Source organism: Erinaceus europaeus, chromosome 17, assembly GCF_950295315.1.
Source record: "Erinaceus europaeus chromosome 17, mEriEur2.1, whole genome shotgun sequence".
Lineage (NCBI taxonomy): Eukaryota > Metazoa > Chordata > Mammalia > Eulipotyphla > Erinaceidae > Erinaceus > Erinaceus europaeus.
Window position 1 is genome coordinate 63,186,646 of NC_080178.1, and position 143,840 is coordinate 63,330,485.

At 42.6% G+C, this 143,840-nt stretch overlaps 4 protein-coding genes, 1 non-coding gene and 1 pseudogene across 8 annotated transcripts; 3 read left to right on the forward strand and 3 right to left on the reverse strand.

Annotated features, from left to right (window-relative positions):
• Positions 1-226: 226 nt before the first annotated feature.
• On the reverse strand, positions 227-14,408 carry DNAJB13 (DnaJ heat shock protein family (Hsp40) member B13). Its single transcript, XM_007520249.2, has 8 exons — positions 14,309-14,408; positions 12,186-12,289; positions 9,972-10,133; positions 7,775-7,932; positions 6,507-6,620; positions 2,856-2,969; positions 1,741-1,817; positions 227-1,164 (listed from the first exon to the last, which is right to left on the reverse strand). The coding sequence occupies exons 1-8, from the start codon at positions 14,374-14,376 to the stop codon at positions 1,011-1,013; spliced, it is 951 nt and encodes a 316-aa protein (XP_007520311.1). The 5' UTR covers positions 14,377-14,408; the 3' UTR covers positions 227-1,010.
• Positions 14,409-18,085: 3,677 nt separating this feature from the next.
• LOC132534136 (U6 spliceosomal RNA) lies at positions 18,086-18,188 on the forward strand. The gene has a single exon (XR_009545812.1). It is a non-coding gene; the product is annotated as a U6 spliceosomal RNA (small nuclear RNA).
• A 3,205-nt stretch (positions 18,189-21,393) lies between these two features.
• PAAF1 (proteasomal ATPase associated factor 1) lies at positions 21,394-56,459 on the reverse strand. Its single transcript, XM_007520250.3, has 12 exons — positions 56,353-56,459; positions 53,957-53,997; positions 49,332-49,435; positions 44,283-44,372; positions 42,969-43,067; positions 41,713-41,863; positions 37,880-38,074; positions 34,723-34,814; positions 31,768-31,883; positions 30,376-30,458; positions 27,957-28,039; positions 21,394-21,809 (listed from the first exon to the last, which is right to left on the reverse strand). The coding sequence occupies exons 1-12, from the start codon at positions 56,397-56,399 to the stop codon at positions 21,732-21,734; spliced, it is 1,179 nt and encodes a 392-aa protein (XP_007520312.1). The 5' UTR covers positions 56,400-56,459; the 3' UTR covers positions 21,394-21,731.
• On the forward strand, positions 25,383-26,082 carry LOC103111029 (mediator of RNA polymerase II transcription subunit 7-like; annotated as a pseudogene).
• Positions 56,460-56,515: 56 nt separating the features above from the next.
• On the forward strand, positions 56,516-63,434 carry LOC103111032 (cytochrome c oxidase assembly factor 4 homolog, mitochondrial). 3 transcript variants are annotated; one of them, XM_060176866.1, is made up of 4 exons: positions 56,586-56,656; positions 57,015-57,092; positions 58,803-59,577; positions 62,672-63,434. In XM_060176866.1, the coding sequence occupies exon 3, from the start codon at positions 58,815-58,817 to the stop codon at positions 59,067-59,069; it is 255 nt and encodes an 84-aa protein (XP_060032849.1). In that variant the 5' UTR covers positions 56,586-56,656; positions 57,015-57,092; positions 58,803-58,814; the 3' UTR covers positions 59,070-59,577; positions 62,672-63,434. The 3 variants fall into 3 exon arrangements, with proteins under 3 accessions (XP_016042393.2, XP_060032849.1, XP_060032850.1); XM_016186907.2 differs by lacking the exon at positions 57,015-57,092 and having other exon boundaries at positions 56,516-56,656; XM_060176867.1 differs by lacking the exons at positions 56,586-56,656; positions 57,015-57,092 and adding an exon at positions 58,605-58,625.
• Positions 63,435-67,729: 4,295 nt separating this feature from the next.
• On the reverse strand, positions 67,730-136,385 carry MRPL48 (mitochondrial ribosomal protein L48). Of its 2 annotated transcripts, none has more exons than XM_016186901.2 (8): positions 135,996-136,385; positions 128,423-128,481; positions 122,388-122,425; positions 110,901-110,989; positions 97,160-97,326; positions 74,524-74,626; positions 70,473-70,562; positions 67,730-68,023 (listed from the first exon to the last, which is right to left on the reverse strand). In XM_016186901.2, exons 1-8 carry the CDS (start codon positions 136,014-136,016, stop codon positions 67,949-67,951), a joined length of 642 nt encoding a protein of 213 aa, XP_016042387.2. In that variant the 5' UTR covers positions 136,017-136,385; the 3' UTR covers positions 67,730-67,948. The 2 variants fall into 2 exon arrangements, with proteins under 2 accessions (XP_016042387.2, XP_060032846.1); XM_060176863.1 differs by lacking the exon at positions 135,996-136,385 and adding an exon at positions 135,899-135,940.
• Positions 136,386-143,840: the final 7,455 nt, after the last annotated feature.

Consider the following 143,840-nt stretch of genomic DNA (forward strand, 5'->3'; position numbering starts at 1 on the left):
TCCACTGTGCTGCCCCTAACTAGGCAGGCTATCTGTGGGATGCGGGCTTCAAAGTTCTGATGGCAGCTTTGCCTCCGAGGCTCTATGAACTGGAACAGTGATTTTTTTTCTTTTCTTTTTCTTTCTTTTTTTTTTTTTTTTTTAGAAACAGAAATGTTATTTTTCTTTTTTTAAATATTTATTTATTCATTTTCCCTTTTTGTTGCCTTTGTTGTTTTATTGTATCTTTTTCTTTTTTTTTTTTGGCCTCCAAGGTTATCGCTGGAGCTCCATGTCTGCACTACTAATCCACTGCTCCTGGTAGCCATTTTCCTTTCCTTTTCTCACAGGTCTGCATGACAGGCTTGATACACAAGAGGGTCTATTTTTTTTGTGTGTAGTCGGCCTGGGTGCCAGGTGAGTATCTTTATGTTCCTTTCCTTTTCATTTTTTATTGGCTATGACAGAGAGAAATTGATGGGGGCGGGGCGGGGGAGACAGAGGGAGAGAAACAGAGACACCTGCAGGCCTGCTTCACCACTTGTGAAGTGACTCTGCAGGTGGGGAGCCCGGAGCTCAAACCGAATCCTTGCACATGACCTTGTGCTTCATACTTTCATACTATGTGCACTTTTGTGCCACCACCCAGGCCCGACAGTTTTTTTTTGTCATTTGATTTACCTACTTTGATGGTGTGACCATATCACACTCCAAAGCCTGTCCCTCCTAAAGATCTTGTGTCAGGAGACATCGGAGCAGAGCTGGCTTTATGTTTCTGTCCCACTTTATCAAGGTGGGAACCTCAGGGACCTGCCCTTGCCCAAAATGCCAATCTTTCCCTCTCCTCTTCAAGAAGGGCCTTGTGACACTCCTCTCCAACACACTTTCCTGGGTGCAGCTGAAGGACAGAAAGTAGACTTTTATTGTTTTGTCTAAGAGTCCAGGCCCTCCTACTGTGCACATATTGAAACGGGGGCGAGGAGTGAAGTCAGTCAACCTTCTCCTGCCCCTGCTCCAGCCCCACCCAGTGGCTATGTCAGCAGAGCCTGGCGCAGCAACTGCTTCTTCTGGGGGGTGAGGTGGGTGGGGAACTGGATGTCGAAGATGATGAAGAGGTCCCCCTTCTTGGTGGGGTCCTCAGGCAATGGCATCCCTTCATCTGGCACCTTCTTGCAGTACTTGGGACTGAGGCAGGGAGGACGAGGGAAAAGAACTTAGAGGGCAGCCAGACAGACAGCTCTTCACAGATCCCAGGCCACCCTGCTGATATGGACATGATATGATACGTGGACAGGGAACCACCCACCACACTGGGGGTGCTTACCAGCCAGAGCAGGGAAGGCCTACTCTGCACAACTTACTCCTTGAACACCCATTTATCCTGAGTCCCTGGCAGATGATGCCAGGAGTCTTGTTTTAGATCCAGGGAACAGGACATGCAAGGGAGGAAGGTGGGCCTACCTGGGTTAGAGACAGAGGCTCTGGGCTGCTAAGCATGTTTCCCATGCAGAGGGACTTTCTCAGATAGGGATTTAGGAGATGCAACTAAGAGCTCAAACGAGAGATTTGGAGCATGAAAGCACCAAAAATTTCTCTCTCTCTCTCCCTCTCCTGGGCCTCTGCCTATCAGAAGATATTCCATTTGTAGAGGATTGACTGCATGCAGCCCACAGCCTGGCCTGTGCAGGCTGTTTTCTGTCCTATCTCACCCCCTGAACATCTGCCCCACCCCCCAGGCCTAGGTCATACAGATGGACTCACTGGACAATGTCATTGATGGGGATGTTGAGCAGACGGTCATCTAACGTCTTCACCTCCACAGTGCAGCAGGTTAGAGCCTAGGAGACATTGGGGTTGAAGATGGGAATGGGGGCAGCTCCTGTGGTCATTCCACCTGGAAGGCTCTTCACGAGCCTGTCCAGTGCCAAGCCCTGAGATGAGCCTCAGGAGACACTGGGCTGTTCACAGGCAGTTCCTTCCCTCCAGGAGTTCACAGTGTGGCAGGTAAGGTTTATATGGTATGTGTAAAGGGAAGTGATAGGGTCTGTGGGAACCCAAAAGAGCCCCCCAAATCATCCAGGTGTGCCAAAAACTCCACACAGTCATAGTGACAGCTGTGCAGGGCCTTGGAGAGTGAAGAGGGGCTTGCCAGCCAGCAAAGGGGGGTAGACACAGTCCAGGTGGGGGCCAGCATAAACAAAGGAAAGAAGGGTGCTAATGCGCCAGAAGGGCATGCGATCTCGTTAGGGCCCCCAGAGGATACACAAATGCTTCTGTGGGGGGGGGGGGCGCAGTCAGAGGAGTATGTGCAAAGAGCCTTGGGGGTTTCGAGGGAAGACCATGGAGAAGGCAGCAGGGGAAGAGTGAAAAGAGATTTGGAGACAGAAAGGACAGGGCTTGGGAACTGACCACAGTGGGTGAGAGGCAGCAGGCTGGGTTGGTGCCCAGCTTCTTGCTGAGGCTGTAAGGATGTGACGAGATCACAGATGCTCGGGATTGAGTAGAGTCATGGGACTATGTGTGACACTATCAGGTTCAGCACACCTGCACCACCCGCTAGGGTGACTCGAGGGTGGATCCTGCTCTCCTAGGACCTCCCAAGGGGGGAGGTGACACCCATTATTTATTATTATTTCTATTTATTTATTTATTTATTATTGGATAAATACAGAAAGAAATTGAAGGAGGAGATAGAGAAAGAGACAGACACCTGCTGGCAGCCTTGCTTCACCACTCATGAAGCTTCTCCCCTACAAGTGGGGACCACGAGCTTTGAATCCAGGTCCTTGCACACTGTCATGTCTGTGCTTAACCAGATGCACCACCACCTGGCCCCTTGGTGACTCTCATTCTGACCTCTCCACCCTCTCACTTACCTTCCCTAGGGGGATGGAGTACACATAGATGAGGTTGTCATTCTCCCTGCGGAAGTGAGGGTGCAGCTTCTCCTTTACAATGAAGATGATGTCAGCTGGGATGATATTGGGGCCCTGGGCAGGGGAGGCCAAGGTGTGATAAGGACAAGCTGTGTGACCTCGGCCAAGTCCCTGCCTCCCCTGTCTCCAGGTCTTCATCTGAATAATGCAGAGAGTAAGCTAGGTTTTCTGGAAGTTTTTTGTTTGTTGGTTCTTTGTTTTGTTTTCCCAGTTTGGCCCATTGCCTTTTCCCATCTCTTACTGAGGAGCTCTCCTCATCAACTATTTCTTTTCTACTGAAAATGTCCAGTAGGTGCTCCCTACAGGAGATATAAGTGTCCCGAGTAGTGATCAGAAAGCGAACTGAATGTCAAACAACTGACCAGAAAGTCTCTGTCCTGCTAAGATTCATCAAAATGCCAGAACCCGGGGTCAGATGGTGGAGCAGCAGGTTAGGTGCACGTCGTATGAAGCACAAGGACCAGAGGAAGGATCCGGTTAGAGTCCCGGCTCCCCACCTGCAGGTGAAGAATGTCTGCAGGTGTCAGTCTTTCTCTACTTCCCCTTCCTCTCTCAGTTTCTCTCTGTCCTATCCAACATAAAGTGGAAAAGAAGAAAGAAAAGAAAAAGGGCTGCCAGGAGCAGAGGATTTGTGATGCTGGCATCAAGCCCCAGCGATAACCCTTGAGGCAAAAAAAAAAAGCCAGAAACCTGCTAGAGTACCATCTGGGGACAAGGGATCCGAATGGTCCCTGCCCTCAAAGAGCTCTGGTCTAGCAGTGAAAACACATCCACAGCAACGGGTCCTCTGCTTCCTCAGGCTGATAAAGGAACAAAGAGGCTGGGTGGAGTCTGGTACCCTGGCAGGTGCCATCTTGGTAACCTTTTCCTTGCTGATAAGCACTAATAGGGTCCATATTGGAGCCCACCATCCATAGTACTTGACTCTGCAGTGACAGAGAGACTGACTCAGCATCGTTCTACCAACCATGGAGCTCCCTCTGTATCATCCACAATTTCCCCTTTTGGTGCTGGGGCTTTTGCCTCCCGCACAACAGAGCACACGCTCTGCTGGGTGAGTTGCCTCCTGACCTGGTGAGAATCACTTTCTGGCCATGAGTATCATCTCCTCCTCCTGCTTTCTTTTTACCAGAGCACGACTCTGGCACCAGGGATTGAGCCTGAGACCTTGAAACCTCAGGCATGAAAGTTATTTATATAACCATTATGCTATCTCCCTGACTTGGCACTTTTTTTTAGATAATTAAAAAAATATTATCTTTATTTATTGGATAGAGAGAGCCAGAAATCAAGAGCGAGGGGGTTAATAGAGAGGGAGAGAGACAGAGAGACTCCTGCAGCCCTGCTTCACCACTTGTAAAGCTTTACCCTGCAGGTGGGGACCAGGGGGTTGGAACTTGGATCCTTGCACATTGTAATACATGCGCTCAACCAGGTGCACCACCACCCAGCCCCTACACTTTTTAAAAATTTCTTTATTGGGGAATTAATGTTTTACATTTAATAGTAAATACAATAGTTTGTATACGCATAAAATTTCTCAGTTTTCCCATATAACAATACAACCCCCACTACACTTTTTTTTTTTTAAGATTTATTGAGTGGTCCGGGAGGTAGTGCAGTGGATAAAGAACTGGACTCTCAAGCATGAGGTCCTGAGTTCAATCCCCGGCAGTACATGTACCAGAGTGATGTCTGGCTCTTTCTCCTCTTATCTTTCTCAAAAAGGCATAATGGTTATGCAAACAGACTCTCATGCCTGAGGCTCCAAAGCCCCAGGTTCAATCCCCTGCACCACCATAAGCCAGAGCTAAGCAGTGCTCTCGTTAAAAAAATAAAGAAATAAGTAATAAAAATTAAAAAACTGAACTTATTTTTTTAAAAAAAAGATTTACTTATCGCACCAAAGTAAAAGACTCTGAGGTGGGGGTTGGTGGGGAGAATACAGGTCCAAGAAGGATGACAGAGGACCTAGTGGGGGTTGTATTGTTATATGGGAAACTGGGAAATGTTATGCATGTACAAACTATTGTATTTACTGTTGAATGTAAAACATTAATTCCCCAATAAACAAATTAAAAAAATAAAGGAAAAAAAAAGATTTACTGATTGTGGTCTGGAAAGTGGTACAGTGAATAAAGCACTAGACTCTACTCTTAAGTATGAGGTCCTTAGTTCAATCCCTGGCAGCACATGTACCAGACTAGTGTCTGGTTCTTTTTCTCTCTCCTCCTATCTTTCTCAAGTAAAATGTTTAAAAAATATTTATTAACTGATTTGTGAGAGAGGGACCCAATGGATGGTGGCACACCCAGTTGAGCATGCACATGACCTTGCTTATGGACCTGGGTTCAAGCCTTCAGTTCCCACCTGCAGGGAGGAGCTTCACTAACAGTGAAGCAGTGCTGCATGTCTCTCTCTTTTTTTTTAAATTTATTTATTTATTGGGGAATTAATGTTTTACATTCAACAGTAAATACAATAGTTTGTACATGCATAACATTCCCCCGTTTCCCATTTAACAATACAACCCCCACTATGTCATTTATCATCCTTCATGGACCTGTATTCTCCCCACCCACCCACCCCAGAGTCTTTTACTTTGGTGCAATACGCCAATTCCATTTCAGGTTCTACTTGTGTTTTCTTTTCATGCCTCTCTCTCTTTCTCCTGAGCCTCTCAGCTTCTTTCTGTCATAGCAAATAAAAGAAAAAGAGAAGGAAGAAAAATGTGAATAATGGCCATAAGGAGCAGTGGCGAGGCCAGGTGGTGGCACACCGGGTTGAGTGCACATGTTACAATGCACACCTGGGTTCAAGCCCACACTTCCTACCTTCAGAGAGGAAGCTTCACAAGTGGTAAAGCAGTGCTGCAGGTGTCTTTCTGTCTTTATCCCCCTTTCCCTTGATTTATGGGAAAAAGATAAAGATAATAAAACAATTAAAATAATAGACAAAAAAAGAGCAATGGGCTTATTGTCCAGGCACCAAGTTCTAGCAATAAACTTGGGGGGAGGAGGGTGGGAAGAGGCAAAGAACCAGAGCATCATTCTGGCATATGCATTGTCAGGGATTGAACTCAGGACCTCATCTTAAGGGTTGAACACTTCATATACTACACTATCCCCTGGGCCACAACCTTCCAAGGCTTTTTGCTGGGGTGTTTTATCTGCACAATCTACCATTCCCAATAAGTTCTTTTTCTAAAATTTTTCTATATTTTCCCTTTTGTTGCCCTTGTTGTTTTTCATTGTTGTTGTAGTTATTATTATTGTTGTTATTGATGTCCTCATTGTTAGATAGGACAGAGAGAAATGGAAAGAGGAGGGGAAGAAAGAGGGAGAGCGAAAGAGAGACACCTTCAGACCTGCTTCACTGCCTGTGAAATGACCCCCCTGCAGGTGGGGAGCCAGGGGCTCAAACAAGGATCCTTCCATGAGTCCTTGGGGTTTGTGCCACATGCACTTAACCTCCTGCGCTACCTCCCGACTCCCCCCAGTAGGTTCTTATCCCCTTCCCCCATAGAGGGTAAAAGACAAAGAAGATATGAGAGATAGGTGGCTGGCCCCAGTGAACTGCCCTTCCTCTCACCTGGTCCCCTTCTTTCTCAAAGGTGATGCGTGTTCCCTGTCTCCAGCCAGGCTTTACGTCAATGGTGAGGATCTTGTCCTTGATGGTAGAGGAGTACCCATCCTCATTCAGCACCTGTGGTGGGGTGGAGGGGCAGAGGTTTCCAGATGTCCCAGCTGCCCTTCACACACGGGAAGATGCTCTGTGAGATCTGTACTTAGAGGCTCCACCGCTTGGTATGAGGCTGGAACCTGAGATGCCGAGCAACCACTGTGAGTTGATGAAGTCCACAACTCCAGCCGTGGGAATTGCATGGTCCTGGCCACTAACAGATTACAGAGTGGACTTGCACTCACTTTCTTTTTCCCAAAAGGGAACCTGGCCCTGAACCTCAGGCAGGTCTCTCTCTCTCTCTCTCTCTCTCTCTCTCTTTTTTTACCAGAGCACTGTTCAGCTCTGGCTTATGGTGGTGTGGGGGATTGAATGTGGGACTTTGGAGGCGCAGGTGTGAGAGTCTCTGCATAATCATTATGCTATCTACCCTCCCACCCTCTCTCTTAAAATTTTAACTTTTTTTTTTACTTATTTGAGAGATAGCAGGTACATGTATTGCCAGGGATTGAACTCAGGAGCTTATGCTTTATCCACTGGACCACTCAGTCAGGTGTCCTAGTCCTCAGGGTTTACACATCTGGAGGTCAACATATCTGAGCACCACTGGCAGCATTCCCCAACTGTGTCATCCATCCTGTCCCCAGCCAGAGGCTCCAGGGGTGCCATCTGTGAGCATGGCCACATGTTGGTATCACTTCCACTGGGCAAAGGTGAGAAGGGCCTTGTTTTTGTCACTAGCACAGTGCTATGACAAAAAGCCATGACGAAGGATTTTCCTCAGATAGCCCCCTTGGGGACTGTGTCCTAGACCACTTTCCATGCTGCGTAGCTTCCTCTGACTATTGAGGCACATACCTGGGGAAACCCTGGGGTCTGACTGGTAATTCTCTGAAGGCAGAATTCCCAGAAGATTCCTCCCATTCAGAGCCCACAGCATCTAACATGTGACTGAACAGAGAAGGAATGATTCTGTCACAACTAGGAGCACTGCAGAGGGGGTTTCCACAATACACATGAACCAGACTTGCCCCTTCCCAACTTCAGGTTCCAGAATTCCAAGCTAAGATTCCATCGAATACTACTGGGGCCTCCTGTTAGGGTGGGGGGTGGTAGCTGACTAGGAAGGATGGAAGAGAGGGGTAGTGGCTCCCAGGAGGAGCAAGGCATGTGCTCACCCTTCGAGAGATTTTGATTTTCTTGGTACAGCCAAAGAATAAGTCCTCCAGAGATAGGTAGAGGTCCCGTTCAATCGAGGGGTCCTGTTTCTTCACCCCTCGGCCCCGGAGTCCCCCAAAGTTCAAAGTCACCTCATGTCCTTCTTCATCAAAAAACTCTGCAGGGAGTGGGGAAGGAGAGTAAGAGAAATTGTTTCCAGGGGCCAGGTGGTGGTACACCTGGTTGATCGCACATGTTACAATGAGCAAGGCCCTGGGTTTGAGTCCCTGGTCCCCACCTGTAGAGGGAAAGCTTTGCAAGTGGTAAAACAGTGCTGCAGCTGTCTCTCTTCCTCTCTATCTCCCCTTCCCTATCAATTTCTGACTATTTCTATCCGATAAATAAAATTTTTTGAAACTTTATTTAAAAGGGCAGGGGTAGATAGCATAATGGTTATGCAAAGAGACTCTCATGCCTGAGACTTCAAGGTCCCAGGTTCAATCCCCTAAATCACCTTAAGCCAGAGCTGAGCAGTGCTCTGGTAAAAAAAAAACAAAAAAAACCTTTATTTTTAAAAAAAGAGAAATTGTGTCCAGAGGCAGACTAATAAGCACCCTCCCCCACCCATCACTTCAGCCCCTAAGTGTGGTATCACTATGACTTCCAGTCTCACAGTAATTACCTTCCTTGATTCCTCTCTCACGTCCCTGACTCCTCCCCACCCCCAAGTGGCTAACAATACTGATTGCATAGGGGAAGAGTGCCCTCAGGTGGCAGCACCTAGCAGGGCCAGAAATGACTCAGGATCATGGACTGTAGAATTTCCAATGATTTATTTAGGTACCTAGTTCCTTGTATTATGCCCCTGGTGTGTGTCACACTCATTTTAAACCACTCCGCTTCAGCGTGGAAAGTGGCATACCTGGTAGAACAGACATAATATACAGTGTGCAAGGACCAGGATTCAAGACCCTAGGTCCACCTGCATGAGCAGTGAAGCTGAGCTGTAGATGTCTCTTTCCCTTTTCCCTCTCAATTTCTGTCTCTATCAAGAAAGAAAAGAGAGAGAGAGAGAGATGGAGAGAGAGAGAGAGAGGTCAGGTGGTATTGCACCTGGTTAAGCACACAGACACATGTAAGGATCGGGGTTCCAGCCCCCGGTTCCCCACCTGCAGGGGGTCACTTCCCAAGTGGTGAAGCAGGTCTACAGGTGTCTTTCTCTCCCTCTCTGTACTTCCCCTCCTCTCCCCTCTCAATTTCTCTCTATCCTATTGAAAAAAGGTCACTGGGAGCTGGGCAGTAGTGCAGTGGGTTAAACGCAGGTGTCACAAAGCGCAAGGACCAGCATAAAGATCCCGGTTCAAGACCCCAACTCCCCACCTGCAGGGGGTCGCTTCGCAAGTGATGAAGCAGGTCTGCAGGTGTCTATCTTTCTCCCCTCCTCTCTGTCTTCCCCTCCTCTCTCGATTTTTCTCTGTCCTATCCAACAACGACAACAGCTATGACAGCAATAACAGCTACAACAAGTGCAATAATAAGGGCAAGAAAATGGGGTCTCTAGGAGCAGTGGATTCATAGTGCAGGCACTGAGCCCCAGCAATAACCCTGGAGGCAAAAAAAAAAAGATCACCAAAAATGGTGGTGGCTTCGTAGTGCTGGCTCTGAACCCCAGCGACTGGAGGAAGAAAAAAAAAAAAGAAAAGGAAAGAAAACAAAAGAGAGGAAGAAAGGAAAGGAAAGGAGAGGAAAAGAAAGGAAAAGGTGGCCACCAAAAGCAGTGGAAGACTGAACCCCAGCAATAATCCTGGTGGCACAAAACAAAACAAAAACTTCTCTGTGTTTTGTGGCTGGAGTGACATCTGTTTTTTCAAATGACTCTGATCAACACACTTCTATACAACTGAATCTTACCGTCCTTATCTATATGCATTAAAGGGCTAGGAGCTATGGCTACCCTCAGGCCTGAGGGACATTCAGATTGCTTACTGGAAACAGTCATTCACATGCTGAGTTTAACCTACTCTCTTTAGATTCAGTTACCACAACCCATTTACCCACTGTGTGTTCTGCTTCCCACCCAAAACTAACACTTTTCTTGTTTCATAAACCTTGTTTATAGAAGGACCCTGGACCTGAAGAGAATGTATTGTGTGCGCGCATTTTTATTATGTGGTGTGTGCTTTCCCAGTAAGAAGAGGGGCAGGTAGGTCCTCTTACCACTGAAAGGGTTGTCTCCCCCGAAGAACTCATGGAAAACCTTCTCAGGGTTGCCGTGGAAGACATAACCAGTTGTCCATGGGGTCTGGGATCCAAACTCCAAAGGAATCCCTCCCTTCAGGCCCTCCTCTCCAAACTTGTCATAGATGCTCCTCTTCACAGCTGTGGATATGTGTGATCTTGAGAAGGGTCAAGCCTCAGGGGCTAAGCTGGACAGAGGGTTGGGAAGCAAGTGGACATGGGGAAGAAGGAAGAGCAAACAGGCCCTCTTCCTGCTGTCAGTCTTTGGAGGGAGACACAAGAAGTTAATTTTGGAGTCGGGTGTAAGGATCCTGGTTTGAGCCCCCGGCTCCCCACCTGCAGGGCAGTTGCTTCACAGGCAGTGAAGCAGGTCTGCAGGAGTCTATCTTTCTCTCCAACTCTCTATCTTCCCCACCTCTCTCCATTTCTCTCTGTCCTATCCAACAACGATGACATCAATAATAACAACAATAGGGCAGAGGGTAGATAGCATAGTTGTTATGCAAATAGACTCTCATGCCTGAGGCTCCAAAGTGCCAGGTTCAATCCCCCGCACCACCATAAGCCAGAGCTGAACAGTGCTCTGGTTAAAAATAATAATAATAATAAATTTTTAAAAAGAACAAAAAATAACAACAACAATAATAACTAAAGCAATAAAACAAGGGCAACAAAAGGGAATAAATATATTTTTTTAAGAATTTATTTTTTTATTCATGAGAAAGATAGGAGAGAAAGAACCAGCCATCACTCTGGTACATGTGCTGCCAGGGATCGAACTCAGGACCTCATGCTTGAGAGTCTAGTGCCTTAGCCACTGCGCCACCTCCCGGACCACTAAATAAATATTTTTAAATGATTTCTCAGAACCTTTAAAAAAAGAAAAAAAGAAGTTAATTTCATCCTCAGAGAACTTAGGTAGGGTAGGTTCCACAGCCCAGAGGAGAGATATGAAAGACTGGAACTTGCTGGGGGAGAGGGGAGGGTCTAAGGAAGACACCAGGGGTCAGGTTATATCCTGGGATTTAACTCTGTCCTCACCGCTTTATTTATTTATAGGATGGATAGAATTCTAGAACCTTGAAATTTCAGAATGAATCCTAGAACATCCAAAATCTAGAACTTTAAAATACTAGAGTCTAAAAACTTGACAGTCATGAAAGCACAGGTTGGAGTTCTTCCTGGCTTTTCTTCTACACTATTTCTGACTCCAGTTTCTAGGACGAGTCTGTAAGGGTCCCCATGAGGACACCACCCTGTGCTGGGGCAAGGAATCAGATCCCCCCACTCTTTGAATTCCCAAAGGAGAGAGATCTTCCAGTTCCAGGCTTCTCTGCTCCTTCCCATTCAGGCTCTCATCAAGGAGATGGGAAATTGGCTGACGGGAAATTTGGAAAGAGCACTCAGTCTCTGCTTCAACCTTCCCTTCTTTCAGAGCCAACAAGTATCTTGCTTTTTCCAGGACCAGAGGAGCACATCAACCCAACCCTGGGCTCCCCACTTTATCTTCCACCTGAGTTTGTGTGTACTGAGAAAAGTGTCTTCTCAGTTTTGATTAGATTCTGGGTAGGGAAGAGGGATACTTGTCCCCCATCGGGTCTGTTCAGAAACCCCAGCATTGCAGACACATGAGTGTTGGGAGCAGGGTCCAGGGTAAACCCCTCAGGCCCCCCGAGAAGGGGGATAGCTAAGGGGACTCACATGGGAACACCATGACCCTTGGCTGCACTCTGCCGCTCCCCTGATATAGATTATGCTTGGCTGTTTAATGTGTGCTTGATGGCGGGCAGCCACTTTCTTGTTTAGGCTCTGCTAAGTTTAGCAGAGCATTTGTCTTACTGGACTTAGGCAAGTCCAGTAAGACAAAATAAAGTCTGTAACCTCTTCCCTGTATTGTTGTTCCTGTAACTAACCACAATCACTGAATGACCTTTCTCTGTATGAATAAAGCTAATGTGCAAGACTCTGTAACTGCTTGCTCTTAGTATAAATATCAGAAGCTCAGAAATAAACTTGCTTTTGTCTCTGGCACAAGACCTCCCTACCCCACCCATCTCTCTTCCCTTCTCTCAGGATTATCATTGAACATTACTCCGTGCTGGACGCGGAGGCAACACATGAGGAATGAACTTAATGGAAAGGGTGTGTGGGATAGAGGAGATATTTGGGAATATCTGGGCCTGAGTCACTCACGGTCACTCAGCACATCATAGGCCTCTGCTATCTGTCTGAAGGTCTCTGCTGATGATTGATCAACGGCCTTTAGTGGGTGGGTCTTCAGGGCGAGTTTCCGGTACCTAAAGGAATTAGGGTGAATGCACGTTACAGCAGCTGACTATCCCCAAGGTATAGTTGATGGTGGCTGGCTTTGGTGGCAGCACCAAGTTTTGATGCTCCCAGCTATAAGTAAAGTCAGGGAGCTGCACTGCTCAGCTCTCTTTCAAGACAACCTGGTTTAGGCAGTGGAATAGACTGACAGACCCAGCAGCTTCTCCTTTGGGCACTAGAGAGAAAACTACACTTGCCCAAGCTGCCTCCAGCCACGGCCTGGCATGGCGGGGGCATTAGTGCTGACAGTCACTCTAGGACACTGGACTCCTCCAGCAGGAATCCTCTGTGATCCCAGTTACACCTGTGAAGCCCTCCTAACACCCCTCCTCCTCCTTCTCTGTGATCTGAAGACTTCCCCTCCAAACTCCTGCCATCCCCCACCCCACTGCTTACAGGTGTTTCTGTTTGTTTTTTTCTTCAGGGTTATCACTGGGGCTTGGTGCCTGCACTAGGAAGCCACAGCTCCTAGTGGACCTTTCCCCCCATTTTCTATTGGATAGGACAGAGAAAAATTGAGAGGGTAAAGAGAGGTAGAGAGTGAGAAAGACAGACACCTGCAGACTTGCTCCACTGCTCGTGAAGTGTACCTTCTGCAGGTGGGGAGCAGGGACTTGAACCTGCATCCTTGTGTGGGTCCTTGCATTTGGTATGTGGTATGATGTGTGTTAACTGGGTTTGCCACCACTCAGCCCCCCTTACAGGTGTTTCTGCAACACTTTTTTTTTTTTGTACATCTAATCCTGTCTGGAATGACATTAAATAAAGTCTGGTGTCAAAGGATTTGACAGCCACCCCAGCTTCTCAAATCCTTTCTCCTTCACCCTCTGCTACCCCATCATACCTACAGCATCTGCGAATCCCTTTAATCAGTTTCATGAAAGGAAAGAAATGACATGAACGAGAACTAGGCGGTAGCGCAAGGACCTGCATAAAGATCCTGGTTCAAGCCTCCCTGGCTTCCCACTTGCAGCGGTGTCAATTCACAAGCGGTGAAGCAGATCTGCAGGTGTCTATCTTTCTCTCCTCCTCTCTGTCTTCCCCTCCTCTCTCCATTTCTCTCTGTCCTATCCAACAACGATGACATCAATAACTACAACAAAAATGAAAAACAAGGGCAACAAAAGGGAAAATAAATTAACAAAAAAATGACATGAACTGGGTAACTGATGAAGAGATTAATTAGGGACCACTCCCCAAAGTGCAGGAAAGGAGGGGAGACGCCACTCTGCACAGGAGTATTGTAGTACCCTGAGGGGTCCAGACCACCCCTGAGCCTATGGAGTGGAGTGTTTGAATGGGGCAGGATCTATGATCTTCAAAGAAGGGATAGAGCTAACCAGAGGACATCCCATTAAAAGGAAGCCCAGCTCTCCTCCTTCAAATCTTTATGGGATGCACTAGGAAGTCTGAAGGCTGGACATCTCTGGATACATTCCAGTGGATCAGCCTCCCAGAGGAGAAGGCTGGGAAGAAAGGGGTGTGGAGCATCATTCTAATTCATATACTTTACTGTGGGCGAGACAAAGGAATGGAGTCACAGCTCCACTGTATTGGGAGGAGGAAGTTTTCTTGAGTGAATAGGAATATTGAGAATAATGGCAGGACAATCATAAATCGTCATGGTGCTTTTCCTCATTATATTTAGTTTGGCAGTGGTTTTGGTTAATGTCTAGGTCCTCCCGGGGGAAATGATACAAGTTGCTATGTTCATTGTCTTCCCTCTCTCCAAGCCTCATTTGTTACATTATCATGACACCCTTTGCAAGGGGTCTTTCTTCTTCCAGCATCATTTCCACAGCACCCTGCATTTTCCCGTTCATTCATCACTTATTATTTATTCATACGTCACTTTTGTCCCCATTTTAGTTCTAGTAATATGCATAAAAACAAGGTTTATCTTGGCAGGAAAGCTCAGTTTGGAAGAAATGAAGATGGGCACACCCTGCCCATCACAACCCTGAAGCCTTACTGTTGCCCCAACTTACGCCTTCTTGATCTGGGCATCCTCTGAATTTCGAGAGATCTGGAGCACAGAATAATAATCCTGGCCCATGGCTAGTCTTCAGACAGTGGCTGAAGAGTCCAGCCAGGCTGTTAAGACTGTGTTCCTTGGTTGCTCCTGACAACCCCACAGGGGCACTCTGGGAGTTGTAGTCCTTCCTGTTAAATCAAGCTGCCTTCTCAGCTTTGTCTAGAGTACACAATTAACATGTTGGGGCTGATCCTATATCCCTGATAAAGAGAGGGGGAGAGAAAGATAGACACTTGCAGACCTGCTTCATCGCCTGTGAAGTGACTCCCCTGCAGGTGGAGAGCCGGGGGCTCCAACTGGGGTCCTTACGCCGGTCCTTGTGCTTTGTGTCACGTGCGCTTCACCCGCTGCGCTACCACCTGACTCCCTATATTTTTAAAGTTTTATTAAGAGGTAAATAAGGAGAGGAAGGAGGGAGAGAGAACCACAGCCTCATTCTAGTATATACAATGCTGGGATCTGAGGAGCGCATGTCTGAGAATCCAATGCTTTACTATTGCGCCACCTTCTGGGCTGCAAGCAGAAGGTTTAAGAAGAATAGCACAGGTTTGAATTTTTTTTTTTTTTTTGTCTCCAGCGTTATGGCTGGGGCTCAGTGCCTGCACTATGAATCCACTGCTCCTGGAGACCATTTTTCCCACTTTGTTTCCCCTGTTGCTGCGCTTGTAGTAGTTGTTATTCTTACTGTTGTCATAGCTGTTGTTGGATAGGACAGAGAGAAATCGAGAGAGTAGAGAAGACAGAGGAGGAAAGATAGACACCTGCAGATCTGCTTCACCGCTTGCGAAGCAATGCAGGTGGGGAGCTAGGGGCTAGAACTGGGATCCTTATAAGGCCCTTGTGCTTTGTGCCATGTGGGCTTCATCCACTGCGCTACTGCCCAGCCCCTGGTTTGAATTAAATTTTTAAAAATATTTATTTATTTTCCCTTTTGTTGCTCTTGTTTTTTTAAATTGCTGTTGTAGTTATTATTGTTGTTATTGATGTCGTCGTTGTTAGATAGGACAGAGAGAAATGGAGAGAGGAGGGGAAGACAGAGAGGGGGAGAGAAAGATAGATACCTGCAGACCTGCTTTACCGCTTATGAAGCAACTCCCCTGCAAGTGAGAAGCCGGGGGCTGGAACCGGGATTCTTACACCGGTCCTTGAGCTTCGCTTTTTTAAAAGATTTTATTTAAAATAAAATCTGGCTCCCACCTGAAGGGAGTCATGAGTGGTGAAGCAGGTCTGCAGGAGTCTTTCTCTCTCCATATCTCTCCTTTCTCTCTTTTAAAAATATATTTATTTTCCCTTTTATTGCCCTTGTTTTTCATTATTGTTGTTATTGATGTCATTGTTGTTGGATAGGACAGAGAGAAATTGAGAGGGGAGGGGAAGACGGAGAGGGGGAGAGAAAGATAAGATACCTGCAGACCAGCTTCACTGCCTGTGAAACGACTCCCCTCGTGGGGAGCCTGGGGCTTGAACCCGGATCCTTAGGCCGGTCCTTGCGCTTCGCTCCACCTGCTGCACTACCGCCTGACTCTCTCTCTCTTCTTTTTTTTTTTTTTTTTTTTACCAGAGCACTGCTCCACTCTGGTTTCTGGTGGTGCAGGGGATTGAACCTGGGACTTTGAAGCCTCAGGCACAAGTCTCTTTGCATAGGCATTATGCTATCTACCCCTGCCCCCTCTCTCCATTTCTCTGTCCTATGCAATAAAAATGGAAAAAATGACCAGCAGGAGCAGTGGATTCCTAGTGCCGGCACCATGCCCCAGCGATAACCCTGGAGGCAAACAAACAAACTCAGAGTTATCTGCAGCATTGGTGCAATAAGCAAAGGTGCAGCTTGTGAAGCTTCCTCCTGCAGGTGAGGACTGGGAGCTCGTACCCAGGTCTTTGCCTCCTGTAACAGGTGCACTTTACCAGGTGTGCCACCTCCTAGCCCCAGGTTTTTATTTTAGAAGAGTTTCAGGTGTTTGGAAAAGCTGTGGAGTGGTAGCCATATATGCTACACACACAGCATGCCCTACCACTAGCCTCTTCAGGAGTCTGGTACAGTTGCCACAACCGACTACTAGCACTGATGCATCGCTTACAAAGCAAGTCCACAGTTATTCAGATTCCCTGGTTCTTGACTAATTGTTTTCCTCCTCCAGGATCACATTCAAGATTCCATATTCATTTAGTTCTGGGTCTCTTTAGGTTTGTAACTTTGACAGTAGTTCTTGTGAGGTATTTTCACAACATTCTGTTTCTTTTTTTTTTTTAATGTGTTTTTTTAATATTTCTTTATTTCTTTTTTATCTTTTTTTCCCCTTGTTTTATTGTTGTTGTGGCTATTTTTATTGATGTCGTTGTTGTTGGATAGGACAGAGAGATATGGAGAGAGGAGGGGAAGACAGAGAGGGGGAGAGAAAGATAGACACCTGCAGACCTACTTCACCGCCTGTGAAGCGACTCCCCTGCAGGTGGGGAGCTGAGGGCTAGAACCAGGATCCTTACGCTGCTCCTTGCGCTATGTGCGCTTAACCTGCTTCGCTACCACCCGACTCCCTGGGATCTGTTTCTTACTAGACTGAGGTTATGGAGTTTGGGAATTAAGACCACAAAGATGGGGTGTCATTCTCAATCCATCACATAAGCAAAGGTGCATGACACATCACTGGTGATGTTAAATTAACTTTGATCACCTGTTGAGGTAGTGTTTGTCAGGAGTCTTCATGGCTAAGTCACTTTCAGATGAGGTCAGGTGTGCTCAGAGTGGGGCGACTATAAAGTCTAGTTTCTTTAGTATCCCCCTTTTCTGGACTTCTCTTTGGGAGGAAGTCTTCTGCAGCACACCCTTGTGCTGCAGAAGAGTGTGAGGAGTTCTGTTTCCCACTTACCCCACATCCAGTAGTCATCAGGATGAGTCCATTTTGCCTCCCAGCAGGCCTTTAGTCAAGATGAGTGGTAAACCTGATTTGTCTGCAGTGGAGAAGTTTGACAGATCAAAACGAAAGAAAACTAATATCGAAGAAAGGAAACTATCCAGCAGGAGTGTGCCCCAGCATGATAAAACGAGGATCTCCTCCCAAAAGAAATGTCTTAGTTGGGAGCCTTTCTCTTTGAGTTTAGGCGTCTGTTGCCTGCACACCCATAATCCCTGACCAGTTCTCCCTTACATGCATATTGCGATTTTCCATTGTTGTGTGAATTCCAGCTAACAGATGCTGCCAATAATCTCACCATCACGGACCTCTGTAAATACAATCCTTGTACTCTCAAAGGGTCAGCCACTTTTAATTTTGTGTAGTGGTGATTGTGTGTAATTTTATGATGTCTCCATTGCTCCATAATCTTCATGAAGTGATGTGCATTTGTAATTTCTCAGTTTTCCCCCCTCATTTCTAATGTAGTGATAAAAAATTAATAATCACAAAACATTCATTGATATGTTTAATGTGTGTGGGGGTGGGGTGGGGGGTAGGGAAGGGAGCCAGAGCGCCACTCTAGCATACGCAGTCATAGAGACTCAACCTGCCACTTCCTGCATGCAACTCCTGTTGGCCTGATGAGTCAATTCCCTGGTTACACACCAATTCCTTAAATCTTTTTCTTTTCATTTTTTTTTTTTTTTAACAGAGTGCTGCTCAGCTCTGGTATATGGTGGCTGGGGGATTGAACCTGGAACTTTGGAGCCTCAGGCATGAGTCTCTTTGCATAACCATTATGTTGTCTACCCCCCCCCACCTTGCCCCCTTAAGATCTGCTCTGGCAGCACATGGACTAAAACTGGGAAATTACTGAAAAGATTAGCATGGCCCCTGCACATGGATGACACACAAACTGATGAAGTGTTCTGTATTTTTTGTACAAATATAATTTATCTCAGGAGTCCAGTGGTAGCGCAGCGGGTTAAGTGCACATGGCGCAAAGCGCAAGGACCTGAGTAACCAGTTCAAGCCCCCGGCTCCCCACCTACAGGGAGGTTGCTTCAAAAGTGGTCAAAGAGGTCTGCAGGTGTCTATCTTTCTTTCCCCCTCTGTCTTCTCCTCTCTCCATTTCTCTCTGTCCTATCCAACAACAAACAACATCAATAACGATAGCAATAATAACTACAACAATAAAATAACAAGGGCAACAAAAGGGAATAAATTAAAAAAAAATTATCACACAGCAGGCTTGGGATCAGAGTCAAGAGAATAAAATGAAAAATCCATCGAATCCTTTTGGGCTACCATAGCAGAGAAGATGAACAAAGATTACTTACTGAAAAAAAAAAAAATAAGCAAGACATTTTCTGAATGCCTGAATCTGGTTAGTGAGGGACAATGAGGGCTGAGAGGCATCTAAAAGAATATTGGAGTGGTCCGGGAGGTGGCTCAGTGGATAAAGTGTCAGACTCTCAAGCATGAAGTCCTGAGTTCAATCCCCGGCAGCAAATGTACCAGAGTGATGTCTGATTCTTTTTCTTTCTCTTCCTATCTTTCGCATTAATAAATAAATAAATAAAATCTTAAAAAAAAAGGAATATTGGGGGAGTAGGGCGGTGGCACAGCAGGTTAAGCGCGCACGGTGCAAAACAAAGACCGGCTTAAGGATCCCAGTTCGAGCCCCCAGCTCCCCACCTGCAGGGGCGTCGTCTCACAGGCGGTGAAACAGGTCTGCAGGTTATCTGTCTTTTGCTCCCCTTCTCTGTCTTCCCCTCCTCTATTTCTCTCTGTCCTACCCAACAGCAATGACATCAATAACAACAATAATAACCACAATGTTAAAAAACTACAGCAACAAAAGGGAAAACAAATAAATAAATATAAAAAAAATTTAAATAATATTGGTCACAAGATGGCCTGATTAAAAATATTCCAGATGACAAGTACATGCTAGATGTTGGATATGCCTTGTATGTACTAAGCTCTACTGAAAATGTTGTTGCAGGGTGCTAGGAGAGCACACACTCTGCTATATGCAAAGACCCAGGTTTGAGACCCTGGTCAATACGGGAGGAGAGTAGCTTCGAGGTATACAGTTTCCCCTAACTTAGGAATACATGTACATGTACTCTGTCCCCTATGCCTTGGTCTCTATGTAGGTTCTGTAACACTGATAGGGAGTGTGCCATCTGAAGTGGAACTAGGTAGTCTCAGGCCTTAGGAAAAGGTCACATGTCAGGCCTTAGGAAAAGGTTAACATGTCAGGCTTGGTGTCTCTGGATAGTCTAAAGATGTGGCATGGTGGCACTGGTCGCATTGATTTAGTTGAGGTCAGCAGAGGCAGTTATCACAGGGTAGAGGATCAGGAGGAAAAGCATCAAGAAATACAAACAGGGCCAGGTGGTGGTGCACCTGGTTAAGCACACACATTACAGTGCACAAGAGCCCAGGTTCAAGCCCCTGGTCCCCACCTGTATAGGGAAAGCTTTACAGGTAGTAAAACAGAGCTGCAGGTGTCTCTCTGTCTCTTTCCCTCCCTGTCCCCCCTCAATTTCTGTCTCGATCCAATAATAAATAAATAAAATATTTTTTTAAAAAAGAAATACAAGCAAAGACCCAGAGATTCTAGGACTGGGAGAGTTGAAGAAGGCAATGGATAATTATTACTATAACTAAGTTGTTTGGGAGCTTGGTTTACTTTGAAAACTCCATAGTTAAGATTTACTGTACCATATACATGACCTCACCACGATTTGTGTCATTTAAGGCTATTTACAAATACCTATATCTTGGACACAGACAGGAACCAGTTGATTCTTATCTACCTGATCTACAATGCAGGTAATTTAGTATTTTAGAAAAAAAACAACTTATTTTTAGAAATGCTTGGGGCCGTGTGGTGGTGCATCTGGTTAAGTGCACACATTATAGTATACAAGGACATGGGTTCAAGCCCCTGGCCCTAACGTGCATGGGGAGTTTCACAAGGGGTGAAGCAGATCTGCAGGTGTCTATCTCTCTCCCTCCTTCTTCCCTCTCAATTTCTGTCCTAACCAATAAAATAAATAAAATAAAATAAATACTTTAACAGCATTAAACAGTATCAGATTTCAATTAGTTTATCAAACTGAAACATTGTTTATTTTTACCAGAACACTGTTCAGCTCTGGCTCTTTGTGGTGCAGGGGATTGAACCTGAGACTTCAGAGACTCAGGCATAAGAGTCTCTTTGCATACTATTATGCTATCTACCCCCGCCCAACAGTAAGTATTCAGACTAATGGAATATATACTCAGAACTGAGATCTATGCATATAAACATTCAATCTAATTTCCCGACATTGAATAAATAGTGATTTACAAGCTTATATGTTAGGAGTATAGTTTGACACCATTCCTACCACCAAAGGTTTATGTCCCTATTCACATCCTCCCTACAGTGGACCTGAAAATCTACCCTTCCCTGAGTTTCTTACTTTGGTGCAATGCGCCATACCCAGTCCAAATTCTGCTTTGCTTCCCTTTCTGTTCTTCTTTCTCAACTTCTGCTTATACCCTTGCAACACACCTAAAATAGACATAAATTCGGAAAGATGGTATAAAAAGTTTCTACTTTTAATATTTTTCTAGTTAAGGGTGGGGTAGATAACACAGTGGTTATGCAAAGAGACTCTCAGGCCGGAGGCTCCAGTGTCCCTGGTTCAATTCCCCACACCACCATAAACGAGCTGAACAGGGCTCTGGTAAAAAAAATAATAATAATAATAAATAAATCCCTAGGTGATACTGAGATGGCTGCTCCAGAGACCACACATAGACAGCCACTGCCTTTATGATGACTACGATTCAACATTCTAACTAGGCTGACCAACATGTTAATTTGTCTGGAATTAGCCTGGTTTTAGTAGTAAAAGCCCTTCAGTTTACCAGAGCAAACCCTTCAGTTGAAGGAAAACGGAGACAGCTGGTTACCTGTACAAGAATCTTTCCTAGGCTGCTGCTTTTGGGTTATTTAGTGCTACTGCCAGGCTATCCTTCTCAATGGTGAGGTCAACAGGAAGTACCTGAGACAGGAGATCCACTAGCTTGACTGGCTTTTTTTTTTCTGCAGTATTTAACAAAGTTTTCAAATTCCCATTCCTCCAAACATAGTATCTTTATTTCCATCAGAGAACAGGATTCAGGCTTTGATCCTTGTAAACATTTAACATATCTAGTGTGAGGTCAAACTTCAAGCTTCCAAATTTTTGCCATGTGTTGCAGCGAGGGCATGTGAGTTTATCACTTCAAAGTAGGTCTTGTCATGGAATGACAGCTTCACATAGCATAATGTAGCTGACTTTCTGTGATTTTTAAAAGGCCACCAAGACAATAAAAGGCCATGGTCCCTAGAATGGGCTAATGATGTTTACTAATTAATGTTGATCTGTGTCAATCCCCTTTTTTTTTTTTTTAATAGGGGACTCTCCTCTTCAGGGCTTAGAGGTCAGAGAGCTGATAACGTCGCACAAGACCATCTCGACAGCATGTGTAGATTTGCTTCTCCCATGTGGCTACCTGGAACATAAGAGTTTACAGATCAAAGGAAGTTTGGGACCCTTCCATTTAAAAGTAGAGAGGCTAGGTGGTGGTACATCTTGTTGAGCACATGTTACAATGAACAAGGACCCAGGTTCAGGCCCCTGACTTCTATCTGCTTCAAGAGTTGTGAAGCAGGTCTTCAGGTATCTCTCACTCCTTTTCAAAACTCTCTCCTCTTCCCCTCTCAATTACTCTCTGTCCCATCTAATGGAGGGGGGGAGGGGAGACAGCGACCGAGACCACTAAGAGTGGTGGATTCACTGTTACAGGCATTAATTTGCCCCAGCAATAATTCTGGTAGGAAGATTTATGTGGTAGAATTCTGTCATTGATGCCTACTAGATCAAAGGAATCCAAGATGCTTTATTGTGATTTCAAAGGCAAGAGAATTACAACCATGATATGTATTTGAAATATAGCTGGTCAGTGGTGCACCTTGTTTTAAGCACATAATATTATGTTGAAGGATCCAAAGCCCTAAGTTCAAGCCCCAGCTCCCCACCTGCAGGGGGGACACTTCACAAGCAGTGAAGCAGGTCTGCAAGTGTCTATTTTTCTCCCTTTCTACCTCTTCTTCCCCTCTCAATTTCTCTCTGATCTATCAAATGAAAAGGGGAGGGGGCATGGCTGCCAAAAGTGGTGGACTTATAGTGATGTCCGAACCAAGCTCTGAAGGTGGAAGGAAGGAAGGAGAAAATGGCTGTGAGAGTAACTGGCAGTTAGGACTACATAATAGAGAAACTGAATGGCAGGGCCAGGTGGTGGCACATCTGGCTGAGTAGCCATGTTACAGTGTGCAAGGACCCAAGTTCAAGCCCCTGGTCCCAACCTGCAGGGAGGAAGCTTCCAAGAGGTGAAGCAGGTCTGCTGGTGCCTCTCTTTATCTCTCCCTTTCTATTGTCCCCTCACCTCTTGATTACACTCTGTCTCTAACCAATAAATAAATAAATGTTCTAAAAATAAATGTGTGTGACAGAGAAATAGAGAGAGAGAGATATGCTAAACGGCCTAGGTAGAGAGACAAAATTCATTAGTGTTGTGTATGGTTGAATAATATATATATATGGAATGGTCTATAAATGGGCTTGGTATTTTTTAAAAAAATATTTTTATTTATTTATTTATTATTCGATAGAGACAGAAAGAAACTGAGAGGGGAGGGGAAGATAGAGAGGAAGAGAAACATAGAGGTCTGAGAGGCGGCACAGTGGATAAAGCATTGAACTCTCAAGCATGAGGTCCCAAGTTCAATCCCTGGCAGCACATGTACCAGAGTGATGTCTGGTTCTTTCTCTCTCTCTCCTCCTATCTTTCTCATTAGTAAATAAATAAAATGTTAAAAAAAAAATCTCTAGTGCTTAGTTAAGAAAGAGAGAGAGAGAGAGACCTGTAGCACTGTTCCACCATTTGTGAAGCTTTCCCCTATAGGTGGGGACCAGGGGCTTGAACCTGCGTCCTTATACACTATAAATCTGTGTACTTAACCAGGTGCATCACTGTGTGGTTATTCTTGAACCTTATAAAAGTACACATGAAGAAGTCCTCAATATGTGTCCTTCCCCAATACATATTAGATTTTTCCAAACTATGTACAAATTAAAGATCAAATTGTATTATTTACATAAAAATGTAAGCACAAAGATGTAAGTGAAAATTCTCTAAAAATGGCCAAGGGTAGATAGCATAATGGTTATGCAAAGAGACTCTCATGCCTGAGGTTCCAAAGTCCCAGGTTCAATCCCCCGCACCACTATAAGCCAAGCTGAACAGTGCTCTGGTTAATAAAAAAAAAAAAAAAAGAAAGAAAATTCTCTAAAAATAATCTTGAGTGGTCCAGGAGGTGGCGCAGAGGCTAAGGCACTAGACTCTCAAGCATGAGGTCCTGAGTTCAATCCCCGGCAGCACATGTACCAGAGTGATGGCTGGTTCTTTCTCTCCTCCTATCTTTCTCATGAATAAATAAATTCTTAAGAAAAATAATCTTGAAAGTATATGCCAAACTGTTAATAAAAGCTGAGTCTAGAGAGTTGGTCGGTAGCTCAGCGAGTTAAGCGCATATGGCGCAAAGCACAAGAACCGGTGGTGGAAGGATTCCAGTTCGAGCCCCCAGCTCCCCACCTGCAGGGGAGTCGCTTCACAGGCGGTGAAGCAGGTCTGCAGGTGTCTCTCTTTCTCTCCCCTCTCTGTCTTCCCCATCTCTCTCCATTTCTCTCTGTCCTAACAACAACAACTACAATAAAAAACAAGGTCAACAAAAGGGAAAATAAATAAATATATATATAAAAAGTTGAGTCTAGAAAGAAGAGAAGAATAACAACAAAAACAAAAATAATCAGCCGGGGAAAGTTCACTGGCAGTGTGGGAATTGCATGATTGATTCTTCCAGTGGATTCCTGGCACGGCATGTACGACTCGCACCATAGCGGGGCTCTTGAGTTTTCTTTCTCTCATGTGAGACTTTCTATATATATATATCTAAAAAAAAAAAAAATAGGGAGCTGGGTGGTGGTGGTGCAACGGGTTATGTGCACATGGCACAAAGTGCAAGGCCTGGCGTAAGGATCCTGGTTCGAGCCCCTGACTCTCCACCTGCAGGGGAGTCACTTCACAGGCGGTGAAGCAGGTCTGCAGGTGTCTTAGCTTTCTCTCCCCCACTCTGTCTCCTCTCCTCTCGAGTTCTCTCTGTCCTATCCAACAACAACAACAACAATAATAATAATAACAAGGGCAACAAAAATGGGATAAATGGCCTCCAGGAGCAATGGATTCATAGTGCAGGCACCGAGCCCCAGTGATGACCCTGGAGGTATGCTGCATGATGCTAGGCATTAAATGCTGTTTCCTGCTCCAAGTTTCTCTTTCCACCGTAATTAAGTGGGAGAGTCTTTGTTGTGGTGTAGTGGGAGTTTGAACCTAGATCGCAGGTATGGCAAAGTAGGTGCCATCTCAGGTGAGCCCAAAAGAATCAGTCTTGAACATTAAATAATAATGAGGGGGTCGGGCGGTAGCACAGTGGGTTAAGCGCACGTGGCGCAAGGCGCAAGAACCGGTGTGAGGATCCCAGTTCGAGCCCCCAGCTCCCCACCTGCAGGGGAGTCGCTTCACCTGGTGAAGCAGGTCTGCAGATGTCTGTCTTTCTCTCCCTCTCTCTGTCTTCCCCTCCTCTCTCCATAATAATGATAGCAACTGACAGCTAATAGCTAAATAAAGAGATTTTATATGTATCATCTCATTATACCCATTTTACAGAGAAACTGATAGCTAAGGTGACTAAAGGACTTATTATTATTATTTTTATTATTGCCTCCAGGGTTATGGCTGGGACTCCTTGTCTGCACTATGAATCCACTGCTTCTGGAGGCTATTTTTCCCCTTTTGTTGTCATTGTTGTTGTTACTGCTGTTGGTATTGGATAGGGCAGAGAGAAATTGAGAGAGGAGGGGAAGACAGAGAAGGGGAGAGAAAGACACCTGGGAAGTCAGGTTTGGGCTACGGTGGTGGAGGCAGCTGCCTGTGTAAACCGAGAGCTGAGGTTTTTGATCTTCCACAATGGGTGAGTCACAGCAAGCGAGTGTTCTTCCTCCACCTCTGATGCAGTACATCAAGGAGTATACAGATGAGAATATTCAGGAAGGCCTCACTCCCAAGCCTCCACCTCCAATAAAAGACAATTATATGATGTTTGGCAACCAGTTCCGATGTGACAACCTCATCATTTGGCCTTTAGAAAGTCAGGGTATTGAAAGGCTTCATCCTATGCAATTTGATCACAAGAAGGAACTGAGAAAACCCAGTATGTCTATCCTTATCAGTTTCTTGGACCTCTTAGCTATCTTGATAAGGAGTCCTAGGAGTATAAAGTGAGAAAAGAAGTTAGAGGATCTGAAGCTGCTTTTTGTACATGTGCATCATCTCATAAATGAATATCAATCCCACCAAGCAAGTGAGACTTTGAGTCATGATGGAGGTAGAGAAACGGCAACGCCTGGAAACAGCTGAGAGGTTTCAGAAGCATCTAGAACAAGTTATTAAAATGATTCAGAATTGTTTGGCATCTTTGCCCGATGACTTGCCCCATTCTGAATCAGGGATGAGAGTGAAAATTGAGCCAATGGATGCTGATGAGAGCAACAATTTTACTGGACAGAATGAACAACAGAGAGAAAGTGCAAGCCAGAGAAGAGACCAAATTATAGAGAAAGATGTTGCCTTGTGTGTCCTGATTGACGAAATGAATGAAAGACCATGAAGGATATGGTCTTTTTCCTTTCAGAAAAAAGCATCAGATATTAGTTAATTTGTACTCAAGACAGTTTTTAAAAGAGATGTAGCTTTAAGTGACTTGGTTCTTGAACTTTATCAGTTGTGAGATGCTATAGATAGCAATGTTACATTATGGCAAGCGTAGGCAAATTAAGTATGCCTACATTAAGAGTAAACCTTTAAAAAGCAAGGTATGTGCTGCTGTTGTGTGGAAGGTTTGTCTTTGAAGTTGCAAATAAACATTGACAATATAGTCTTAGTAATAAAAAAAAAAAGACACCTGAAGATCTGATTCACCGCTTGTGAGGTGACCCCCCCCCTGCAGGTGGGGAACAGGGGGCTTGAGCTGGGATACTTGTGCTGGTCCCTGCACTTGGCACCATGTGCGCTTAACCCACTGTGCTATCGCCCAGCCCCTGAAAGGACTTTTTTTTAAATATATGTTTTTTATTTATTTGTCAATGAGCGGGATAGGAAGAGAGAAAAAAATAGACATCACTCTGGTACATGTGCAGCTAGGGATTGAATTCCGGACCTCAGGCTTGAGAGTCCAATGCTTTATTCACTGTACCACCTCCTGCACCATGAAAGAACTTATTTATTTATTTATTTAATTTTTTTTACATTTATTTATTTATTTTCCCTTTTGTTGCCCTTGTTTTTTATTGTTGTTGTAGTTATTATTATTGTTGTTGTTAGATAGGACAGAGAGAAATGGAGAGAGATGGACAAGACAGAGAGGGGGAGAGAAAGAGAGACACCTGCAGACCTGCTTCACCGCCTGTGAAGAGACTCACCTGCAGGTGGGGAGCTGGGGACTTGAACCGGGATCCTTACGAATGGATTTTTTTAAAACCTCTTTTTGCAATATATTATTTATTTATGTAACAGAAACAGAGGGAAACAGAGAGAAAGGGGGGAGTTAGGGAGAAACATCTGCAGTACTGCTTCACTGCTCCTGAAGCTTTACCCCTGCAAGTGAGAACTGGGAGCTTGAACCAGGGTCCTTGTGCATTGCAACATGTACACTCAACTAGGTGTGCCACCACCTGGCCCTCCAATTTTTTTTAAACTTCTAAAATCAGCGTTTGTGTAGTCAGTGTCTCGATACTTTCTCATTCAGAGATGGAGAGCAAGACAGAAAGAATCCACAGCACAGGGGTTTCCTCCAGTGACAGAATTTCTCAAATGAGTTCAAACCCAGTAAGTCACTTACAACTCAAAATTCTGATTTCTTCCTATCCTACTCTGTTGTGACCCCAACAGGACTTTGGGACTATTAGCATATGAATGACATCAGCCTGAGGCTGGGACACAAGGGAAGGTATAAAGCACGGACTTGGAGGTCGCACTCTTTGGCTGCTGCTGCTTCTCCTGATCAGAAGCATCTCGATGGAGATGCACCAGGTTTTGGCTGCTGCTGCTTCTCCTGATCAGAAGCATCTCGATGGAGATGCACCAGGTATCCGCCATGGCTACTTCTCCTGGGAACTGAATACGTGTGACTCAGCTAGCCAGTAAACTTTTAGACCACTCTACAGCCATGAGCAACCTATACCTCAGCTGGTAATTGTGTATCTTATGGGACTAAACTTTTGATGACTATACTCAGACTTTATGGACCTAGTGTACTCTTAACCCCTTGATGATAATTGCTTATTTTGCCTTTTACCCATTTCACCCTAATAAGACCTTCTATTGTTGAAACCTGTTCTCAGCTCCCCACTGTGAATCTTTTAGACGCCAAAGCTCTCCCAAACCCTTTTAAAGTTAGTTTCTATACTAATCCTAAGTACTAGTTTCCACAGAGCCCTAGATACCAAGTGAGAATCGCCCAGGCCTGATCATCGTAGCCTGTACCTTGTACACAGGATCACAGTCAGCTCCGGTGAGCTCAATGACATAGTCTAGGTCTTGCTGAACAATGAAACAGCTTCCATCACCTGAAAGGCAGGGGGAAATTTTTTTTTTTAGATTACTGAAAATGGGGCAAAAAGACATTTTTTAAAAACTCTCAATATTTTATTTTGTTATAACACTAATATACACAAGATTATTGTAAGACACAGTAAGGTAAACAGGGGTCTAGGCAGTAGCTAACCTAATTAAGTGCATGTGTTACCATGTGCAAGGACGCAGGTTCAAGCCCCTGCTCCCCACCTGCAGGGAAAAAGCTTCACAAGTGGTAAAGCAATGCTGCAGGTATCTGTCTCTCCTTCTCTATCTCCCTTCCCTCTCAATTTCTGTCCTATCAAATAAAATAAATGAATAAAGTTTTAAAAGATGATTTTTTTAAAAAGTAAACATATCTCATTATGTGGGTAAAATATGAGAACCTATAGTGGCTAACTAGAATGCTGGGCTGGAGAGAGTCTGAAGACCAGACTCCATAGCAAGGAAGGTTTTCTCTGATTAGTAATATCTGCTACAGGCACAGAGCCCGCAACTGTAGGCTTATATATATCTATTTGCAAACTTGGCTTATACAATGATTTTTTTAACAAAAAAAAAAAAATCTGCCTAATTTTTTCATTGAAAATAAGTATTTTATTTATTTACTGGGAGATTAATGGTTTACAGTAAGAACAACTGTTGATATATGTGTAAAATTTCTCAATTTTCTGCCAAACACTCTCAACTTCAGCCTTGGTTCTCCTTCACTATCATGCACAAGTTCGTGGAAGCTCCCCCCTCCTCCTTTACTTTGGTGCAATACTTTATTTTAATGAAAGATACAGAGAGAAAGTTACACAGCAGGACTAGAGAACTGCTCAGCTCTGGATTGTGGTGTTGCTGGGAACTGAACCTGGATCTTTTTTTTATTGCATCAGCCATGAAAGTTCTTCTTATATAACCTATCTCCCCAGCGCTGCCTAATGTTTTATGGAAAAAAAAAAACTATGCTTCCAAATTGTCTTTTAATTTATACTACATGAGTATATACATTAGAAGGAAAGCTAGATTAAGGAAAAAAAAAGTGGGGGCACATTACAGTGCGTAAGGACACAGGTTCAAGCCCCTGGTCCCCACCTGCAAGGGGAAAGCTTCATGAGTGGTAAAGCAGGACTGCAGGTGTCTCTCTGTCTCTCTCCCTCACTATCTCCCCCATCTCTCTCAATTTTTCTCTGTCCCTATCCAATAAATACATAAGTTAAAAAAGTGTATAATTTGTGTGTATATACACCTGGGGCCTCTCACATGCATGATTTCACCACTTCTGAGTCTCTACATTTTTACTAAGATAGAGACAGACAGACAGACAGGATACAGCACAGGAATGATTACCCTCAGTGCCATGGTACTCCCAATGTGGTACTAGGGTTTGAACCTGGACTGTGTGCATGGCAAGACACACACTCTACCTGGTGAGTATCTCTCTGTCTCTAGAGTATTTAAAATCAATCATTAGACTATCAGTTTGGATCAAAATTGTATGCAGGATTAAGATCAGAACTACAACAATGAATTATAGTCATTAACAGCTAAAACTGAGAATAGTCAGTCCTTGATAAAGCAAGAAAAATAAAAGTTAAGACAAAAAATGAACTTAGGAAGTAACACTTGTTTAAGGACAGCAGTCACAAAAATAATAACAAAAGGATTCAAATTCAAACATTTTGATAATCTTCAGTGAATGAATAAAGCTGTATGCTTAAAAAGATGAGCTACGGAAACCAGGGAAAGAAGCAATAAACTAGAGATAGATAATAACCAGGAAATGAATTTCACAGAAGTCAAAGAAAAAATGGAAAAAATAACAGAACTTACTACCATTAAGATTAAAGAAAGGTCCAATAACAGATGAGTGGCTGAGTAAGCTGTGGTATATATACATGCATAATGGAATACTACTCAGCTATTAAAAATGGTGAATTCACCTTCTCTACCTCATCTTAGATGAAGCTTGAAGGAAACATATTAAGAGTGATAAGCCAGAAAGAGAAGGCAACAAAAAGGAATAAATATTTTTTAAAAAGAGAGAAAGAGGTAAGTTCTAAACTCTAACCACTGAGTCACTTCTGGCTACTTAAAACTATGCCTAACTACATAAAAATATTTCTCAGGGGGTCAGGTGGTGGTGCACCTGGTTGAATACACACATTTTATAATGCGAAAGGACCTGGGTTCAATCCCTTAGTCCTCACCTGATGGTAACAGTGGTGAACTAGTGCTGCAGGTGTGTCTGTCTCTTTCTCTCCCTCTCCCCTTACAATTTGTCTTATCAATGAATAAATAAATATTTTTAAAATAATTTCTCATAACAGAACCCGAGACTCACCTTGGCTAGCAATGAATCCACCTCTGAAACTCTGCAGGGACAGAACTGGAGCTCCTGACCTTCGGATGACTTGTACGGGAGCCCTAGGATTCAGAGTAAAAAGGACAATATTACTTTTACCTTTAAAAGCAAACAGGGAGAGAGGAGCGAGCAGTGCTCGTGTGCAGTTCTGCTTTCCTAGAGACCGCTAGAAAAAAAAAAGACATGAACTATGTCGTCCCTGGTCAGAAAAGTGATCAGCACCACGAAAGCCCCAGCAGCCACTGGTCCTTACAATCAAGCTGTGTTGGTCGGCAAGAAGGTTTATGTTTTGGGAAAAGTCTTTCTCTCCCTTTCTCTGTCTTCCCCATCTCTCTCCATTTCTCTCTGTCCTATCCAACAAGGACATCAATAACAACAACAATAATAATTACAACAATAAAAAAGGGCAACAAAAGGGAAAGAATAAATACATATTTAAAAATAAATGAAAAAATAAAACATTAAAAATGTTTATGTTTAAATCTGTTTATGTTAATCTATCATAGAGTGAAACAGATACAGGGAAGGAAAGACACAACAGTATTTCCCCACCGTTTCTGGAGTAATTCCAGGTGCCAGAGTGATCCCATGTCCTACTGGGGCTTGAACCTGAGTTCTTACACATGGTAAGGCATATCTCTGCTGATGAGCTACCCCGCAGTCCCAGAAACTGTTAACTCCTGGCAGATAAAGGTTGTGTGATTCTCTCTGAATAGCTTTACGAATGGGATAAGACCCAAGACAATATATTAAAATAATAATAATAAAAAACTAAGTCAAATGAAAAAATTGAGCTGACTTGTTTGAACAAAAAGTGATAAATTTTTGGCCAATCTAGGTCTCCTAGTACTATAGAGAAAAGGACTGGGCTTGTTGAAATTAAAAGTTCTATGTAATAATAAAAAAAAACTCACTCATTTTACATATCATGTTAGTTTGTTACTATTACTATTTATTATCATATTTTTTACCAGAGCACTGCTCAGCTCTGGCTTATGGTGGTGTGGGGATTGAACCTGGGGCTTTGGAGCCTCAGGCATCAGAGTCTCTTTGCATAACCAGTATGCTATCTACCCCTGCCCATGTTGGTTTATTATTTAAGCTTAATTACTAAAGCAATCATTACAATAGGCCAGCCATGACAATATGACTTAAATTACCTTTTAATATGATTCCTGCAATAACAAGATCAGGCAATTCACACGGGAAAACCTTTACAAATGGAAAAATATACCCTTGATTCAATAACCATATATATATATATATATATATATATATATATATATATATGGCTAAATTAATGTTCAAGCTAATAAAAATATCCATTCTGTATAAGACCTACATCATGCAAATAAATGATCAATCATTCACCTTGGACTTCTCACATCCAACTGATAAATGTTTCCATCCTGTGTTCCAGCCAGTAACAAGAAGCCAGAGAGAAAAGTACAGCAGTTGAAGGCATCTGAACCAATAAAGAGGAATACCTGGTAAAAGGAAATGAAAACAAAAATTACTGTTTGTGGCGCGAAGCACAAGGACCGTCGGAAGAATCCCTGTTTGAGCCCCCGGCTCCCCACCTGCAGGGATTGCTTCACAGGTGTTGAAGCAGGTCTGCAGGTGTCTATCTTTCTTTCCTCCTCTCTGTCTTCCCCTCCTCTCTCCATTTCTCTCTGTCCTATCCAACAACAACGACATCACTAACAACAATAAAAAATTTTTAAAAAGGGCAACAAAAGGGAAAATATATAAATAAATAAGTTACTGTTTAAGGACTCATTAGTTTCCAGATATAAACAGGCACAAGAAAATGAAAAAATTTTGTTTTCTTGTTTTTTTAATAGATTTAGTTTCTCCCTCTTTTAAGTGCTCTTGATGTAAAGTAAATAATAACTGAGGAGGAACTGGTCCAAAGTTTTAGGAACCTGAAGTTGGCTGAGGACATAAAAAATTCATATAATACCATACTCTGAGGTAGCAGATTTCAAACTATTACTCAGTACAATGACTCACAGAATTCTTAACACCAGAAAAATAATTTTATTCCCTCTTTTCATATAATCCTCACTTGATGGGCTGGGTGGTGGCACACCAGGTTAAGCACTCATAGTATAACTCTCATGTGATATACACTTGCAGTTCACACATCTAAGTTTTGGTTCATACTGCTTCTAGCAATCCTTTGAGAGAGGCTCATTGTAGAGAAAGAAAAAGGTGAAATAAAGCAGTAACTTAAAGAATCACAATTCTCTCCATGTATATGGATAGAGGAATGAGCAGATTTTTACTTAGTCCTTATTGTTAGTCCTTTTGATAGAAACTGATAATTTCTCCTCAAATGTTCTAAAAAGTAAAGAAAACATAAGCATGAAACAAACAAAATCCCTGATCTCCCTTCTGAAGGAAGAACCAGCAGCATGGAAACTCAAGAATGTAAAGTTAGGAGTAGGGTGGTAGCGCAGTGGGTTAAGTGCAGGTGGCGCAAAGAACAAGGACCGCTGTAAGGATTCTGATTCCAGTCCCCGGCTCCCCTCCTGCATATATATATATATGGGGGCTGGTTTGAGTGCATGTTACAATGCACAAGGAACCAGGTTCGAGTCCCTAGTTCCCACCTGTAAGGGGAAAGCTTTGTGAGTGGTGAAGCAGGACTGCAGGTGTCTTTCTCCCTATTACCCTCTTGATTTCTGGCTGTCTCTATCCAATAAATAAATAAAGATAATCATAATGTGTGTGTGTGTGTGTGTGTGTGTGTTCTGATCATTAATTAAGAGTCCTTTACTGAAATTTACTCACTTAGAAAAGATTTATTTTCAATGCAACCAGTGTCATCTTGATGTTTCACTTCGGACTCTGTCTAGATACACCAGGCCTGGGATGTCAACCCTCCAGCTTCAATACTTTGGTGAGACCTTTCCTAGCTCATAGGACTTCTTAGTTCTATTTTGGGTGGCACACTTCCTAAGAAAGTTACAGAACCTAGATATAGACCAGGGCTCATGAGATAAGGCACATATGCACATGAGTCCATAAGTTGAGGAAAAATACATAACTTAAAAAGTACACAATATAGTGACTCAATAAGTGCAGTAGGCAAGTAGAATTACAATGTGCAAGGACCTGTGTTTGAACCCCCAGTCCCCACCTGTTGGGGAAAAATTCTCCGAGTGGTGAAGCAGGGCTGCAGGTGTCTCTCTGTCTCTCTCCCTATCACCCCCTTCCCTCTATCCAATAAATAAAGAGAGAGAGAGAGACAGGGAATATGACTAAAGCTCTGCTCAGCTCGGGCAAGTGGTAGAGCCAAGAAGTGAATTTGTGACATCTGTGACTGCAGGCATCCATGTGTGTTGTGCTACCTCCCTAACCCTGTCAGCTTACTTTAGGGGTAGAAAAGAATATATACAACTGTCTGTCTTTCTCTCCCCATCTCTGTCTTCCCCTCCTCTCTCCATTTCTCTCTGTCCTATTCAACAACGACGACGACAGCAATAAAACTACAACCATAAAAAAATTAAAAAAAAAAATCTGGGAGTCGGGCTGTAGCGCAGCGGGTTAAGCGCAGGTGGCGCAAAGCACAAGGACCGGCATAAGGATCCCGGTTCGAACCCCGGCTCCCCACCTGCAGGGGAGTCGCTTCACAGGCGGTGAAGCAGGTCTGCAGGTGTCTGTCTTTCTCTCCTCCTCTCTGTCTTCCCCTCCTCTCTCCATTTCTCTCTGTCCTATCCAACAACGACAACAACAATAATAACTACAACAATAAAACAACAAGGGCAACAAAAGGGAATAAATAAATAAAATAAATATTAAAAAAAAATCTATACAACTGCATTACTTTACATATTGCCCCTTTAGGCCCAGAAGAGAGGGTGACTTAACAAAGTTCATAAAGCAGTACAACATTTAACCCTCATCCTATAATCCTTCAAGGAAAGTCCTACTGTGTCCAGTGTGATGACTGAAGCTTACATAGGTTAATTAACCTGCTGTTCAATGTCATAGTCATTAAGTAGAAGAGCTCTTATTCTAAATTCCACACTCACTACACTGCATTGCCTCTCTTTCATGCAACTTTATTAAAAGGTGAACACAGTGAAGAAGTCTAATTATTTTCCAAAATAGCTACTCCCCCGCCCCCCCTTAACCAGAGCACTGCTCAGCTTTGGCTTATGGTGATGCAGGGGATTGAACTTGGGATTTTGGAGCCTCAGGCATGAGAATCTCTTTGCAGTACCATCATGCTATCTACCCCACTCCCAAAATAGCTCTTCAAGAATCAGAGTGATCCAAGTTACTCCAGACTTCAAAGGTCTTAGAGGAATCACTTGCCGGCTGCCTGCTTTGTAGTCCCAAGCACTGAAGCTTCTTATCTTCCCGGGCCAATAGCAGCATTTTTGACTCTGTTCCAACTTCTCGTTCACCTGCATGACAGATGAGCTATGTTAGTAATAAGCTAGGTTCATCAGTGGCAGTACAGAAAGTAGATACTGATGACTGTTGACTGACTGCTCTCTGGTAATGGTTCATTTATAAATTTAAAGAAATAACCTGCAGTAGTTGGGGAGGTAGTTTAGTGGACAGAACTCATTACTTGCATGTGTGAAGTCCCACATTACACTTTCTTTGTTTTTTTAAAGATATTTTTATTTATTATTGGATAGAGACAGAGAGAAATGAGAGGAGAGGAGATAGGAGAGACAGAGAGACTCCTGCAGCTCTGCTTCACCACTCATGAAGCTTTCCCCCTGCAGGTGGGGACCAGGGGCTTGAACCTGCAACCTTGTGCACTGCAATGTGTGCATATAACTAGGCACGGCACCACCTGGTCCCTACACTTTCTTTGTATGTAAAAACCAGTGCTTAAGAGATTTATTTTTAATTTTTTAATTATCTGTATTTATTGGATAGAGACAGCCAGAAATTGAGAGGGAAGGGGGTGACAGAGACGGAGACACCTGCAACACTGCTTCACTGCTTGTGAAGTTTTCCCCCTGCAGGTGGGGGACTGGGGGCTCGAACCTGGGTCCTTGCGCATTGTAGCATGTGCACTTAACCAGGTGTGCCACTACCCAGCCCCTGCTCAAGATATTTAAAGAAAAACTTTAATTGGCCCAAAGATGTCAGGGGTTAGTAAACAGTCGCACATATGCAGTCTGCAGGTGCTGACTACTGAGCTGTCAGTGTGTAAGGGCTCTGTGTTGCCTCAGGCACTTCTGCCCTCTACCCTGCTTCTTGTTATCCTGCTTTGCATTTTATTTGATAGGACAGAGAGAAATTGAGAGAGGAGGGGGAGATGGAGGAGAGAGAAAGAGACACCTGCAAACCTGTTTTGCTACTTGTAAAGTATCCCCCCCTGCACCCTGCAGGTGGGGAGTGGGGACTCGAACCCAGACCCTCGAATGGGTCCCTGTGCTTAGTACTATGTGTGCTTAACCAGTGCGTCATCACCTGGCCCCGTTATCCTGCTTTGAATCGGTGATCTCATCTGTACTCTATTTCTCAGGTAAAATATGTACTTTTTTGTGATTTGGTCACAGATACTCCTTCCCCCGTGTATCTACAGTAGTTTTTATTGACTGTATTGGTAGAAGATAGGACCACTTTTCAACTGATGTCTTAGTGTAACCACTATTTAAAAGAAAAAAAAATTTGATGTTCTATACTAATTCATAGTATCAATCAATGTAGGTTTTGTAGGTCAAGAAACCTTAGACAAGTGAGCCTTAGTAAAACTGGGCAATGAAGCATAACTGTTCTCATCGTTCATAATGCTCTCCATAATTTCAGCACAATGTGAAAATGCTGATATCTTCAGTCTTCTACCTAAATCTTCAATAAATGGTAAAGGCATAGTATGACATTATTTCAACTGTAACCTCTCCTCAAAGTTGTTGCCCTGTGTCTAGCATGTTTAAGTTATATTTCTGTATTAGGACGGAGTGTATCTACAGAGCATACTTTCTCCACTTTGCATAGTATTTATTTATTTATTTATTTATTTATTTATTTATTTATTTACCAGAGCACTGTTGATCTCTGGCTTATGATGCTGTGGGGAATTGAACCCAGGACTTTGGAGCCTCAGGTATGAGAGTCTGTTTGCATAACCATTATGCTATCTACACTCCGCCTGCTTTGCATATTTTTTTACAGGGAAAACTAGCAGGAGGCCTGGTATCCTTCACTTTAGAATGGCAGAGCCATAGTCTGGAAGATGGTGCGGTGACTACCCTTAGGGAGACCTAAGAATATAATGTCCAGAGTTGGGTTTCTGGCACTGTAGGTGCCACAGTAATGCTCTGATCCTCGTTCTCTCTCTCTCTCTCTCCCTTCTCCTCCCCACCTCTTCTCTCCCCCCACCCCTTTTGCCTCCAGGGTTATCGCTAGGGATCGGTGCCTACACCATGAATCCACTGCTCCTGGAGGCCATCCTCCCATCTTGTTGCCTTTGTTGTTACTGCTGTTATTATTATTATGTTGTTGGATAGGACAGAGAGAAATGGAGAGAGGAGGGGAAGACAGAGAGGGGGAGAGAAAGATAGACACCTGCAGACCTGCCTCATCACTTGAAGTGATCCTCCTGCAGGTGGCAAGCTGGGGGCTCAAACGGATCCTTGAGCCGATCCTTGCACTTTGTGCCATGTGTGTTTAATTCACTGTGCTACTGCCCCCCATCATAATAAATACATAAATACTAAAAAAATAAAATAAATAAGTAAATATTTAAAAATAAAGAATCACTAAGTTATTTTAGTCAAAATTTTATTGTTTTTCTTTTAAATTCTTTTTAATTCTCTTTATTATTTATTTGGATTGAGACAGCCAGAAATCGAGAGGGAAGGGGGTGATAGAGAGGGAGAGAGACAGACACCTGCAGCCCTGCTTCACCACTTGTGAAGCTTCCCCCCTGCAGGTGGGGGCCGGGGGCGCAAACCCAGGTCCTAGCACACTATAACATGTGTGCTCAACCAGGTGCGCCACCACCCGGCCCCTTATTGTTCTGTTTAAAAGGAATTGTTATCTATTAAATTAGATTATACTTGGGTCGGGTGGTAGCGCAGCAAGTTAAGCGCAGGTGGTGCAAAGCACAAGGACCAGCCTAAGGATCCTGGTTCGAGCCCCCCCCCCCCACCTACAGGGGGGGGGTCGCTTCACAAGCAGTAAAGCAGATCTACAGGTGTCTTTCTCTCTCCCTCTCTGTCTTCCCCTCCTCTCTCCAGCTTATCCAATAACAACAACAATAATAATTACAACAATAAAACAATAAGGGCAACAAAAGGGAATAAATAAATATTAAAAAATTATATTTATCCTAAGTGATTATGACATATATTTCCATTGTAGATCTCAAAGTATAATAGGCATGCGATAAATATTAATCTTATAGTTAAAATAAAATACCAGTCCTAAGATAAAAGGAAAGATGAAGGCAAATACTGAAGAGGACATAAGGAAACAAAACAAGCTTACATATTGTTCAACTCACTAGGCACCTGCTGAGGGGAACCAAGGTTTATGGAATTGTCAGCAGCCCCCACAGCCACTCCGTTGATGGACGAACCACAGTCGGCAATGACTCCCAGGCAGGCGGAATGGCCACAATCCCAAAGTCGAGCTGTCCCATCTCGAGAACTAGATAACACATTCCTCCCCCGATCAACAATGGCAGTATCCAGAATACCTAGCGAGAAGAGAGGAAAAAAAAAAAAAAACTACCCTCAGATGAAATAGATAGTAAACAAACAAACAAACAAATAAAAAACTATAGGGGCAAAGGAGGGTTATGAATGACTCCTTCACAGATAGGTACTGAATAGATACTATAAGATGAGCATATTCACGTGCCAGAAAAACAGAAATGGAACAGAGTCCTTGCCTCTCAGTGGTTGAACTCCTACTGCTGAAGGGACAGTTACAAAAAAAGCAGCTCTGAATTTTATTTTCAGTGGAATGTTCTAGAGCAGTAGTTTAAATATTCTGATTTTAAATCTTGATATTTTTTCTTCCAAGACCTCACATCTACATGGTTTTATAGCTCCTGGTGGACTTGTTTTCTTTATTTTTTTCTTTTATTATCTTTATTTATTTATTTATTGGATAGAGACAGTCAGAAATCGAGAGGGAAGGGAGGGATAGAGAGAGACAGAGAGACACCTGCAGCACTGCTTCACCACTTGTGAAGCTTTCCTCCTGCAGGTGGGGACCGGAGACTCAAACCTGGGTCCTTGTGCATTGCAACATGTGCGCTCAACCAGGTGCACCACCACCTGGCCCTGACTTGTTTTCTTTTTTCCTATTATTATTTGCCAGAGCAATGCTCAGTTCTGGCTTATGGTGGTGTGGAATACTAACCTGGGACCTCAGAGACTCAGACGTGAGAATCTTTCTCTGCTCTTTTTTTTTTTTTAATTTTTTTTTTCTTTCTTTCTCTGCTCTTGTACCCCTCTTATCCTATGGTTTTATCAGTGTTTCCTTTTTATAAATAAATTAAAATAAAACAAATAATAAAAAAATTGCAAACAGAAAAGTTGTTGGCAATATCTACCTTACTTAGACATCAGCAGAATGGGTCAGGTGGTGGCACACCTAGTTAAGTGCACATGTCACCATGCACAAGGACTAGGGTTTAAGTCCCTTAGTCCCCACCTACAAGGGGAAACTTTTCAAGCTGTAAAAGCAATGTTACAGGTATCTCTCTGTCTCCCTCTCTATCTTCCCCTTCTCACTCAATTTCTTTTTTTTTTTTTCTCACTCAATTTCTTTCTCTATTCAATAAATAAACAAACATCAGCAGAAAGACTGTTGTCTCCCCTTCCCTGTCATTTCAGTGGGACTGAACAGGGATAGATTTTGTTGTTGTTGTTGTTGTTTGTTTTAAATGCCAGCACAAGCCATTTATTTACAAATAAATAAATACATGCTCATAAGACCATAAGAATGAAATAACTATATGAACAAAAGTTTAAGTCAGATTAGTAAATATTCTGAATTCACTTTAAGTGACACTTGTATCTTTTTTTCTCTTGACACTTGTGTATTCTTTTCCTTTTAATATTTATTTATTTACTGGATAGAGACAGAGATAATTGAGACGGAAAGAAGAAACAGAGGAGAGAAAGATATCTGCAGCACTGCTTTAGCACTTGGGAAGCTTTCGCTCTGCAGTTGGGGACTGGGGGCACTGTGCACTGTAATGTGTGCGCTTAACCTGATGCACCCCTAACCAGCCCTAACGTGTATTTTTTAGTAGAACTCAAGAACACTGGGAAACTTAGTAAGGACTCATGTGATGGTTACACAGATGCAGCAATCCAAAGGTATCATAAAGTTACTTCCTTTATGACACTCACTTCATGCTGATGTTGAATATACAAGTTGATAAGTTCAACATGCACAATTACATCTTGCCACTGAAGTTTCCTCATACTTCACACCTTCAGAATGAGGGCTAGATGTGAGGTTCCAGAGTGTTCCTCTAGACTCCATTAGCTGTTGGTCTCCCCAACTTTGCAAGTTGCTTTGATTCTTTAGACCTATCAGTTCTTCACATTGAATATGTGGAAGGCTGCAAATATTCTTTCTATTCCTCCCAATGAACTCATGCATTTTGTCTTGCAAGTTAATATTTGCATTTACTAGATGATCTAGATCTGACAAAACACTATAGGGAAATATTAAAATTTAAAAATCTTGGGGCCAGGTGGTGGCACAATTAGTTAAGAGCACGCATTACAGTGTGCAAGGACCCAGGTTCAAGGCCCTGGTCCCCACTGGCAGGGGGAAAGTTTCACGAGTGGTGAAGCAGGGCTGCAGGTGTCTCTCTGTCTCTTTCCCCTCCCTATCCCTTCTCTTCTCTCAATTTCTCTCTATCTCTATCCAATAATAAGTAAAAATTAAATTAAATTAAATTTAAAAACCTCTTAAAAAAAGCCTCTATATACAAGGCAGGTTCATAAGAGAAAAACATTGAGTTAAATACTATAAATACAGGACAATGTATAATTAATTCTCAAGTTAGTGGTACCAATGATGCTGTTATGATTCCAAAGAAGGAAGTCAGGTTAAGGAATTGTTATTACATTTTCAAAAATATCAAAGCATGCAAAACAATAGCATACTTATCAACGTAATATACCAATTAATGACAAAGTATCTCTAAAACTATATACATATAGATATTTTTCTGATAAACCAACTCAAAGAGACAATGTCTATAAAAGTTGATAGTAATTGGTTATATAACTAATCCATTTAAAAATATAAACTGTTATTTGAATTAAAGGGTACCAACAGTTAGCAACAAGCTGTATCTTTTTTTAAAAAATATTTATTTATTTATTCCCTTTTGTTGCCCTTGTTGTTTTATTGTTGTAGTTATTATTGTTGTTGTTCTTGATGTCATCATTAGATAGGACAGAGAGAAATGGAGAGAGGAGGGGAAGACAGAGAGGGGGAGAGAAAGACAGACACCTGCACAGCTGCTTCACTGCTTGTGAAGTGACTCCCCTGCAGGTGGGGACAAGCTGTATCATTTAATGTCTGGTGATATAGTTATCTGCCACCAAGCTTACTATCACCCCAATGATAGTAACAAGGACTAATAATGAGTAAATGTGGAGATAAATCCTTCTCTTTCTCACATTCTCACTCTCCCTCTTTTCTTTTTGTTTTCTCCCTCTTTTTTCTTTTCTTTTTTTTTAAAGATTTTATTTATTTATTAATGAGAAAAATAGGTGAAGACAGAAAGAACCAGACATCACTCTGGTACATGTGCTGCTGGGGATTGAACTTGGGACCTCATGCTTGATAACCCAGTGTTTTATCTACTGTGCCACTTCTCGGACCACTCTCCCTTTTTTCTAAGAGCACAGTAAGTGATCTTCTAGGGAGGAATTTTTCCCTTGCAACTGTAGAAAACAATTATCTGTACATGACTGGCTAACAAGGTAATTTCTTTTACTTTTATTTATTATTATCTGTATTTATTGGATAGAGACAGCCAGAAATCAAGAGCGAGGGGGGTGATAGAGAGGGAGAGAGACATTTACAGCCCTGCTTCACCACTCGTAAAGCTTTCCTCCTGCAGGTGGGGGTCGGGGGCTCGAACCTGGGTCTTTGTGCACTGTAATACATGCACTCAACCAGGTGTGCCACCACGCGGCCCCAACAAGGTAATTTCTATTCTTTGGGGAAACAACGGCCCATCTAAATGACCAATTTGAATGAATTATTTGTGTTTTTATGAGTTAACTAGCTTCAATTTCCACATTTTTAGTAATATGTCATTAGCTAAGTCTCATAAAGAAGAGACCATCGCACCTGCTCTGTGACCTTTGAAAGTGACCACACAGCTAGCATCTTCAGCAGACCAGATCTTCAGTTGGGCATCCATTCCCCCACTCAGAACCACAAGGCCTGATGGGAAAAACCTGCAACAATTCACATCAAACACATGTCCTTCCAACACTCTCTGGAAAAACAAAAGAGAATTTCATGCTAGTTCTTTTATTCATCTCTTAACTCCCATACCCTTGGTCTCTCACATGAAATATCTACATATTAAACTTAAATGCTGGGTGTTTGTTTGTTTGTTTGTTTGTACCAGAGCACTGCTCAGCCCTGGTTTATGGTGGTAGGAGGTGGGGTGGGACACTGAACCTGGAACTTTGGAGCCTCAGGCATGAGAGTCTCTTTGCATAACCATTATGCTAACTCCCTCACCCACAGGCTGGGTTTTAAAAGTAAAGAGATCAAAGGATCTCTCTAAGTCATTTGAATCAGGTAGTGTTCCAAGAACTTCTGACTCCTGCTTCTGTACTTTGACTACAGAAGTTGTGTATTAATACTCTATGGCTCTCACAGCCATCCTGAGCCCTATCTGTTACTTGTGTAAGAAGCTGAAGTCTTCTGTATATAGTCTCGAAGGATCAGTCATATATTCAGTGTAATGGACTAGCTACAGTGTCTTGGAAACCAAAAAAATAAATAAAGGCAGCTCACACCACTTTTTTATGGGGATACCACCCACTTTGACATTCACTGGACTGGCTCTTTCACTGTTTCAGTCCCAGTTTTGTTGCTGCAGATCACTCTCTAATAAGGTTACGGATGGTTCTTAGATTAACAAGTAGGAAACAATGGGTCTACAGCTGTTTTGCTCTGAAACAATGACCAACTGTCTTTTTTAAAGATTTTATTTATTTATGAGAAAGATAGGAGAGAAAGAACCAGACGTGAATCACTCTGGCACCTGTGCTGCCGGTGATCAAACTTGGGACCTCATGCTTCAGAGTCCAAAGCTTCACCACTGCGCCACCTTCCGGACCACAACCACCTGTTTTTGTCCACCCCCTACCACACCCCCATTTTCTCTATTAGAATATAGTTCAACTGTGGCTTATAGTGGTGCCAGTTACTGAACCTGGGCCCTCGAAGCCTCAGATGTGAAAATCTTTTGCATAGACCTTATGCAATAGCCCCTGCCTTACATTGGTTAACTCTTCCTTCCATAAAGTCTAAGGTTTCTCAGACCACCCTTCATGTATAAGACCATAAAAATATATAAAAGCGTTTACTCTGAGCTCTCCATTGGAAGCCTGCCAGATCTTCATGCTCCCATCAGTACTAGAAGATACACCAAGGCCTCCTCCACTGGAAATGTCTAGGCATGTTATCTATTCAAAAGACCAAACAAGTGGTATTAAAAATAGTGACATGCTTATTTGCGTGCAATGTATTATAAACCTCTTTTACTTCACCACCATCCTGCAAGACTTCTTCAAGCCTATATTTTCCAATACAAAGCACATGTGTTATCATCATGTATCTCCCAGCAAGTTAGAGCCAAACAATATTCTTGTAATCACCTATAATGTCTTGTTGCAGTTAAAAAGTGTTCTTTAGGGAGTGGGGTGGTAGCACAGCAGGTTAAGTGCAGGTGGCGCAAAGCTCAAGGACTGGCTTAAGGATCCGGGTTCGAGCCCCTGGCTCCCCACCTGCAGGGGAGTCGCTTCACAGGCAGTGAAGCAGGTCTGCAGGTGTCTATCTTTCTCTCCTCCTCTCTGTCTTCCCCTCATCTATTTCTATCTGTTCTATCTATCTCTGTTATTGATGATGACATCAATAACAACAACAATAACTACAACAATAAAACAAGGGCAGCAAAAGGGAATAAATTAATAAATAATTTTTTTAAAAGTGTGCTTTATAGCCATGACCACAGAATGTGAGCTCAGACCTAGAGGGATACAGAGGTTACATAGGCTCCTGTGCTGAATATGGGCCCCATATGAAACCGATAGTGTTTACAGTTAACAATATTCATACACTTTCCCCATATTTGGGAGTTGCTCTCTTCCCTGATACAGCTTTCTAGTCCTTTTTCCAACTATGACACTATCTCCTCACACAATACCATGGGTCCACCTCCATATCAGATGTCAGACTCGGGGAAAAAAGCCCACAATACTTAAAAGGGCTTTATCATAAAGACTTTTGAAAATCATTCCTCCTCAGCCTCCTATACCTACAATTCTGAGTAAATATTCCTATTTGAAAACAAAGAGAAAGAAATATCAGCAGTGGCAAACTATGCAAACATTATGCCATTATTATCATCTAAAAATTGATGAGTAACTACTAAAAGACATAGAAGGAATTTCCATCCAATTCATTTCTGTAAGAGTACTTGTAAGTGGATCTGTACTCGTATACTAGGAACTCATATACTAGCTCTGTCAAACATATCAATCACATACATCTTCAGCTATGTTTACATTGCAATGCAAAGAAAATGAAAGACACATTATGAGTGTTTATGTAATTAGATAAGTAGATAAAATAAAAATATAACATTATTACATACCACTGCATTTTATTAAAATACTTACACTCTTTCCATGAATTCTGGAAAAAGTAGTGTATGGTGCCAAAAACTTCGCAGATGCATTTTCCTTTGGACATGAAATATGAATGCTTTTCTATACAGAAAGAGAATGATGGAAATCATCAATAAAACTAATGGAATCAAAGTCTCTTAAAGGAAACAACAGGACAAAAGGAAATTCTTATTTCCTATGATTGCCCTCTCGAATCTTCCTTCCCGAATCTGTAAAATTATCACTAGCCTAGTGGCCTGGGAAATGTCACAATGGATAAAGCATTGGACTCTCTAGCATGAGGTGCAGGGTGTGTTCTTAGGCATGACAGGTGTCAGAGTGATGCTCTGGTTCTCTCTCTACCATAAATATGTAAGTAAGTAAATAAATATTTTTCATAGTATTACTAGCTAAAAGCTCAATGGTCTTGTTTACTGAAGAAGGCAGCAATATAGTTTGGTGTCGCTAAAATGCCATATTGAGCTGGTAAAGCAGCTCATTTGGGTAGTGTGCTACTTTGCCATGTGCATGACCCAGACTCAAGCATGAGCCCAGTGAAGTAAAGGCAGCTTTGGTTCTGTGGTTTCTTTCATCTCTCTCTGCCTCTAACTTAAACTAGCCAACAAAAAAAATAAATAAATTTGGGAGTTGGGTGGTAGCGCAGTGGGTTAAGCACACACGGCAGAAGGCGCAAGGACCAGAGTAAGGATCCCAGTTTAAGCCCCTGGGTCCCTACCTGCAGCGGGGGTTGCTTCACAAGTGGTGAAGCAGGTCTACAGGTGTCTATCTTTCTTTCCCTCTCTCTGTCTTCCCCTTCTCTCTCCATTTCTCTGTCCTATCCATCAATAACTACAATAATAAAACAAGGGCAACAAAAGGGAATAAATAAATATTTAATAAATAAATAAACTTAAAAAAAAACTTTCCTAAAATAAATGTTATTCCCCCCACTAAAGTTATGCATCTACAGAATTCCACTGATCCTGGTAGATTTCTTTTTTCCTTCTTTTCTTTTTCCAGAGAAGGTGAGATACAAAGGAGAGGATGAAGAGAAACCACAGCACCTCTCCACCACTTCCTCTCTGCATGATGCTTTCAGGAACAGGCCAAGGGGTTGAGTTTGGATCTCTGTGCCTGGCCAAGTGTACACTCTACTGGCTGAGTCATCTCCCGGCCTACTATTTTTTGGGGGAGTGGGATGGGGTGGGAGGGCTAATGCTCGGGATTGAACCTGGGACCTCTGAGCTTCAGGCAGAAAAGGTTTTTGTTGTAACCATTATGCTAGCTCCCCAGTCCTGGGAGGAAAGCTTCACAGGTGGTAAAGCAGGTCTGCAGGTCTCTCTCTCCTTTTAAATTATTATTATTATCTTTACTTGTTAGGTAAAGACAGCCAGAAATCAAGAGGAAGACAGAGAGGAAGAGAGGTAGAGAAATACCTGCAGTCTTCACCATTTGCAAATCTTTCCTCCTGCAGGTGGGGCCCAAGGGATCGAACCCAGGTCCTTGTGCACTGTAACATGTGTGCTGGACCAGGTGTGTCACCAACCAGACCCTCTCCCTTCCTCTCTATCTCCTCCTTTCATTTCAGTTTCTATCACTATCCAATAAATGAATAAATAAATAAATAAACAAACAAATAGAAGCTGCCTTTGGAACCATTTAAGATAAGGTGGTGGTATTTCAAGGTAGCACAGTATAAAGGTAAAAAGGTTTCTTAGGGGTCGGTCGGTAACGCACCAGGTTAAGCGCACAAAGTACAAAGTGCAAGGTTCCTGGTTCAAGCCCCCGGCTACCCACCTGCAGGTGGAAAGCTTCACAAGTGGTGAAGCAGGTCTGCAGGTGTCTGTCTCTCCTCTGTCTTCCCCTTCTTTCTCAATTTCACTCTGTCCTATGCAACAACAGCAGCAGCAACATCACCAACAAGGGGGAAAAGATGGCTGCCAAGAACAGTGGATTCATAGTGCAGGCACCGAGCCCCAGGGATAAACCTGGAGGCAAAATAAATAAATAAATAAATAAATAAGTAAGTTCCTTGGAGCTAGGTGGTGGCAAACCTGATTGAGCACACACATGCAGTGCACAAAGACCCAGGTTCAAGTCTCCAGTCCCCACCTGCAGGAGAAGCTTCATGAGTGGTGAAGCAGTTTTCTCTCTCTCCCCCTGCTCAATTTCTGTCATATAAAATTAAAAATAAATAAATAGGGAGTTGGACGGTAGTGCAGCGAGTTAAGTGCACATGGTGCAAAACCCAAGGACCAACATAAGGACCCAGGTTCGAGCCCCCAGCTCCCCACCTGCAGGGGAGTCACTTCTTAAGCGGTGAAGCAGGTCTGCAGGTGTCTTCCTCTCCTCTCTCCATTTCTCTCTGTCCTATCCAATAACAACAATACCAATAACAACAACAATGATAACTACAACAATAAAACAACAAGGGCAACAAAAGGGAATAAATAAATATTAAAAAATTAAAGAATAAATAAATAAAAATGATTCTTTAAAAAATTATTTTAGGGGGCCAGGTGGTGGTGTGCCTGGTTAAATGCACATGTTACCATGCATAAGTACTCAGGTTCAAGCCCCTGGTTCCCACCTGCAGAAGGAAAGCTTCACAAGTGGTGAAGTAATGCTGCAGGTGTCTCTCTACCTCCTTATTCCCCCCTCTTCCCAACTTCTCTCTGTTCTATCAAATAAAATAAAGTTTAAAAAATTAAAAATACACATTTGATTACTTATATGAGAGTTTCACATAAGAGAGAGAGGAGAGAAAGAAGCCAGAACAAATTATTTATTATTATTATTATTATTTTGCCTTTAGGGTTATCACAAGGGCTCGGTGCCTGCACTACGAATCCACTGCTCCTGGAGGCCATTTTTTCCTTTTTTTTTTTTTTTTTGTTGCCCTTGTTGTTGTTGTTGGATATGACAGAGAGAAATCAAAAGATGAGGGAAAGACAGAGATGGGGAGAGAAAGATAGACACCTGCAGACCTGCTTCACCACTGGTGAAGTGACCCCCCCCACCCCCCACAGGTGGGAGCCAGGGGCTCAAACCGGGATCTTTATGCCCGTCCATGCACTTTGTGCCATGTGGACTTAACCCCCTGTGCTATTGCCCGGCCCCACCAGGACACATTCTTGGTACATGTGGTGCTGGGACTGAACTGGAAATCTCAGACAAGAGCCCAGTGTTCTGTCAGTGAGCCATTTCTCCATTCACTATTATGTCATCACAAGTCTTCCACTACTTTAAAAGACAATTAGGGTGGGTGTAAGGAGCATAATGGTTATGCAAAAAGACTCTAATGACTGAGGCTCCAAGGTTCCAGGTTCAATTCCCTGCATAACCATAAACCAGAACTGAGATGAGACCATTAGAACTGCTGAAAAACAGCACTTTCTTAGCTACCATATCCATGCCATGATGACTATAGGCATTTAAAAAAATTTTTTTAACTTTAAAAAAAATTTATTTTATTTTTTCTCTTTGTTGCCCTTGTTTATAATTGTTGTTACTGCTGTCGTCATTGTTAGATAGGACAGAGAGAAACGGAGAGAAGAGGGGAAGACAGAGGGGGAGAGAAAGATAGACACCTGCAGACCTGCTTTACTACCTGTGAAGTGACCTCCCTGCAGGTGGGGAGCTGGGGGCTCGAACCGGGATCCTTATGCCGGTCCTTGTGCTTTGAGCCACATGCGCTTAACCCGCTGCACCACCACCTGGCTCCCTATATGCCTTTTTTTTTTTTTAAGCCTTTTATTAAATGAATTTTTGCTCCTAGCTGTAAGACAAAGCACATATATCTACAAAAGAGTTGACCTGGATTTGGAATTGCTTCCTATATCAGAAACTAAAGTGTCAGCTAAATTCTTCTGGCCAAATATTTATACCAGCAAGGATGTAAGAGCTTAGACCTCTACAAGAAGTGGGTTTACTCTCAGAGGACTTAATTTCTTTGGGACTAATTATGCAAAATTGTTCAGGAATCAGTGGTTTTTTTCCTGTTATTAACACTATGAATTAACTTTAAAGCCATAAGAAGTCTATGGAGGAGATAAATGTTGAATTACCTTCCAAGGTCAGCAACAGGGACCCTGCTGCTAATGAGAGTATTTTAAAGGAGTTGCAGGAAATGTCAAAACAGAGAAAAGTAAGGAGGTAGGAGAAGTGGAAGTACTACATACTAAAATACCTTTTTCATTAATAGCAAAATTTTAATGACATGTGGCTCACATTATTTATGTTAGTACTGGCACAGGAGAATAAGAGGAAATATGATTACATTTAAAATATATGTAACTGTGGTCCAGGAGGTGGCACAGTAGATAAAGCATTGGATTCTCAACCACGAGGTCCTGAGTTCGATCCCCGGCAGCACATGTACCAGAGTGATGGCTGTTTCTTTCTCTCCTCCTAGCTTTCTCATGAATAAATAAATAAATTATTTAATATATATGTATGTATGTATGTATATGTAACTAGGAAAAAGAAATTTTTCACCTTCAAAAGCAATAAAAAATATAATTATTATGAAAAATAATAATAAAGGTAAAATTGAGGGGCCAGACAGTGGTGTATCCAATAAAGTACACATGTCACTATGTGTAAGGACCTAGATTGAAGTCCCTGGTCCCCAGCTTCAGTGGAGGAAGCTTCACAAGTGATGAAGCAGTGTTGCAGAAACCTGTTTCTCCTCTATTTCTGTCTTAAATATATACATTTTTTTAATTGGGGATGGCAGGAGATAGCATAATGGTTATGTAAAAGACTCTCATTTCTGAGGTCCTAGGTTCAGTCACCTTTAGTACCATAAGCCAGAGCTGAACAGTGCTCTGGTCTCTCTCTGTATCTCTTTCTCATTAAAATAAAATAAGTAAAATATTTTTTTAAAAAATCACTAGAGTCATGAATTTACCTGCAGGCACCAAGCCTCAGCAATAACCCTGGTGGCAATATAAACAAACAAAGATAGCACTGATACAGAGATAATAGTATAAATATTTAAAGTACATATTGCTGTAATTTTGGACACAGTACCATGGGACAAAACAGAAAAAAACCTACCTTGTTTATTTCATTTACAATGAATCCTTCTGAAGCTATGATCTCTGGGATGCCATCCAGGCCAATTCCTTGACAAGTCAGGCTGCCATACAAAGTTGGTTTCCCTAGATAGCACAAAAGAAGCATGTTTTATAAACTAGGAAGAATTTAACATTTTTCTCCTGGCTGACCCATTGCAAGCATTTAGATACTGGCTGGAAATTAGTTTATGAGAAAAAAGCAGGTGCTAATGTTAAAAGTTAGGTACAGTGCTTATCTGCTGAAGGCATAGGAGGCAGAAGAACTGAAACTACTTCCAATATCACAAAGACAATTGAAGCTAGAAAACAATTTCGAAAATAAAATTAAAAAAAAAGAAAACAATTTCGAATTTCCATGTCCATGCCTACACATTTATTTATATCTTCACTCCCCCTTTTTATCTTAGTCTTTTAAACTTAATCATCTTCTCTTTCCTATAGAACTTTTTTTTTTCTCAGCCCTTCTCTACAAGCTGTATTTATATGCTGTCCAATTAGCTTTCCCTCTATGAAAAACAAGAAGGCTAGAAGGTGGCACAAAGGATAAAACATTGGACTATTTAATTTTTATTTATTTTTTTGCTTCCAGGGTTATTGCTGGGGCTCAGTGCCTACACCATGAATCCACTGCTCCTGGAGGCTATTTTTTCCCCTTTTATTGCCCTTGTTGTTTTATTGTTGTTCTGGTTATTATTGTTGTTATTGATGTCATTGTTGTTGGATAGGACAGAGAAATGGAGAGAGGAGGGGAAGACAGAGAGGGGGAGAGAAAGATAGACACCTGCAGACCTGCTTCAAGCGGAGTGACCCCCCCCCCCAGCAGGTGGGGAGCCAGGGGCTCGAACCAGGATCCTTGTGTTGGTCCTTGCACTTTGCGCCATCTGCGCTTAACCCACTACACTACCGCCCAACCTCCTTTAAATTTACTTATTTATTTATTGGGTAGAGACAAAAAAAAGTGAGAGGCAAGGGGATGATAGAGAGGAAGAAAGACAGAGATACCTGTAGCCCTGCTACACTGTTTTCACTGCTTGCAAACCTTTCCCTTTGCAGGCTTGACCCCGGGTCTTTGCACATATGTGCACTCAAGAAGGCCCAAATGCCAGAGTGATGTTCTGGTTCTCTTTCTACCTCTATCATAAATAAACAAACATCTTCTAAAAGTCAAAAATGGGGATAGGCAGTAGTCAGTGAGCCTGGTAGAGCACATACACATGTGCAGGACTCACATCAAGCCCCTGGTTCACACCTGCCTGGGGCAATTTCATAAGCAGTGAGGCAGGTGTCTCTCACTCCTCCTCTTTATACTCTCCTCTGTATTTCTCACTGTCTTTATCAGAAAAAAAACGAGAAGTGGTCCAGGAGGTGCTGCAAAGGATAAAGCATTAGATTCTCAACCATAGGTCCTGAGTTCAATCCCTGGCAGCACATGTACCAGAGTGATACCTGGTTCTTTCTATTTCTCCTCCTATCTTTCTCATTAATAAATAAATAAAATCTCTAAAAAAAGAAAAAAGAAAAGAAAAGTGGTCCGGGAGGTTGTGCAGTGATAAAGCATCGGACTCTGAAGCATAAGGTCCCAAGTTAAATCCCCGGCAGCACATGTGCCAGAGTGATGTCTTTCTCTCTCCTCCTATCTGTCTCATAAATAAATAAAATCTTTGAAAAAAAAAAACTTAAAAAAAAAAGGAGGGGAAAAATGATAACCAGAAATAAATGTTGGGAGTCCTCATGTTCAGGCACCAAGACCCAGCAAATAAATAAATAAATAAATAAATAAATAAAATATAAACAAAATAACCCCCTTGACTTGAGACCTTCATGTCTACCATACTCTCTTCTATGCAGCATACCAACTTTTCAAAAGAAAAACTCTGCTTAAAAACTTTTATTTTTTTTCACATAAATTTTAAAGACATTTTCAATGAAACGAATCAATTACAAAGAAGACTAAGGCAAGTATAAACCTATGGGACTACATCAAATTAAAAAGCTTCTGCACAGCAAAAGAAACCACTACCCAAACCAAGAGACCCCTCACAGAATGGGAGAAGATCTTTACATGCCATACATCAGATAAGAGTTTAATAACCAACATATATAAAGAGCTTGCCAGACTCAATAACAAGACAACAAATAACCCCATCCAAAAATGGGGGGAGGACTTGGACAGAATATTCACCACAGAAGAGATCCAAAAGGCCGAGAAACACATGAAAAAATGCTCCAAGTCTCTGATTGTCAGAGAAATGCAAATCAAGACAACAATGAGATATCACTTCACTCCTGTGAGAATGTCATACATCAGAAAAGGTAACAGCAGCAAATGCTGGAGAGGGTGTGGGGTCAAAGGAACCCTCCTGCACTGCTGGTGGGAATGTCAATTGGTCCAACCTCTGTGGAGAACAGTCTGGAGAACTCTCAGAAGGCTAGAAATGGGTCTACCCTATGACCCTGCAATTCCTCTCCTGGGGGTATATCCTAAGGAACCCAACACATCCATCCAAAAAGATCTGTGTACATATATGTTCTTGGCAGCACAATTTGTAATAGCCAAAACCTGGAAGCAACCCAGGTGTCCAACAACAGATGAGTGGCTGAGCAAGCTGTGGTATATATACACAATGGAATACTACTCAGCTGTCAAAAATGGTGACTTCACCATTTTCAGCCGATCTTGGATGGACCTTGAAAAAATCATGTTGAGTGAAATAAGTCAGAAACAGAAGGATGAATATGGGATGATCTCACTCTCAGGCAGAAGTTGAAAAACAAGATCAGAAAAGAAAACACAAGTAGAACCTGAAATGGAATTGGCGTATTGCACCAAAGTAAAAGACTCTGGGGTGGATGGGTGGGGAGAATACAGGTCCAAGAAGGATTCAGAGGACCTAGTGGGGGTTGTATTGTTAAATGGGAAACTGGGGAATGTTATGCATGTACAAACTATTGTATTTACTGTTGAATGTAAAACATTAATTCCCCAATAAAGAAATAAAATTTTAAAATAAAATAAATAAATAAATAAAATAAAAATTAAAAAAAAGAGCTTGCCAAACTCAACAACAAGACAATAAATAACCCCATCCAAAAATGGGGGGAGGACTTGGACAGAATAATAAAAAAAAACTTTTATTTTTGCCACCACTGGTATAAGTTAGGTTTGGTTATCCCCAGTAGCTTTTATTTTGTTTTTTAATGTTTCTAATGAAACAAAGAAAGAGAAAGACACCTGTAGTACTCTCCCCAACAGGTGAGAACCAGGGGCTTGAACCCTGGTCCTTGAGCATGGTAATGTGTGCGTTCTACTAGGTACATAAAATATACTTCTTTAGGGGGCTGGGTGGTAGCACAGAGGGTGAAGTATACATGGTGTAAAGTGCAAGAACCAATGTAAGGATTGGGTTCACCACCCCCCCCCCCCGCCACCTGTAGGGGTTTCACTTCACAGGCGGCAAAGTAGGTCTGTAGGTGTCTGTCCTTTTCTCCCCGTTTTCCCTTCCTCTCTTGATTTCACTCTGTCCTTATCCAACTACAATGGCAGCAATAACAAGGGCAACAAAAGGGGGAAAAATAATAGCCTCCAGGAGCAGTAGATTTGTAGTGCAGGCACCAAGCCCCTGTGATAACCCTGGAGGCCAAAAAAAGAAAGAAAAATAAAAAAGAAAAAATATATATATATACTTTTTTAAAGTAGAAATGTATATTCAAAGGTAGCAGAAAATATACAGTAAGATAAAAAAATGTTCTCATACATTTGGAAGGAAATTTCATGGGGGGTGGTAGTAGTGATTGACAGCATCTCACTAAAGGCAAGCAATATACAAGAAAAAAGAAAATCTGACTGAACTTGAGAACTGCCTGCATGTGTCAGGGTGATTTAACTAGGCTTTTACTCTGATACTATAACAATGCTAACTGATGACATGAAAAAGAAAAAAGAAAGAAAAAACAAGATAAATTATCAACAGGAGCACTCACTTTGACTTTGGATTTGATGAAATTAAGACAGTGAGTGCTTCAAGCAGAAACATCTAGTAGACAACCATTTAATCTCTGCCTGAATGAAGAGAAGTCAAGGCTAGAACCAGGGATTTAGAAGGCATCAAGAAGCTTACAATTAAAATTATAGAACTGCTCAGAATTCAATAATATATGCCCAAGGTACTTATTAAGGTGTATCTGCCTCATCTCCAAGTATAAGTGTGTGTGCCTTCCAAATAGAAAACCAATCTCCTGGGGGCCAGGCACACAGGTTACAGAGCTCAAGGACCCAGGTTCAAGGCCCTGTTCCCACCTGTAGGGGGAAAGCTTCACAAGTGGTGAAGCAGGGCTGCAGGTGTCTCCTTGTCTTTCTCCTATCTCCCCCATCTGTCTCAAGCTCTCTGTCTCTATCCAATAATAAATAAAAATCAAAAACTTCTTTTAAAAAAAAACCAATCTCCTTGGAATACTAGTTTAACATCTGTACAGTTGTAGGCTGTCAAGAACATTTGAAAACTCTTGAATACTGTGCAAGGAATCTGGGCAGGGAAAAGCAGGAACTTCTCTTCAAGTGGTGGGACGGCCTCCTGTCAAAGTAAGGCAAACAGATTCAAGAATTACCTGGGGGGTGACAGCTCAGCCAGGCTTCCCCTTCATCCTTCCTAAGAAAAGAGACAAAAGCCTAATTAGGCTCACTAAATGCTGAAAAGGATGGCACTGATGTAAGGGAAGAAATAATAAGATTTAATTCTCAGTCTGACCTTAATGCTTAGAAATGATCCAGTCTTAATATCTCACACTTAGATTATTCTAAGACAAACTATTTATTGAAGAAGAGGGCCAGGTGGTAGCTCACCTAGTTGAGCGCACACATTACACTGCACAAAGACCCAGGCTCAAACCACTGGTCCCCACCTGCAGGGGGAAAACTTCATGAGTGGTAAAGCAGGGCTGCAGGTGTCTCTCTGTCTCTCTCCATCTCTATCTCCTCCCCCCTCAATTTCTCTGTCTCTATCCAATAATAATTAAAGAAAAATATCATTAACAAAACGTTTGTATTTTGAAGAAATATTCGTCGATCTATTTAATGCACAGACATGTTAGTTAAATGTGTGCTCAGATATTTTAACATGAAACTTCACTGTTCATAGTTGCAAAGCTTTGAAAAATAAAAATTTATATTTAGATATTTTACTTGAGTCATTCTAAATCAAGCCCTGTGCTAGATGTTTTGCATATAGTATCATTAACCTTCACAATTTAACAACATGTCTTATATTATCCCTATGTGAAAGATATAAAGCTGAATCTCTAGAGAGAAGTGACCTGAACAAGAAGGAATTGAAACCAGGGACTATAACACAATGTGTGTGTGTGTGTGTGTGTGTGTATATATATATATATATATATATATATATAATTTTTTTTTTTTTACCAGAGCATTAATCAGCTCTGATTTATGGTGGTGTGGGGGATTGAACCTGGAACTTTGGAACCTCAAGCATGAAAGTCTCTGCATAAAACCATTATGCTATTTACCCTCTCCTGAACACAATGTCTTTTTTTTTTTTTTTTTAAATATTTTATTTTATTTATTAATTCCCTTTTGTTGCCCTTGTTGTTTTATTGTTGTAGTTATTATTGTCGTCGTTGTTGGATAGGACAGAGAGAAACGGAGAGAGGAGGGGAAGACAGAGAGGGGGAGAGAAAGATAGACACCTGCAGACCTGCTTCACCGCCTGTGAAGCGACTCCCCTGCAGGTGGGGAGCCGGGGTTCGAACCGGGATCCTTATGCCGGTCCTAGTGCTTTGCGCCACCTGCGCTTAACCCGCTGCGCTACAGCCCGACTCCCCCACAATGTCTTAATATCCCTTCACCCTGACTACAAATTTTATGTGAGACTTCTTCAATCATGCAAATACACACCTTGTCACCCTAACACTTTGAGGGTATAAAGAAAAGGTCCAGACTTTTAAAACAGGGACTAGGTTGACAATAACTCTCATCACTTATTAGGTGCAGGGTCTTGAGCAAGTATTTCTTCTGATTTTTTTTTTTTTATGAGAGGTAAATAGAAAAAAGACCACAGGACTGCTCAGCTCTGGGTTTTGTGGTGCTGGCGATTGAAGCTGGGACCTCACAACCTCAGACAGGCAAGTCTTTTGCATAACCATTAAGCTGTAACCCCAGTCCACTTCCTCTGATTCTAGTCCTGCATTTATCTCATAGGCACCTGGTGGCCCTTAATGCTAGTGTTTTCATGGCTTATCACACATTCTGTATAACTGTAATGTAAATTCTATATTATTAGCCCACCTAGAAAAGCTGTGAGCTTCTTAAATGCAGAGGTTATGCTTTATTCTTATTCACCGTTTCCACTTGAAACCCCCCTTATTAGTATCGAGAGTTGCCATTTCTGGCACTGCTGTCCTCATCCTGGTGCCTAGAGTGATGGCCTGTGCAGGCAGTATGTGAACATATGCTAAATGATCGATTTACTGTGTATTTCAAGAAAGCTTTCAACTTAAAGAACACAGCGTTCCACACAGCCTGGATATGACAGGTGAAGCTTCCTAAAAACAAGTGTCCAGTATGATTAATACAGCCCCAGAAACGGAGAAGGAGCCGAGATTTTTTCTTTTTCTTTTCTTACCAGAGCACTGATCAGCTCTGGTTTATGGTGGTGCGGGCAGGGGGTGCTGAATCTGCTATCTACCCCCCGCCCCAGGATCGGAGATTTAATCACACTCAGACGTGAAGGTGAGCACAGGGGCTTTTGCGAATAGTCAGCTACCCAGAACTGTGACCACTCATCCGAGAGTCTTCCTGCCTCCTGGTTTTCCTGCCCTACTTCTGACGCTATAGCGCAAGGCGTTCCCTTCCATGTCCATGTGTCTCCTTTTTCTCTCAACAAACGGCAGAACTTCGACCATCCTGGAGTAGACACGACTGTCCTTAGCGCACAGGCAACATCCGCTACCCTCCTCAACCATCCGGGTCCTGGGAAAAATTTCACCTGAGGGCGTGGGCCCAGTCGCTCTGAATCCTCAAAGGTGCCGCCATCTCGAACCCGCCTCCAACAGTCCACCGGCTTCCGCTCTTTCCCGGAAGTGGTTACCCCCCCCCCTGCGCCCGGGAGGGGCAGCGGCGCCGAAGTGGGGCGGGACATACGCCCAACCATCAACCAATGAAAATGAGCGGCGGGGCCCGCTCCTCCCGAAAGCCTTTCCGGGCCGGAAGGTTGGGGGGATTCCGACCGCCCGTCCGCCTGCGGCTGGGTGCTGGGCTACGTGCTCGCCTCGCGTGGTTCGGCGTGTGGGGTGAGCAGTGCAGCGGCGTCCCGGCGCTGTGAGCCTTGGTGGGCCTCCTTCTTGGTGTGACCACCCGGGCTTCTCCGCTTTCCCATTCTTTTCACTTCTTGCCGGGCAGCTGCCGACCGTCTAGCCTCACCTGACTGTTCCCGGGGAGGCTGAGCTACGATGTGGTGGGGAAAGTTCGCAGAGGCTTTTATTGAGACTTGCTGTAGCCTCTGCGCTTGACTAGAATCCTCCCGTTACTTCTGCGAGTTAGACTGAGGAAGAAACTAAGGAAGGCTGGCAAGTGTAGGGATGGGATTCGAGCCTAGGATTTTTTTTTTTTTTTAAATTAGAGATTTAATGTTGTTTTACAGGGTAACAGGGTTACAGCTCCGCACCGTTGCCACCACCAGTGTCCTGGATCCCCAATCCCTCCATTGGAAACTACAGTAGTTGTAAGGTTGCAGCTATGGGTCAACTAGTATTTCTACAACCATCTGTATTTATGTATTTGCCCATTTTTTCCCGTGGTCCCATCTTCTCTTCCTTTTCAAGTCAAACCTACACCTGTTACTACTTCCAAATGCCCCGCCCTTTCCCCTCTTCTCTCTCTGGGTCCTGAGAGAGTTGGAATTCAGAGCCCTCTGGTCATCTTCCCTTTATATTTGCCCCTCTGGGAGTATAGACCAAAATTCTTTTTTATGTATTTATTTATTATCTTTATTGAATAGAGACAGCCAGAAATCAAGAGGAAAGGGATGATAGAGAGACACCTGCAGACCTGCTTCACCACTGTGAAGCTTTCCCTCTGCAGGTGGGGACCTGGAGCTCGAACCCAGATCCTCGCTCACTAATGTGTGCCACCACCCGGCCCCTGGACCAAACTTCTTTATGGGGTGCAGAAGATGGGAGTTCAGGCTTCTGTAATTGCTTTGCCACTGGTCATGGGCATTGGCATGTCGATCCACACCCCCAGCGATTTTCTAGCTTTCCTTAATGGGGTAGGCGAGCCTGGGATTCTTGGCAAGCCTCCAAGGCTCTTTGCTTTCTGAGCTACCTCTGAGGACTGTGTGACCCATCTCCTCACCCCAAGAAGCTAGTGGTGTTGAACCTGGGAACTTTGATGCCTCAGACATCAGAATTTATTTATTTTTGTAGCCAGTATGTAATCTCCCCAGCCCACAGCGCTATTTTTCAAGAGAATATTAAGCTATTTGCCCAATGCCACCTAGTGAGCCAGTCACAAACCTGGGTTTCCAGTGCTAGTTTGTTTTTACTTTTCTTTGTTTTTATCAGCGCACTGCTCAGCTCTGGCTTGTGGCATTGGGAATTGAACCTGGGACCACAGAAGCTTAGGCATGAAAGTCTGTTACGCCAATGCTGGGGCTCAGTGCTTGACAGATTCCACTGCTCCCAGTATTTATTTTACATTTTTAGGGAGGGGAGAGACACCACAGCATTTTTCTACTGCTGGTGAAGCCTCCTTTGTGTAGGTGCTTCCTTGTGGTTGGCTTAGGCTCAAACCTGGATCCTCATGCATGGCACTGACTGGGCTCTACTGAATCAGCTACCTCCTGGCACCCGCAGTCTGTCTTGAAACCCAGTTTCCACCATATTTCTCCAGCTAAGTGAGTTTGTGACACGCTGCGATGTGCCTGCCTGAATCCTTCTCCACAACTCACTACTCTTCAAATTCCACAGCTGTTGGGGCCTTCCTGTGATCAGATACATCCCCCCTCCCCCAATTAAAGAGAAAAATAGGAGGAGAGAGAATGAGCCAGACGTCACTCTGCCAGGGACTGAATTTGGCACTTCATGCTTTATCCACTATGACACCTCTTGGACCACTCAGATACATTTCCTACTTCCTTTGTTCTGTTTTCTCTTCTCTTGTCACACAGGACTTGCACTTCTCCTCTTGTGTCAGTCTGTCTCAACCCCTGCTTAGTTCTTCCACTAAAATATTCATCTCTGACTCCTACTCATCATTCAGGTATCAGTGTAAAAACCTTGTCTCCCAGGAAGCCTTCCCTGCTTACACCAGTGTTAGCTCCCCCCCCCATATATATGCGTGTATATTCTGTGTAATGTATATATATTATTAAGTATGTATGGATAAGTGTACATCCATTCATGTCTCTACCATAACCTTTCCTTATTCATGTTTTAGAGACTTCCCAAGATGTCAGCTCAAGGCCATACCTGGACAAGAAAGGTCAAGAAGGAAGATGAGGAAGAGGACCCTCTGGACCAGCTGCTCTCCCGTTCTGGCTGTGCTGCTTCTCACTATGCAGTGCAGGAGTGCATGGCCCAGCACCAGGACTGGAGACAGTGCCAGGCACAGGTCCAGGCCTTCAGGCACTGCATGAGTGAACAGCAAACAAGGAGGAAGGAAGAGCTGCAGAAGAAGAAAGAGCAAACCAGCGTTCACCACTGAAATCCCTAGGGCATGGCCCTGCAGAATCTAGTACACAGAAAGATGGGAAGAGGAAATCCCAAAAGATAGAATTGTGGACTCACTTTGGGACTGGGGTTAACAATGAAGCAGCCATGGGTTTGGGCACATGCTCTAAAGAGAATATTTTCATGGTGAGATCCCATACATCCTGAAACATCTTATTCTATCAATATTATATATTGAACAGTATTTACCCAGTAAAGTGGGCTTAAGGGATGCTTTTCTACCTTACATCTTGAGTTTGTGTGCCAAATATATATTGAACAGTATTTACCCAGTAAAGTGGGCTTAAGGGATGCTTTTCTACCTTACATCTTGAGTTTGTGTGCCAAATATTGAACTGATTAGACATTTCATTTTAAAACTAAACCCAGGCTTGAGAGATAACTCACCTTTACCTGACACCTAACCATGTGTACGGTCAAGCGCTAGGACCAAAGGAGAGCCCCATGGATGACATTGGGAGAGTTGCACGAATGGAGTGGTGGTATGACATCTCTCTCTCTCTGTCTCTATATATATTTGAAATTTTGGAAAATTCAGCTGGGAGCAATGGAGTGAATCATGTGCAGGACCCCACAGCCACAAAAAATAAAAGTAAATTGACAAGTGCCAGGAGATAATTCAGTGGGTAGAGTACATTCCTTACCATGTGTGAGAACCTAAGTTCAGTCTTCGACAACACACAATTGCACCATGGTCAGTACCAAAAGGAACTCCATTGGTAGTGGAGTGGTGCTTTACTGCCTCTCCACTGCTTCCCAAGTATATGGAATGAAAAAGAAAGTGATGGGGAGAAATTGGCAGAGCTTAACATTGGCTCTTTTGGGCCAGCAAAATAGCTCACTCATACAGTTTTGCCTATGCATGGCCAAGGTTAATGCCCAGCCCCTCCACACTAGAAAGATATTCTCTCTCTTTCTCTCTCTCTCTTTAAAAACCTTTTTAAAAACATTTTAAAATTTTATTATCTTTACTTATTGGATAGTGACAGTCAGAAATTGAAAGGGGAGATAGTGAAAGAGACAGACACCTGCAGCCCTCCTACACCACTTGTCAAGCTTTCCCCCTGCAGGTGGGGACTCAGGGCTTGAACCCAGGTCCTTCTACATTGTAACATGCACTCAACCAGGTGTGCCACCACCTGGCCCCAATAAATAAAATATTTATTTTCCTTTTTGTTGCCCTTGTTTTTATTGTTGTAGTCATTATTGTTATCATTGTTAGATAGGACAGAGAGAAATGGAGAGAGGAGGGGGAAGATAGAGAGGGGAAGAGAAAGACAAGATACCTGCAGACCTGCTTCACCGCCTGTGAAGTGACTCCCCTGCAGATGGGGATCCAGGGGCTGGAACCGGGATCCTTAACCCCAGTCCTTGCGCTTCGCACCACCTGTGCTTAACCCACTGTGCTACTGTCTGACTTCCAATAAATAAAATCCTGAAAAAAAAAAAAGCATCTGGGGGGCCGGGCAGTGGCATACCTGGTTAAGCGCACATATTACCAAGTGCAAGAACTGTGGTTGGAGACCCCACTCCCCATCTGCAGGTGGTCTACTTTATGAGCAGTGAATCAGGTCTGCAGGTGTCATTCTCTTCATCTCTCTCTGTCCTCTCTCAATTTCTCTCTATCCTATCTAATAAAAATTAGGGGAAAAAGGCTGCCCGGAGCAGTGGATTCATAGTGCTGGCACCAAGCCCTAGCAATAACCCTGGTGGCAATAAAATAAAAATAAGAGTATCTGGGGGGGCTGGGGTAACACACTGCATTAAGCACACATATTACCAAGCACAAGAACTCAGGTTGGAGACCCCACTCACCATCTGCAGGGGGTTCACTTCATGAGCAGTGAAACAGGTCTGCAGATATCTATCTTTCCTCCTCTCTTGATTTCTCTCTGTTCTATACAGCAACAAAGCAATGGCAACAATAAAAATAACAAGGGCAACAAAATGGGAAAAACGGCCTCCAGGAGCAGTGGATTCGCAGTGCAGGCACCAGGTCCTAGCAATAACCCTGGAGGCAAAAAAAAAATAAGACTATCTGGCATATAGTAAGCATTCAGTAAATATCAGCTACTCTGTTCCTTTTGTGTGCTGTCTCAAGTTACATTATCTCATTTACTCCTCATAACAGTGCAATAACTCCCTTTTATAGAAGAGGAAATAAAGGTCAGATTGGGGATCAGACTAAACTATATCTTCTTCCAAAGTTGATGCTTTTCTCTGCTTTGTGCTCTCTTAAAAGAATTTAGTGCCTATTGCAATGCTTAACCCACAATAATAACTATTTACTATGTAAATATTACTTTTTTATATATAGCTCTTTACAAAAAGGAAAATCAGCTAGTGCAAGTTACCCATAGTGGCAGAGTGGTGTGCTTTTGGTCTCAGCTCTGCATCTAATAACCTTGGTGCTAGAGTTTTTTTGTTTTTTTTTTAATTTTTCTGGGGCCTCTATCTACTCCCGAGTGGCTGGTACCAGTCTGGCAGTTTTCCAGTTGAGCCACCTCCAGGCTGTTTTACCAACAAAAAAAGACTGCTGAAGTGAGGACTCTCCTAAGACTCAACAAATGGCAGCTGTGAGTCTCCATTTACTCCTGCTCTCAGATGCTGGTGTAGCAGTGGGGAGGCCCTGTGCTGACACTGGGGGGGCAGAGAACTGACCAGGAAACTAAGGAGAACATCTATGCCCTGGTGGTCTAGCAATGGGGCTGTATATTGTGGGGGGGAGAGCTTTGTGCATTGTTCTTCTGATGAGAACACGGTAAATAATTGCCTCAGAATCTACAGACTATAAAGGGAACTTGTTTAGAAACTCACAGGGCCCAGCAGTGCTGCCTGGCTGCTGGTATAGAAGCTGAATTGAGCCCAGAGCTTTGGATCCTTGGGGTGTGGGAGACTCTTTGCATAACCACTATTCTGTCTCTCCCAGACCTTCGGTGCTAGAGTTTAAGGTGGTCTATATCTGTCCATATACAGTCTATACCTATCTCTTGAGAAAGACTTGCCAGGGATCAGTGGAGAAACTTCTTGGCAAGGTATATCTCTTGGCTAGATCTATGCCAGACTCATGATTTGGCTCTGTTCTCCCAAGTCCTTGGCTGGGAACTTGGTCTGTGCTCAATACAAAGGTGCATTGTAAAGTGATTTTACTAGATGAGTAATAAGATATTTCTACCATTCTCCTTCTCTCAGGTAAAATTAAAATTGCCAGATTAAGTTCTTGGACTGCTGACTTTAGAAATCCAAAGAGAACTGGAGTGAGCCCAGGTTGAAACCTTATGCTTCCCCACTGCACAGAGTGCTAGGGCTCACTGCTCTGCCCCAATAGGTGAAGATTAGTTCTTGCACCAGCAGTGACCTTCTGGAAAGTTTTCATTCTTCAGGGATCTTTCATTGTGTTTTATTTCATCATTATTATTTTTAGATAAGGAGGACAGTAAAAGAGACCATAGCATCCAAGCCTCCTCCAGAGTGGTGGAGGACTATCTTCATCTGCTCTATTCCTTCATTACATTTATTAAATATTTAAATATTTATTCAATATTTTGTCCTGCTTTCCATCTTACTGCATTTTAGCTACCAAGTTGCAGATGCTACTGTGATTCCATCATAAATGACTTCCCTGGGCTGATGACCTCACCAATGCTTCCTGGAACCTCACCTCTTCAAGCCCTGCTCGATAGAGGAAGATAGAAACAGGCTGGGGTATGGTAGAGGTGCCAATACCCATGTGACTGGAGAGGCAGTTACAGAAATCAGGACTCCTATCTTCTGCACCCCAAAAAGAATTTTGGTCCATACTTCTAGAGTGTTAAACCATAAGGGAAATTTCCAGTGAAAAGGATAGGACACAGAACTCATGACAGGAACTGTATGGAATTATACCCCTATTATCTCCCAACCTTGTAAATAAATATTAGATGATTAATAAAAAAAATCAAGAAAAAAAATGGTGGGGACTGGGCTTGAACCTGGATTGTGCATATGGCAAAGCATTCAAAGATGTCTTTGAGTTTTAGTACTCTATCTAAATGGTGAGCTGAACACCTTGATCTGAAGTGTCTGAAAATAAGACTTATTCCAGGGACAGGTCATAAAGACAGCTGGAGAGACCTAAGTTTAGTCTTTGACAACACACAATTCAAAAAAAGATGATCATTTAAAAAGAAAAATAATTAAAATAAGAAAAATAATTAAACTTAGCATAATGGTTATGCAAATGCCTTTCTTGCCTGAGGCTTTGAAGTCCTGGGTTTAATCTTCAGCACCAGCATAAGTCAGAGCTGAGCAGTACTTTGGCCTCTTCTCTCTGTATTTCTCTCATACTAAAATAAAATAATTATATTACATGTGTCTCTGTGTGTGTGTGCGCGTGTTTGTGTAGCCAAGGCCTCATGCGTGCATTATTCTACCACTTCAGCTTGCTTTTCATGCAGATATAAAGACAGAGAGAGTAGTGGTCCAGTAGGTATTGTAGTGGATAAAGCATTGGACTCTCAAACATGCGATCATGAATATGATCCCCGGCAGCACGTACCAGAGTGATGTCTGTTTTACTTTCTCTCTTTTCTCCTCTGAGAAGAAGGAGGAGGAGGAAGAAGAGGGAGAGAGTACCAGAGCCTGCTTCAGAGGCAAAGCATCTTTCATATGGTGCCAAGGTTCCAACTTGGGCTGCACACTGGCAAGGCACACATCTGACCCAGCGAATTCTATCCCTGGCCCTAAGATTGCTTCAGAATGAGTTCATTCTAATCAGAGAAATACTGAGAGGGAACAGATTTCTGTGCTAAAGCAACAGAAAAAAAAGGAAGAGGAGGAAGAGAAGAAAGCTAAGAGAAGATAGAATCTCTTAGGGTAGGGGCTGGGTAGTGACACAACTGGTTGAGTGCACATATTAAAATATTCAAGGGCCCCGATTCAAGCCTCCAGTGGGGGGGTTGTAAGTAGTGAAGCAGTTCTGCTCAGTCTGTCTTTCCCTCTCTAGCTCCCCACCCCTTGATTTCTGTCTCTAGCGAATAAACAAATGCATAAATAAAATATTTTTAAAAGAATCCCTTAAAGATATCTGTGTGTGTGTGTGTGTGTGTGTGTGTGTGTGTGTGTGTTTTATTTAATTACGACCAGGGTTATCAATGGGACTTGGTGCCAGCAGTAAGAATCCACAGCTCCCAGTGGCCATCTAGCACCCTCTCCTTTTCTTTCTTTCTATTTTATTTAGTAGGACAAAGAAAATTGAAGGGAGGGGCTGGGCAGTGGAGCATCCAGTTAAGCGCACATAATACTAAGAGCAAGGTTGAGCTTCCCGCTCCCCACCTGCCGGGGGGGAGAGGGGGGGAGCCTCACAAGTAGTCAAACAGGTCTGCAGTATCTATCTTTCTCTCTCCCTATCTCCCCTTTCCCTCTCAATTTCTCTCTGTCCTATCCAATAAAGTGGAAAAAATAGCCGCCAGGAGCAGTGGATTCATAGCGCAGGCACCAAGCCCCCCCCAGCTATACCCCTCCGCTACCACCCCACCCCCCAGTTAAAGATATTCTAATAGAGTGCATATGAGGTGACACAGTGGATAAAGCATTGCATTCTTGGGCACAACGTCCCAAGTTTGATCCTCAGCATTGCATATGCCAAAGTGATGCTCTGGTTCTCTCTCTCCCTCTCATGAATAAATCTTTAAAATAAATAAATACAAGGGCCAGGTTAAGCACACAATCCCCTCTTCTTCAGCTGCAGGGGAAAAGCTTCACAAGTGGTGAAGCAGTCTCCTTCTCCCCCTCTCAATTTTTGTCTCTAGCCAATGATAAAATTTAAAAAACATTAAAAAATAAATAATTAGCAGATCTGTTTCTCTCCTCTCCCGGATCAACTAGGAATACCAAAGGACACCACCTGGGACTGAAACAAGACAGGACTAGAACGACTACAGGAACCCACCAAATCACCGGTGAGTGCAAACACACATGGCTGGTGACAGAGAGGAGCCTAGGGAGAAACTAAGTTGCTGGTAACAGTCCGACGCTCTATCAGTTGAGACACCACGTTAGTCTGTCCCACCAACAAGAGGACAGCTGAAGGGAGGAGAGGACTCCCGGGAGACTCACCAAGTGCAACTCTGAGTTTCTATTGCTATTGCCCTCAAAATCTGGAGCAGTGGCAGGGAGGGACACCGGGGGACAGAGATCTAACCAAGAAATTCAGGAGAAGACCTATACCTCGGTGGCATAGCTGTGGGGCTGTGAAAGTATTTTTACATAACCACCAGACTATCTCTGCCACACCCTGCCTTATCTCTTGGTTAGGAGTCAGTGATTAAGTTAGAATCCCTCAGAATCCCATAGCCTACAGAGAAGGAAAAAAAAAAAAGGCTTTTAAATCACTGAACTCCAACTCAGGGATTAAAATGCTATTGACACACTCCCAGATCTCAAACTGTATTATAGGGCCATTGTCATCAAAACTGCTTGGTACTGGAACATGAACAGACACACTGACAAGTGGAATAGAATTGAGAGCCCAGAAATGAGGCCCCACACGTATGGACATCTAATGTTTGACAAAGGGGCTCAGACTATTACATGGGGAAAGCAGAGTCTCTTCAACAAATGGTGTTGGAAACAATGGGTTGAAACATGCAGAAGAATGAAACTGAATCACTGTATTTCACCAAATACAAAAGTAAATTCCAAGTGGATCAAGGACTTGGATGTTAGGCCCACTCTCTCAACTTGACAGATCATCCAGGCAGAAAATAAATAAAAACATAAGGGAGCTAAATGAAGAGATAGATAAACTAGAACTATTGGACATTTTCAGAGTCATTCATCCCAAGAAAATGGAATACACATTTTACTCAAATCCACATGGGTCATTCTCAAGGATAGACCATATGTTAGGCCACAAAGACAGCATCAGCAAATTCAAGAGCATTGAAATCATCCCAAGCATCTTCTCAGACCACAGTGGAATTAAACTAACACTTAACAATCAACAAAAGATTAGTAATAGTCCCAAAATGTGGAAGCTCAACAGTATACTTCTTAACAACCTCTGGGTCAAAGAGGAAATCAAGGAAGAAAAATCAAAATGTTTCGAGAGTTCAATGAAAATGAAGACACTATCAAAATATTTGGGACACAGCTAATGCAGTCCTAAGAGGGAAGTTCATAGCTATGGAAGCTCATATTAGAAAACAAGAAAAAGCACAAATAAACATCCTGATAGCACATCTTAAAGACCTAGAAGAAGAAGAAAAAAGGAACCCTAAAGCAACCAGAAGGACAAAAATAACTAAAGTTAGGGCAGAAATAAATAACATTGAGAATAAGAAAACCATACAAAAGATCAACGAAAGTGAATGTTGGTTCTTCGAAAGAGTGAACAAAATCGACAAGCCTTTAGCCAGACTCACAAAACAAAAAAGGGAGAAGACCCAAATAAATCGGATAGTAAATGAAAGAGGAGATATCACAACAGACACCACAGAAATTCAACATATCATGCGAGGCTTCTATGAACAACTATATGCCAACAAGCTAGAGAACCCGGAAGAAATGGACGATTTCCTAGATACCTACTAACTTCCAAAACTAAGTAAAGAAGAAGTGGATAACATGAACAGGCCTATCACAGCCAATGAAATTGAAACAGTTATCAAAAATCTCCCCAAAAATAAAAGTCCTGGGCCAGATGGTTTTACAAATGAATTCTACAAAACCTTCAAAGAAGAACTAATACCTCTACTTTTAAAAGTCTTCCAGAAGACTGAAAACACTGGAATACTCCCTGCCAGCTTCTATGAAGCTAACATCACTCTGATACCAAAAGCATACAGGGACACAACCAAAAAAGAAAACTACAGAACAATATCTCTGATGAACATAGATGCGAAAAAAGGTCACAGCAGCAAATGCTGGAGAAGGTGTGGGGTCAAAGGAACCCTCCTGCACTGCTGGTGGGAATGTCAATTGGTCCAGCCTCTGTGGAGAACAGTCTGGAGAACTCTCAGAAGGCTAAAAATGGACCTACCCTATAATCCTGCAATTCCCCTCCTGGGGATATATCCTAAGGAACCCAACACATCCATCCAAAAAGATCTGTGTACACATATGTTCTTGGCAGCACAATTTGTAATAGCCAAAACCTGGAATCAACCCAGGTGTCCAACAACAGATGAGTGGCTGAGCAAGTTGTGGTATATATACACAATGGAATGCTACTCAGCTATTAAAAATGGTGACTTCACCGTTTTCAGCCGATCTTGGATGGACCTTGAAAAATTCATGTTGAGTGAAATAAGTCAGAAACAGAAGGATGAATATGGGATGATCTCACTCTCAGGCAGAAGTTGAAAAACAAGATCAGAAAAGAAAATACAAGTAGAACCTGAAATGGAATTGGCGTATCGCACCAAAGTAAAAGACTCTGGGGTGGGTGGGTGGAGAATACAGGTCCAAGAAGGATTCAGAGGACCTAGTGGGGGTTGTATGGTTATATGGGAAACTGGGGAATGATATGCATGTACAAACTATTGTACTTATGTTGAATGTAAAACATTAATTCCCCAATAAAAAAAATCAAAAAAAAAAAATTACATAAATACTCCCCCCCATGGGAGGATTGATTTCTCACATATACACATACACAGTATTCATTTTTATTAGATGGAGGAGACCTAGAGAAAGTGGTGACAATTGGCAAGCACTCCTCCACAAAAGAAAAAGCAATATTCCTTGCTGGTAGGATGGGTGCTTATGATACCTAAGGGTCAGGGTCTCCTGCTTAATTCTGACCACACAGAAAAAATCCTTTCCCTTGGCACTCAATATCAGCAGTGCTGGTGTGAGGGACTCTACAATGTACTACTTTAACTTTGCCAACAGTTCTTCTAGTTCTGGCCGAGCTTTGAACCTTCCCTTGAAGTCTTCTTCAGTGTGCTAGGAAGAGAAAAAGAAAAGTGGGGTTTACTGTAGAGCTTCTAATTACTAAAAATACACACAACACCAAAGCATATCTATCATCCACTCTGTAGAGAATGATTTAGAATCAACAAATAAAGAACTAATGTTAAAATGGTGAATCGCAATAGGAACATTTAAAAAATATTTATTTATTTATTTTACCAAAGCACTACTCAGCTCTGGTTTATGGTGGGGCTAAGGATTGAACCTGGAGATTTGGTGTCTCAGGAATGAAAGTCTTTTTGGATAACTCTTATGTTATTATGCTATTCTCCCAGCCCAGATACATTTTTTAAGAGGGAAAGCAACCTGGGAGGTGGCACAGTGGACAAGGTGTTGGACTTAAGCATGAGTTCCTGAGTTCAATCCATGGTACTGCATGTGATGGAATGATGCTCTGGCTCTCCTTCCTTCCCCCATTAATAAATAAATAAATCAGGAGCCGGGCGGTAGCGCTGAGGTTAAGTGCACTTGGCGCAAAGCGCAAGGACTGACGTAAGGATCCCGATTCCAGCCCCTGCTCCCCACCTGCAGGGGAGTCGCTTCACAGGCGGTGAAGCAGGTCTACAACAGGTGTCTTTCTCTCACCCTCTGTCTTCCCCTCCTCTCTCCATTTCTCTCTGTCCTATCCAACAATGACAACATCAACAACAATAATAACTACAACAATAAAAACAAGGGAAACAAAAAGAAAATATTTAAAAAATAAACCTTTTAAAAATATTTATTTCCTTTTGCTGCCCTTGTTTTATTGTTGTAGTTATTATTGTTGATGATGTCGCTGTTGTTGGATAGGACAGAGAAATGGAGAGAGTATAGGGGAGACAGAGAGGGGGAGAGATAGATTGACACCTGCAGACCTGCTTCACCGCCTGTGAAGTTACTCCCCTGCAGGTGGGGAGCCCGGGGCTTGAACCCAGATCCTTAGGCCGGTCCTTGCGCTTTGGGCCGCCTGTGCTTAACTCGCTGCCGCTAGTGCCCGACTCCCAATAAATAAACCTTTTAAAAAATAAAAAAGGAGAGGATGTCAAAATTCTTCATGTACAAAGGAATGTAAGTATTAGACATAGGAACTGGAATATTTCAAGTTAGCATAACCAGAAGCATCCCTGTATATATATCTAAATGAATATATATAGCATTTATTTTTGTTTTGTTTTTAATATTTATTTATTATTTATTCCCTTTTGTTACTCTTGTTTTATTGTTGTAGTTATGATTTAGTTATTACGTTGTTGTTGGATAAGACAGAGCGAAATAGAGAGAGGAGGGGAAGACAGAGAGGAGGAGAGAAAGATAGACACCTGTAGACCTGCTTCAACACCTGTGAAGCGACTCCTCTGCAGGTGGGGAGCCGGAGGTTGGAACCGGGATCCTTACGCCGGTCCTTGCGCTTTCCACTCGCTACTGCCCGGCTCCCAATGCATTTATTTAATAGACTTAAATGAATCCAAAATAATGATGAAGTTTAACGAGCATGAACTCACAATACAGGTTGCTAGTTGAAGCAAATAGCATCAGTTTATCATGGTCTAATGGGGTCGAGCGGTGTGTTACATTAGGTTGAGTGTGCATGTTACAATGGTCTAATATAGCTATGTCATAATAAAGATCATCTTGATAACTGGATTCAAATGTTCACTTATTAGGGGAAGGTTCCTAATGTTTTTCAGGTCAAACTTCCTTCTAGCTGACATTCGTTGCTGAAAAATTCTGTCAGACTACAGTGAAGCCAAAAGATGCATAAATCAGAGCCAGGGCTGCAGTGCACAAGATTCCCTTGCTTGAGACCCCAGAGGTCCTAGGTTTAATCTACAGCAATGGCATGTATCAGAGCTGAACTTTGTTATGGTCTCGTCTCTTCTCTTCTCTCTCTCTCTCTATTTATTTATTTAAATGAGAGTGACATAGAAGGACTATGAGAGAGACAGAGACTAAAGCACTTCACAGTTTTGGCTTATAGTACTGCTGGGGATTGAACCTGGGACTGCAGAGCCTCAGTCTAAAAAGTTTTTTGCATAACCATTATGCTGTCTTTCTAGCTCATCTATTTTCTCTTTTTGTGTCTCTACCTCCCCTGAAAAAAATCCATAAATCTCTCGGAAATACATTTTCTATTTGTGACCACAAATTATATATTTTTTTCCTGCTATACAACTGCCTAAAGGGACAGAATTATTTTGGGATCACCTCTAGCGTCAGGATATGGTGATGAGATCAGCTCCTATGGTCCATAAGCACTATCCCTGATGCCTTAGAAGAGCCAGAAAAAATTATCACAGTAATAACAGTGTGTATCTTTCCTAGTTATTATCTGTGCTAATTATCCATATTTCTCTGTTGGTTCTAAAAATCTCAGAACTTCTCATCCACATTTTTAGCATAAGTGGGCCACCAGGGGGCTTTTTCTCAAACTAGTACCTACCTCTTTCACTGACAGTCTGACTCCTTCAGGAAGATTGCTGTGGATTATTTCCAAGAAAATCTCTGAAAATGTTGCACTCAAACCACTGATCTGCAAAAGGAAAGACGATGCTTTAAGAGAGAACACTGGCTGCCGGGAGCCAAGGCCTTAGCTAAGACTCTCATATAGTCGGTGAGAGGACATTCCGACCATTGAAACTGAGATTACCATCTAGCTGTTTGGAAAGTCGCTCACCCACCTCCTCCCCCACTACCTTAGCAGAACTTCCTCTTTGTTTGTGCATAAATTGTGGCTGCAAAATAAAATTTTCAGAGCTTGATCAGACCTCCTATCTTGCTCTCATTCTTCGTGTCTCTTGTCCCTTCCATTCTCTCGCCCCCTACCCTAGGTTTCCGTCGATAACCCCGCAAGCCGGGGCAACTGGTGGTCAGGTGATTCAGCAAATATGGCATAGACTCAAATGTTAGCTCCAGGAGCCAGCAATATACCTCACTTTGTCAGGCACTTACTTTTTTCTTTTTTTCTTTTTACCAGAACACTGCTCAGCTCTGGCTTGTGGTGTTAGGCCTTGAACCTGAGACCTCAGAGCCTCAGCCATGAGAGACTCTTTGCATAACCATTTTGCTATCTCCTCTGTCCAGTAGGTCACCTACTTTGCGTATACTTGGTTCAGGCTCAAAGTCCCTACATACCTACCATATATAGAAGTGCCATGGTCCCACACCGGGGAAATTCTCATCCTGAGATATCTTACGAAAACCCTACATGTATCTGAAATAAGCAGCCCAAGTGCAAAATCATGTATACATGAGGCCCTGGTCACACACACGCGCGCACACACACACACACACACACACACACACACACACACACAACTTAAATGCAGCTCCAGCAGAGCTAGAGGACCCTTGGGCAGAAGGTTAAGAGAACTGGTTTCTGAGCCTTTTTTTAATGCCTCCAGGGTTATCACTGGTGCTTGTGCCTACACTAAGAATCCACTGCTCCTGGCGGCCATCTTTATTCCATTATTATTGTTGTTATTGCTGCTTTTATTGTTGTTGGATAGGACGGAGAGAAACTGAGAGATGAAAGTATGATAGAGAGGGAGAGAGAAAGACAGACACATGCAGACCTGTTTCATCGCTTGTGAAGCAACTTTCCTGTAGGTGGGTAGCTGGGGGTTCGAACCAGGATCCTTGCACTGGTTCTTGCAATTGGCACTATGTACACTTAACTCAGTGGGCTACCCCCTGGCCTGAGCCTATCTTCTACAAAACTGCTCTTGCAGTTTGCTCTGCTTGTTGACATGATCATGGCCAATATCTGTTCCTGTAAACAATGGATGGGAATCAAGAAGAGAAATTCATCAAAATCACAGAAATCTTCCACAAGAGTCTTGAATAAAAATAGGTGTGAACTGGGAAAATTCAATACTAGTGTGTATGTGGTGGTAGTGTACTCGCTCCCCTTTGTTGCCCTTGTTGTTGTAGCCTTGTTGTGGTTATTATTGCCATTGTTGATGTTGTTCGTTGTTGGATAGGACAGAGAGAAATGGAGAGAGGAGGGGAAGACAGAGATGGGGAGAGAAAGATAGACACCTGCAGACCTGCTTCACTGCTTGCAAAGCGACTCCCCTGCAGGTGGGGAGCCAGAGGCTCGAACCGGGATCTTTACCCCGATCCTTGCGCTTTGTGCCACCTGCGCTTAACCCGCTGCTCTACCACCTGACTCTCTCTCCCTGAAATAACATTTCTGATAACAGTAAAATAACTAAAAGCCACTAGGGAAATAACTCAACTAATAGAGCGCAGGACTGAATGCTTGATCCTCCCAGTTCTATCTCTGGTGCTATATATACTGGAGTGGTACTGTGGCTTTTTCCTTTTTTATTTTTTTAAATTATATTTATTTACTTATTGGTTGGAGACAGCCAGAAATTAAGAGGGAAGGGGGTGATAGAGAGAGAAACAGAGAGACACCTGCAGCATTGCTTCACCACTTGCAAAGCTTTCCCTCTGCAGGTGGGCTTGAAGCCTAGTCCTTGAGCACTGTAACATGTGTATGCAACCAGGTGTACCACCAACCTGCCCCACTCTGGCTTTCTTAATATGAAGCTCTCGGGAGTCGGGCGATAGCACAGCGGATGAAGCGCAGGTGGCGCAAAGCGCAAGGGCCAGGGTAAGGATTCCAGTTCGCGCCCCCCGCTCCCCACCTGCAGGGGAGTCGCTTCACAGGCAGTGAAGCAGGTCTGCAGGTGTCTCTCTTTTTCTCCCTTCTCCCTTCCCCTCCTCTCTCCATTTCTCTCTGTCCTATCTAACAACGATGACATCAATGACAACAATAATAACTACAACAACAATAATAAATACAACAGTAATAAAAATCAACAAGGGCAACAAAAGGGAAAGTAAATAAATAAATATAAAAATGTTAAAAATATGGAACTTTCTTATATGAAAGAAGTAACATTAATTACACTTGGTTTTTTAAACACAGAGTTTAGGGGACCAGTGGAATATCATAGCAGAGGAGTCCAATAGACAACTACATATCACGGTTTACGCTCACCAAGAGGTCAAGACTGGTGATACCTGGGGATTATTAGTGTTTAATAAAGGTCACTGAGACCAGAGTAATGAATGAGATTACAAAGAGGAAAGGTATTACATGAGAAGAGAGAAGAGATGGAGGGGTTAGGAAAGGTACCCTGGAAAGCAATATAACTCAGGAGAAGGTAAGAGGAAGAAAAGTGTAAGGGAGGTGTCTAGCAGGAAGCTCACTTGGGAGAGCACCCTTATCACTACAAATGACCACCCACATTTGGGCACCTGCAGGGAGGAAGATTCATAAGTGATATCTCACTTCTTTCTCGATTTCTGTCTCTGTCTCTCACCTCCTATCTAGACGAAAGACAAAATGGCTGCCCAGAGTAGTGGAGTCATGCAGACACCAAACCCAGGTGATAATCCTGGTGGCAAAATACATTACGGGGCCAGGTGATGGTGCACCTGGTTAAGTGCTCACATAACAGTGCACAGGGACCCAAGTTCAAGCTTCCGGTCCCCACCTGCAGGGGGAAAGTTTCATGAGTGGTGAAGCAGGGCTGCTCTAGCCCTCTCTCCTTCTCCCCTCTCAATTCCTCTCTGTCTCTATCCAATAAATAATTTAAATAAAGTAGAGGAAAAAATTTTTTTTCCTTTTTTTTTTTTTTGCTTCTAGAGTTATCGCTGTGGCTTAGTGCCTGCACTACAAATTCACTGCTCCTGGAGGCTATTTTTTCCCTTTTGTTGCCCTTGTTTATCCTTGTTGTCATCGCTGTCGTTGGTATTGGATAAGACAGAGAGAAATCGAGAGAGGAAGGGAAGACAGAGTGGGAAAAGAAAGAAAGACACCTGCAGACTTGCTTCACCGCTTGTGAAGAGACCTGCAGGTGGGGAGCCCAGGGCTGGAACCCAGATCTTTAAGCAGGTCCTTGTGCTTTGCACCTTGTTTGCTTAACCCGCTGCGCTATGCCCCCCCCCCCCCAAGAGGAAAAAAATTAAAGGGGCCAGGCAGTGATGCACCAGGCTAAGCACACACATTACAGTATGCAAAAACTCAGGTTCAAGCCCCTGGTCCCCATATGCAAGGGGAAAACTTCACAAGTGGTGAAACAGGGCTACAGGTGTCTCTGTTTCTTTCCCTCCCTTCCCAGTTTCTCTCTATCAGATAAATAAATTTTTAAAATTAAAAAAAAACACACACACAAAGCACAAGGACCGGAGTAAGGATCCCGGTTCAAGCCCCCGCTCCCCACCTGCAGGGGAGTCCCTTCAGTGAAGCAGGTCTGCAGGTGTCTATCTTTCTCTCCCCCCTCTGTCTTCCCCTCCTCTCTCCATTTCTCTCTGTCCTAACAACGACAACATAAACAACAACAACAACAGTAATAACTACCACAACAATGAAAAAGCGACAACAAAAGGGAAAATAAATAATTTTTAATTTAAAAAAAATCCAAAAAACAAATTACATAGAAAAGCAAATACATGTCAAGCTTTCTCAGAGTACTTACCTGAACCACTCGTTCATGGGTGGTAAGAACTGAGTCTAGAAACATTTTGCTGCCTTGGTCCTGCATCCTCAATACCTCCATAGTTTTGGTAGGCATCGCATAGCTGTGGGAAGAGCCAGTTATTGAGAAGGTTTCCTTAAGTCATTGACATCACTTCAGTCAAAACAGTCCTGAGTACAGTCACTACTGGATACAGTAACCCCTGGAAACTAGGGCTGTGTATTTTCAGTCAGGGAAAAAGGAATCTCTCTCTTTTTTTTTTTTAACCAGAGCACTGCTCAGCTCTGGCTTATGGTGGTGCAGGGGATTGAACCTGGGACTTGAGAAGGCCTCAGGCACAAGAGTCTGTTTGCATAACCATTGTGCTATCTACCCCTGCCCAAAAGGAATCTCTTAAACCTCTTCCAGTAGTCTCTCAACTCTGCAAGGGAGCATATCATGTTTAGTGCCTTTCTGCATCTCTAATCATACCTAATGCCAATATAACACTCAGAATACGACTCCATGATTAATGAGTATTTGCTACTATCGAAGAATAGCCAGTTCTAGAGCATAAGTCTCATCAGGTATGCACTGGAGGCCAACCTTGGTTATTTCACCTCTTCTGTAGAAATAAGGGATGAAACCCAGCTACCCAGTTGTTCTACAGGATAATTTCTCAAAATTATATACTATTGACATTTTAGATTAAATAACTTTTTTGTGTACGTGCCAGGGATCAAATCAGACCTCAAATACATAAGGCATTGAGCTACACACCAGGTCTAGACCAGATCTTTGTTATAGAATACAGGTGGGGAACACAAGGCCTGCAGGCCTAAGAAATCATGTGGCCTGGCTCTGCTAAGGCAACTGCAGGTAGGACTCAAAATCCAATAAATCTAAGAACTTCTTTTTTTTTTTTTTTGAAACACCAGAGCACTGCTCAGCTCTGGCTTATGGTGGTGTGGGGGATTGAACCTGGGACTTAGGAGCCTCATGCATGAGAGTCTGTTTGCTTAACCATTATGCTATCTCCCCTGCCCTGAACTTCATTTATTTACTTACTTACTGATTTATTTATCTATTTTGCCTCCAGAGTTATAGCTGGAGTCTGGTGCTGGCACTACAAATCCACAGCTCCTGACAGCTATTTTTTTCCTTTCTTTTTTTTTCTTTTTTATTTTAAATGAATAGGATAGAGAGAAATTGAGAGAAGAGGGAAGATAGAGGGGGAAACAGAGAGACACCTGCAGACCTGCTTAGCGTTTGTGAAGCAACCCCCTCTGCAGGTGGGGAGCCAATGGCTCGAACCCGAATACTTGTGCAGGTCCTTGTGCTTAATTGGGTGTACCACCACACGGTCCCAAATTTAAGAACTTTTTCCATAGCAATGTTAAGTGTTAATTTTTTATATTTATTTAATTATGCCCTTTTGTTGACCTTGTTGTTTTATTGCTGCTATTATTATTGTCACTGTTATTGATCTTGTCGTTGTTGGCTAGGACAGAAAGAAATGGAGAGAGGAGGGGAAGACAAAGAGGAGAGAAAGATAGACACCTGCAGACCTGCTTCACTGCTTGTGAAGCGACTCCCCTGCAGGTGGGGAGTCAGGGGCTCGAATCAGGATCCTTACTCCAGTCTTTGCGCCATCTGCGTTTAACCCGCTACGCTGCTGCCTGACTCCCAAGTGTTATTTTTTAATATTTATTTATTTATTTTCCCTTTTGTTGCCCTTGTTGTTTTTTATTATTGTTGTAGTTATTATTGTTGTTGTTACTGATGTCGTCGTTGTTAGATAGGACAGAGAGAAATGGAGAGAGGAGGGGAAGACAGAGAAGGGGAGAGAAAGACAGACACCTGCAGACCTGCTTCAGCACTTACGAAGCAACTCCCTGCCAGTTGGGAGCCGGGGGTTTGAACCGGGATCCTTAGGCTGGTCCTTGAGCTTTGCACCACGTGTGCTTAACCCGCTGCATTACCGCCCGACTCCCCCCAAGTGTTAATTCTTAAGTTCATAATTTTGTATGGCCTGTGAATGATATTATAAATATTCAAATAGCCCTTGGCAGAAAAAAAGGTTCTCGGGGCCAGGCGGTGATGAACCTGGCTAAGCACACACATTATACTGTGCAAGGACCCAGATTCAAGCTCCTGGTCCCTACCTGCAGGTGTCTCTTTGTCTTGCTCCCTCTCTATCTTCCCCCCTCTCAATTTATCTCTGTCTCTATCCCATAATAAATAAATAAAATAAAATAAAATAGCAAAAAAGGTTCCTTGATCGCCTGGGAGGTGGTACAGTGGAGAGAGTGTTGGACTTTCTAGCTTGAGTTCAATTATCAGCATTGTATGTGCCAGAATGACACTCTGGTCTGTCTGTTTCTCTCTTTCCCTCCATCCCTCCCTTTCATTAGTAAATAAATTATTTAAAAGGAAAAAAAAAACTTCCCCATCCACCTCTATCCCATCCCTGTTCCACCCTGTTCATAGACAGTGGCCTATGCATTCCTAATTTCTTTCCACCAGGTGTCAATTGTGTCTCCCATATGGTGGTAATCAAAATTATCTCTAAACATTGTTAAATATCCCCAGATTGAAATCCATTGTTGTAGAGCCTGTTTACTATAATCAGCTTCAGCAGAGTTACATGATGCTGTGAAAAGAACACTGGATTTGGGGTGTTCACTCTGTCACCTATAGGCAGTATTTATTTAACTAAACATAAACACGATTTTATATTTATAATAGTATATCTTTGCTTTTTTTAATTTATAAAAAAATTAAAAGGCTTCAGTTTTCTCCTGTATAACGGGGATGACAATCTAGACCTAGATGCATGGACTGCTGTGAGAATCAGATACAGTGATCAGATAAGACTGACAGCTACTCAGACATATGTCATCAGTGATGAATTCATCAAAGTGCAGGTAAATGGAATAACAACACCAGAATCCCTGAATTTTCATGCTTCACAAAGCTTCAGTAATTAATGGCAAGAGGCATGACTTCTACAAAAGTACCTCTATAGGGGGTCGGGCAGTAGCGCAGTGGGTTAAGCGCACATGGTGCGAAGTGCAAGGAACAGCACAAGGAACAGCATAAGGATCCTGGTTCAAGCCCGTGGTTCCCCACCTGCAGGGGTGTTGCTTCACAGACGGTGAAGCAGGTCTGCAGGTGTCTGTCTATCTTTCTCTCCCCCTCCTCTCTCCATTTCTCTCTGTCCTACCCAACAATGATACATCAATAACAACAATATAACTACAACAATAAAATAACAAGGGCAATAAAAAGAGGTTTGGCATAATGGAAACTGGATTAGAGAGGGGCCAGGCAGTGGCACACTTGGTGGAGTGCACATGTTACTCTATGCAAGGACCTAGGTTCAAGTTTCTGTTCCCCACCCACAGGGGGAAGCTTCATAAGCAGTGGTGGTATACCTCTTTATCTCTAGCTCCCCTTTCCCTCTCAATTTCTCTATCTAAAGTAAATAAATAAAATATTTATTAGGATCCCAGTTCAAGCCCCCGGCTCCCCACCTGCAGGGGAGTCGCTTCACAGGCGGTGAAGCAAGTGTGCAGGTGTCTTTCTCTCCCCCTCTTTGTTTTTCCCTCCTCTCTCCATTTCTCTGTCTTATCCAACAACAAACAACATTAACAATGGCAATTCATTTTCTAGCGTTTGCCAACAATGGCAATAATAATAACCAGAACGAGGCTACAACAAAAGGGGGGAAAATGGCCTCCAGGAGCAGTGGATTCATGGTGCAGGCACCAAGCCCAGCAATAACCCTGGAGGAAAAAAAAAAAAAAGAAAGAAAGAAAGAAAGAGAAAAGCAACAGCAAAAATGGATAAAATGGCCTCCAGAAGCAGTGGATTCATTATGCAGGCAGGCACTGAGCCCCAGCAATAACCCTGGGGGATGGGTAGAGGAAAAGAGAGAGTGAGAGAATGGATTAAAGAATGATAGTCCTGGGTGAGGGTATTATAGCATAATGGTTCTTCTAGCGTTTGCCCTTCTTCCGTAGCCAATCAACAGCATCAGGTTGAGCCTGATGTAGTTTCGAGACCTCCTTTGAATCTGGAGAGGTGGCAGTCGTTGACTATGTGGGTCATAGTCTGTCTGGAGCCGCAGGGGCAGTTCGGGTCGTCTCTGGCTCCCCAGCGATGGAACATAGCGGCGCACCGGCCATGGCCTGTTCGATAGCGATTGAGGAGGGCCCAATCATAACGTGCTAGGTCAAAGCCAGGTTGACGCTTGCAGGGGTCTGTGATGAGGTGTTTGTTCTTTACCTCAGCTGACTGCCAACTCTGTTTCCAAGAGACTGGAACAGAGAAGTTCAGTGTAGGCGTAGGAGACCAGATTGGGTGACGAGACGTCAAGCGTTGGACAGGGTGGGCGAAGATATCCGCGTAGATTGGCAGGTGTGGTCGAGCGTAGACGTGGGAAATGAACTTAGATGATGCCGCATCCCGACAAATATCTGGCGGGGCGATGTTGCTAAGAACTGGCAGCCATGGAACCGGGGTGGAACGGATGGTTCCAGAAATTATCCTCATGGAAGAATATAATTTGGAATCGACCAAATGGACATGGGGGCTACGGAACCATACTGGGGCACATAATGGTTATGCAAAGAGACTCATGCCTGAGGCTCCAAAGTCCCAGGTCCAATCCCCGCACCACCATCAGCCAGAGCTGAGTAGTGAGCTGGTAAATAATACTAATATTAAATCCCTGGCAGCACATGTACTAGAGTGATGTCTGGTTCTTTCTTTCTGTCCTCCTATCTTTCTCATTAATTAATAAGTAAAATCTTAAAAAAATAAAATAAAATAAATGAAGACTGACCAACCAACGTGGTAGTATGCATTTCATTCTTCTACAGTTACAAACATTTACACAAGAACCTGTTCTGTCCTATGCACTCTGGTGAGATAAAATATGCTGTCTATGCTTTAAAGGAACTTGCTAAGACTGTTTTTGAGAGACAGGAAGTAAACAAATATCAGCACGACAAAGGCAAGAAGAGGTATGTACTGGACTCTATGGAGACAAAAAGAGAAGTGTGGGGTACAGGGAAAGTTTCACAGGTGAAGCAATGTTTTATCAAGTTGTGAAGAATGAGCATAAGTGTTTGCATGGAGGGCATTAAAAAAATGCAGCAATACCTACAAAGGCAAGAAGGTCTTAAAGACTCTCAAAGAGAATCAATAGAAAAGCCAGACATAACTTGATAAAGAAACAGTGAGAACTCCAGTCTTTTCAAGGTAGAAAAGGCACCGGCATGGTTAGAATACAGATAATTTTTCTTTTGTATTTGTACTTTCCAAATTTTCTCCAAAGAATCTTACCTTGGTTTTTAGGTAGTAAAAAAAAATAAGAGCGGAGACATGAAATCACCAAGGGCCAAGGAGACAACTCAGTATGTTAGAGCACTCACTAAATTTGCACACCTAAGGGTCCAGTTTCAGTCCCTGGCACCGCCAGAATTGAGCAGAGCTCTAGCCCATAAAATTAAATGAATAAACTCTTATTTTAAAGAAAAAACTGACTTTTAATTAAAAATGAAATCACTGGGGACCAGACAGTAGTGCACTGGGCTAAGCACACGAAGTACGAAGTGCAAGCACATGTTCAAGGACCCCAGTTCGAGCCCCGGCTCCCCACCTGCAGGGGTGGAGGCTGTCACTTCCCAAGCAGTGAAGCAGGTCTGTAGGTGTCTGTCTTTCTCTCCCCCTCTCTGTTCTACCCAGAACAATAGCAATAACAACAACAATGATAACAACTACGACGATAAGGGCAACAAAAGGGGAAAAAAAAGAGAAAAAGAAAGAGAGAAATTATTGAATTGTAACAGTTAACATGACAAAAATAGTGCTACTTTGGGACTATCACCTGGGAAGTGACACAAGGGAGCATTCTGGAGCATGAAGTAACTTGGACCTCATGAACTTTAAGTTATACTACCATTTAAAAATATCTAAGTGGATGAGAGAGAGAGAGAGAGAGATTTACTCCATTACTAATGAGAGAGAAAGAACAAGAGAGAGCCAAAACATCACCCTACCTACCACATGTGAGCCTGGAGATTGGACTTGGGACTCCATAGCTTCAAGTCCTCCTGAGCTGCATAAATGTTTTTTTTTTTAAATATTTATTTATTTATTTATTCCCTTTTGTTGCCCTTGTTGTTTTATTGTTATAGTTATTGTTGTTGTTGATGTCATCACTGTTGGATAGGACAGAGAGAAATGGAGAGAGGAGGGGAAGACACAGAGGGCGAAAGAAAGAGACACCTGCAGACCTGCTTCACCACCTGTGAAGCGACTCCCTTGTAGGTGGGGAGCTGGGAGCTCGAACCGGGATCCTTACACCAGTCCTTGCGCTTTGCGCCACGTGCACTTAACCCGCTGCACTACCGCCCCACTCTTTTTTTTTTAAGAGAAACACTGCAAGGAGTGATACTTTCACTCTCCACAGAGCTCAGGGACTGGGTCAGTTTCAAGCTTGGAAGCTGCTCTAAGAATAAGGATGCTCTCTCTGCAGGCATCTGCTCAGCAAGGAACCTAGGCAATTTCAGGTACCCACAGGAGAGACCTCCTTTCCTGGGTAAGTTGCAGCTGTAACGATTCAAGCCATTTATAGAACAACAGCTAGCACAATTCTATCTCAAGGTCAAAGCTTTACAGCCCAATTCCAGAGGGGAAAAATAGATCAAGATGAAATGAAAATCATAAGAAAAGAAAATCATTTCATCTCTAAAAAGCTGAAGAGTAAGAATGTCTAATATGATGTTCTGAACACCTCAATCAATGAAGAGAAGCAAGTTGCTGAAAACGAACACTTCGTTATGCTCTGCACTGCTCTGAACAAAGAGTCAGGGAAAAAAGCAAAGGCTAGCAATGGAAGAGGCTCTAGTACTGTGGTGTTCGCAAAGTATTGGGCGGGGAAGCATAAGGTAGCAAATAATTTATTCTGTTATTCTAGGAATCATTCCACACCTACTGGAATATAATCCAAGACAACAAATAGTGCTTACTATGTGTCAGCAGCTGGATAAGGCCTGAGGGCTAGCTTTCTGGTGGAGAACATTCCTGGCCTTACAGAGCTTAGTGTCTAATAAAGGAGACCAATAATAGTCAAACATTTACAAGAGTAAGGAATGAATTAATTATAAAAGAGAAGCTACATATCTTTTCATTCTCCTAAGAATAAATCATAAGAACCTAACTTAATGAAGTCCTTTTTAAGAAGTGGCATTTAAGATGAAGTCTAGAAAAAAAGTTGGAATTAGAAGGGCTAAGAGCATTCCATGCAAAAGACCTTAAGGTGGGAAGAGACAAAACCAAAAGTCAGTATAACCAGAGAAAGAGAGAGGAAAAAAGAAGTGTGAGCTGAGAGGAGAGATAAGCCCAAGCTATGAAGCACCTAGCAAGGCACGTGAGGAATGTTTATTTTGATTATAAAGGAATGCGAAGCCACAGAAAGATTTTTAAGCATGAAGCATATGATCATAGTTCCATTCTAGAAAGATCACATTAAGGGTTGTGTGGAGAACCAGCTAGAATCAACTGAGAATTTGGAGGTCAGAGAGAGGGGCTCAATCCCAATATTGCCATCTATTAGACATCTTACTACAGGCAACTTTCTATTGTGTTAATAATAATGGCAGGGGAGTCAGGTGGTAGTGCAACGGTTAAGAGCAGGTGATGCAAAGCACAAGGACCAGTGTAAGGATCCTGGTTTGAGACCTCGGCTGGCTCCCCACCTGCAGGGGAGTCGCTTTACAGGTGGTGAAGCAGGTCTGCAGGTGTTTATTTTTCTCTCCCCCTTTCTGTCTTCCCCTCCTCTCTCTATTTCTCTGTGTCCTATCCAACAACAATGACATCAATAACTACAACAATAAAAAACAAGGGCACACCAGATCACATCAAATCAATGGGGTTTGCAGTCAACAATTTTTATATCCCTTCCCCATATTAGGGAGCTACTCTCTTCCCTGATCCAGCTTTCTGGTCCTTTTACCAGCCATGACACCATCTCCCCGGTCAATAACTTGGATCAACCTGCATATCAGATTTCAGGCTCAGGGGGAAAAAAAACCAAAAAACTAGTATAGCCACAGACCCTTTGGAGTATAACTAAAATATGTCTACTAGCTATCTACAAAATGGAGCACCCGCCAACACTTTATCTTCACTATTCCAGCCTTTAGGCCCACAATTGGTCAAAAATTTGTTTGGCTTTGTATGTTAACTCTCTTTTCAACCACCAGGTTCTAGATGCTAGCATGATGCCGACCAGACTTCCCTGGACAGACAATCCCACCAATGTGTCCTGGAGCTCCGTTTCCCCAGAGCCCCACCATACTAGGGAAAGAGAGAGACAGGCTGGGAGTATGGATCGACCAGTCAATGCCCATGTTCAGCAGAGAAGCAATTACTGAAGCCAGACCTTCCACCCTCTGCCTCCCACAATGATCTTGGGTCCATACTCCCGGAGGGATAAAGAATAGGAAAGCTATCAGGGGAGGGGATGGGATACAGAGTTCTGGTGGTGGGAATTGTGTGAAGTTGTACCCCTCTTATCCTATGGTTTAGCTAATATTTCCTTTTTTTATCTTTATTTTTTGTTTCCTTTTTATAAATAAAATAAATAAATAAATACAAGGGCATAAAAAATAAATAAATATTTTTAAAAAATCTTTTAAAAAATAAGTAAACAGAGACTGGGCTGTGATGTATATGGTGAAGTACATATGTTAAAATGCTCAAGGACACAGATTCAAGCCCCCAGTCTCCACTTGCAGGAGGATAGCTTCTTGAGCAGTGAAGCAGAGCTGCAGGTATCTTTCTGTCTCTCTCACTTTCTTTTTTTTTTTTTCTTCTTTTCGTCCTCCAGGGTTATTGCTGGGCTCGGTGCCTGCACCATGAATCCACCGCTCCTGGAGGCCATTTTTTTCCCCCTTTTGTTGCCCTTGTTGTAGCTTCGTTGTGGTTATTATTATTGCCCTTGTTGACGCAATTCGTTGTTGGATAGGACAGAGAGAAATGGAGAGAGGAGGGGAAGACAGAGAAGGGGAGAGAAAGATAGACACCTGCAGACCTGCTTCACCGCCTGTGAGGCGACTCCCCTGCAGATGGGGAGCCGGGGGCTCGAACCGGGATCCTTAACGCCGGTCCCTGCGCTTTGCGCCACATGCGCTTAACCCACTGCGCCACCGCCCGACCCTCTCTCTCTCATTTTCTATCTCCCTTCGCTTTCAATATCTCTCTGTCCTCCCAAACAAATAAATGAATAATAAATAAATAAACATTATCATAGAAAAAAAAAAACCTGAGAGCCAGGAGATAGTGCACCCAGTAGAGCACACATCTTATAATATGTGAGAATTCACATTCAAACCCCTCATCACCCCCCAAGGAGTACTATACAATGAGGAACTTCATGAGTGAGAGAGGCATTGTAGTGTTGCACCTTCTCCCTCCCTGCCTCCCTCTCTGATTGTCTCTCATCCTCTACCTGAAGAAAAGAAAAGAAAAGAAAAGAAAAGAAAAGAAAAGAAAAGAAAAGAAAAGAAAAAGGGACAAAAACACAAAACAACAAAAATGCTCACTAGGGAGTCTGGCAGTAGCGCAGCGGGATAAGCACACGTGGTGCAAAGCGCAAGGACTGGCATAAGGATCCCAGTTCAAGCCCCAGCCCCCCACCTGCAGGGGAGTCGCTTCACAGGCAGTGAAGCAGGTCTGCAGGTGTCTATCTTTCTCTCCTTCTCTCTGTCTTCCCCTCCTCTCTCCATTTCTCTCTGTCCTATCCAACAATGACATCAACAATAATAACTATAATAACAACAACAAAAATGCTCACTAGGAGCAGTGTGATGCTCTGGTAGCAAAATCTTTGTTATTTCCTGAGTGGAAATATTAAATTACATAGTGGGAGTAGATAGCATAATGGTTATGCAAAGAAACTGTTATGCCCAAAGCTCCAAAGTCCCAGGTTCAATTCCCTGCACCACCATAAGCCAGAGCTGAATGGTGCTCTGGAAAGAAAGAAAGAAAGAAAGAAAGAAAGAAAGAAAGAAAGAAAGAAAGAAAGAAAGAAAGAAAGGAAGAAATATTAAATTATAGACCAGAAAATGCTCACCAGGCAGACCCTTGCTGTGTGAGAGGTCCTAGTTTGAGCTCTTACACTATATGGGAGCACAGTAAATGGCACTGAAGGAAATCCATAGAAGGTGAAGCAATGATGTGATGTCTTGCTTCTACCTCTCCTGTTCTCTTTCTCTCTTCCCTTCTCTCTCCCTCTCTCTCTCTTTAAAAAAAATAAATGGGGGGGGAGGTGGTGGCACACCTGGCTGAGCCCACAAGTTACAATGCTCAAGGACCAGGGTTCGAGCCCCCAGTCCCCACCTGCAGGGGGGATGCTTTGCAAGTGGTGAAGCAGTGTTGCAGGTGTCTCTCTGTCTCTCCCTCTCTATCACCCCTTTCCCTCTCAGTTTATGGCTGTTTCTATCCAGTAAATAAAGTAAAGATTAAATAATAAATAAACAAACAAATAAACAGGGCTGGAGAAACAGCTCACTTGGATAGCGTGTTGCTTTTGCCATGTGCATCATCAGGTTCGAGGCCAGCTCCCACTGCAGAGAACGAAGCCTCAGTCCTATCTTATCTTTTTACTTATTTGTTATTGGACAGAGAAAGAGAAATAATTAGAGGGGAGGGAAAGAGATAGAGAGACACCTGCAGCCCTGCTTCACCACTCAGGAACCCCCAACATGGGAACCAGGAGCTTGAACCTGGGTCCATGCTCACTGTAATGCATGGGCTTAACCAGGTGTGACACTTCCTGCCACCACCACCACCCCCCCCACTGTCTGTCTGTCTATCTGTATGTATATCTATCATCTTAAATAAAATCAAATAGGTCCAGCAAGGCCACTCAGTAGTACCACACATGCACAAGGTACTGAATTCATTTCCTGGTACCTCATAAAAGAAAATTTTAGGGGGCTGGGCAGTAGCACAGCAGGTTAAGTGCACATGGTATAAAGCGCAAAGGACCAGAGTGAGGATACCAGTTCGAGCCCCCAGATCCCCACCTGGAGAGGAGCCACTTCACAAATGGTGAAGCAGGTCTGCGGTGCCCGACTAGCGTCGCCGGAGAGGGAAGAGACCAGGAACTCGTGGCTGAGCGGGAACACTGCAGGTGTCTGTCCTTCTCTCCCCCTCTCTGTCTTCCCCTCCTCTCTCCATTTCTCTCTGTCCTATCCAACAATGACCACAACAATAACAACAACAATAACAACAACAACAACAATAAACAAGGGCAACAAAAAGGAAAAAACAGCCTCCAGGAGTAGTGGATTCATAGTGCAGTCACCAAGCCCCAGCAATAACCCTGGAGACAAAAAGGCCAAAAAAAAAAAAAAAAAAGAAAGAAAGAAAGAAAGAAAGAAAGAAAGAAAATTTTAGGAGGCAGGTAGTAGTGCATCTGGTAATGCATACATATAGTGCACAAGGATCCAGGTTCAAGCCCCCTGTTCCTACCTGCAGGAAGGAAGTTTCACAAGTGGTGATGCTGTGCTGCAGGCGCCTCTCTCTCCCTCTCCACCTCCCCCTTCTTTCTTAATTTCTCTCTATCTAAAATAAAAAAGGCAACGCAACGATTGACACCTCAACATGCTTCACCTCAGACTGTGTCCAGAGACTTCACGTGTGGAATGACAACCCTTCAGCTTCATTATTCGGGTGAGACCTTTCCTTTCATAGTATACTCTAATTCCATCTCAGGTGGTTCACTTTCTAACAAAGTCCTAAAACCAGGATAGATATACACCAGTTTCTGTGAGAGAGAGCTTATGTTCACACGTATCCATAAACTACTGCAAAATATATACCTGAAAGCAGAAGTACACTAGAGTTTGCAGTGAGTACCTCCCTAACACTTCCTCTCCACTATTCCAAGCTTTGGGTCCATGATTGCTCAACAATTTGTTTGGCTTTGTATGTTAACTCTCTTTTCAATCACCAGGTTCCAGATGCCACCAGGATGCTGGCCAGGCTTCCCTGGATTGAAGACCCCACCAATGTGTCCTGGAGCTCAGCTTCCCCAGAGATACACCTTACTAGGGAAAGAGAGAGGCAGACTGGGAGCATGGACAGACCAGTCAACGCCCATGTTCAGCGGGGAAGCAATTACAGAAGCCAGACCTTCTACCTTCTGCAACCCTCAATGACCCTGGGTCCATGCTCCCAGAGAGATAGAGAATGGGAAAGCTATCGGGGGAGGGGGTGGGTTATGGAGATTGGGTGGTGGGAATTGTGTGGAGTTGTACCCCTCCTACCCTATGGTTTTGTTAATTAATCCTTTCTTAAATAAAAAAATTAAAAAAATAAAATTAAATAAAATGAAAAAGGAAGAGAGAAGAAAGAGAGAAGGAAAGAAAGAAAAAAAGAAAGAAAGGAAGGAAGGAAGGAAGGAAGGAAGAAAGAGAGAGCTGGTGGTGCACCTGGTTACTGGTTAAGCTGATGGTGCACCTGGTTACTGGTTAAGCTGATGGTGCACCTGGTTACTGGTTAAGCACTCACATTACAGTGTGCAAGGACCTAGGTTCAAGTCCCTGGTCCCCACCTGCAGGAGGAAAGCTTCATGAGTGGTGAAGCAGTGCTATAAGTGTCTTTCTGTCTCTCTCTCTTCCTTCCCCTCTCAATTTCTCTATCTCTATCAAATAATAAATATATTTAAAATTTTTTAACTTTTTAAAAAGTATTTATTTATTTTCCTTTTTGTTGCCCTTGTTTTTTTTTTTTTAATAATTGATGTGGTTATTATTATTACTTTTGTCATTGCTGTCATCGTTGTTGGATAGGACAGAGAGAAATGGAGAGAGGAGGGGAAGACAGAGAGGGAGAGAGAAAGATAGACACCTGCAGGCCTGCTTCACCACCTGTGAAGCAACCCCCCTGCAGATGGGGAGCTGGGGGATCGAACCGGGATCCTTACGCCGGTCCTCAAGTTTCGAGCCATGTTCACTTAACCCACTGAGCTACAGCCTGACCCCCTTCAAAAAATTTAAGGGGCCTGTGGTGGCGCACCTGGTTGAGCGCACATGTTACAGTGCACAAGGACCTGAGTTCGAGCTCCCGGCTCCCACCTGCATGTGGAAAGCTTCATGAGCGGTGAAGCAGGGCTGCAGGTCTCTCTCTGTCTCTCCCTCTCTATCTCCCCCATCCTCTCAATTTCAGGCTGTCTCTATCCAATAAGCAAATAAAGATAATTAATTTTTTTTTTAATTGTGGTCCAGGAGGTGGTGCAGTGGATAAAGCATTGCATTCTCAACCATGAGGTCCTGAGTTTGATCCCTGGCAGAACATGTACCAGAGTGATGTCTGGTTCTTTCTCTCCTCCTTTCTCATGAATAAATAAATAAATTTTATATTTAAAAAAAGCTCAAAAAATTAAACATTTTAAAAAAGAAAGAAAGAAAAACTTAAGGTTCTGGAAATTTAAAACACAATTTAGGGAGTTGTTCCATTGTAGTTGGTATATCACTCCATATTTAACTCTTCTGGCAACTACTAAGAAATTCCTCCTAAATCCTGACAGCTGAAGGAAGCTCCTCACTGACGATTAATAATATTATTTACAAAGTGTTTACCACGTTTCAGTGTCTCTGCAAAGTGCTAGTATATACTGTCATATTTATTTTCCAGAACTCAAAGAAATAACAAAACCATCATCCCCACATTTACAGGTAAAAAAGTAGGTTCAGAATTTCCCAAGGTCATATTGCCAATAACAGCTAGAACTAAATTTTTTGTTTGTTTGTTTTTGCTTCCAGGGTTATCAATGGGGCTTGGTGCCTGCACTTCGAATTCACTGCTCCTGTGGCTATATTTTTTATGATTTTTTTTCCCTTTGATAGGACAGAGAGAAGTTGAGAGGGGAAGGGGAGATAAAGAGGGGAGAGAAAGATACCTGCGGACCTGCCTCATCACCTGTGAAGCAACCCCCCTGCAGATGGGGAGCCGGGGGCTCGAACCAGGATCGTTGCACCGGTCCTTGTGCTTAGAACTAAAATTTGAGTGCAGTCATTTTGATTCCAGAGCTTGCAATTTTATTTTATTTTTATTTATTTATTTTGCTTCCATGGATATTGCTAAGGTTCTGTGCCTGCACTATGAATCGACTGCTCCTGTGGCCATTTTTTTCGATTTTTTTCTCCTTTGATAAGACGGAGAGAAATTGAGAGGGGAAGGGAAGATAGAAATGAAGAGAGAGAGGTCCGGGAGGTCGCGCAGTGGATAAAGCATTTGACTCTCAAGCGTGAGGTCCTGAGTACAAGCCCCGGCAGCACATGTACCAGAGTGATGTTTGGTTCTTTCTCTCTCTCCTCCTATCTGTCTCATTAATAAGTAAATAAAATCTTAAAAAAAAAAATGAAGAGAGAAAGACAGACACCTGAAGAACTGCTTCACTGTTTGTGAAGCGACCCCCTGTATATGGGGAGCCTGGGGCTGCAAAGGGGATCCTTGAACAGGTCCTTGCTTCAGTACTTTGTGCGCTTAACCAGGTGTGCAACTTCCCAGCCCTCCAGAGCTTGTAATTTTAACCATTTATTTATTTATTTATTTTATTTTTCTCTCTTTTGTAAAAATATTTATTTATTCCCTTTTGTTGCCCCCCTTTTTTAAAATTGTAGTTACTGATGTCGTTGTTGTTGGATAGGGCAGAGAGAAATGGAGAGAGGAGGGGGAGAGAAAGATAGACACCTGCAGACCTTCACTGTCTGTGAAGTGACTCCCCTTCAGCTGGGGGGCCGGGGGCTCGAACCGGGATCCTTACGCCAGTCCTTGCGTTTTGCGCCACCTGTGCTTAACCCGCTGAGCTACAGCCCAACTCCCTTTTTTCTCTCTCTCTCTCTTTTTTTTAATATTTATTTATTCCTTTTTAAAAATATTTATTCCCTTTTGTTGCCCTTGTTTTATTGTTGTAGCTATTATTGTTGCCGTCGTTGGATAGACAGAGAGAAATGGAGAGAGGAGGGGAAGACAGAGATGGGGAGAGATAGACACCTGCAGACTTGCTTCACTGCCTATGAAGGGACTCCCCTGCAGGTGGCGAGCCAGCCGAGGTCTCGAGCCAGGATCCTTACGCTGGTCCTTGCGCTTTGCGCCACCTGAGCTTAACCTGCTGCACTACCGCCCGAATCCCTATTTATTTGCCTGCTTATTTATTTATTTATTTTTATTTTTGCCTCCAGGGTTATTGCTGGGGCTTGGTGCCTGCACTACAAATCCACTGCTCCTGGAGGCCATTTTTTTCCATTTTTGTTTCCCTTGTTATTACTATTATTGTTGTTCTTGTTGTTGTTCTTGGATAGGACAGAGAGAAATGGAGAGAAGAGGGGAAGACAGAGAAGGGGAGAGAAATACAGACACCTGTAGATTCTGCTTCACTGCCTGTGAAGCGATGCTCCTGTAGGTGGGGAGCCGGGGCTTGAACCGGGATCTTTACGCCGGTCCTTGCACTTCGTGCCATGTGTGCTTAACTTGCTGCGCTACCACCAGGCTCCCAATTTTAATAATTTATTACTCAAAGTATGGTCCATAGTCAATTTGATTAGCAAACTGCTTTTAGTCCATGATAAAATAAGAAATATGGTGGTCCAGGAGGTGGCACTGTGGATAACGCATTGGACTCAGACCGGAGTTCAATCCCTGGCAGCACATGTACCAGTGTGATGTCTGGTTCTTTCTCTCTCCCCCTACCTTTCTCATTAATAAATAAATACAATTTTTAAAAAAGCATGCAGTGGTCCGGAGGTGGCACAGTGGATAAAGCACTGGATTCTCAACCATGAGGTCCCAAGTTCAATCCCCGGCAGCACATGTACCAAAGTGGTGTCTTATCATTGTCATGAATAAATAAATAAATTCTTTAAAAAAATAAAAGTATGCAGTGACTGGCAAGTGGCACGGTGAGGAAAACATGAGATCTTGAGTTATATCCCTGGCACCGAATATGTCATACTGGTGCTCTGGTTGTCTCTCCCCCTGTCTGTCATCAATGAAAAACGTGTATATTCTGCCAGTATTTTCACTGGAGCTTTTTACATTAACAATTCCTATTGGTTTTGTTTATTTGTTTGTTTGTTTTTTGGATAGAGGAGGAGAAATAGAGATGGAGAAAGAGATAAAAAGGAGAGATACACCACAGTACCACTCCATTGCTAGTGAAACTTCCTCTGGGCAGGAACTCCCATGTGATTACTGTGAGATCAAAAATGGGTCCCCACACATAGCAAAGTGTGCATTTTACCAGGCGAACTATCACCAGATTCCCTGTAAAAACTACAAATACATGAAGTGTGCAGCAATCCCTACTTAATTTAGCCAACATTTCTTTTTAATAGAAAAGATTTCTTGAGGGAGCTGGGCATCCAGTTAAGTACATGTGGTGCAAAGCGCAAGGACCAGCTTAAGGATTCTGGTTCAAGCCCCCGGCTCCCCACCTGCATGGGAGTCGCTTCACAAATGGTGAAGGAGGTCTACAGGTGTCTATCTTCCCCCCTCTGTCTTCCCCTTCTCTCTCCATTTCTGTCTGTCTTACACAACAACAACTGCATCAATAACAACAACAATAACTACAACAATAAAAAAAAGGGCAACAAAAGGGAATAAATAAATATTTTTTTTAAAAAAGCTTTCTTGATTAAGGAGGTAAACCATTAATGTACATTTTGGCATTAGCTCCTAATGAATTTATGGAGTAGGACATTAAGAAGCATCGTTCTAAATTATTATGTAAGTTTGTCACCTTAAACTGACATTGCACTTTCTCTTTATTTTTTGCTTTCCACTTTTTGTGTGATTTGTGTGTGATTACATGTATGTACACACACACTGAAATCAGGATTATTTACCTTAATAAACTCCTGTATTAACAAGACTGTCTAATACAATGTCTACCACATAGCAAGAAGGGACTAAATCAACAGTTTTATAATTATTAATTAAAAGCACTTTCTGGGTGCTTTTAATTAATAATTAATTATTATTCATTAATAATATGAATGGGGAGATTGCTCAAATGGCAGAGTATGGACTTACGTGACTCAAGTTCCCAGCTCTATCCCCAGCAACACATGCACCAGAAAAAGTTCTGATTTCAATTTGTCTGTCTGTCTGTCTATCTATCCACCTATCTATCTTCACCATCATTCTCTATCACGTGAGACTACTAAATAAATCTTTTACTTGAAAACAAACAAAAACACTTTTGTCCAAGCCACAGCAACAACCTTTTTTAGTGGTAATAAAAAAGAAAAAAAAAAAAAAAGCACTTTTGTTAAACTTTAGGAATGTGTAGTCATAATGAAGAAACTGTCATGCCTGAGGCTCCAAAGTCCCAGAATCAATTCCCCAACACCACCATAAGCCAGAGCTGATTAGTGCTCTGGTAAATAAATTAAATAATAAAATTAAAAATAAAAAATATGGACTGGGGAGACAGCACAAATGGTTATGTAAAAGGCTCTGAGAATATAAGGTCCCAGATTCAAACCCTAGCCCACCATGGACCTGAGCTGAGCAGTGCTCTGTTCTATGTTTCTTTCGCTCATTAAAAATAAATAAAATATTTAAAATTTGAAAAAATGTTATATTAATGGTTTTTGTCAGTATTTCCTTTTTATAAATAAAAAAATTTTTAATGCTATATAATTCCATTTTTCTGTTATTCTGAAAAATACAGAGCTATACAGACAAGGATAGATAAAAAAATTCCAGTAAGTGGTCCGGAAGGTGGTGCAGTGGATGAAGCATTGGATTCTCAAGCATGAGGTCCTGAGTTCAGTCCCCAGCAGCACATGTACCAGAGTGATGTCTGGTTCTTTCTCTCCTCCTATCTTTCTCATGACTAAATAAATAAATTCTTAAAAAATTGCCAGGTTGGGGCGTAGATAGCATAATGGTTATGTAAACAGACTCTCTTGCCTGAGGCTCCAAAAAAATTGCCAGTATATGGAAGTAGAGGGAGAGTTAACTACAAATATAGGAGGGAACTTATTGGAATGAGGGAAATTATTTTACATCTTGACTCTGATGGTTGTTAGTACACGCATTTGTCAAAACAATTAATAATAAAAATTATTAACTGGGGCCAGGTAGTGGTGCACCTGGTTAAGCGCATGTCACAATATGCAAGGACCTGGGTTTGAACCCCCAGTTCCCACCTGCAGGGAGAAAGCTTTGCAAGTGGTGAAGCAGGGCTGCAGGTATCTTTCTGTGTACCTATCTAACTCTATCTGTATCTCCCCCTTTCCTCTGGATTTCTGGCTATCTCTATCCAATAAGTAAAGATAATAAAAAATTAATAATAAAAATTATTCACTAAGACAATAAATTTTATGAATGTAAATTATACCTCAATAAGTCTGACTTACTGAGGTATAATCAGTATTATAAATGGATAAGCGAGGCCCCACACCTGTGGACATCTAATCTTTGACAAAGGGGCCTAGACTATTACATGGGGAAAGCAAAGTCTCTTCAACAAATGGTGTTGGAAACAATGGGTTGAAACATGCAGAAGAATGAAACTGAACCACTGTATTTCACCAAATACAAAAGTAAATTCCAAGTGGATCAAGGACTTGGATGTTAGACCACAAACTATCAGACACTTAGAGGAAAATATTGGCAGAACTCTTTTCCGCATACATTTTAAAGACATTTTCAATGAAACGAATCCAATTACAAAAAAGATTAAGGCAAGTATAAACCTATGGTACTACATCAAATTAAAAAGCTTCTGCACAGCAAAAGAAACCACTACCCAAACCAAGAGACCCCTCACAGAATGGGAGAAGATCTTTATATGCCATACATCAGATAAGAGTTTAATAACCAACATATATAAAGAGCTTGCCAGACTCAACAACAAGACAACAAATAACCCCATCCAAAAATGGGGGGAGGACTTGGACAGAATATTCACCACAGAAGAGATCCAAAAGGCCGAGAAACACATGAAAAAATGCTCCAAGTCTCTGATTGCCAGAGAAATGCAAATAAAGATAACAATGAGATATCACTTCACTCCTGTGAGAATGTCATACATCAGAAAAGGGAACAGCAGCAAATGCTAGAGAGGGTGTGGGGTCAAAGAAACCCTCCTGCACTGCTGATGGGAATGTAAATTGGTCCAACCTCTGTGGAGAACAGTCTGGAGAACTCTCAGAAGGCTAGAAATGGACCTACCCTATAATCCTGCAATTCCTCTCCTGGGGATATATCCTAAGGAACCCAACACATCCATCCAAAAAGATCTGTGTACACATATGTTCTTGGCAGCACAATTTGTAATAGCCAAAACCTGGAAGCAACCCAGGTGTCCAACAACAGATGAGTGGCTGAGCAAGTTGTGGTATATATACACAATGGAATACTACTCAGCTGTCAAAAATGGTGACTTCACCATTTTCAGCCGATCTTGGATGGACCTTGAAAAATTCATGTTGAGTGAAATAAGTCAGAAACAGAAGGATGAATATGGGATGATCTCACTCTCAGGCCGAAGTTGAAAAACAAGACCAGAAAAGAAAACACAAATAGAACCTGAAACGGAATTGGCGTATTGCACCAAAGTAAAAGACTCTGGGGTGGGTGGGTGGGGAGAATACAGGTCCATGAAGGATGATAAATGACATAGTGGGGGTTGTATTTTTAAATGGGAAACTGGGGAATGTTATTCATGTACAAACTATTGTATTTACTGTTGAATGTAAAACATTAATTCCTCAATAAAGAAATAAAAAAATTAAAAATAAATGGATAACACTAGATGGGGATAGATAACATAGTGGTTATGCAAAGAGACTCTCATGACCCAGGATCATAAATAGAAGGTAACTTAAAATTAATTCAAGGCAGAGGGTGGGATAGATAGCATGGTTATGCAATAAGACTCCCATGTCTGAGGCTTCAAAGTCCCAGGTTCAGTTCCCCACACAACTCATCTGCCAGAGCTGTGTAGTGCTCTGGTAAAAAACAAAAGAACAAAAAAATGAATTAAATAAAAACAAAATAATGATATAAAATTCTGCTGCATCCCAATGTTTGCCAGAGACTATGAGGCTCAGGTCTTCACCCTATTACAAAGATAGAAAGTGATAGAGCGTTAAGGACACACTAGCAGCACATTAAGAATTTCTCCTTGACATAATGAGATTGAGAATTTAAAAGGTAAGAAATTTTTCACTATGTGATTTAATGTTATTTAAGGCAAACCAAAGAGCAACCCACACTTTCTGAAACACTGAGATAAGATATGTAAAGTGCCTGGCCTGGAGTAGATTGTCAGTAAATGTTAGCTCTCACACACCTTCTACAATCTTCCAGCATAGCCAGAGAGTAGATGCAAAGCAGAACAGAAAATAAATACCTAAATAAACGGGGAGCTATACCATGTTAATGGATCAGAGAAAACAAAATAAATAAGAAGTCAATTCTATCAGTTGGTCCACAGATCCAACACAATCCCCCCAATCCCATCAGGTTCTTTTCTACAGAAATCATTAAGCTAAGGGGCTGGGCGGTGGCACACATGTAGTGCACATGTTACCATGCACAAGGACCCAGGTTTATACCCCCCCTGGAAGGGAGAAGCTTCCCAAGTGGTAAAGCAGTGCTGCAGGTGTCTCTCTTTCTCTTCCCCTCACTTTCCCCCTTCCTTCTCAATTTCTCTCTGTTTCTATCAAATAAACAAGCAAATAAAAGAAAGAAATCATTACACTATGCTGGGGAAATGGCTCACCTGGTAGATCTTAGACTTGAGTGTCTGAGGTTCCTGGTTTAATTCTTGGAGTGCTAGCCTGAATATCATCCCCCTTTGTGTCTCCTGTAAAACTCTCATATGTAATCAAAATAAATCTTTAAAAAAATCAATACGCTGAGAGTCGGGCTGTAGCACAGCAGGGTAAGCGCAGGTGGCGCAAAGCACAAGGACCGACATAAGGATCCCGGCTAGAACCCCGGCTCCCCACCTGCAGGGGAGTCGCTTCCCAGGCAGTGAAACAGGTCTGCAGGTGTCTATCTTTCTCTCCTCCTCTCTGTCTTCCCCTCCTCTCTCCATTTCTCTCTGTCCTGTCCAACAATGACAACAACAATAATAACTACAACAATAAAACAACAAGGGCAACAAAGGGAATAAATAAATAAAATAAATATTTTTAAAAAATCAATAAGCTGGGAGTCGGGTGGTGGCACACCTGGTTGAGCGCACATATTACAATGCACAAGAATCCAGGTTCAAGCCCACGGTCCCCGCCTGTAGGGGGAAATCTTCACAGGGGGTGAAGCAGTGCTGCAGGTGTCTCTCTCTCTCTATCTCCCCCTTCCTCTCAATTTCTGTCTCTATCCAATAAATAAATAAATATAACATAAAATAAATCAATAAGCTGGGGGCTGGGCGGGTTAAGCACACATGGCGCAAAGCAGCAAAGCGCAAGGACCAGCACAAGGACCCCGGTAAGGATACTGGTTCGAGCCCTCAGCTCCCCACGCAAGTGGTGAAGCAGGTCTGCAGGTGTCTGTCTTTCTCTCCCCTTTCTGTCTTTCCCTCCTCTATTTCTCTCTGCCGTATCCAACAGCAACAACGGCTATAGCAACAACAACAATAACAATAACAACCACAACAAGGGCAACAAAATGGGGAAAAATAGCCTCCAAGAGCAGTGGATTCACAGTGCTGGCACCAAGCCCCAGTGATAACCCTGGAGGCAAAAAATAAATAAATAAATAAAATCCATAAGCTAATTCTAAGTTTGTATAGAAACTCAGAGAATCCAGAATATCAAAATAATTTTTATAAAGAACAAAATTGTAGTTTTAATAAATAAGCTATAGTAATCAAAGATTGTGTTCTAACTCAATATAAATAAGAGAATATAGTTCAGAAATAGACCTACATATACATGGTCAACTTTCTTTCCACAAAGGTGCTAGGGAAAGTCAGTGGAGAAAATAGATCTTATCAACAAGTAGTATTAAAACAATTGGATATCTATAGGCAAATAAATACTATCTGCAAAAAATCCAATTAAGGTCTACCATTTAGTGGAATACTACTCAGGAATAAATACCTACAAAACCACAGATGAATTTTATTTATTTATGTATTTGTTTATTTTTATCAGAGCACTGCTCAGCTCTGGCTTATGATGGTCAGGGGATTGGAGCCTCAGGCATGAACATCTCTTTGCATAACCAATATGCTATCTACCCTCGCCTACCATGGATAAATCTTAAACACATCATGCTATGTGAAAAAAGCCAGACATAAACAGCAAGATATTGCTTAACTCATTTACATGATATTCTAGAGAAGTTAAAAACAATAGAGACAGCAACCTGATCAGAAAATGCCAAGGACTTCAGGGAAAGGAAGGAGGAGAATGACTATACCTAGACACCATGGAACTTTTCAGGTTAATGGAACCATTCTACATTTTGATTGTGGCAAACAATATACCTAAAATGATGCACTTTATTGCATATAAATTATATTTCAAAGATAGATCTCAACAACAACAAAAAAAAAGCAGTGCATTGCTACCCACTAAGAATATTCAAGCAAAGACATTCTTCATACCTTTCCTCAACTTTAATAGAGAGCTGGTTGCAGAGGTTATGAACATATTTGGCATAACTTTCTATCAGGGCCATGTCATACGCAATCAGGTGAATGTTTAAGACGCCATATTCATAATCTGTTCCCAAATTAATGGGTCTCACTTGCACTTTTCCCTTCTTCTTGGGCTGAGCAAAAAAACAAAAACAAAAAAAACAGAAAGTTAATCAGAGTATTATACACTGATTCTTATATATAAGAAACACTACATTGGGGGTGATGAGAAATTGTATCATTGTTAATAACTTTATTGTAACATTAACCCCTATTAAGTGATTTTTAAAAGGAAGGAAAGAAAAATGCTCTACTTGATCTCAAGCCTAAAGGCCATGAGGCAATTACAAGAAATTCTAATCATATCATCTTGACATAAACACATTGTTAAAAAAAAAAACACACAATATTTCAGGTAAGTTTATTCCTCACCTTTCTCTCAACTTTTACTATCTGAGATCCAAACTTATATCCTCTGTGAAGTAATGGGAGCTTTACTTTGACTTGGCAGTCTGGGCTGTTACTTAGTCATTGAAAGTCTGGGGTAAAATATTGCTAGCATTATTTTAGCACAAGTAGATGTAATTGTCTTCTTCCACTAATTTGTTTTGAGATTCACCTTCCATCTGTGACCCACAATTTCCCAATTAAAAAAAACATTTATTTATTTATTCCCTTTTGTTGCCTTTGTTGTTTTATTGTTGTAGTTGTTGACGTCGTCGTTGTTGGAGGCCATTTTTCCCTGGGATCACATGTGCCAGAGCGATGTTTTGGTTCTTGCCTCACACACACACACACCTCTTGTAAATAAATAAATAAATAAATAAATAAATCTCTAAAAATAAAAAAAGAGGGGCGGGCACTATCGCACCGGGTTAGGCGTATGAAGCCTAAGGACGGGCTCAAGGATCCCAGTTCGAACCCCCAGCTCCTCACCTGCAGGGGGGTAGACTCAACAAGCAGTGAAGCAGGTCTAGAGGTGTCTTTCTCTCCCCCTCTCTGTCTTCCCCATCTCTTTCGATTTCTGTCTGTCTACCCAACAATAGCAGCAAAAACAATAACAGAAGAAAAGATGGCTGCCAGGAGCAGTAGATTCATAGTACAGGCACTGAGCCTCAGCGATAACTCTGGAGGCAAATAAATAAATAAGTAAGTAAGTAAATAAATAAATAAATAAATAAGAGAAAGGTTGGGAAGTGGCTAGTACCTAGTAGAGTGCACATGCTACAGTGCCCAAGGACCTGGGTTCAAACCCCTGGTCCCCACCTATAAGGCAGAAGTTTCATATGCAGTAAAGCAGTACTGCAGGTGTCTCTCTTTTTCCCCTCTCAATTTCTCCCTCCGTTCTCAATTTCTCTTTCCTATCAATAAAATAAAATGAAATAAATAAATAAGTAGGTATGTTGTTTTATCCGGGAGGCTTCACGGGCGGGTAACAGAGACTCGAGGATACACGGCTGGGCTGAGAAGCTGCAATTTAATCTTTATTCACGAACAGGCAAATCACCACACCATGTGCTTCCCCCATCATCCTCTCTCTGCTGCTGCTGCTGCTGGGACTCTGCCGTCCTTAGCATCGGGGGTGGGGAGAAAGAGGGGCGCGAAAGTAGCAAGGGGCAAACCAATTCTTCTCAGAGGTCGGGGGGACAGAGTTCGAAACTTCTTGGCGCCGCCATGTGAGAAGAATGCAGGAGAGTTCTGTTTGGTGATTAGTTTGGGTTAGTTTATGAATCGTTGTTCGTGAATAAAGAAATACAGCTTCTTGGCCCAGCCTCGTGTCTCTGGTCGTCTCTGTTACCCGCCCGTGAAGCCAGCTCAGATAAAACAACATAGGTAAAGTAAAAAAGAAAAAGGGAAATGATGTCTCTCTATTCACATGTCTTTAGTTGCCCTTATCTAACAGTCAACAGCCTAGTGGCTACCAAAAACAGTCTTTTCTGGCCGAGTAGCTGGAATGGTTTTCTCACACTGCTACTCTCCAGATCAACCTAAAAGCAGGGACAGAAGCTGGGGATGCAGAGGAAGAACCAAGGACTGGTACTTTCACAAGGCCACTGATACTAATGATAGATCTATTCTCACCAGGATGTTCTGAGAACTGAATAAAACACTGCATGTAAAGTAGTGGGATGATGGCACATATTTAATCACTCAATAAATACTTTCATTACTATTTTCATTTTAATATTCCTCATATCTATCATGGGGCCTGGGAGAAGAAAAACATACATGAATCACAATTTTAGAACAGGAAGGCATTGGGAGAGAGTTTCGTCTCAGTTATTTAATCTTTGCACTAGGAAAATACAAAGCCCAGAGAGACTACATACAGCCCCTCAAAGTCACATACTCAAACAGATCTTTTCTTAGGAATTAAAACTTAGACCTGCTGGTGCTCTAAACAGGAAACCCCCACCCCTAACCAGAGCCTCTATGTAAATTCTAAACAGTGAGGCCACTGCAGGGTCCTAGACATTACAGTAAGTGAAAGTCAACCTCTGGAAATTATTTATCAAGATGCAGGGGCTTGACTCTCTTCTTCACAGCCCATCACACCATGGCCAACTTCTTTGATCCAGATTTCCCATCCTGACAGTCAGCACTGCAGTCAGAGCTGTGAAGAATGTTAAAGGAATGCCTTGGGAAGCAGCTGAAATTTTCCAGCAGAGACGGGAGGAGCCTCTTTGAAAACTGTCTTTTCTTAACCAGGGAAAATGCCAGCGTTCTTCAAAGGTGTCCCTTTAGGGTAACAGAAAAGAAAGCTGATTCAGTGTCTCTCTTGGCATCTTACTTGCTTTTCTGTGTTGGCCTAGATCTTTCTGGAGCACTCCCCACCATCAGGGGGCCCACTGTGCTATTATATTTCTGTTCTGAGCCAGATTATAGCATTGCAGCAAGGCTATAATATCAGACACAAGTTCCTACAATTTTATCTGCTCAATTTTTCTCACAACCACCTCCTCCTTTCTATTGTTACTTCCTAAATCCAGGCCTTCATGACTTCCATGGGGAGTTACTGATGATATCTAACCAAGGGATGTACATAATTAGAAGGTTACCTTGACTGCACATAGAGGACAACCAGCAGGGAAGGAGGGGGAGCTAGGAAACGGGGCAGGTATGATGGACTGTTTTTTTTTTCTTTACTATTATTTAAAAATTTTTTCTTTTTATTTATTTATTTTCCCTTTTGTTGCCCTTGTTTCTTTATTGTTGTTGTAGTTATTATTGTTGTAGTTACTGATGTCATTGTTGTTAGGACAGAGAGGAATAGAGAGAGGAGGGGAAGACAGAGAGAGGGAGAGAAAGATAGACACCTGCAGATCTGCTTCACTGCCTGTGAACTGACTCCCCTGCAGGTGGGGAGCCGGGGGCTTGAACTGGGATCCTTTGCGCCACGTACACTTATCCCGCTGCACTACTGCCTGACTCCCTATTATTATTATTTTTACCAGGGCACTGATTAGCTCTGGTTTATGGTGGTGTGTGTGTGTGGGGGGGATTGAACCTGTGACTTCAGAGCCTCAGGCGTGACAGTTTGCATAACTATTATGCTATCTACCACAATCCTGGCCAGTTCATTGTCAAACACTGACATTCCTGTGACTGGCCCAGATTCACTAAGTCATTTCCCCAGCTGCTAAGCTCAAGATTTTATCCACTGCGCCATCTCTCAGGCTGCTGGGTGTCATTCTTAGCTCCCTGTAGGAAACTGTAATTCCCCAAAATGAACCTTGGGGATACTTACTATGCCACTTTTGTACAGATGGACACACCTCTAATTTATAGATAGAAAACTGAGGAACTTTGAGTGCAAGTTACTTGCCCAAGATTACTGGGAAAATCTGACCCTATCTCCCCCCTTCCCTCTTGATTTCTGGCTGTCTCTATCCAATAAATAAACAAAGATAATAATTTAATTTAAAAAAATACACTAGGAATGAGCAGAACTGGAGCCCCAGCAATACCCCTGTGGAAAATAAATCTTTTTTTTTTTTTGCCTCCAGGGTTATCGCTGGGGTTCAGTACCTGCACTACAAAATCCACTGCTCATGCAAGCCATTTTCCCCATTTTGTTGCCTTTGCTACTGGATAGGGCAGAGAGAAATCGAGAGAGGAGGGGAAAGCAGAGAGAGAAAAAGAAAGATAGACACCTGTAGACCTGCTTCACTGCTTGTGAAGCAACTCCGCTACAGGTGAAGAGCTGGGGATTTGAACCCGGATCCTTATGCCGGTCCTTAAGCTTTGCGCCATGTGTGCTTAACTCGCTGAGCTACCACCTAGCCTCCTGAAAAGTAGTCTTGAGTGAAAACATGGATGCTAGTTTAAAATAACTCTTCCTGGGGCTAGGGAGACAGCACAGTGATTATGCAAAAGACTCTCATGCCTGAAGCTCTGAGGCTCAATTCCCCCCGCACATAGTAGTGCTATGAAAAACAGTAAGAAACAAAAAGATTGTTCTGGGTCTTTTTTTTTTTTTTCTTTTAAAGTGAGTCTCCAAGCAGAGACTCGCTTTATTTTTATTTTATTCCCTTTTGTTGCCCTTGTTGTTTTATTGTTGTAATTATTATTTATTATTGATGTCGTCATTGTTGAATAGAACAGAGAAAGGGAGAGAGGAGGGGAAGACAGACAGGGGGAGAGAAAGATAGACAACTGCAGACCTGCTTCAGCACCTGTGAAGCGACTTCCCTGCAGGTGGGGAGCCGGGGCTGGAACCGGGATCCTTACACCAGTCCTTGCGCTTTGCGCCACCTGCGCTTAACCCGCTGCGCTACCGCCCCACTCCCCCTGGGTCATCTTCAGAGAGACAGAAAACGAAGGAGAGAGGAAAAGATATCATAGTACTGAAACTTCCTCTACTGCAGTGAAGCTGGGCTGGAATCTGGGTCTTGTGCACCACAAAGCAAGAGCACTATATAGGAGAGCCATCTTGCCTGCCCTTAAGCCAAGCTTATAAACCAAGTCTAGCCCCATAGCCACTGGACTGGCCAAAACAATCTTTCTGTTCCCAGGAAGCTACGACTGACACCATAAGGTGATTCTGATCTGCTGACTTTTCTGGGAATGATGCCATGGACTCCTTGCAGACTTGTGGCTATGAAAAATGTTCTATGGGTGTTAGTTACAACAAAGTAAGTAGGTATAAAAAATGGCAAATACCTACTCTGTGTCGACAGTAATAACATGCCATCTCCAAGAGAAAAAGTATCTTGATTTCTTAGGGGATATCCTATAAAGACAAAGTAAACTGCCCAAGTTAGAAAACACCTAGGAATCAAGATACTTTTTCTTGCTTGTCTCAAAGCCTGGAAAATAAAACATGTAACAATGTATACTGTCTCTATTTCATCCTCTTAGATCTTCCTTTAGGTGGTTCTCTGATTCTTGGGCTGCTCCAAGATTGGTGGCTAGATAACAACCGAGGATAAGGAAATGCTCTGAGAAGAAATGATCTATCACAGTACAAGTGTGAAGAACTCTAATATATTGTTCTTATTTCTGTGAAATAAGGATCATTCCAAATAATTTGAAGTCATTTAAATTCAACAGGCTGCTTCATACCCTTAAGGAAATAATGAAAGCTATAATGAGATACAATGTGAGGCCTGAAGATATTCTCTTAAATGTGGTATCGAATTGCCACTAGTCAAAAAGGATTTTATATTAATAGAATGAGAGATTGGAGTGTGGGGATAGATAGCATAATGGTTATGCAAAGAAACTGTCATGCCTGAGGCTCTGAAGTCCCACGTTCAATCCCCCGCACCACCATAAACCAGAGCTGAGCAGGGCTCTGGTGTTTCTCTCTGTGTCTTTCTCTCTCTGTATCGCTCTCAAAAAATAAAATACATAAAATATTTTAGAATGAGACACTGGTGGTTATCATTAGTGTGTGTGTGTGTCTGTGTGTGTAACTGTGGTATGCGAACAAGCCCTGGCCCTCTCAACTTACACTGAAAATGGATTCCAGAAGAATCTAAAGACGGGTGCTGTCTTTGTTGATCTCACAGCAGCCTATGACACGGTCTGGCACCGTGGTCTCCTGGTCAAGATCTCAAGATGCCTGCCTCCATGGGTGGCCAACACTATATCGTTTCTTCTCCAAAACAGAAGATTCCGGGTGCATCTGGGTGACAAGTCTAGCAGATGGAGACTTCTCTCAAGTGGCCTACCCCAGGGCTCTGTTCTGGCTCCTATGCTATTTAATATTTACATCAATGACCTCCCAGAAACTTCTTCAAGGAAGTTCATCTACGCCGATGACATCTGCTGTGCAACTCAGGCATCAAAGTTCGACATCCTTGAGGAAAAACTCATGAAAGACATGTCTCTGATATCTGATTACTGTAAAAAATGGCGACTAATCCCTAGCACTGCAAAAAACGGTAACATGTTTTCCATCTACACCATGCCTCGGCCTCGCGTGAGCTTAATGTGCAGCTTGGTGATACGAGAATCCGGCATGAAGCCCAGCCAGTCTATCTTGGCGTTACTCTCGATCGCACTCTGTCATTTCACAAACATCTCATAAAAACTGCAGCAAAGGTGGGCGCGAGGAATAACATCATTGCAAGACTGGCCAGCTCCTCATGGGGCGCGAGCGCTTCCACACTACGATCATCATCTCTGGCATTATGCTATTCCACTGCAGAATACTGTGCCCCAGTATGGTTCCGTAGCCCCCATGTCCACTTGGTCGATTCCAAATTATATTCCTCCATGAGGATAATTTCTGGAACCATCCGTTCCACCCCGGTTCCATGGCTGCCAGTTCTTAGCAACATCGCCCCGCCAGATATTCGTCGGGATGCGGCATCATCTAAGTTCATTTCCCACGTCTACGCTCGACCACACCTGCCAATCTACGCGGATATCTTCGCCCACCCTGTCCAACGCTTGACGTCTCGTCACCCAATCTGGTCCCCTATGCCTACACTGAACTTCTCTGTTCCAGTCTCTTGGAAACAGAGTTGGCAGTCAGCTGAGGTAAAGAACAAACACCTCATCACAGACCCCTGCGAGCGTCAACTCGGCTTTGACCTAGCACGTTATGATTGGGCCCTCCTCAATCGCTATCGAACAGGCCATGGCCGGTGTGCCGCTATGTTCCATCGCTGGGGAGCCAGAGACGACCCGAACTGCCCCTGCGGCTACAGACAGACTATGACCCACATAGTCAACGACTGCCACCTCTCCAGATTCAAAGGAGGTCTCGAAACTTTACATCAGGCTCAACCTGACGCTGTTGACTGGCTACGGAAGAAGGGCAAACGCTAGAAGAAGAAGAACTGTGGTATTGAGTGCAGTATGGAACCATTCCCTTGCAACCTTATAATCTTGTAAACCATTATTAAATAACTCAAGAAATGCTGTTTGTTTGTTTTTAACAAGGGCACCATCCCATATACAGAAAAGAGCACATGCGGGAGTCGGGCACAGTGGGTTAAGCGCATGTGGCGTAAAGCGAAAGGACCGGAGTAAGGATCCCAGTTTGAGCCCCCAGCTCCCCACCTGCAGAGGAGTCGCTTCACAAGCGGTGAAGCAGGTCTGCAGGTGTCTGTCTTTCTTCCCCCCCCCCCGTCTTCCCCCCTCTCTCCATTTCTCTCTGTCATGTCTAACAACGACATCAATAACTACAGCAACAATAAAACAGCAGGGGCAACAACAGGGGAAATAAATATATATACATATATATGAATTTATATTTTAAAAAAGCACATGCAAAGAAAGGCATGGGAAGGCATGAGTACATAAGAAAGCGTACTGGGGGTGCAGGGTGCAGAAAGATGCCCTCTTCTCACATTTCAGAAATCATGAGACTGAGTATGGAATCGTTGGAGGAAGGAGTGAAGAGATTACACTAGTGGGGCAAGGGCTAGGTATTTCATGTATGATAATAAACTCTTGTCTCAAGAATGTGGAACTAAAGTAAATACAGAGGCCAGCCTGAGACTCAGAGAAGAAGAAGAAGAAAAAGAAAAAAAATAATTGGTTTATTATTTTTCTAGGTTTGAGACTTAGGAAAAGGAGCCATAAGGTCTCTTCTAGCTTTTCCCACCTAGGGACTATGCAGAGCCACTATTATTAGTGCAGTCCTGCATAGAAAGCAAGGATCCTACAGAAGCTCCCACTGCTGCCCAGGCTGCTTAGCCACCTGGGACAATGAATAAGATCAGAGAAAAGTCTGCAGCCCTAAGCACAGGGAGCAGCACTCTCTTCAAGAACCTAGGTCATGTGAAGTCAGCTGTTGGAAGTTGTAGGTTGCATTTGCCAGCTTTGATTTACAAAACCTCAGGAGAACTCCAATAATCGCATTTCAGTTCAGTTCAATCAATGTTTACTGTTCATTGCTTGATGCCAGGCCCTGCACTGAACACTGAGGGTACACAGAAAGTGAAACATAGCCTCTACCCTAATGGAGCTCACAGTCTAGGAAGAAAGATAGTCATCAAAACAGACACACAATTGGCATATTGCACCAAAGTAAAAGACTGGGGTGGATGGGTGGGAGAATACAGGTCCAAAAAGGATGACAGAAGATCTAGTGGGGGCTGTCTTGTTATATGGCAAACTGGGAAATGTCATGCATGTACAAACTACTGTATTTACTGTTGAATGTAAAGCATTAATTCCCCAATAAAGAAATAAAAATAAAATAAAATAAAACAGACATACAGGAAATTCAGTAGCTTCTGGAAGAACAAGTAACACAGGGGGCCAGGTGGTGGCACACCTGGTTGAGTGCACATGTTCTAATGTGCAAGGACCCGGGTTCAAACCCCTGGTCCCCACTTGCAGGGAGAAAGCTTTGCAAGTGGTGAAGCAGGGCTGCAGGTGTCTCTCTGTCTCTCTCCCTATCTCCCTCTCCCCTCTTGATTTCTGACTGTCTTTATCCAATAAATAAACATAAAAAAAAAATAAGAAGAACAAGTAACTCAGTGCAAGGAATTCAGGAAGTTTTCTCACAAGGGGAAGATTCTCCCCCACCCCTCCGCATTCTGCTTTTCACTAGAATTTAAAGGTTGAGATATATTAGACAAATATAGGAGAAAGGGTCTTCCAAGTAGCCATAACTGTACATATGAGTCCTTAAAACACTATGATAATTTAGATAAAAAATCAAGAGGCCCAATAACCATGCCATGCACCCCCCCCCATTTTTTCAATAGGACAGAGAGAAATTAAGAGGGGAGGAGGAGCACGTGAGGGAGAGAGAAAGACACCTACAGAAGCATCTTCCCTGCAGGTGGGGAGCTGAGACCTCGAACCCGGATCCTTTCTCAGGTCCTTCACTTAGCACTATGTGTGCCACTGCCCGGCCATGTAACCATGCATTTAAAGCATGGTATCCACAAGCTGGCAGAAGAAGCTAGAATAGGGAGTCGGGAGGTAGTGCAGCAGGTTAAGTGCAGGTGGCGCAAAGTGCAAGGACCGGTGTAGGGATCCCGGTTTGATCCCCCGGCTCCACCTGCAGGGGAGTCGCTTCACAAGCAGTGAAGCAGGTCTGCAGGTGTCTATCTTTCTCTCCCCCTCTCTGTCTTCCCCTCCTCTCTCCATTTCTCTCTGTCCTATCCAACAACGACGACATCAATAACAACAATAGTAACTACAATAATAATAAAAAACAACCAGGGCAACAAAAGGGAATAATAATAATAATAATATTTTTAAAAGCTAGAATATAAAGAAATTTTTAAAAAATAAATAATTTTTTTTAAAAAAAGCTAGAATAATGGGAACAGATGTCATAAACATGGCATTAAGCTTCTTTTTTTAAAAAATTTTTTATTTTATTTATTTATTTCCTTTTGTTGCCCTAGTTTTTTATTATTATTATTATTGTTGTCATCGCTGTTGGATAGGACTGAGAGAAATGGAGAGAGGAGGGGAAGACAGAGAGGAGGAGAGAAAGATAGACACCTGCAGACCTGCTTCACCGCCTGTGAAGCGACTCCCCTGCAGGTGGGGAGCCGGGGTTCGAACTGGGACCTTATGCCAGTCCTTGTGCTTTGCGCCACCTGCACTTAACCCGCTGCGCTACAGCCCGACTCCCGTAAGCTTCTTTTTATACTAAGTGAATTGGCTGGAGCATGGCATATGCAGAAGATTATCTCTGAGGGAGGATCTCAAGAAATAAAATGAAATAAAATAAAAATTAAATGGATAAGTAAAAAGCACACACCCAAACAAAACTAATTTTATTTCCTGATAATTTATGTGGGACATTTAGAAGGAGGAATGTTCCAAAATAAAACGATCCCAACAACCTACTCTAAGGGATCACAACTCAGAAAGGATGTAAATGCTGCCCCCCCACCCCCCAATTTTAATAGCACTTTCTATCTTCCTCTTAGTACTTGGCACTTCCTGCCTGGGAAGATAATTACATACATCTTATCACTTAGGTTCATTCATTCTGTGAAATGTCACTGCCACCCAGTCTGAATAAGCAAGGCACCCCTAGTACATAACAGATGCTTAATAACTGGGGCACAATATCATGGAGTCATATGTGAGAATTGAAAGACTCTCAAAGACATTCTAATTGAGTTTCTCAACCTTTGTAGATTCATTCTGACAAAAGTTACAGATTTTCTTCCCAGAAAAATTCATACAAAAGGGGGGTCAAGAGAGGGGCCGGGTAGTGGCGCACCTGGTCGAGCACACGTATTACAATGCACAAGGACCCAGGTTCGAGCCCCCAGTTCCCACATGCAGGGGAAAAACTTTGCAAGTGGTGAAGTTTCGGGCAGCCCCCCTGCTCCACTGCTGATACTATGGCCTGTTTACATAATCATTGTTTTGCCTGAAAGATTCCCCACCCATTCCTTTGATCTATCTTTTTTCTACCTGAGACTGGCCCTGCCTGCAGGGTACATTAATCACACCAGTTAAAACCCTAGCTAGACAGTTGCAACAGAAGCTTTCCACCTTCCCACTCTTTCTTTTCTCCACCCCCTTTCCCAGCCATCTCCGTTCGGACTTGCCACTTCCAGTTTTACCCTCTAAAGCTCACTTCTGTTGCTGGTTTCAATCTCTTATCTCTCCCACAACCTGAACTGGAGAAGGGCTGGCATGCAGAGCAGGAGGTGGCCATTGGGTTTGGCGCCATGTGGCTTAACCCACTGTACTCACACCTGACTCTGGAGCTCCCGTCTGAATAAAGAATTGCATTACCAAGATGCCATGAGTTCCTGGTCTCTCTCCCACGAAGCTAGCCCAGCAGTGAAGCAGTGCTGCAGGTGTCTCTCTGTCTCTCTCCCTATCACTCTTGATTTCTGGCTGTCTCTATCCAATAAATAAAGATAATTAAAAAAATTTAAAAGGAGGGGGTGACAGGAGATAATTCACCCAGTAAAGCACAGACTTTCTCAGGTGTAAAGACCTGGGTAGGTTTAAGTTCCTGGTCTGCGAGTGGTAGCGCAACCCAGGTTAAATGCACGAAGTGCAAGGACCAGCCTAAGAATCCCAGCTCGAGGTCCCAGCTACCCAACTGCAGGGAGGGGTAGCTTCACAAGTGGTGAAGCAGGTCTGCAGGTATCTATCTTTCTCTCCCCCTCTCTGTCCTCCCTTCCTCTCTTTCTGTCCTTTTTATTTCTGTAAATAATATATTTATTTATTTATTTTATTGGGGGATTGTTGTTTTACATATGACAGTAAATACAATAGTTTGTACATGCATAACATTTCTTATTTTCCACATAACAATACAATCCCCACTAGGTCCTCTGTCATCCTTTTTGGAACTATACTCTCCCTCCCACATAATCCCTGAGTCTTTTCCTTTGGTGCAATACACCAACTCCAGTTCATGTTCTACTTGTGTTTTCTCTTCTAATCTTGTTTTTCAACTTCGGCCTGAGAGTGAGATCATCCCATTTTCATCCTTCTGTTTCTGACTTATTTCACTCAACATGATTTCTTCATTTCTCTCTGTCCTATCCAACAACAATGACAACAATAATTACAACAATAAAACAATAAGGGCAATAAAAGGGAATAAATAAATAAATATTTTAAAAAAGAAGTGTTAGAACTGTGACTCAAAGCCAGTAGTATTCTGTTGCATGCCACAAAATTCTCTGCATGGATAAAGATCTAATTACTAGAGGCAATCTTGCATCCACAATCAGAGAAATAAGATAATAATCTTATAATACTTAGAACTAATTCCAAGGTATCTGTGATAATGGATTCAAGGAACAGATATACAAGAATATATAAATATTTTAAACCTGCAAATACTATAAGAGATCAGTTATTTAACTAAAAATGCCAATCTATCTTTTCAGTGCTACAAAGCATCTACTTAACTACACTGAATGCAACCTTTTCAATGTGAAATACATACTGAAAAAGGGGAAATAAAAAATAAAATAAGACAGTATCAGAAATAACAATAACAATAATAATTCTGGGGTCCCGGAGGTGGCACAGTGGATAAAGCGTTGTATTCTCAAGCATGAGGTCCTGAGTTCAGTCCCCGGCAGCACATGTACCAGAGTGATGTATGGTTCTTTCTCTCTCTTCTCCTATCTTTCTCATAAATAAATAAATTATTTTTAAAAAACCAATAATAATATCAATTGCTTTCTACTAAAATAGCCCAGTCTAGGAATAAGATTGAGAGCTTGGCAGCCTGAAAGGTGGAGCAGTGGGTAAAGTGCTAAACCCACAAGCATGACACCTTGAGTTCAGTCCCTGGTAAAACATGTGCCAGAGTGGTGTTTCAGTTTTTTCTTCCATTCTCTCATTAATATATAAGAAAAAAAGTGGTCCGGGAGATGGTGCAGTGGTAAAGCTTTGGACTCTCAAGCATGAGGTCCTGAGTTCGATCCCCAGCAGCACATGTGCCAGAGTGATGTCTGGTTCTTTCTCTCTCCTCTTATCTTTCTCATAAATAAGTAAAATATTTTTTAAAAAATAAAATAAATAATATATATATATATATATATATATATATAAAGGTGGGGGGGCAGGTGGTGGCACACTGATTAAGCACACATATTACAGTGTGCAAGGACCCGGGTTCAAGACCCTGGTCCCCACCTCCAGGGGGAAAGCTTCATAAGTGGTGAAGCAGGGCTGAAGGTGTCTCTCTGTCTCTCTACCTCTTAATTGCTGTCTCTATCCAAAAATAAATAAGTAAATAAATAAATAATTTAAATATTTAAAAAAAATTAAAGCGGTAGCTATCATAATGGTTATGCAAAGAGGCTGTCATTCCTGAAGCTCTAAAAGTCTCAAGTTCAATTTCCCACACCACCATAAGTCAGAGCTGAGTAGTGCTCTGGTAAAAAAAAAAAAGGGGGGGGGAGCGGTAGAAACATCCCTTATCTGAATAATACCCAAAATAAATACCTACAGAGAATTGAGAGAAGACCCTTATGTTTCTAGCTCTAATATCCAGCCTATGCATATCTGAACTTCAGACCTTTGCAAAAGTGGCATACTATCCTTTTATAAAGGCCCTTTGCCCCTTACCTCTTTTTTTTAACTTTTTTTTTTCCTTTTATTTATTTACTGGTTAGAGACAGCCAGAAATCGAGAGGGAGGGGGAAGATAGGGAGAGAAAGACAGAGAGATACCTGCAGCCCTGCTTCACCACTCACTTAAGATTTCCCCTGCAGGTGGGTACCTAGGGCTTCAATCCAGGTCCCTGTGCACTGTAACATGTGCGCTCAACCAGGTCCCACTCCCTTACCTCTTCTGCTTTAATTAGGTGCTTATATCTTCCAATGCCATGGGTAGGCTTTGACTTGTATTGACGAGTGGTACTCAGTAGAATGCCACCTGAAAGACATAAATAAGAAACACCTGTTTCAGGCTAGGGGTATGGCTCAACCTTTCAAAGCCCACGTCCAGTGAAGAAGCAGTTACAGAAGCCAGACCTTCCACCTTCTGCTCCCCATAAAGATCTTTGGTCCGGGAGTCGGGAGGTATTGCAACTGGTTAAACGCACGTGGTGCGAAGCACAAGGGCCAGCTTAAGGATCCCGGTTCGAGCCCGCTATTGCAGGGGAGTCGCTTCATAGGGGCGAAGCAGGTCTGTAGGTGTCTGTCTTTCTCTCCCCCTCTCTGTCTTCCCCATCTCTCTCCATCTCTCTGTCCTATCCAACAACAATGACATCATCAACAACAACAATAATAACTACAACAATGAAAAACAAGGGCAACAAATGAGAAAATAAATATATTAAAAAAATTTTTTTTTAAAAAAAAGATCTTTGGTCCATACTCCCAGAGAGATAAAGAATAGGGGACCTTCCAGTGGAGGGGAGGGGACATGACACTCTGGTGGTGGGAACTGTATGAATTGTACCCCTCTTATCATTCCTTGTCACTAATAATAATTAACTCACTAAATAATAATTTTTTTAATTTTATATTTCTTTATTTTCCCTTTTGTTGCCCTTAAGTATGCTTATATGGGCAAAAGGACTATCATGCCTAAGGCTCCCAGGTCCCAAGTTCAAGCCCCTACCCCCAACCCCACCCCTACCCTACCATATGCCAGCACTCTGGTGGTAAGTAAATATAAGACTTGTTCTATGTACACTTACTACCTATTCAAAAATAAATACACACAATTCATAAGACCTGAAAGGCAAATAGGAGTTTAATAGGGGTTGGGGTATGAGTGTCTCGGGCAAAGTGTTTCCACTGGGGCATAAGCCTCAAGGTGGGACACAGCTTGGTATATTCAAGAAAGAGAAAGATTTAAAGTAAAGCAAGAGGAACACAGATGACATCAACAACAATAATAACTACTACAACAATAAAAAACAAGGGCAACAAAAAGGGAAAAATAAATATAAACAAATATTTTAAAAATCTAGTCATGTTACTAGTACTCACTGATTCAATCATTTAGTTACTGCAAGCAGTTTTTTTTTTTCATCAGAGCACTGCTCAGTTCTACCTTATGGTAGTGCTGGGGATTGAACCTTTCTTCGTGCGCACAATGGTTTCATTTACTTGTTTGTTTGTATTTACTCTGTGCCAAGCACTGCAGAGACACCAGTGAATGAGAAAGGAAAGCTCTTTGCCTTATTTCAAAATGCTTGGTAGTTTTTCACTGTCCACACAGTCACACCCTTCAGTTAAACATTTAAGAACCTTCATTCTATAATCTACTTCCTCTATTTCAACTTCCCATCCTTCCAAACCTCCAGGTTTTACAACCTTGCTTCTCAGCCACACTTACACTTGCCATTCTAAATAAACTGTGGAATTTCACACCTCACTGTCAGTGCTGGGACTGCACCCTCTGACTGGGGATCTTACATTGCCAATTCCAGAGCCAACTCTCTCACACACACACACACACACACACACACATACACACAAACACACACACACACACACACACACACACACACACACACACACTACAACCCTAAAACATTTCTGCTGCCCTAAACATCCAAAGATCAAGAGTTTAATTTATTGTCATCTCTCTAGGACCTCCCTTAGACAATAAAACAATTGGTATAAATACAAAAGAAAACTCAAGATGCCAGTCATCATCTTTAAGTACACAGAAATCAATCTTACACAAGTGGTTTCAAACAGCAGAATCAATCAAAACTGATTTCTGAGATGATAATACATCTTAGGTGAAAGTGCCACAAATGCTTGCCTCAGTCTCGCATGGACTATAACTCTTTGCAAGGATGCATTTTCAAATTCAGTTTGGGCCAATCGCTATAATTAGAGCAGTGGGTTAATTAAGATGCTACTTCAAACTACTGTTAAATTAACCACTTTCCCCCTTAAATGAAGATGTTTGGTGAAATTACCAGTGGCTAAACTGCTTAGTTAGCTAGATGTCTTAATTATGAAATTTACCAGTTTGAAACCCTTTGATTTCCACTAAGTTCAGCTAGATTTTTCTCCTGCTCTGTGTCATTAAGCCGGTCTCTTGTTGTCACAATAACACTGCAGCCTCCTCAGAGAAAAGGCAATTTTTTCACAGAGGAAGACATAAAACCCCAGGGACTCACAGGGAGGTTTTGAGTCTCTTTCAATTAGTACAAAACAGTATGTAATCACAGTGACTTCTCCCACATAGTGCTCCCTTCCTTCACATATGCCAGAGCCAACTGTCCTTAAATGTCCTTGTTTATTAAGCTGGGAATTGAACCCATCAATCCAGGATGGGGGTAAACAACTTCATTTCAATTATTTCTCCTTCAGAAGTAGAATAAGCATTTTCAACAGGGCTATGCAGGAAGGAAAAGAAAGAAAATTGGGGGTAGTCCAAGCCAAAAATCTAATTACAGGATATTCTCTCCACTCAGTAAACCATAAGTCCCTCAGGGGCAGGTACTTCCCAGCACCTGGCAAAAGTGTGTGCTCATTAAAGTGTATTTATGAAGGAGAGAAAGAATTGCAGACTGGTGAAACAGCTCATTTGGACAGGACACTGCTTTGCTAGGTATGCAGCTCAGGTTCAAGCCTGGTCCCCACTGCATTGAAAGTAACTTTAGAGCTGTAGTCTCTCTCTTTCTCTCATTTTCAGAATTATCTCTATTTATTGGCTAGAGACAGGCAGAAATCAAGAGGGAAGGGGGTGATAGAGAGACACCTGCAACACTGCTTCACTACTTGCAAAGCTTTGCCCCTGCAGGTGGGGACTGGGGACTTGAACCCGGCTCCTTGCACACTCTAACATGTGCGCTCAACCAGGTGCATCACCACCCAGCCCCTTCTCTCTCAATAAATAAAAAGTAACTGCAGTGATTTCTCCCTAGAAAAATACCTACTTTTAGGGACGGGGTAGACAGAATAATGGTTATATAAAGAGACTTTCATGTCTGAGGCTTTGAAGTCCCAGGTTCAATCCCCCAGATCACCATAAACCAGAGCTGAGCAATAATACCCTAGTAAAAAAAAAAAAAAAAGGAAAAAGGAGAAAGAAAGAAAGAAAGAAAGAAAGAAAGAAAGAAAGGGAGGAAGGGAGGAAGGGAGGAAGGAAGGAAGGGAGGAAGGAAGGAAGGAAGAAAGAAGGGAGGAAGGGAGAGAAAGAGAGAAACTACTTTTTTTTTCTTTTGTTTTCTTCTTTTTTTTTTTTAACCAGAGCACCCTTGCCTCCAGGGTTATTGCTGGGGCTCGGTGCCTGCACCATCCACTGCTTCTGGAGGCTATTTTGTCCCCTTTTATTGCCCTTGTTGTTTTTTATTGTTATTGTAATTATTATTGTTGTTGTTATTGATGGTGTCGCTGTTGGATAGGACAAAAAGAAATGGAGAGAGGAGGGGAAGACAGAGAGGGGGAAAGAAAGATAGACACCTGCAGACCTGCTTCACCACTTGTGAACTGACCCCCCAGCAGGTGGGGAGCTAAAGGCTTGAACCGGGATCCTTACACCACTCCTTGCACTTTGCGCCGCATGCACTTAAGCCACTGCGCTACCACCCAACTCCCTAAATAAATACATCTTAAAAACAATTTTTTTTTGCATAACTATTCTATCTCCCCAACCTGGCACACACCTTTAAAAGTATATTTATTTGCAAAGCGCAAGGCCTGACGTAAGGATCCCAGTTCAAGCCCCCAGCTCCTCACCTGCAGGGGGGCTGCTTCACAGGTGATGAAGAGGTTCTGCAGGTGTCTATCTTTCTCTCTCCCTCTCTGTCTTCCCTTCCTCTCTCCATTTCTCTCTGTCCTATCCAACAACAACATCAATAAGAACAACAATAATAACTACAACAATAAAACAAGCGCAACAAAAGGCAATAAAAAAATAAATATATTTCTTTAATTTTTTAATTATATTTATTTATTCCCTTTTGTTGCGCTTGCTGTTTTTATTGTTGTAGTCATTATTGATGTCATTGTTGTTGGATAGGACAGAGAGAAAGGGAAAGACGAGGGGAAGACAGAGAGGGGGAGAGAAAGATAGACACCTGCAGACCTTCACCACCTGTGAAGTGACTCCCCTGCAGGTGGGGAGCCGGGGCCTCGAACCAGTATCCTTACACTGGTCCTTGCGCTTTGCGCCACCTGTGCTTAACCCACTGTGCTGCCGCCCAACTCCCAATAGATATTTTTTTAAAGTATGTTTATTCATCAGAGACAGAGCATCACTATGGTATATATGACACTGAGGATCAAACTCAGGTCCTCATGCATGTAAGTCCAGTGCTTTATTTGAAATTTATTTATTTATTTATTTATTTATTTATTTATTTATTTATTATTGGGTAGAGACAGAAATTGAAAGGGGAGACAGAGAGAGAGGAGAGACAGGCACCCGCAGACCTACTTTACCACGCATGAAGCTTCCCCCTGCAGGTGGGGACCAGAGACTTGAACCTGGGTCCTGGTGCACTGTAATGTGAACACTTAACCAGGTGCATCACTGACTGGCCCCCAGTCCAATACTTTACCCACTATGCCACCTCTGGGACTGCACAGCTGTATACACTTGTTAACAGTAACATGAGTGACCTCTCTTTAGTTCTTGAAATGCTCTTCTTGACTGTCATGAGAAAAAACTAGCCTCGTATCCTCCTACCACTTTGGACTCTCATTTTTAATTTTCTTTTAATTATCTTTATTTACTTATTGGATAGAGAGAGCCAGAAATAGAGAAGGAAGGAGGAGACAGAGAGAGAGAGATAGACACCTGCAGCCCTGCTTCACCACTTGTGAAACTTTCCCCCTGCAGGTGGGGACCGGGGGCTCAAACCTGGGTCCTTGCTCACGATAACATGTGCGCTCAACCAGGTGCGCCACCGCCCGGCTCATTTTTTATTTTTATCAGCCATCTCTGTCACCTTTACGGAATTTTTAGTGTTAGGGCTCCTGAAGGCCACTTTGCTACTTTTTCTCTTCAGATAATCTGATTCATCCCCATGAATTCTATTAAATCAACAACATAGTGGCTTCCAAATTCACAGTTCCAACCCAGACCTGTATTCCAAACTGCAAGGGCTATATCCTCATAATTTGTAAGCCTAGGACCTAAAACCCAGTCATCCACAACAAATGTTTATTAAAGGATGAATAAATAAATACATGGACAAATTTGAGAAGCTGGTTTTTGCGGTGGTAGGAATGCTGATTCTCTGCACATTACCACCACCTTCTGAAATAATCAACAAGTGTCAAACCTTTTATACAACGGCCAGGCAGCATCACACCCAGTTAATCATACTGATTACCATGAGTAAGGACCCAGGTTCAAGTCCCTGGTCCCCACCTGCAGGGGTAGATGCTTCATAAGTGGTGAAGCAGTGCAGGTGTTTCCTTTCTCTCTCCCTCCCTAGCTCCCTTTTCCCTCTCTATTTCTCTCTGCCTCTATCCAAAAAGATATTAATAACCTTTTATACACTGACACACATTAGGCACTCAATAAATGTTAGTTCCCTTCCTTCCATTCCTTTGCCTCTGGTACTCTTGTCAAATTGATAAGTATCATTAAAATACAATTAACTGCATGGTCCAGGAAGTAGCACAATGGATATAAAGCATGGGTCTCTCAAGCATGAGGTCGGGGAGTTCAATCCCCAGCAGCACATGTACCAGAGTAATGTCTAGTTCTCTCTTCCTATCTTTCTCATTAATAAATAAAAATAAAGTCTTTTTAAAAGAACACAATAGAGAGTCAGGCGGTAGCATAGCGGGTTAAGGGTTAAATGCACCTGGCGCAAAGCTCATAAGAATCCTGGTTCGAGGGAGTCGGGCTGTAGCACAGCAGGTTAAGTGCAGGTGGCGCAAAGCACAAGGACCGGCATAAGGATCCCGGTTCGAAACCCGGCTCCCCACCGGCAGAGGAGTCACTTCACAGGCGGTGAAGCAGGTCTGCAGGTGTCTATCTTTCTCTCCTCCTCTCTGTCTTCCCCTCCTCTCTCCATTTCTCTCTGTCCTAGCCAACAATGACAACAACAATAATAACTACAACAATAAAACAACAAGGGCAACAAAAGGGAATAAATAAATAAAATAAATATTTTAAAAAAAAAGAATCCTGGTTCGAGTCCCCGGCTCCCCACCTGCAGGGGAGTCACTTCACAGGCAGTGAAGCAGGTCTGCAGGTGTCTATTTTTCTCTCCCCCTCTCTCTGTCTTCCCCTCCTCTCTCCATTTCTCTCTGTCCTATCCAACAACGACGACAGCAATAACAACAACAATGATAAACAACAAAGGCAACAAAAGGGAAAATAAATACATATTAAAAAAATTTTTAAAAAACATTAAAAAGAAAACACAACCAGAATCTGGATCAGAAAACACAACCCAACAATATGTTGTCTACAGGAAACTCACCTAATGCAACAAGACAAACACAGACTTAAAGTGAAAGGATGGAAAACTATCATTCGAGCCAATGGCCCACAAAAAAGGGCAGGAACAGCTATTCTCATATCTGACATGATAGACTTTAAAATAGATAAGATTAAAAAAGATAGGAATGGACACTACTTAATGCTCAGAGGATCAGTCAATCAAGAGGACTTAACAATTATTAATATCTATGCACCCAATGAGAAGCCATCTAAATACATCAAACTTCTACTGAAAGAGCTACAGCAATATATTAACAGTAACACAATCATAGTAGGGGACTTCAACACCCCACTATCTCAACTTGACAGATCATCCAGGAAGAAAATCAGTAAAGACATAAGGGAGCTAAATGAAGAGATAGATAACCTAGAACTATTGGACATTTTCAGAGTCATTCAGAGCAAGTTGTGGTATATATACACAATGGAATACTACTCAGCTGTAAAAAACGGTGACTTCACCGTTTTCAGCCGATCTTGGATGGACCTTGAAAAAATCATGTTGAGTGAAATAAATCAGAAACAGAAGGATGAATATGGGATGATCTCACTCACAGGCCGAAGTTGAAAAACAAGATTAGAAAAGAAAACACAAGTCGAACCTGAAATGGAATTGGAGTATTACACCAAAGTAAAAGACTCTGGGGTGGGTGGGTGGGTGGGGAGAATACAGGTCCATGAAAAATGATGAATGAAATAGTGGGGGTTGTATTGCTAAATGGGAATCTGGGGAATGTTATGCATGTAAAAAAAAAAAAAGAAGTAGAAACGCAAAGCAGAAATTGACTGAGTTTGGAGTATGGCACCAAAGTAAGAAAGCAGAAGTATACTAGAGTTTGCAGTGAGTACCTCCCTAATACTTCCTCTCCACTTTTCCAAGCTTTGGGTCCATGATTGCTCAACAATTTGTTTGGCTTTGTATGTTAACTCTCTTTTCAGTCACCAGGTTCCAGGTATTATCAGGATGCCGGCCAGACTTCCCTGGATTGAAGACACCACCAATGTGTCCTGGAGCTCAGCTTCCCCAGAGACCCATCCTACTAGGGAAAGAGAGAGGCAGACTGGGAGTATGGACCGACCAGTCAACGCCCATGTTCAGCGAGGAAGCAATTACAGAAGCCAGACCTTCTACCTTCTGCAACCCTCAATGACCTTGGGTCCATGCTCCCAGAGGGATAGAGAATGGGAAAGCTACTGGGGGAGGGGGTGGGATATGGTGATTGGGTGGTGGGAATTGTGTGGAGTTGTACCCCTCCTACCCTATGGTTTTGTTAATTAATCCTTTCTTAAATAAAAAATAATAATAATAAAAAAAAAAAAAAAAAAAAAACATTAAAAAGAACACAATAACTGCTTTGAAACTTGTTACATAAGGGGGTCGGGCAGTGGCACACAGTACCAAGTGCAATGACTCAATCAGGATCGCTTTGGCTCCCCACCTGCAGGGCTTCAACACACAACAGTGAAGCAGGTTTGCAGGTGTCTCTCTTTCTCTATCCTCCCCTCCCCTGAACCTCTCAAAAAAAGATGCAAAGAGACAAAGAGACACCTACATCCCTGCTTTACCACTTGTGAAGCTTTCCCCCTGCAGGTGGGGGCTGGGGGCGCAAACCTGGGTCCTTGCGCACTGTAACATGTGCACTCAACCAGGTGCACCACCACCCAGCCCCTCAACTTTTTCTTTTTGACTTTGCCTATTATGTACCAGGAGCAGTGGATTCATGATGCAGGCACCAAGCCCCAGAAATAACCCTGGAGGTAAAAAAAGAAAGAAAGAAAGAAAGAAAGAAAGAAAGAAAGAAAGAAAGAAAGAAAGAAAGAAAGAAGGAAGGAAGGAAGGAAGGAAGAAAGGAAGGAAAGAAAAAGAAAAAATATGAAAGAAACTTGTGTGGTTCGGGAAGTGGCACAGTGGACAAAGCATTGGACTCTCAAACATGAGGTTCTGATTTCAATCCCTGGCAGTATATGTACCAGAGTGGTGTCTGGTTCCTTCTCTCTCTCTCCTATCTTTCTCATTAATAAGTAAAACTTTTTTAAAAAGAAAGAAACTTGCCACATAATAGGCAAAGTCAAAAAGAAAAAGTTGAGGGGCTGAGTGGTGGTGCACCTGGTTGAATGCACATGTTACAGTGCTCAAGGACCCAGGTTTGCGCCCCCAGCCCCCACCTGCAGGGGGAAAGCTTCACAAGTGGTAAAGCAGGGCTGTAGGTGTCTCTTTGTCTCTTCCCCTATCACCCCCCTCCCTCTCAATTTCTGGTTGTTTCTATCCAATAAATAAGTAAAGATAATTTTAAAAAAAACTTTTTTAAAGATTAAAAAAGAAAGAAAGAAAAAGCTGAAAGTTATTGAGTGAATCAGGCTGAATGAACATTCACCCTGGATTAAAAAAAGAAAAAAAGGGGGGGCAGGCAGTGGCACACTGGTTAAGCGCACATAGTATGAAGCACAAGGACCAGCGCAAGAATCCTGGTTCTAGCCCCCAGCTCCCCACCTGCATCAGGATCGCTTTGCAAGCAATGAAACAGGTCTGCAGGTGTCTTTCCCCCTCTGTCTCCCCTTCCCTCTCAATTTCTCTCTGTCCTATCCAATAAAATGGAAAAATTTGTGTCCAGAAACTTCAGGTGTGGAATGACAACCCTTCAGCTTCATTACTTGGGTGAGACCTTTCCTTTCATAGTATTCTCTAATTACATCCCAGGTGGTTCACTTCCTAACAAAGTCCCAAAACCTAGATATAGACCAGGTTCTGTGAGATAGAACATATGTTTACACGTATCCATAAACTAGGGCAAAATATATACCTGAAAGCAGAAGTACACTAGAGTTTGCAGTGAGTACCCCCCAATACTTCATCTCCACTATTCCAGCCTTTGGGTCCATGATTGTTCAACAATTTGTTTGCCTTTGTATGTTAACTCTCTTTTCAGCCACCAGGTTCCAGATGCCAGCATGATGCCAACCAGGCTTCCCTGGACTGAAGACCCCACCAATGTGTCCTGGAGCTCCGCTTCCCCAGAGACTCACCCTCCTAGGGAAAGAGAGAGGCAGACTGGGAGTATGGACCGACCAGTCAACGCCCATGTTCAATGGGGAAGCAATTACAGAAGCCAGACCTTCCACCTTCTTCAACCCACAACGACCCTGGGTCCATGCTCCCAGAGGGATAGAGAATGGGAAAGCTATCAGGGGAGGGGATGGAATATGGAGATTGGGTGGCAGGAATTGTGTGAATTCTCCTTTCTTAAATAAATAAATAAATAAATAAATAAATAAATAAATATGGAAAAATTGGCTCCAGGAGTAGTCAACATGACACAGAGCCCCAGCAATAACCCTGGAGGCAAGAAGGAAAAAAAAAAAACTCTAAGAACCTATGTGTCAATAACTGTACTGGAAGTCATTAAACTCTTAATAAATGTTTTTTAAAACCTGGGGAGATGGAATTGGAGTATTACACCAAAGTAAAAGACGCTGGGGTGGGTGGCTGGGGAGAATACAGGTCCATGAAGGATGATAAATGACATAGTGGGGGTTGTATTGTTAAATGGGAATCTGGGGAATGTTATGCATGTACAAACTATTGTAGTTACTGTTGAATGTAAAGCATTAATTCCCCAATAAAGAAATAAATTATTTAAAAAAAAAAAAAAAAAGAAGCCAGAAGGCAAAGGATAAAAAAAAAAAAACCTGGGGAAAGATAGATAGCATAGTGGTTATGCATAGAAACTTTCATGCCTTGGGCGGGGTAGATAGCATAATGGTTATGCAAAAAGACTCTCATGCCTGAGGCTCCAAAATCCTAGGTTCAATCCCCCACACCACCGTAAACCAGAGCTATGCACAAGGACCCGGGTTTAAGACCCCATCTCCACCATAAGCCAGAGCTGAGTAGTGCTCTGGTGTTAAAGGGAAAAAAAAGAAAAAAAGAAAAGAAACTGTCATGCCTGAGGCTTCCAAGTCCCAGGTTCAATCCCCCATGCCACCATAAGCCAGAGTTGATCAGTGCTCTGGTAAAAAAACAAACAACAAAAAAAAACTATAATAAGGATTCAGGCAGTAGAACTCTGGTGAAGCGTTCACATTCCAGTGCACAAGGACCCAGGTTCAAGCCCCTAGTCCCTACTTCAGGGGGAAAGAGTCACAAGCGGTGAAGCAGAGCAGGGCTGCAGGTGTCTTTCTGTCTCTTTCCCTATCTATCTCCCACCTCTTTTCAATTTCTCTCTGACTCTATCCAATAATTAAAAACAAGACAAAAACAAACAAATAAAAAAACCTATAAGACCCTAACCTCGTAGATGAAGAACATGAAAGGTAGTTCTGGAAGAGTAGCAATAATAATGGAGACAGTTAACTTTCTTTTTTGATTATTTTTAAATATTTATTTATTTCCTTTTTGTTACGTTTGTTTTTATTGTTGTTGTAGTTATTATTGTTGTTGTTATTGATGTCGTCGTTGTTAGGACAAACAGAGAGAGGAGGGGAAGAGAGAGATGGGGAGAGAAAGATAGACACTTGCAGACCTGCTTCACTATTGTGGCTCCCCTGCAGGAGGCTGGAACCGGGATCCTTACACGGGTCCTTGCGCTTCACGCCACCTGCGCTTAACCCGCTGCCCTACCGCCCAACTCCCGGCTAACCCAATTTTTTAAAGAAAGGAAGTCAAGCTACAGAAAGGCATTAAATGGACACTACATAGTAAGTAGGTGACACAGTTAAATCCAAATGTACTAAGAGCTCTTGCTATGTTATGTTCTCACCCATTATCCTAGTCTACATGAAGGGTAGGATTTGGTCCTGATCACCCTTCTCAAGATACAGTAGGCCCCCCTTTAAACAAAATCATTATAGATTTTATAGACCAAAAGCAGACAGACTATATCTGGAAATAACTACTTACCTGCAGAGCAGACAGAATTCTCACCTGGAGTTCGGAACCTAAAAAGAGAGTGGAAATATGTTGAATATATCAGATATCCCCATTTTATTTGCAGTTAGCCAAAACGTAAGTGAACTCCATTTAAAAAAATATGTGAGGGAGTCGGGCTGTAGCGCAGCGGGTTAAGCGCAGGTGGCGCAAAGCACAAGGACCGGCAGAAGGATCCCGGTTCGAACCCCGACTCCCCACCTGCAGGGGAGTCGCTTCACAGGCGGTGAAGCAGGTCTGCAGGTGTCTATCTTTCTCTCCTCCTCTCTGTCTTCCCCTCCCTCTCTCCATTTCTCTCTGTCCTATCCAACAACGACGACAACAATAACAACTACAACAATAAAACAACAAGGGCAACAAAAGGGAATAAATAAATATAAAAAAATAATAATAAAATAAAATAAAATATGTAAATAGTAGATATTCCTGGGGGCCGGGCAGTGGTGCACTCGGTTAAGTGCAGGGATATCACCGTGCTCAAGGATCCAGATTCAAGCCCCCTGCTCCCTGTCTTCGGGGAGGACACTTGCTAAGCGGTGTACCAGGTCTGCAGGTATCTTTCTCTCCCTCTCTATCTCCTCTTCTCTCACAATTTCTCTGTTCTGTCAAATAAAATATAATAGAAAACAAAAATAGGGCAGGGATAGATAGCACAATAGTTATGCAAAGAGACTCCTGGGGCGCACCTGGTCGAGCGCACATTACAGTGTGCAAGGACCCGGGTTCGAGCCCCCATCCCCATTTGCAGGGGGAAAGCTGCATGAGTGGTGAAGCAGGGCAGCAGGTGTCTCTCTCCCTCTCTATCACCCTTTTCCCTCTCAATTTCTGGCTGTCTCTATCCAACAAATAAGTAAAAATAATACAGAAAAAAAAAAGTTAAAACAAACAAACAAAAAAACAACAAAGAGACTCTTATGCCTGAGTCTCCAAAGACCCAGGTTCAGTCCCCGCACCACCACAAACCAGAGCGGAACAGTGCTCTGGAAAAAAATAATAATAAATAAATGTTAAAAAAAAAAAGGCAAAATGGCTGCCAGGAGCCGGGGATTTGTAGTGCTAGCACCGAGCCCCTGCAATAACCTCAATGGCCATAAAAATAAATTTAAAATGTAGACAGTCCCTATTTACTCTTTTCCATCTTCCTTACACAAGCACTATAAGTGCCAGGTCCAAACAATGTGCAAAAATAAACTATTTTGGGAGTCGGGCGGTAGCGCAGTGGGTTAAGCGCAGGTGGCGCAAAGCACAAGGACCTGCCTAAGGACCGGCCTAAGGATCCCGGTTCGAACCCCGGCTCCCCACCTGCAGGGGAGTCGCTTCACAGGCGGTGAAGCAGGTCTGCAGGTGTCTATCTTTCTCTCCTCCTCTCTGTCTTCCCCTCCTCTCTCCATTTCTCTCTGTCCTATCCAACAATGACAACAACAATAATAATAACTACAACAATAAAAAACAACAAGGGCAACAAAAGGGAATAAATAAATAAAATAAATATTTAAAAAAAAATAAAAATAAACTTAGTTTATTTTATTTTAATGAGAAAGAGACACAAGAGCACTGTCTCAGCTCTGGCCTATGGTGGTGCTGAGGATTGAACCTGGGGCCTCAGAGTCTCAGGCGTGAAAGTTAATTCTGGTAGCACGTGAGCAATGAATGGGAAGAGAAGCAAGAGAATCAGTGAAGCGGTCCTTCAAATAGTCCATAAAAAAAGAGGACAAGGCGGTCGGGCGGTGGCGCAGTGGGTTAAGCCCACGTGGAGCAAAGCGCAGGGACCGCGTAAGGATCCCGGTTCGAACCCCGGCTCCCCACCTGCAGGGGAGTCGCTTCACAGGCGGTGAAGCAGGTCTGCAGGTGTCTATCTTTCTCTCCCCTCTCTCTCTGTCTTCCCCTCCTCTCTCCATTTCTCTCTGTCCTATCCAACAACAAAGCAACGTCAACAATGGCAATAATAACGGCAACGAGGCTGCAACAACAAGGGCAACAAAAAGGGGGAAAAATGGCCTCCAGGAGCGGTGGATTCATGGTGCAGGCACCGAGCCCAGCAATAACCCTGGAGGATAAAAAAAAAAAAGGGGGGGACAAGCCTCATATTATTGGAACATGTTCAGGAAAGATCAGAAGAAGGGAGAGCAATGAGAGATAGGCAGGATATAGAAGCCAGAGAACACGAGAAGAGTAACATGGTACTGTTTGGCTGATAAGGTAATCACAGTATTTTATATTTTAATTCAGTATCCTGTGAAGCTTTGAAACTAAATTGTGGAACAATTTAGAGACAAGCAGGTCTGTGATTAAATGCTGACTTTGCCACTCCTAAACTATGAGGTTAGCAAGATGTTTTATACCTCTGTAACTTAGTTATCTCATCTTTCAACTGATGACAATAATAGTGCAAGCTCACGGGACTAAAAATCTATCTTAAACTCTAAGCTAGTTTATTTGTTGGTTTTTTGTAAAATGACAATATTTATTTGTGTCCTACTTGTTTTGTGAAGATTATAGAGAACAAATAAAAGGCTTAACATTGTGATATATAGTAGGGATGTATTGAATATCTGACTGATCAATGATAGGACAATAGATTAAAATGAAAAGAGAATAAGAGGAGAAAGACTTCAATAACAGGAAAAGATTAGGGGTCAGGCAGTGGGGCACCTGGTTAAGTGTACACATTACAGTGTGCAAGGACCCAAGTTCTAGTCCCTGATCCCCACCTGCAGGTGGAAAGCTTCATAAGTGGAGAAGCAGGGCTGCAGGTGTCTCGCTGTTTCTTTCTCTCTCTATCTCCCTCACCCTTCTCAGTTTCTCTCTGTCTCTATCTAATAACATATAAATGAAAGATAGAAATGGGAAGAAGGGAGTCGGGCGGTAGTACAGCAGGTTAAGCGCACGTGGTGCAAAGTGCAAAGATCGGCATAAGGATCCTGGTTTGAGCCCCCGGCTCCCCACCTGCAGGGGAGTCGCTTCTCAGGCGGTGAAGCAGGTCTGCAGGTGTCTGTCTTTCTCTCCCCCTCTCTGTCTTCCCCTCCTCTCTCCATTTCTCTCTGTCCTATCCAACAATGATAGCATCAAGAACAATAACAATAACAATAAAAAACAACAAGGGCAACAAAGGGGAAAATAAATATTAAAATAATTAAAAAAAAAGAAATGGAAAGAAAAAATAGGGCAGGGGTAGATAGCATAATGGTTATGCAAAGAGACTCTTGTGCCTGGGGCTCTGAAGTCCCAGGTTCAATCCCCCGCACCACCATAAGCCAGAGCTGAGCAGGGCTCTGGTGTTTCTCTCTGTGTCTTTCTCTCTCTGCATCTCTCTCAAAAAAAATAAATAAATAAAATACTTTAGAAAAAAAATAATGGAAAAGATTGAAGATGTCCTTTAGGCTCTCAAAGCGTCATGTGCTTCAGGAATATATATAAATACAATGTTTTTTTTAATATTTTTTAAATATTTATTTCCTTTTATTGCCCTTGTTGTTTTATTGTTGTTGTTATTGATATCACTGTTGTTGGATAGGACAGAAAGAAATGGAGACAAGGGGAACACAGAGAGGGGAGAAAAACATAGCCACCTGCAGACCTGCTTCACCTCCTGTGAAGCAACTCCCCTGCAGGTGGGGAGCTGGGGGTTCGAACAGGGATACTTACGTCGGTCCTTGTGCTTTGCATCATGTGCCCTTAACCTGCTGCGCTACCGCCAGACAACCTGTGTTTTTTTGTTTGTTTGTTTGTTTTGTTTTTTATATTTCATCTATTTTTATTTTAATAAGACCAGTACACTGTTCGGTTGTGGATTATGATGGTGCCAAGGATTGAAACGGGGACATTCAGAGTCTAGTATGAAAATCTGTTGTGGGGTTGGATGGTGGCGCACAAGGACCTGGGTTCAAGCCCCCAGTCCCCACCTGCAGGGGGAAAGCTTCACAAGTGGTAAAGCAGGGCTGCAGGTATCTCTCTGTCTCTCTTCTCCTCTCTCTCCCTCTTCCCTCTGAATTTCTGGTTGTCTGTATCCAATAAATAAAGATAATAAAAACATTTAAAAATTTTTTTAAATAAAAAAAATCTGTTGTGTAAAAAAGAATAATCTTTTATGTAAGCCACTGTGCTATCTCTCTAGCTCTTTAGTATTTGCTTGCTTATTTTTAAATGTGATTATCTGCTAAACAGAGAAATAAACTACCAGCCGAGAACAGGCGAGAATCCTATCACTGAACCACCAATGCCCTGGAGGGAGTGCTTTATGTAAAAGTGATTTATGTAAATAGACCAAACGTTTGGATCAGTAAATCCCTATATAGGCATACGGATAAGAAGCCAGGGGGAGATGGCAACTACCCAACAGGAATGCTATGGGGGTGGGGGAGCAGTGGCTTCCATGCTATGGTATCTCTTCTTCTTTTAAGATTTTAATTACTCTATTTTTAATGAGAGAGAGACCAGAGCACTCTTACCTCTAGCTTATGGTGTTGCTAGGGACTAAACTTGGGTCCTCCTAGCCTCAGGCAGGAAGGTCTAGCTTACTACCATTGGGCTAGTTCCTCCTTGCCCTTCTATCTGAAAAAGTTGGGGTAATGAAGTCCCAGGTATGAGAAAGTAAAGGAAAGAAGAGAGCCTGTGTAGCTAGCGCTCAGTCAGCAGAGTATAGCATGAAGGGACACATTATGCAAAAACATGTGAGTCATGGCAAGGATCGAGGCTTTTATTCCAAATGAGATGGGAGGTCAGTGGAAAGTTCTGAGAGACGTGACGTGAGACATGATTTTAATAGAACCCTTATGATTTTAGTGTGAAGGACAGAAAGCAAAAGTAGGGAAACCAGTTATAAAGTTGAATGAAGGGGCCCGGCGGTAGCGCAGTGGGTTAAGAGCCAAACACAGGACCAGCCTAAGGACCCGGGTTGGAGCACGCAGCTCCCCATCTGCAGGGGGGTCGCTTCACAAGCGCTGAAGGAGGTCTGCAGGTATCTTTCTCTTCCCCTCTTTGTCTTCCCTTCCTCTCTCGATTTCTCTCTGTCCTATCCAGCAACAACAACAGCAATGTCAAGAATAAAAAAAAAAGGAAGTTAACTGATGTTAAAGATGAAATGAGGAAGAGCTGGCCTCTAGCAGGTTAGCAAAACAAAAGCATGAGACCTGAAACTAGAAAATGAGAAACAGTTCAATTTTGTATATTTCAAAGTAGAGTTAGCAGTTGTTAAATTATAGGATGTAAAATGAGAAAAATAAAAATGCCAGACATCTCTAAGGATTTTTGACCTGAGTAACTAAATGAATAGAGTTGTCATTTACTAACCACAAGGAATGAACAAAATGGTAGGGGAGTTAATGATTTGAGATATTTAGTAGACATTTAAGTAGAAATGATGCTAGAAAAAAATGGGGGGGTTTGGCAGTGGCGCACCTGGCTAACTGCACATACTATAGAGAGCAAGGATCCAAGTTCCATCCCCCAGATCCCCACCTGCAGGGAGGGGTCACCTCACAAGCAGCAAGGTAGGTCTATCTTTCTCTCTCCCTCTCTATCGTCCCATTCTCTAGCAATTTCTTTGTCCTATCTTATTTAAAAAAAAAAAAAATCGGGTGTCAGGCGGCAGCGCAGCATGTTAAGCACACATGGCACCAAGCGCAAGGACCGGCATAAGGATCCGGGTCGGAGCCCCGGCTCCCCACCTGCGGGACAAGTGGCTTCACAGGCGGTGAAGCAGGTCTGCTGGTGTCTCTCTCTTTTTCTTCCCGTCTTCCGCTCCTTTCTCCATTTCTCTCTGTCCTATCTAACAACAATGACATCAACAACAACAATAATAAAAAAACAAGTGCAACAAAAGGGGAAATAAATATATTAAAATTTTTTCAGAAAAAAAAAAAAAAGAAAAAATGGCTACCAGAAGCAGTAGACTCATAGTGTCAGCACCAAATCCTAGCAATAATCCTGGAGAAAAAAAAAAGTTCTCTGAACTATCTAGCAGAATGCAAATGTAAATTATACTTAATTACTGTTACTAATATCCTTACCTTAAGAGGGAAGAGGCTTGCTTAAAACTGACATTGACATCATTCTTCAGATACAACACCTGTAGCAGAAACAGGCATATTAGGACAATCTTAATCACATACAGATTTCAACTACCTCTTCACAAAGAGGCTATTGATAGAAACTCACAATATACAAAACAAAAAAGGACCCAAAGGTTCTAGTCCAGCAAATAAGTTATCAAACAGTTAATACCAAACATGCTAACACACCAAGATCATCTTCTTTCTTATTCCATCCACTACAGAAAACACTATAAAAGAAGAAAGAAAAAGAAGCTCACTTTCTATTTTTTTTTTTACTTTTTATTTTTTTATTCCCTTTTGTTGCCCTTGTTGTTTCATTGTTGTAGTTATTATTGTGATTGTTGTTGGATAGGACAGAGAGAAATGGAGAGAGGAGGGGAAGACAGAAAGGGGGAGAGAAGGATAGACACCTGCAGACCTGTTTCACCGCCTGTGAAGCGACTCCCCTGCAGGTGGGGAGCTGGGGGCTCAAACTGGGATCCTTAAGCTGGTCCTTGCACTTTGCGCCACATGCGCTTAACCCGCTGCGCTACTGCCAGACTCCCTTGTTTGTTTTTCAAGCCTATTATGTATAAACTACTGTGCTGAAAATGAACGGGAATATACAAAATGTAGGCCCCAGGAGGTGGCATAGTAAAGTACTGAACTTTCGAGGTCTAAGTTTGATCCCCAGCATTGCATATGCCAAAGTGATGCTTTGGTTTTCAATCTCTCCCTCTTTCTCATTAATAAATAAATAATATTTTTTTCTTAATGTAACAACTTGGGTAAACCAGAAAAAAACTATGGGGGGGGTCAGGTGTTGGGGCACCTGGTTAAGTGTACACATTACAGTGTGCAAGGACCCAGGTTTAAACCCCTGATTCCCACCTGCAGGGGGAAAGTTTCACAAGTGGTGAAGCAGGGCTGCAGGTATCTCTCTGTCTCTTTACCTTGCTCTTTCCCTTTCCCCTCTCAATTTCTCTTTGTCTTTATCCAATGATAAATAAAATATAATTTTTAAAAATATTGAAGTATTTAAAAATACTATAGTGGTGATTTCTACAACTGAATACTTTTTTTTTAAGATTTTGTTTATTAATGAGAAAGACAGGAGAGAGAAAGAAGCAGATATCACCCTGGTACATAGGCTGCTGGGGCTTGAACTCAGGATCTCATGCTTGAGAGTTCAGTGCTTTATCCACTGAGCCATCTCCCAGACCACAACAACTGCATAATTTTTAAAAAATTGAGTTGTGGGAGCCGGGCGGTAGCGCAGCAGGTTAAGCTTACGTGGCACAAAGTGCAAGGACCAGAGTAAGGCTCCAGGTTCGAGCCACCGGCTCCCCACCTGCAGGGAAGTCGCTTCACAGGCAGTGAAGCAGGTCTGCAGGTGTCTATCTTTCTCTCCCCCTCTCTGTCTTCCCCTCCTCTCTCCATTTCTCTCTGTCCTATCCAACAACAACAAAATCAACAACAAGGGCAACAAAAGGGGATAAAGAAATATTTTTTTAAAAAATTGAGTTGTACACATTAAATGGTCAAATGTAGGTATGTGAATTATATCTCAAAAAGTAGATTATATCTCAATAGAGTATTAAATAACAATACTCTTATAAGATCAATGTTATTCCTCTGTATAGTAGAAGAAACTGAAACTTTAGTAATTTACCAAGTCACAAAGCTACTATCTGAAATAATATTGGATCTCTGACTGCAAAATTATACTGCTCACACTATTCTACATCTTCTCTCACATAAACCAATGGGTTGGTGCTCAGAAAAAGGGGTAGGAGGGGCCCAGGAGTGGCCCGCTGGGTTAAGGGCACATGGTATGAAGCTCTAGGATCCAGGTTCAAGCCTCCAGCTCCCCAAGTGCAGGGGTGGGAGGGTATGTTTGCTTCACAGGCGGTGAAGCAGGTCTGCAGGTGTCTGTCTTTCTCTCCCCGTCTCTGTCTTCCCCTCCTCTCTCCATTTCTCTCTGTCCTATCTAATAATAACAGCAACAACAACAGGAGATAAAAGATGGCCACCAGAAGCAGTGGATTCACAGTGCAGGCATCAAACCCCAGAAACAACCCTGTAGGCAAAAAGAAAAGAAAAAAAAAAGAAAAGAAAGACTCCAAGAGAAGGTCCTGACAATGGAAAGAATATGATAACAGAAAAGAAGGACAGTATATATGAAGGGTTCTAAAGTCACATTTAAATCAGATACTAAAGGATTTTGTATGTGCAACATATGTGAGTATGTTTAACCTAATATTGGACCAGCATAGAAGATAAAGTGGGGAAGTGGGTGTCCCTAGAGAGAGGAACTCTGGTTGCCTTCCCCCCAGCCTCCATACACACACACACACCACCACCACCACCACCACCACCACCAGCTCACACTAGCCACCATGCCTTCGTCAGTACTTCCCCTTCGTGGAATTAAAGCAAACGAGTCTAAGTATCTTGCAGTCCTGAGATGGAGCAGCCATGGCAAATATAATAGAAAATCAGAATAAACAGCACATGTTATTAAGTGGGTCATTTCAAACAGAAGAGGGACTGTGTGGGAAGATCTAGGTAATTTTTCTTTACCTTAATTATTCAGATATGTGAATCTCTAAGGATATATAATAGCTATCTAAAAAGCCAGGCTTAAAGGCTGACAACTCTCTGGAAGATATTCAAATTGTGGTTTGAATGCTCCCTTTCAGCACTGGGAAATGTGTTTCCTCTCCTCTGCAATGCTTAACAGTATTTATCAGGACAAAAGGAATCTATTCTGGGACTGTCTCCACAAATATTCCAGCCCTCTAGTCAGCAAATGAAAAGCAATTCCAGCTCTACATCAAATAGAAAAGGAGGCAGTGACATGAGTGAATGAATGCATGAATGAATGAGGACACAGTTGCTGCAGTAAGTTAACAAAAATACTTGTCCTGTGAGCTCAGGAACCAAAAACTAGAAAAAAGAACTTCACAGCTTCCAAAGAACTTAAGTCACAGGGCAAAATTGATAGTGTGTAAGGAATTTCAGAGAGAATACTGAGTTGGGTGGTAATAGTAGTGGGTCAGGAACCTATGACTCAAACAACTGAGAGCTTTTAAAAGAATATTAATAGAGGGGCAGAGGGTAGATAGCATAATGGTTATGCAAACAGAGTCTCACGCCTGAGATTCCACCATCCTAGGTTCAATTCCCTGCACCACTGTAAGCCAGAACTGAACAGTGTTCTGGTAAAAAAAAAAAAAAAAAAAAAGAAGAAGAATAGAGGGAGTCAGGTGGTAACGCAGTGGGTTAAGTGCACATGGCATAAACTGCAAGGCCCGGCATAAGGATCTCAGTGCCAGGCTCCCCACCTGCAGGTGGGTCACTTAACGTGTGGTGAAGCAGGTCTGCAGGTGTCTGTCTTTCTCTCCCCCTCTGTCTTCCCCTCCTGTCTCCATTTCTCTCTGTCCTATCCAACAACAATGACATTAATAACAACAACAATAATAACCACAACAATAAAACAGCAAGGGTAACAAAGGGAAAAAAAAAAAGTAGCTTCCAGGAACAGTGGATTCATGGTGCAGGCACCTAGCCCCAGCAATAACCCTGGAGGGAAAAGAAAGAAAGGAAGGAAGGAAGGGAGGGAGGGAGGGAGGAAGGAAGGGAGGGAGGAAGGAAAGAAGGAAGGAAGGAAGGAAGGAAGGAAGGAAGGAAGGAAGGAAGGAAGGAAGGAAGATCAGTCTGGAAGGTGGTGCAGTGATAAAGCTTTAGACTCTCAAGCATGAGGTCCTGAGTTTGATCCCTGGCAGCACATGTGTCAGAGTGCTATTTGGTTCTTTCTCTCTCTCTCCTCCTATCTTTCTCATAAATAAATAAAATCTTTAAAAAAAAGAAAGAAAGAAGGGATACTAACAGAAGGGGACAGGTGGTGAAGCACCTGGTTGAGCACACGTTACAGTACGCAAAGACCTAGGTTTGAGCCCCCGGTGCCCACCTGTAGGAGGAAAGCTTCAAGAATGGTGAAGCAGGTTGGGGAGTGGGGCTATAGCGCAGCGGGTTAAGCGCAGTGGCGCAAAGCACAAGGACCGGCATAAGGATCCCGGTTCGAACCCCGGCTCCCCACCTGCAGGGGAGTCGCTTCACAGGCGGTGAAGCAGGTTTGCAGGTGTCTATCTTTCTCTCCCCCTCTCTGTCTTCCCCTCCTCTCTCCATTTCTCTCTGTCCTATCCAACAACGACAACAATAATAATAACTACAACAATAAAACAACAAGGGCAACAAAAGGGAATAAATAAATAAAATAAATATTAAAAAAAAAAGAATGGTGCAGGGCGGCAGGTGTCTCTCTGTCTGTATTCCTCTCTATCACCCCCTTCCCTCTCAATTTCTGACTGTCTCTATCCAACAAATAAAAGTGAAAAAAAAATTTAAAAGAATATTAATAGAAGTATTTGTATATTACCAAATTCTACAGAAAGTAGAATTGTTACTATTACTTACTGAGTACACCCTTTGTGAAAAGCCCTTCACTGGTACTATTTCAATTAATCTTAGGACTGGGGAGACAGCATAGTGGTTATGCAAAAGACTCTCATATCTGAGGCTCTGAGGTTCCAGGCTCAATCTCTAGCATCTTCATCAGCCAGAGCTGAACAGTATTTTGGAGTTTCTTTTTTTTATTTGTTTGCTTGCTTGCTTTAATTGTCTTTATTGGATAAAGACAACCAGAAATCAAGAGGGTAAGGGGAGATAGACAGGAAGAAAAAGACACCTGCAGCTCTGCTTCCAGACACTACCCTGCCATCTTAATCAATGAAGATGGTTTTTGGAACCTGGTGAATAGCTGTATTTATGTCTTAGTCAGATCTATGCAGCTTAACTTCTTTGTTAACCCAAAGAAGTTTCTACTCCATCTCCAGTAAAGCTGGGCTTCTCATTCATCTAAAATTTGAGATGAATAGCTAGGGAGGTGGCATAGTGGATAAAGTATTGGACTTTCAAGTGTGGAGTCTTGAGTACAAACCCCAGTATTGCATATCAGAGTGATCCTTTAGTTCTCTCTTATCCTTCTCTCATAAAAAATAAAAAATAGGGAGTTGGGCGGTGGCGCAGCGGGTTAAGCGCAGGTGGCGCAAAGCACAAGGACTGGCGTAAGGAACCCGGTTCCAGCCCCTGGCTCCCCACCTGCAGGGGAGTCGCTTCACAAATGGTAAAGCAGGTCTGCAGGTGTCTGTCTTTCCCCCTCTCTGTCTTCCCCTCCTCTCTCCATTTCTCTCTGTTCTATCCAACAACGACGACATCAATAACCACAACAATGTTAAACAACAAGGGCAACAAAAGGGAAAATAAATAATAAAAAAATATTAAAAAATGAAAATAAATTATATACATATATATTATGATTTGCACCTTAAAATCTTGGCTTATTTATTAGAGAGAGAGAGAACCAGAGCATCATTCTGGCTCATGTGATGCTGGGGGACTGAATTCAGGACCTCTACTTGAGAGTCCAGTGTTTTATCCACTGTACCACCTTCCAGGCTTAGGGTCTCAAATGAAGAATATTTAACACTGAGATTGAAGTTCAAGTCTCAGTCCTACCATGTATTCAGCATGTAATGTCAACATTTGTTCATTTGTTTATGCAATATTTACTAGACACCTACTTTAAGAAAAGTCACTATGCTGTTTACACTTTTTTTTTCATCCAGGGTTTTTGCTGGGGCTCGGTGCCTGCACAAATCCACTGCTCCTGGCGACCATTTTTTCCATTGTTGTTGTTGGATAGGACAGAGAAAATTTGAGAGAGGAGGGGAAGATAGGGGAAGAGAAAGACACCTGCAGACCTGCTTCACCGCGTTTGAAGCGACTCCCCTGCAGGTGGGGAGCCGTTGCGCTTCGTACTATGTGCTCTTAACCAGGTGCACTACCGTCCGCCCCCCACTGATTACATATATCTTTTAATTTTATTTATTTATTTATTTATTTATTATTGGATAGAGACCGAAATTGAGACAGGAGGGGGAGATAGAAAGGGAGAGGGACAGAGAGACACCTGCAGCCCTGCTTCACCACTTGTGAAGCTGTCCCCCTGCAGGTGGGGACCAGGGGGCTTGAACCTGGGTCCTTATGCACTGTAATGTGAGCACTTAATCAGGTGAGCCACCGCCTGGCTCCTGATTACATGTTTTTAACATTCCTCTGAATCAAAGCAAGTAGAGCAGAAGTATGGAATCACCAATATGACCATCTTTAACGATGGGATTTGAAACTCATTTTCTCTATTATCCTTTTACTAGATATGGCTAAATAGTCACAATTTGACTAAAACAAATCATAGCAAGTCACTTTATAAATGATGTGACTTGCTCAGTACAAGTCATGCTTTGATTGCAAGAGGCACGGACTACACCTAGAGCTGTTTATGACTGAGTGGTACTCTGTTCTCTCATCAAAACAAAACAAAAAGCAAAGAATCTTTTTTTTTTAAACCGGAACAATAGGGTGGTGCAGCAGGGAATTGAACCAGGGACTTTGGACCCTCGTGCATTATTATCTTTTTTTTGTATAACCATTATACTACTTCCCCCGCCCAAAATCCCCTAGAGATGTTCACAAACCACCTCAGGTAACCATGAACAGAGAAAATGCTATTTTATACGCCATGGGGTAATCTACAATTACTCCTAAAATAAAAACTTACTGGGAGTAAGTAGCGCAGCAGGTTAAGCGCATGTGGTGCAAAGTGCAAGGACCAGAGTAAGGATCCTGGTTAAAGCCCCCAGCTCCCCACCTGCAGGGGAGTCGCTTCACAGGCAGTGAAGCAGGTCTGCAGGTGTATATCTTTCTCTCCCCCTCTCTGTCTTCCTCATCTCTCTTGATTTCTCTCTGTCCTATCCAACAATAGCAATGTTAACAAGGGCAACAAAATGGAAAAAATGGCCTCCAGGAGTAGTGGATTCCTAGTGCAGGCACTGAGCCCCAGCAATAACCCTGGAGGCAAAAAAAAAAAAACAACTTATTATAACTTGCTAAAGTTAAGTCGTTATTCTAAACAACACGATACAACTGAAAGCATGATTGAACTGTTATGCAGATTGCCAAATAATGCATATAATCCGGTTGCAATCACTTAAGTGAAAATGTAGCTGATGCCCCTCTTCTGATCACCAAGCTTCCTCGCTTCCCAATCAATTCAAGTCAAAATGGTATTACGGGGGAGGGGGGGAGTTGTAAACTGGTGACTTGATACAAAAATGAAATGACCTGCTCAAGGTCGCTCAGATAGCAGGGAGCACATTTTGCAGAACTGACTCCGAGGAAGAGGCTCTTCTCCTCAGAGCCAATGGGAGGCGGAGGAGGAGGGGGCGTGGCCCGCGGCCCGCGGCGCTCTCCAGGCGCAGCGACCTGCGTGCGGCCATTATGGCCGCAAACGCTGCCGGGAAGGGCCTTGTTCTCGCCGGAGTCTCATACCCGGATGTCTGCAGTGGGGGTGATCATCACAGCCACCTCCCAGCTCAGCTCTCCGCCCCTACCCCGTCTCCCCCGCTTCCGACGCTCGGGACGTTACCTTTCCTAGAGCTCGGTTCATCCTTCGCGGCTGCGGCCTGGAATTGTGCAGGCAGAAGATGCCAGCAGTCACGATCCCTGGGAGTCTGAAAACACTGACGGAACGACCAGGATAGCGTCCAGTAACAATATCCGACCGAGACTCACTCAGCGCCCGCAGCACCTTGGTTCCGGCGAATTTCTGAGACTCTGCGTGCAGACATGCAGTCAGACTCCGCCCTTTGTGTCACCTTCGCAAGAATTTCTCCACGCAGAATTAATAATTATCTCGGTGTGGAACAATATAGAAACTAAAGATTCTGCTATTTTACTAAACTGTATTACTTGTTAACTCTTTCTCCTATACACCACTGAATTCAAGAACTGACTTCCTGTCGGATTTCTTCAATCCAATGTGTGGCACCATATTTACTACTGTGGAAAATGAAGACTGCTTAAATAGGATGGGGGAGGGAGTAAGGAAAACCTGTGGTTTTGCTTTTGATGAATTGCAATAACATTGTCCTTTGTGATGCTGAGGGAGTTTCATATTTTTAGACTTTAGTTACCAAAGCACTTACAGACAGCTTTGATACTCTGTGAATTCTGCCCATCATACTACCACTGTTACGGCTTTTGAGTCCATCATCCCATTATAACTTAAAAAAAAAACAAAAAAACGCAATTTCCCTCAAGAATATCCAGACACAATAAACCATTATAACTTTTACCTCCATTCATACTAATTTTTGCTACGAACCTTACAAATCGAGGCACTTCTAGGTATTTAGGTCTACATCCTATTCTTATGGCTGTAAGTGCACTTTTCTTAGTGTTTTATCTTTTTTGTATTTATTGGATAAGGAAAGCCAGAAATCGAAAGGGAGGCGAGAGAGAGACACCTGCAGTCCTGCTTCACCACTTGAGAAGCTTTCTCCCTGCACGTGACGACCAGGAGCTTGAGTCTGGGTCCTTGCACAATGTAATATGTGCGCTCAATAGGTACATTACCACCTGGTCCCTATATGCACTTTTGTTTTTCTTTTTTTTTGGAGGGGAGGCTAGTATATGCACTTTTCATAAACAGTCTAGACCAGTGCTGGCTGCTATCTTGTATCACTGTCCTGCTTTTAAAATCCTTTAAAATTTTAAAAGTCATTTATCTAGATTAATAGGGAGGCAGTCATAAGCAGACAGCTATAAAACTATGAGGAGTCCCCATTAAAAAAGATATATACACGGGAGTCGGGCGGTAGCGCAGCTGGTTAAGTGCAAGTGGCACAAAGCGCAAGGACCGGCATAAGGATGCCGGTTCCAGCCCCTGGCTCCGCACCTGCAGAGGAGTCTCTTGGCAAGCCGTGAAGCAGGTCTGCAGCTGTCTTTCTCTTCCCCTCTCTGTCTTCCCCTCCTCTCTCCATTTCTCTGTCTTATCTAACAATGACGACAACAATAGTAACTACAACAACAAAAAACTAGGGCAACAAAAAGAGAAAATAAATAAATATACAAAAACATTTTAAAAAGATATATACACATGAAGTCTGTATGACATGAAATCACGATCACAAAATCAGCATCAAATGAAACAAATTATTGCACCAAAGTAAAAGACTGGGGTGGGTGCGGGGGAGAGTACAGGTCCTGGAAAAGGATGACAGAGGACCTAGTGGGGTTTGTATTGTTATGTGGAAAACTGAAATGTTATGTATGTACAAACTATTGTATTTACTATTGACTGTAAAACATTAATCCCCCAATAAAGAAAAAATTTTTAATGAAACAAATACACAGTTTTTTTTGTTTTTTAATTACCACCAAGGCTGTTGCTGGGGCTCTGTGTGGGTAATACCAATCCGACACTCCCCTCACCCTTTCTTTCTTTCTTTCTTTCTTTTTTTACCTACTTTTATTTGAAAAGACAAAAAGGGAGGGGAGGATAGAGAGGGAAAGAAAAAGAGAGAGCACTGCTTCACTACTCACGAAGCTTCCTCAATGTAGGTAGGGAGTGGGGACTTGAACTCAGGTTGTGGCTCAACTGGGTGGGCCACAACTCACCCTTCTTCCGTCACCCCAAAGCTATTTCTTTCTTTTTTTTTTTAATTTTCCCTTTTGTTGCCCCTGTTTTTGTTGTTGTTGTTGTTGTTGTTGTTGTTGTAGTTGTAGTTATTGATGTCGTTGTTGTTGGATAGGACAGAGAGAAATGGAGAGAGGAGGGGAAGACAGAGAGGGGGAGAGAAAGATAGAAACCTGTAGACCTGCTTCTCCACCTGTGAAGCGACTCCCCTGCAGGTGAGGAGCCTGAGGCTCAAACCGGGATCCTTATGCCGATCCTTGCGCTTCCAGCCTTGTGTGTTTAACTTGTGTGCTTAACTTGCTGCGCTACCACCCAACTTCCACCCTGAAGCTATTGCTATTGTTCTTGTTATTTTATTGCTGCTGCTACTGTTTTATTCTGTACTTCATAAGGGAAAAGTGTAAATTTGGAAACTCAGTGATAGCAAGTTTGCCCTGCTTTTAGAAATCCTGCCAAGATCCTTTATCCTATGTTTTTTTTTTTAATTATTTATTTATTTATTCATAAGAAAGATAGGAGGAGAGAAAGAGCCAGCCATCACTCTGGTACATGTGCTACCGGGGATCGAACTCGGGACCTCATGCTTGAGAGTCTAGGACCTTAGCCACTGCGCCACCTCCCGGACCACGCTTTATCCTATGTTTTTAATTATTTCTTTATTTTTTATTTTATTTTTATTTGCTATTTTTATTTATTTATTTTTACTGGAGCACTGCTTAACTCTGGCTAGTGGTAGTGGGGAGCATTGGATCTGGGACTTTAGAGCCTCAGCCATGAGTCTTTTGCTTAGCCACTATGCTATCTCCCTCCTGCCTATTTATGTAATTTTTGTCAGAGCACTTCTTAGCTCTGGTTTATAGTGGTGTAGAGAATTGAACCTGGGACCTCTGGTGTCTCAGGTTCAAAGTTTTTGCATAAGTATTTATGTTACCTCCCTGCCCTTTTTATCTTGTTTTTAAACTTTTTATTATCTTTATTTATTTATCAGAGACAGCCAGAAACTGAGAGGCAAGGGGAAGAGAGAAACGGAGAGAGAGAGACACACACCTGCAACCTTACTTTACCACTCGTGAAGCTTTCCCCCGCAGGTGGGGGCCAGGGGCTTGAACCCAGGCCTTTGTGCATTGCAAGGTGTGCACTTAACCAATTGTGCCTCCACCTGGCCCCCCTTTTATCTTATTTCTGATCAATCCTTGTTATGATAAAATATCAAGGAGCTACAACGTATTATATAGATCATTCTGTTTACATCAAAGGCACCCCATAAGCCCTTGATGGCAGTTTTTTTGTTTGTTTGTTTGTTTGTTTTTGATGGCAGTTTCTAAGAGAGCTTCTAAAGAACCAGGTTCTGTGGTCCGGGAGGTGGTGCAGTGGTTAAGGAACTAGACTCTCAAGCATGAGGGCCTGAGTTCTATCCCCGGCAGCACATGTACCAGAGTGATGTCTGGCCCTTTCTCTCTCTCCTCCTATCTTTCTCATTAATAAAATAAATAAAATCTGTAAAAAAAAAAAAAAAAAAAAGACAACAAGGGCAACAAAAGGGAAAATAAATAAAGAAGAGAAAAAGAAAATCTAAAAAAAAAAAAGAGAGAGAGACAGGTTCTCTGTTAAGTCAAGTTAAGTGGTGAACTGAGAATAATGCATTGTATGTAGTGGTGACTCAATAGAAAGTACTTATCAATTATTATGAGGCAATTCTAAATCAGAAAAATTCACTTAGTGTCTGTCTGCTCATAAATCAAGTTTAGAAGTCAGATCTTCACATGAAAGTTCTTTGCATAACCATTATGCAATCTCCCCAGACCCAAAATTAATTGTTAGATAGGAAGAACATTCTTTAGTCTATGCCAGACTGTATCTTTATAGTTTTAAAAACATTCTTTAGTCTAACATTCTTTAGTCTGTGCCAGGTTATACTTTCCATTTATTATCTCTCCATTAGGTTGTAGGCATCTTTATCTTATTTAATTTTTTTTTATTGCTGCCAGAGTTACTACTTGGGCTTCTGTGCCTGCTTGATGAATCCACTGCTCTCAGCAACCCACCCTTCCTTCCCTTCTCCCTTCCTTTCTCTCTCTCTCTCTTTCTCTTTCTTCCTTTCTTTGATAGGACTGAGAGAAATCAAGGGTGGGGAGAGAAAGAGAGACACCTGCAGCACAGCTTTGCAATACCTGAAGCTTCCCCCGACAGGTAGGGGTAGAGGCAGGTGACTTGAATCTGGGTCCTGGCACATGGTAACACGCTCTACTAGGTGTTCCAGTGCCCAACCCCAGGTTGCGAGTATCTTGAAATGAGTACTCTGTTCCCTCCACTCAAAGAGTAAGTCAAATTTGATTGTTTTGTATTGTTTTATTCTTTAAAAAGAAAGAGAGAAAGGAAGAAAGAAGTAAAGGAAGAAACAAAGAAGCATTATTTATCTATGGTTTGCAAAATAGCTCACTTGCATAGTGCACTGCTTTGCCATATGCATGACCCGGATTCCTGCCTAGTCTACATCAGATTCAAGGAAGTTTGACTGCTGTGGGTTCTTCCCTTTGCCTCTACCTCTCTCTCTCTCTCTCCCTCTCTCTGTTTCTATCTGATGAAGTCAGTCCAGAGTGGTGAATGATCTTTTTTGTAATTTTTTAATTTTATTTATTTATTGATTATTATAGGGGAATTAATGTTTTACATTCAACAGTAAGTACAATAGTTTGTACATGCATAACATTCCCCAGTTTCCCATATAACATATACAACCCCCACTAGGTTGTCTGAATCCTTCTTGGACCTGTATTCTCTGCACCAACCCACCCCAGAGTCTTTTACTTTGGTGCAATACGCCAATTCCATTTCAGGTTCTACTTGTGTTTTCTTTTCTGATCTTGTTTTTCAACTTCTGCATGAGAGTGAGATCATCCCATATTCATCCTTCTGTTTCTGACTTATTTCACTCAACATGATTTTTTCTGGCGTATCGCACCAAAGTAAAAGACTCTGGGGTGGGTGGGTGGGGAGAATACAGGTCCATGAAGGATGATGAATGACATAGTGGGGGTTGTATTGTTATATGGGAAACTGGGGAATGTTATACATGTACAAACTATTGTACTTACTGTTGAATGTAAAACATTAATTCCCCAATTAAAAAAAAAGAAAAAGAAAAAAAATGATTTTTTCAAGGTCCATCCAAGATCGGCTGAAAACAGTGAAATCACCATTTTTTACAGCTGAGTATTTTTTGTAATTTTTAAATTAGCTGACACCAACCTTATGCAGTTAATCAGAGCTAGAGCTATAGATAAGTTTTTATCATTTCGCAGATGACAAAACAAAAAAGCCTTGCATAAAGGTAAGCAACTTGTATATAGTGAGACCCAAGTAATGACAACAGATTTTTTTTATCTTTGGATACTCTCCTTCTTATAGCCAATTAGATATCAAATTCTGAGCTTCCTGTTTTGCCAACTCTGAATCTCAAACCAAGATTGTGTGGATTAGCATTTACACCACATTTGATACACATCATAGAACATAAATAGCTGGGGACTGGGCGGTAGAATAGCAGGTTAAACATACATGGCTACATGGCGCTAAGCACAGTGATCCTGGTTCCAGCCCTGACTCCCCACCTGAAGGGGGATTGCTTCACAGGCAGTGAAGCAGGTCTGCAGGTGTCTATCTTTCTCTCCTCTTTGTCTTCCCCTCCTCTCTCAATTTCTCTCTGTCCTATATAACAACAATAAGAAGAACAATAACAAGGGCAACAAAATGGGCAAAGTAGCCTTCAGGAGCAGAGCAGTGGATTCATAGTGCAGGCACCAAGCTCCATCAATAACCCTGGAGGTAAAAATAAAAAGAACAGTTTATATGATGATGAAATAATGAATGCTTCTAGATGTATTGTGAATTTTATGTTTTTACAAGATTTTGCATCATATAAAAATATGGAGGAACTTTTCCTTTCTGGGCCTATTTTTATTTTCTTAATTATTTATTTTTTAAAAAATTATTTATTTATGAGAAAGACAGGAGAGAAAGAACCAGACATCACTCTGGTACATGTACTGCCAGGGATTGAACTCTGAACCTCATGATTGAAATCCAATGCTTTATCCACTCCACCATCTCCTGGACCACTCTGGGTATATATATATGTTTTTTAATATTTTATTTATTTATTAATGAGAAATATAGGAGGAGAGAGAGAAAGAACCAGACATCACTCTGGTACATGTGCTGCCAGGGATTGAACTAGGGACCTCCTGCTTGAGAGTCCAATGCATTATCCACTGTGACACCTCCTGGACCACACTCTGTGTATATTTTTTATAAGCCAGCAATATTTTTTCGTTTTATTTTTTTGCTATAATTAGTATTAGTATTATTTATCAGTGCACTACTCAGCTCTGGCTTATAGTGATGTGGGGGATTGAATTTCTTTGGAGTCTCAGACATGAGAGTCTTTGCATAACCATTACGCTATCTACCCCCACCCTAAGCCAGCAGTCTTTAAAAGCTTAAAAAGTGGTCCAGGAGGTGGCACAGTGATAAGGCTTTGGACTCTCAAGCATGAGGTCCTAAGTTCCATCCCCAGCAGCACATGTGCCAGAGTGATGTCTGGTTCTTTCTCTCTTTGCCTATCTTTCTCATTAATAAATAAATAATTCTTTTTTTTAAAAAAGCTTTAAAAAATCTGTCCTAATCCTAAGTAAAGCCACATCAGAAAGTCTGATGGAACAGAGAGAATAAAGGGAAGCCCTTTTAAAAAGAGTATGTTTGATCTCAGGTTAAGCTTCCTTTAAAGTAACAATTCTATGATACCTAATTTAGAACTTGCCAAGGATGCCACATAGCTCAAAGATATGGTTTAAGTTAAAGTATAGGCATGCAACCTCAATTTGAAAGCTATTTTCACTTCAGTGGGGCCTTTCTGCTCTATTTTTTGGTGGGGTATGGTTCTGGCACAAAGAATTTCAGATTTGAAAGAAGAAAATAAAAGGTCAGCAGTCTGGGAGGTGGTGCAGTGAGCAGAGCGTCTGATCCGTGAGCATGAGGTCCAGAGTCCAATCCTCAACATCTCATGTGCTAGTGATGCTCTACTCCTCTTTATCTCATTTCCTCTAGTAAATACATACCTTATGAATGAATAAATAAATATAGTTTTAAAGGATGGGGGATATCGCACAATGGTTAACATTAAAAGGTCAGAAATGGAAAACCTAGGAAAAGCCAGAAGGGATGGTGCCAATCTGTCAGCTTGTACTTTACCACCAGTTTAAGTCTATTTAGGGGCTGGGCTGTGAGTAGGGATTGCCTAACCCTGAGAGAGGGAATGATGAAGGAGGTTGAAAGAATGAAGCTCCACTAGCTAATGAGATCATAGGAGCAGCTAAGAAGACAGAGAGAGGGTGCAAAGAACTTTCACCAGGCAATACAGTGTGCAACTCAACTGAGAACCTTTTTTATTTAACTTTAAAAAAAAAAAAGCTTTTATTCATTTATGAGAAAGATAGGAGGAGAAAGAACCAGACATCATTCTGGCACATGTGCTGCTGGGGATCGAACTTGAGACCTCATGCTTGAGAGTCCAAAGCTTTACCACTGCGCCACCTCCCGGACAACTTTATTTAACTTTTTTTTTTAAGAGTTTCTTTACCTATTTATGAGAAAGATAGGAGGAGAGAGAGAAAGAACCAGCCATCACTCTGGTACATGTGCTACCGGGGATTGAACATGGGACCTCATGCTTTAGAGTTCGATCCTTTATCCACTGCGCCACCTCCCGGACCACTTATTTAACTTTTTAAATTA

Coding starts and splice junctions, on each gene's coding strand:
- PAAF1 (XM_007520250.3), bottom strand. CDS start 56,399: ATGGCGGCACCTTTGAGGATTCAGAGCGACTGGGCCCACGCCCTCAG. Junction 49,436..53,956: donor GCTGAGCTGTCACCCCCCAG/GTAATTCTTGAA, acceptor TGTGCTATCTAG/GGAAACCAACTTTGTATGGC. Junction 34,815..37,879: donor TTCCCCTCAGCAGGTGCCTA/GTGAGTTGAACA, acceptor TCTGTCATGCAG/GTGAACGAGAAGTTGGAACA.
- DNAJB13 (XM_007520249.2), bottom strand. CDS start 14,376: ATGGGCCAGGATTATTATTCTGTGCTCCAGATCTCTCGAAATTCAGAG. Junction 12,290..14,308: donor GATGCCCAGATCAAGAAGGC/GTAAGTTGGGGC, acceptor TAATTCCTTTAG/GTACCGGAAACTCGCCCTGA. Junction 1,165..1,740: donor CCCATCAATGACATTGTCCA/GTGAGTCCATCT, acceptor TCCCTGCCTCAG/TCCCAAGTACTGCAAGAAGG.
- MRPL48 (XM_060176863.1), bottom strand. CDS start 135,925: ATGATCACCCCCACTGCAGACATCCGG. Junction 110,990..122,387: donor GAATTCTGTCTGCTCTGCAG/GTAAGTAGTTAT, acceptor TATGTCTTTCAG/GTGGCATTCTACTGAGTACC. Junction 74,627..97,159: donor TCTATTAAAGTTGAGGAAAG/GTATGAAGAATG, acceptor CTCTTCCCACAG/CTATGCGATGCCTACCAAAA.
- LOC103111032 (XM_016186907.2), top strand. CDS start 58,815: ATGTCAGCTCAAGGCCATACCTGGACAAGAAAGGTCAAGAAGGAAGAT.